The following is a 144,179-nucleotide window of genomic DNA, read 5'->3' on the forward strand; positions in this document are numbered from 1 at the left end:
ATGGTACCTTTATAAAAAATGTAAGAGAAATTTGGTCTCAAACGTTTCTGTTTGAATATAGTATGACCACTTAACACTGAGTAACTGTTCTCCTTGCATATAAACTGTCAACTCCCAGCCAGTAAAGTCAAGACAAGTCCCCTGAATAGCCTGCACTTAAGTTTCCACTCAAATAGCAATGCTGTTTGGACAGCACCATTGAGCAGCTTTCTTTGTTTCAGTTGTGTGAACCTGATGCTGTCTAGCTCTACCACACTCACCACAAACTACTAATCTGTTATCAAAATGGGATTTGGCTTCTTTTCAAACTCCAGTATCAATATGAAAATAAGTGAAAACAACTTGAATTAGTACAGGTAAAATAAATGATACACTGCAGTGTACTTTATTGTATATCTGTTCAGTTGTACCATAAATAGATACTGCTTTAGTGTATGTGTACACAGCTTCTCACACATCGATTCCAATTAAATGCATAAAACTAAAGAAACTGAAGATTAAAAGAAAAAAACAACAACAGTGATTTCTGCTCAATTATTCAATTGCAAAATCAGTTACATACCCAACAAAGATGTTGAGGCAAACAAATTATGAAAAACAAGACTCTTGCTGCAGTGATGCAAAAGGTAAATGTTCCAACAGTCTACGGTGATTGGGTACCTAATTGCATTCAACTGAACAAACAAACAAACAAACAAACAATGAAAGTAGGAGAAAGTAAATCTGTGTGCTTGCTTTCTCATCCCTTTTCAAACAAAAGAGAGCAAACCAATGATTCATCTTGCAGAGAGAGAAGCAAGGAAAGGAGATATCTACAAGGAAAGAAAACACCAGTTAAAAACACCATTTCAATCATTCTTCAAACCTGTTTTTACCAGTCCAACATTTTATTTTTTGTCCCACATTCACCAGAACTGAAACAGCTTCATTTGGTGAAGGCAGCCACCACAGCCCAGAGCAACTCATTGGTGTTGGTCTTCATGCTTTCGCTCTCAGGTTCCAGGTCCAGAAGTTGCCGTACTCTCTTCATGGCCAGATCGTACTGGTCGTCTAGCAGCGGGGCGAACGCATTCTCTAGAACGTCAGAGGAATTGGCGAGGAAAATAAGGGCTAGAACACGCTTGTCCATTCGGTGAGGGTCGTTCACCCACTTGTCCAGTACGGCCTCCTGTACCTTCTTAATAAGGCGCTGCTTAATGTTATTGTTGGTAAGTGGGTGCGTGGTCATGTCGAAGAGAAGAAAGTTCTGTTTCTCGGTGGTGAGGACGCCCTTCTCTACAAGATTCTTGGCCAGGCGCTCTCGAACATTACGTAGTTGATAATGCAGCTTTAATGGGTTCCACGTCTCGCCTGCAAAAAACAAAGCAAAAGACTTTGAACATCACATGTCTGCTTACATTCACCATTTTTTTTTCTTTTTTTTTTTTTTAAAAAGGTAGAGAACTATTCTATCACAGTCATTATGACTGCTGTAAAACTTTGCCTGCAATCTTTTAAAGAAATATTTCATGTCCAATACAAATTAAGCTCAATCGACAGCATTTGTGGCATAGTACTGATTAACACAAAAATATTTTCAATATTATTGGGGGGGGGGGGGGTAACACTGGTAAGGTTAGCAAGCGATTTTAATCACAATAAAATCATGTTAGCATATATAATGTTATAATGTTTACATCTTGTGGCTATACTTTTGAAACAATGTGTATTTTTACGTTTATGGACTGGCCTTAAAAAATAATTGACTCGTCCATCCTTTTCTTAAAAACAAGCAAATATCTAAGTTACAGTGAAGCACTTACAATGGAAGTGAATGGGGCCAATTCTGGAGGGTTTAAAGGCAGAAATGTGAAGCACATACATTCATTCTTCTGTTAAAATGCATGTACTATATGAGCTGTAAAGTTGTTTAAATAATTTTTACAGTCATTTTAGGGTTTTAGTTTGTTGACATTACATCGTCATGGCAGCAAAGTTGTAAAATTGGAAATAATTTTAACTTTACACAAAAACCAGTGAGTATTCACGTCTCTCAAGTGTCTCACTGTAAACTAGATTTTTGCTTTTTTTTTTTTTTTTTTTTTTAAAGAAAAGGAGGGACGAATCAAAATAAATCTTTGTGGTAATCAATATTATGCCACAAATGCTGTCAATTAAGCTTAACTTGTATTGAACCCGGAATATTCCTTTAAAGTCCCTACAGGAATAATTATGACAAATTTGTGACCATATTATCGTCACTGGAATTATAATCAAGGTTTTCCTTCCCAAAGAATATAAATAATCTTTGATATGAATTATCATAGTGACAAGAAATCATTATGGACAAAACCTGAAACACTATCAAGTATAAAAAAATAAAACACCAAATCACCATAATAGCCATGAAAATGTTGGATATAAGAGATACAGTTCCCATAAGGGCTGTAAATTTGGGAAATTGCACTCTCAAGAACAGAGTTAGCTAGGATCAAATCAGGATTTCTTTTGCTTGAACCTTATGTTGTTGTTGCCAAAATTTAAATGAGTATTTAAAAAAAAAATTTTTTTTTAAATCCTTATGATTTTGATCTTGATCTAGTCTACTGAGCACCATCAACTCAAATCACTCAGTTCACCCTTTTCAACTGTGTTCAAGTAGAGAATCACAGACAACTCAGGATCAAAGCAGGCTGTGGTAGAGCATTTGCTAGTCATCAGCCTGCAGTAATTCATGACTCTGATTTAATTCTGAGCAGATTTTTATACACTGGCTTAACGAGAACGGCATCTCCTTCTCTCAAGATGCTTTGATCTCAATCTTTCACCGTTTGGCTCTCCATACGGAGTCACTTCCAACTGAGCTCATAGCCACAGTAGGTACCAGAAATCTCTCTATAACTCAGCACTCCGGACAAATGCAAGTCTGGATCTGGCTTGAGATTTAGCCTGCTCTCACAGTGACTTTTCTTGAGCTAAACTTGGTCTGTGCTTACCAAATTCAAAGCACTGCCTCCAATGGCTGAAGCAGGAAGTATTTTTGAACACAAGGGCATGCGTTTCAGGGTAAACTGCCACAGAGGAGTGCAAAAAGCAAATTATTAACTCCTACCCCCAAACCCAAAAGTAAATGAAAAATGGAACCTCTGAATCACAGCTGTAACTGATTATTCAAACAAGATCACTTCCTGGTATCAACATGGGACGCAATCCCGGGTTTCCTACGCTGCTGACGGCACGCACTTCCAGTCAAACCAAAAGGGAAGCTAAACACACTTGAACCGATGCAAAAATGTCTTATGGGAGATGCCACTTGTCAGTAACTTTGCTTGATGGGGCCAATGCCAGGTTACTGGAACATTCGGAAGCAAACTGCCAACTTCCTGTGTGATTGTGTTGTGAGATTCTTTTTAAGCCCCATGTGCACAAGGTTCAGGTATCTGGTAACAACTGTTGATGAAAAAAAAAGTGGACTCTAGATGTAATCTAGACTAATTCTAATCTAATCGAAGAAAGTCAAAACTCAGTGGGTTTGTGCTGCCATGCAAAAGCAAACTGCATTAACTACACATTTAGTTAAAATCTGAGTTGTTACCGAAATAGGGTCTCTTAAACTATGATCTCCTGTGACGGGTTTGGTTCAGCTATACTCGGATTAAAAGAAAATCGAGTGAGATTTTATAATTCACATTTGGCTGGATGATCAAAAACTTCCAAACCGGAGGCCTGGGTAGCTCAGCAAGTAAAGACGCTGACTACTACACCTGGAATCGTAAGTTCGAATCCAGGACGTGCTGAGTGACTCCAGTCAGGCTTCCTAAGCAACCAATTGGCCCGGTTGCTAGGGTGGGTAGAGTCACGTTGGGTTAACCTCCTCGTAGGCGCTATAATGTGGTTCTCGCTCTCGGTGGGGCGCGTGGTGAGTTGTGCGTGGATGCCGCGGAGAATAGTGTGAGCCTCCACACGCGCTAGGTCTCCGCGGTAATGCGCTCAACAAGCCACGTGATAAGATGCGCGGATTGACGGTCTCACCTGGATTGAGGCGAGTCACTACGCCACCTCGAGGACCTAGAGCGCATTGGGAATTGGGCATGCCAAATTGGGAAGAAAAGGGGAGAAAAAAATAAATAAAAATGTTCCAAGCACTTTTTTCCCCCCAGTTTCAGTGTTGGTGTAGTTACTGTGTTTTGGCTTTTTAGGGCAGTATGGTCGATCAACACTTTATGGGGGGGAAAAAACACCATAAACAAAGACTTGGAGTACTGGGCTCATGCTGTTCTTTAAAGTCAAGGTAATACTGATGTAATCAGAATAAAGTACAAGATTTGGGAACTCAAATGATCTATGCAGAACTCTGACCACTGAGCAACTCTATCCAGCTCTGCACAGTCTCGGGCGGTTGAGTGTCTTTTATGTGTTTCAAAGCCTCGTCCAACAGCACATCCCCCGTCGGAGCATCAGACTTACATATAACCTGAGAAAAAAAAAAAAGTGTCACTTAACACATTAAACATTAACACAACCTAATGCACAAAAGCACCACATGGACTTATACATCAAGGCAGTGAACTCATGAGGGTAAAAACCATGTGAAGAAGATGGACTAATTCTACTGAACATCAAAGAGCTTTACCTCATATTTTAAAGAATTTCCGGAGTTACATCTGAACCCTCTTTAAAAAAACTTCACTTGCACCAGCCAACACTAACCGCAAAAAGAGGTCTCTTGACACACAATTAATATCAAAGAGCTCCCTCTTGTGGTAGAAATGGTCCAGCACACTTGTAAAGTGTACTGACACCAGAGTGCTGGATTCAACAAGCACATAAAGAATATGCTGTGAATTTGTTCAATCCAGTGAGTGCCTTGATTCACATGGTGCCAAAAGGTCACACCTTTCTGAACAGTAAAACAAGTTGTTTCATTGTAAAAGGAAAAACTCTCCACAACTGTTAACCTTTGGCATGGTCTCTGACAGTACAAATATCCAACTCTTTAAGTGCTGATGAAATCTTTTGTTTAAGCAGCAGAGTATCATCCTAATCCTAATCTCTGTTTGCAGGAAAATGTGCAAGTGACACTGAATCATCAGTATAACTAAATGGTGACCTTAACCTTTGTAGTGTTACTGCGTTCAAAATGCTGTTCAGAAGTATTGAGCTTGACGTTTCTACTTATCTGGGCAAATGTTCAAGAGATCATTAAAAAAAAAAAAAATAATAATAATAATAAATTCCATTCGTGTTGCTCATGTTGCTTCCTAGCACCTTATCGTATGCTTTCATAACAATCATGAGTCTCATGGAATCATTTATTAGACTTCTGAATTATACTCGTGTGTCCTTTTGAAACTTGACGAGGTGGTCACCATAAACTGCCATAAACTTTCACAATTTCTCCCTTTGTGTTAAGAAAAAGAAAGAATGTCATATGGGATTATAACAACTATCCCTTTCAAGGAATGTTCCGGGTTCAATACAAATTAAGCTCAATCTGTAATGGCTCCGGTGAGTTTGTTTTGTCATTTTCTCTCCCTCATGTCTCGCAGGCGCAGCCGTCATGCATGATCGGTGTTTCCATGGGAACACTGATTGTTCCCGGGGGAACGCTGATCGTGCCACTGATTTCCACTTTATGGATTTCGAATTGGTTTCAAAGTGGCGACTTCCTATGGTCCAGTTGGAAAGACCCAAAGTGGCACGCCGCTGTCCGTCATCACTCAATCCACAAAGCCAGTCACCTTCGTCTCTGGGAATCATATTGGCAGTTGTCGTTTAAACAGAAATGTGAAGCTTATAATTTTATAAAAGCACTTGCAGTAATTCCTTTGTTCAAACTTGTGAATTATTTGAGCTGTACATTTGTTTAATTTGTCATTTTTACAGTCCTTTTAGGGTTTGTTGACATTACATCGTCATGGTAACAAAGTTGTAAAATTGGCTATAACTTTACACAGACAAGGTTAGTAAGTGATTTTATCGCACTAAAATACTTTTTACGCGAATATCCTTTATGTCTTGTGGCTATACTTTTGAAACAGTGAGTATTTTAACGTTAAAAAATTGGCCCCATTCACTTCCATTATAAGTGCCTCACTGTAACACAGATTTTTGCTTGTTTTAAAGAAAAGGAGGGACGAGTCAACTGTGGTAAGTAGGGCTGCAACTAACAATTTTTTGATAATCGACTAATCTAACAATTATTAGAATGACTATTCGACTATTCTGTCGATTATTGCAACGATTAATCATTAGCTCTTAACCGAATATTCAGCTTGTGCCTAGACTTAAAAGGTTGTATTAAACGTGCTTACTAATAATAAAGAGGAAAAATCATCTTTTAAAAATACCTCTAAATGACATTCACTAAATTAAAGGAGAAAAAAAATCTTTTTTTATTAAGTTTAATTCAGTAAAAAATTCACTGCAAAAAAATCCTATTGTAATTGAGTTTTTGTCTTGTTTTCCATTTAAAATATCTAAAAATCCTTAAAACATGATACATTTACTTGAGAAGCAACATTAGATATTTAGACTTGCTTTCATAGAATATATCTTGAATATAAGTGTCTTTTGTATATAAGTGTATTTTTTCACTTGTTCATCCTTCTGCCAGTGCAGTAAAGAAATAAATATACTCATATACAAGATATATTCTCTAAAAGCAAGTCTAAATATCTTATATGTTGCTTCTGAGGTAAATGTATCTTGTTTTAAGTAGGCTATTTTTAGATATTTTAAAATATTGAATATTAAATATTGTATTCAACATTCTCCAATATTTTTTTTTTCTTCTGCAGTATAGCTCCTAAAGTAAATGTACGCTGTTTTAAAGGAGTTTTAGATATTATTTTTGGAAAACAAATCAAAACAGACTAATCAAAAACGTATTTTGTTGCAGTGTATAATGGGCTAAGACTACACTCTCTCACCTTTATGTTCACTTCGATCCATCTTTGACTCGCAAAAACAAACTCTCTCTTCTTAATAGAGCTGCGTATCGCTGATTTTCTTCACAACAAGATAAATACAGTATATTATGATTCAATATGTCGCAAGCCATCATGTTATAATCTAGCTCCAGAAAACACGCATGAGGGATGAGCGTCCCCACGACAGAGTGTGCCTCTGCCGGGTGCAGTTTCAATCTCTCCCCTTCAAGTGACTCATAGAAGCGGCGCTGACCATACAGAGAAATGGCATGTTCGGAGTTTGTTTACGACCCAGTTCCTTATTATTTGAACTTTAATAAAGCATGCATTAAAGATATAATGCCAGGTTGTTTGCTTTTTAGACGCTCTGACATGCAAGTATGTGGAATGCCAGATCCGGCTCTGCTTTATTTCACGATGACAGTGCTTCTGTATTTACTTATTCTGCATTTTTGCATTACAATTCCCTCATACTTTGCAATCTACATCACCTGAAGCTGTTTGGAAAGTTTAGAGTGCACCTGGACTGTGAGCTGTGTTTTCTTCCTCTCCTCAGTCAGGCACGAGCTGCGGTGCTCCTCTCACATGCCATCATTAGAGTTTCATATGATCACGTTACATGAAAAGACATCAAACAACTATTTGACAACTAAAATTTTTGTCAACAATTTTTTATTGTTGACGTTGTTGATAACGTCGACTAATCGTTTCAGCCCTAGTGGTAATCAATATTATGCCACAAATGCTGTCGATTGAGCTTGTATTGAACCCAGAACATTCCTTTTATAAGCCAATGACGTGTGTGGTAATTTAAATGCTTTAAACTGTTTGCCTTTATCAGGCTAAGTATTAAAGGGATAGTTCACCCAAAAATTTCATAATTTTTGGGTGAAGTATCCCTTAAAGCAAAACCAGATCAGCAAATGTAGATTTTTGCCAATTACCCCAATTTCACTTTACCAACGTTCTTAACAGTTTATTCAATGTGTGCATGCATGTGTCCGCTTTGACGTCAAAACCAGAAAATAACCAGATGATTTCATGTCTCATGTAGATACGTTTTTTTTTGTTGTTGCCATTTTTGGTTGTTATCGGTGTATTGTTGTCCATCTAAACGCACTCATTGAGGACGGGATCCAATAAAGGAAGTGTCTCCCTGCCTTAGTTATGATCAATTGCTGAGTGCAGAAAAGTTTTTCACACCTTCCTGGCAAGCAGGCTTTTCCTCCTCAAGCCACATGCCTCCAGCTGCAGTCTCCCTCGTAAGGCCAGCTCAATGAGCATGCAGCCCCTCAGGCCTGACGAAATGCAGTCATTCCAGAAAGAGGTGTAGCCCTTGTAAAAAAAAAAAAAATGATGGAATAAAGTCAGTATACATTCCCCTTCAGAGGTTAGAGCCTCAGTGTAGCTAAAACCTCTATCCATGTAGAAAACAGTATAAAATACAGAGAGTCACTAATACATTACAGTTATAATCCAAATCCAATGTAACACAACTTTAGAGCCTGAGGATGACTGCATTCTCCATCTTACAGAAAAAATAAAGCAAGCTATTTGTAAAGCATGCATGGATAGTTATGATGTGTGCAGTGTCATGCTTAGCAGTGGAAGTGAGCGATGATCTCTCTGTCACTAACAAGGCCTGCTTTGTAAAGGTCCAGCCTTCCATCTCAGAGTCCACTGCTGTGAAACAACAGGCCTCTTTTAAGGTGCTGACAACATAGGAAACCCTTTTCCCATTAAGTGGAGCAACATACTGACAGCGCTGAAAGTACAATGCTATATCATTATGTGTTCTTAATTACATTAAATTGCAGTTTGTCTTACTTTTTTCATCCAACAACTGAGGTTGACTACTAAACTTTAGATTAGGGATGTGCCAGGGCAATTGACAAATCGACTAGTCGTCCAACAGCCGAGTAGTCGATTAGTGGGGTCGACTATTTTTAGTGGTGGTGGTTTTAATGTGAGACGCAATTCTCAAATTAAGTGAGAGATGTAAATTCTTAAAAAAAGCGTTTTTACATAATGATTGCTGTGCTTAACAGTGAATAATAGTCAGCACAGTAAAACCCTCTGCAAGAAGTTTCGTCTCTTTAATGCTTTTGGTTTACATTTACATTTATTCATTTGGCAGATGCTTTAATCCAAAGCGACTTACATAAGAGGAATAATGCATCATAAGCGATTCATCTTAAGGAGACAGCAGTACGAAAATTGCCGCATTACAAAATTTCACTTGCATCAGTGTAGCAGTATCCAAGACAAATTAGAGTGCAACAAGAATATAGATATCTGCATATTTGCAAATGGTAGGGGTGCACTGATCGATGCCTAGATTTAGGGCCGATCTTTTTTGCAGCACGCAGGGAATCACACATAAACTGCTCCTCTAATGAGCGCTTGCTCAGCCCTTGAAGCATAACAAAGTGGCCTTTGGAGGGTGAGATGTTAGCATTTCTAAGCATTCACAAATGTAAACTTTCAGACATGATGTAATTCACATGAATGCGCTGTTTTGTTTTTAAAAATGTGTAAGAATTACGTGTGTATGAATATTAAGAGGATAAAGAGGCTGCTAACGGGTATAAAAACAAATTAAACAACAAATAAACATGCAAATACATGTGATGTAACTGAGTCCTGACAATCAGACGTTGTGTGGAGCAATAGAGACCGTTTGAGCGATCATGAGCGCTTTTAGCTTTACTTTCTTTCACACGAGCGTTCTCGGTGTCAATCAAACATGCGGCTCTCCAGGTGCTCTAAATATCTCATCAGTCACTCATCTCAGTGCTATTCTGTGAGGATCCCAATTTAAATCAGATTAATGTTGGTCACAAAACCACTAATAAAAGATGTAACTGTTTAACCTTCAATAACGGCCATGCGTCTTCACATATTTGTTTAATAATTTGTGATTTGTGTTACAGCAAAACGCCAAAGACAGTAAACAAATCAGATATTAATGATTTCTCACTGGAGCAGTTTTAGAGCTTGTAATGGAAATATTTTTCTTAGTTTTTAACCTATCTCTGCTGTGTGTGATGCTCTCGTGGTTTTTACTGGTTGCCAGTATGTCACAATGACCTTTTGATATTGACAACAGAACTATTAATAACTGTTTTCAATAAATGTTAGCATTTCACAATTAATGTAATTTTATTAATACTTTATAAAAAGGTTTCATTTCTTTAACATTAATGCATTAGTTATCATGAACAAACAATGAACAATATATTTTTTTACAGCATTTATTAATCATAATGTTAGTTAATAAAAATACAATTGTTCATTGTTAGTTCATGTTCGTACATAGTGCATTAATGTGCATTAACTAATACAGCTTTTGATTTTAAAAATGCATTAGTATATGTTGTAACTAACATTAAGTTCATTAGTTTATGTTAACTGCAGTAATGTTGTTAAATAATGTTAACTAATGGAACTTTTTTGTAAAGTGTTACTGTAATTTTACTGTGTGGGGCATAAACATTTAACTGCAGCATTTAACTTGCAAAAGTGTGGCAAAGGGCACTTTAAAATAAAATCGGAGATCGGTATATAATACAAGTTTTACTGATATTTGCCTTTTATCATTAGAAAAAAGTGACAGGGAACTGTTGAGGAGAGACTGTTAGAATACATGCTTCAGATGAAGATTTATGAGTGTTCCACAGGACGCTGGATCTGCTGAAGTTGTGTGAGGTTGGTTTATTACATCTGTTTTAATGAGATATATGCATATTTGCAGACAGTATATGATATCAGTTTGATTGATATTTGCCTTTTTATCATTAGACAGTTAAAAGTTACAGGGAACTGTTGAGGAGAGAGAGGAAGAATGAAACAGACGAGCACTTTAACATTATGAGCTCAAACACGTCTCCTGTGGCTCTGCTATGCGGACCGTTTAAATGACACTGTGTTGCACACCGGCCTATTATTGTAGTAACACAATGGCACGTAACAACAAAATGAACCATGACTGGTCGTTTACATGTCTTCAAATGCAAGCAGGTGATTTTTGGCACCCTCAAGAAAAAAAAAATCAGCTAAACGACAAAATTTATCAGCCGATGCCGATAATTTAAAAAGTCTGAATATCGGCCGATTTATCAGCCTCGGTGATATATCGGTCGACCACTTTTTATAGGTTGATTTATCAGAAAAGTGTAGCTAAACACTGTCTCACTGTGGCTTTATATTAAAAGTAACTAAGATATTATGGTTTAAAATAAAAAAATATTGTTACTTTACTCGTTACTCAAAAAGTAATCTGATTATGCAACACGCGTTACTTTTATCACTTTACCCCCAACACTGTGTATGACCTTCTTTCTTCTGTTGAACACAAACGAAGGTTTTTAGGGTGTGTTCACACTTGTAGTTCAGTTCTCTTGGTCCGGACCAAAAAATAAATTGATACATTTAGTCCTGGTTCGCTTAGCTTTCACACTGGCATTTTTAACACCGAACCTAAAGATACAAAATAAAAGGCATAAGGATAAGGTCACAACCTGATTGGACAGCTTTTATGAAGTATATTTTGTGACAGAACTTGCCGAGCATCCAAAACAATGCTGGCTGCTGGGCTAAATGCACTCGTTGGATTTATGGTGGTATTTTTACCAGCTGAGAACAAACAAAGAGCTAATAAAATGTGTAAAGGAGTCAAAACAGCGCCAGTAATTCCTCTGTTGCACACACAAACGAAGATATGCTGCAAGGACGGCTGACGGCGGTTCCGACACCTGTACCAAACTGTAATGGGTAACATCGCTCCTATCATGAGAAGAACCAGGTATGCTTGAGGTCAGTATTAAAGGCAAATTACTTCCTGTTATTGGTCCGTTTAGACGTCTTTGGTCCATACTGTGTTCATATATCAGTCGAACAGCACCAGAGTTCGTTTGGAAACAGACCGAGACCCTTTATTCAGGCGGTCTCGGTCCGCTTGTTTGGTGCGCATCAAGGTTTGGATGGCAGCGTTCACACTTGTTCAAATGAATCGCACCAGAGTTCGTTTAATTGAACCAAACCTGCCAAGTGTGAACACGCCCTTAGAATAATATTTCAGCTCTGTAAGTCCACACAATAAAAGTAAATGGTAGCCAGAAATCAGAAGTTCCAAAAAGCCCATGAAAGCAGCATAAAAGTAATCCATACAACTCCAGTGGTTAAATCCATGTCTTCTAAAGCGATATAATAGGTGTAATAGTAAAAAAAGATTTATATATTGATTTTTTTTCTCAACCACACCTATCATATCAGTTATGAAGATATGGATTTAACCACTGGAATCGAGTTGAATACTTTTATGCTGCCTTTATATGGTTTTTGGACCTTCAGAATTCTGGCCACCATTCACTTGCATTGTATGGACCAACAGAGCTGAAATATTTTTACAAAAATCTTCGCTTGTGTTCTGCAGAAGAAAGAAAGTCCTACACATCTGGGATGGCATGAGGGTGGGTAAATGAGGAGAGAATTTTCATTTTTGAGTGAACTATCCCTTTAAAAGTCAATCAAAACTGTTACAACAGACATTGCACAGCCAAACTTGCAAATATTGGGCACTAATTATTTAACCAGGAGTGCTTCTCTTTGCCCATTTAGCCTACGTTTATTATGAGTAGTCATATTAGGCTAACCCTAAACCAGAGGAGGACTAACGTGGTACAACAGCAGAGGGGCAGAGATTGTACATCACACAAAACTTGATATTTCTTCTCAAATCGGGGTGTTCCAGTCATTATAACCCGCATTTTGAAATGTCTACATACTTCTGGGGGAATAATTACTCTTAAAAGGTCCATGAAATTACAATGTCATGGCATCATAATATCACACTGGTGACCATATGCTATATTAGATAGATAAAGGCAGCCCACAGCTTTTAAAACTACGACACTTTGAGTTGGTTTTATGACAGTGTTAGTGTTATGATAATTGGATGTTAGTTAAATTATAACTGCAGTTAATGCTTAAAGCTAACTCATATCAAAGCAACAGAATGTGGTAATTTGTTTTAACTCAAAACGAATAAAAAAGTGGTTAAAAGCAGCTTGTTCCCTGGTTTATCTTAAAAAAACAAAAAACAAAAAAAAAAAAAAACCACAGAGCTTATTTACAACGATCAAGCGGCCATGGTACAGTGTAACTAGCTAAATATCGACTACATGCAACCACTCAAAAATAAAGCAAAGCAACAACCTCTCGATCCTTTAGCCCCAGCAGCAGCACTTCCTCCATCAGGGTCAGTCTGGTTTCCTTGGAGTCGCCGCTGTTTTCCTCGTCCTGCTCGTCTACGCGGCGGGGCTCGTAGTCCTCGTCACCGGATCCGCGGTCTCTGTCTGCGGCTGCAGCGCTGCGCGACGCCTCGGTGCGTCTCTGCACCAGGCCGGAGCTCCGCTGGGTCAGAGTACTCATCTCTCATCAAACACTCTAAAACAGAAACGTCCCTCCCAGACAACTCCTGTCTGAGAACACAGTGACCTTTTCAGTCCGATGCATAAATGATTCCCGGGTGTAAATCGATGTTTGTTTTGAAGAGAGGCCCTTCGCGATCACTTCGCGACGTGTAGACGCAGGTTCCGTTCAGTTTTAATATGGCGACCAGTCGTGACGACTGCAGCCAGTGGATGTGGCATCTCAAAACTCAAGGTTGTACCAGCTCCCTTCAAAGAATATAGTTATGTTATTAAGGCTATTCCTTTGGGTGTAAAGCATCTGATGAAAACAAGTTTAAGTTATGAAGGGGGAAAAAAACAGCTTCCCCCCCCCCCCCAACTCTCTTTAGGAGTTTCTTTACTGAGTAAAACCTGTAATAATAAATTCATTGGTCAGGTATTACACTCTTGAGTTTCTATTTTCCCAAGAGGAAAATTCTATTGGAACTCTTTCATTAACAACATACATCGGAAAAAAGCATGGTTGTTACCTTATAAATTTTTTATGTCTAATAAGGTAAAATAAGTGCATTTGATTTTTATTTATTTATTATTATTATTATTTTATCCCCTTTTCTCCCCAATTTTGGAATGCCCAATTCCCACTACTTACTAGGTCCTTGTGGTGGCACAGTTACTCACCTCAATCCAGGTGGCCCAGGACAAGTTGCCTCTGCTTCTGAGACCATCAATCCATGCATCTTATCACGTGGCTTGCTGTGCATGACACCACGGAGACTCACAGCATGTGGAGGCTCATGCTACTCTCCACGATCCACGCACAACTTACCACGTGCCCCATTGAGAGTGAGAGCCACTAATCATGACCACGAGAAGGTTACCCCATGTGACTCTACCCTCCCTAGCAACAGGGCCAATTGGTTGCTTAGGAGACCCCATGTGACCCTACCCTCCCTAGCAACAGAGCCAATTGGTTGCTTAGGAGACCTGGCTGGAGTCACTCAGCACACCCTGGATTCAAACTCGCGACTCCAGGGGTGTAGTCAGCATCAGTACTCGCTGAGCTACCCAGACCCCCCAAAGAAGTCTTGCACAAGATTTATCCTTGTAACCTACTTTTGTCAAAATACTCTGACGTGAATAACTCGTGTACCTTTTGTGAAAACAAAAGTGAAAGTCTCACTCATATGTTTTTCTTTTGTGGTATTATATCTGCTTATTTAGCATGATTTAAATTTCCTTTATTTCTCCAAATTAAAGTTTAATTATGCTTTTTGTATCAAAGACATTATTTGTTATTTTGAAAACAAAAATAGATCTCTGGAAAACACTGTGAATTTTCTTATTCTTGTTGCAAAATTGTATATACACAAACAGAAATTCCTTAAAAAATGACCTAGATTTGCAGAGTTCATATTAGAATTCAAGTGCTTAATACATACTATGAGATTCATTTTCAATAAAAAATGTATAGCTTTTCTTGCTTGTTATGATGAGATCTCCCTTGCTTCCTGAAGATTGTGAATATATTTTTTTGTTACATTTTTATTTCCTTTTTTTTTGTTTACCTCTTATCTTATTTAGTCATTGTTAATTTATTCATTTATTTATTTTACTCTTTGTATACAAGTGATGTATACATCTATTAAGCTTTTTTTGTGTGTCTATAAAAAAGAAATAAATAAAAAAACTCAAGGTTGTTTTCTCTGTTTTCAAGTAATAACCATGCTGTTGAACACATTGTTGTCATTCTTTTACATTGTAAATACTTAAGAACAAGTTTCTTGGTTCTTCACCCAGATTTGAGGTCTTTCTGGTTGAGGTGCCCCACGTATTGTTCAGTTTCTTTAACTTATAAATAATGGCAAGAATAGCCGTTTTTTTTAAAGTGTTATGATCGTTTGTTTTCTTTATATTTTCTTTATTTTCATTTTAATACTTTTGTTGTAATTGTTTATATTACATTTATTGTTAGTATTACAAATTATAGGCTATCATCATATATGATACACAAATGCAAAATTGCTGCGTCAAAACCTGCGTCCTGGCCAAATTCCCCAAACTGGCCCTTATCTATCATGGCTTCCTAATAATACCCATCCCTGAACTGGCTACATCACTCTACTCTCCTCTCCATCAACAGCTGGTGTGTGGTGAGCATACTGGCGAACTAAGGCTAGCGTCGCATCATCCATTTGGATGCTGCACACTGGTGGTGGGTGAGGAAATTCCCCCTTTACTATGTAAAGAGCTTTAAGTGCCTAGAAAAGCGCTATATAAATGTAAGGAATTATTATTATTAAAACCCAACTTCAGGATTTCTTGTATTGATTTAAATAATTTTAGGACTCCGTATGCTTTACATCTAACAAGAAAGCGATAAAGAATAATGGACTCTTTAGAAAGATCACTGCTTGAGTGTGTTATCAGCAGGTGTTTTTTTCACTCATTTTTGAGTATATACAAATTGAATGTCTCATTTTAATTTGTACATTTAAGTGCCTTATTCTTAATAATTAATTTACTGTATGAGGCTTCGTGCTGTACATGCTGTACTGTTTCTGTTCAAATAATAATAAAAAATGTATATACATATGATACATACTTACATATATATATTTTTTTTCTCCCTCTTTTTTCCAAGTGCTAATTGTTAGTTATTTGTTATATATATATATATATATAAACCTCTGCACTTTTACTATAGGAGAGAGAGTAATGGTCAAGTAGCATGTTATGACAGTAAATCACCATTTGTGGATACCATACAAATGAATGGGGAGAGCTTTAAACTGACACCTGTCGCAAAATTGTCCCAGCTTCTCTTATAAAACAGCAATTTATTCATAGTAAACTCCACATACATTTCATTACAAAAGGATTGTTTAGTGTAAAACATGTTGAAAATAAGCAGACAGGTGGTCAATTTATTAAGTGAAGAGCTGTTTATTAAGCATATTGAAACATCTCCTCCATAGACATCTATAAAAAATAATTATCATCTAATGTGGATTTTCTTGATAGAAAAATAATCGTGCCTGATTAGAGGTGCATGTAAAAGGCCTAAAAATAGCATTTTAGCTTAGCATAAAGCTAAATCTTCACATGACAACTTATACAAGGTTAACTATTTCTGCTGCTCTAAAAATCATCTTCTGATCGTAAAATGCCATATCCACCTTTTCACTCATAACAGTGCGAAGGCGCCCTCTGTCTGTTCGTATGAAATTAAAACATAAGAAAGTGTCTCATGGCTGTTCAAACACTCATCAGATTGCATATTTTATATGGATGTATTCCAACAAAGCAGACACAGACCTTAATTTAATGAAACAAATGACAATAAAATGCAAAGTAATATCTTCAGTAATCAAAATACTTTTTGAATGTAACTGTATTCTAATTACCAATGATTTAAACTGTAACTGTTGTGGAATACAGTTACTAATATTTTGCATTTTAAATACGTAATCCAGTTACATGTATTGCAATACTCCCCGACCCTGCTAGCATACAGATGACCTTAAAGCTAATAGATATGTTTTGATTTCATGGGGTCTTTAAGACCCGGCCATGAAGCTCACTAGATTTTGAAACACAGCCTCAAGTTGGTGCCATCAATTAAATATTTATTAAAATCACATTAATTTAACAGTCTAAATATTGTTTGAGTGGGTGTCCATATTCTGCATTTCATATTTTTTACTATTACAGTTTTCTGTATTTGGGTTATTCCTCAACTTTTTCACACATTAACACACTTAAAAGTTAGATTCATAAAACAGTAAAATATAAAATGAATAAATGTGCATTTTAATACTAGAAAAGTAGGAAAAATGTGCTCAACCAACTGAAGAGGAGGTGCAGCAAAAAATATATAAATAAATACTCTATGTGGGGGAAAAATAGAGTTTAAACTCTATTCATTAACACCTCATGTGGTTTCAGTCGCCTACAGTCATCAGACAGGAAGCCTTTAATTTTACTAAAGTTGTTTATGATTGCAAAGCATTTTCTCTTATTTGAATTATACTTTGTGAAAAAGAGCAATTTACATATTTAACAAATGCAGATATAAAAGTATTTAATATTAATCTTGCATGGATATTTTAATTTTGAAGTCAATGATCCCAAATAAGGCAAAACCTGTTGACATATTCCACATATTGAAAGTTATAGAAAGTAAGTTATAGAAATATACACATCAATTATACAGTAATATATTACAGCAGGGCTGAATTGAACAGAATCAGAGTCACAGCTGACTGTTCAAGTAACAGTAACAGTGATTGACTGGCAGAGGGCAGAGAGCAGTAGTGCAAACAAGGGTGGCGGGGGCGTACACAAAAACTGAATGGGAAGAAAACTGTTTTCTACACACTTCTGACAGCAAATAACTTAGTTTAGTACTTTAAGGAGCTTACATCAGCCTCATTACATTAAATTACAGATACTGAGACAGAAAAGCATAAACAGAAAAACAGTGAAAAAAAAAAAAAAAAAATGAATTAAAGGGATGGTTCACCCAAAAATGATAATTCTGTCATCATTTGCTCACCCTCATATTGTTCCAAACCTGTATGACACAACACAAGAAATGTTGAAGAATGCTGAAGCTGCACTTTTTACAATAAAATAAAAGTGAATGGGGGACTGAGGCTGTCAGTCCTTAACATTCTGCCCAACATCTCCTCCTGTGTTCCAAGGAAGAGAGAAAGTCATACGAGTTTAAAAAAACATGATTGTAAATAATGACAGAGTTTTCCCTTTTTTAACTGAAGTGCTTGTTGATTTGTGGCAGTAGATCTGCAAGTGATTCAAAGAAAAATAAAAAATAAAAATGTACAAATGTAGATACAGCTTGACACTAGCTTATGCATCAATAGTATATAAGGCTTGCAATCTACTAGAATGTTTTTTTCCTATATACTGTCTACATACCTTTAATTATAAATTATTCTTTAGAAGTTGATGAGCTGAAACCATCTGTAAGTACTGACTGAATCTTTCTCTCACGCATGCATGAGTGATATTTATTTAGCACAAACGGTTGATAAATTCCTCAGCTAGGAATTTGGGGCAGCTCTGGCTCAGCGGTTAAGACTCTGGGTTACTGATCAGAAGGTTGGGGGTTCAAGCCCCAGCACTGCCAAGATGCCACTGCTGGGCCCTTGAGCAAGGCCCTTGACCCTATTTGCTCCAGGTGTGGTGTAACATGGCTGACCCTGCACTCTGACCTCAGCTTAGCTGGGATATGTGGAAAAAAAGAAAGAATTTCACTGTATATGTGTGATAAATTAATTAAGATAAGGACTAAAACAATTATTTTCTTCAATAACATTCTTTTCTTATACTTATGAATGAATTGTGATTATATTCATATATTCAGCTTTGATTTCTTTTGTTTCTCTGTATTTTTATGTATTATACGTTCAGCCTCAAATCTAGTTTAATGTAAAAGGTCCAATAAAGGAATAGGAAGCCTATCCTTGGCCAAATAAGAACCACACAGTGCACATAATTCAATAGAGGTCTGTATCTCTGAGACACTGCTGATCTCATGTATTGTTCTAGCTTCCTGCTTTCTTAAGTTTTGGGACACCCAAATAATCATTGGACAGCATTAGAAACCACAAAAAAGAAAGATGTGAAATGAAGTGTTCAGCACTGCAGCAGTATGTATGGGGAAAAAAAGTGCACATATTGATGAATGGATGTAGCTGTCTGGTACTTTAATATGCAAGGGATCAGAGAAGAGTGGATAAGGTAGACTTTTTTTAATTTACACTTTCAGTGCAACCTAAAGCAGTGTCGACGGTATAGGTCTTCTATAAAATGACAGAGATGGGATTAAATCATCCATATATCTTTAAAATAAAACAAGCACAGGCCTCTATTACAAATTCCAAAAAATGTATTAGAATAAATGCTACTTTGTAATAGGAAAAATATAATGCAACACTGTGCTATGCAGATAAGCGTTGCTTGGTCTTGAAGAGGTCTGACTTTTTGTTTTGTTCAAATTCAGAGGAAATGCTGGAAGTTGAGGGCTATATCCTCTTCCTTTTTTTGATGAGCAAAAGGAGAATGCCAAGTATTTTTCCTTTAAGATATAAATGAACATTTTAAAAAAAAAAAAACAGTGCTAGACGAAAGCTTACATCCTGTCTTCAGTCTCATTTGAACTTTTCAATACAGTAGGGCACATTTGGTTTGTCAAAGGCCTATATTACTTTCCAAAATGATCTGCTTAGTACCAAAGGCACTTTAAGTGCTATCAGCATTTTTTATATCTGGATCTGAAGTTAAGGCCACTATAATCCTGTTTTAAGCTACTAATAAATGAATGAATGAATGAATGAATATTTAATGTAGATGAATAGGGATTCCCTGTTAAACCAAACTCACATCCTGAACTACCTCATCCTCTTGGTTGGCTAGGTTGTCAGTTAACATAAGGCTTTGCAGCAAACCTGTAGGAATAATGGGCCTGAAAGATCGGTTGCGACTGTAGGTGAAAGGGAATGAGGATGACATGCGCCCTGAGGAGCCAAACGAGATCGGCCTGTGCTGAAGCTGTGGACGGTGATCAAGTTTAGCAGCATGTGAGGTGTCTCTCTGCTCCAGCACACGTTTTAAGTCCTGCACCTGACCTAGCAGTTCCATAAGTTTGGTCATGACAGCCACGGAGCCACCACCCAGGATGTGCACCTCAGGTATCCAGCGTAGGTAGCGTTGCATCCAGAGGCGGAGAGCTGGTCCATCCAGACAGGGGAGCAGGAGGCCGTGATAGTCCAGAGGACGCTGCTGCCAGGACTCGTAGAATTCTTGGGAGGCTGCCGTGGGGGAGTCAGGGGACCCCATCCAGCGACTAATACGCTTAACTCGCAACATCTTTTTAAGGCTTTCGGTCTCGTCCTTGAAGAAACCTTTCTTGGGTGGCGTTTTGAAGGCAGAGCTGGGTAAAGATAACTGTCTTTGGTGCTATAATATTGAATAAGATTACATTTTAATCTTCAAAAATAATGAGAAACAGACTGAACTCAACTTTAGATACTATTCAATACTGCAGTCATTCAGACAGAGATAAAGCAACTTATTAATTCCATTAATTATTTACAAACTGTAATCGATACAATTAATTACATTATTCATTAATAATTTTTTATAGATTTAGCAATAGTAAAAACCCTTTCACATGACTTGCATTAGGACTTCAACGCACCACTCAACACAAGCGTCATGCAGTGCTTTGACCTCCATTTAAAAAGTTTTGCAAATGGCATCACAGAATGATGTTTTATGTAAGATGCCCTTCCTCACACAACACCCAGTGGCTGGGGAACTCTCACTCATACCTACAGGGCAATTTAGAGTCTCCAATTCACCTGCATGTATTTCACTTAACCTGCATGTATTTGGACTTGTGGGGGACACTGGAGCACCCGGAGGAAACCCACATGAACACAGGACATGCAAACTCCACACAGAAAGGCCCAGTTGAGCCGGGACTCGAACCCGGGACCTTCTTGCTGTGAGACGACAGTGCTAACCACACACACACACAAAAAAAAACTCGAACATGGACTCAAGAAACTTTACTGTCTTGCTGCTCTTACTCCTCTTGGTGAATTTAAATTAGTTCAAGAACTGGAATTCAAGATTTCTTCATAAAGTTTGACTTTGTACTCTAAAAGACACCATTAGTGAGGCAAAATCATGTGTAAAAAAATTAGGTGCAACGTTGGACGTGTCATTGCAAAGACAGACATTGCATGTCATGCAAACTGTCCCTTAATCAGTGTATTGGGTAAAGTGGTCACAAGTCATATAAAAGAGTCTTTAGAGTTGGTATGAAGGCATTTCATCCTCTTACCTTGGGCTTGTGAGGTTTGCATACAGTTCTCTCGAGTTTCACCTTCTCAGTGTACAGAGGGTTAAGGAAGAAATTCTGGGCCTTGCTGTCATACTGCACAGACCAGTCCCACACTGTAGGGCAGCTCAATGAGCCACTTTGTGCAGTTGGTGACTCAGCCTGCCAACACAATCAAGTAGAGGCAGTAAGTGGGAGGTGTGCCCGACAATGTCAGGGAGGCAACGACCACCATCTTTGGAGCACATGTGGACTAATGACTGCATTACAGAGGGCTGACTGTTTTCCTTTCAGCTACAGTTTTCTATAGACACACTTCCTGGCCTCTAATACTGTTGAACTGCAAACATGGTAAATGCAGGATGCAAAATGCAAAGGTGTCCTCAGAACAGTACTACAATCTTTACTTTACACAAAGCATATAGGTGATCAAGTACAGCTCAGTGCTACAATCTTTAATTTATATGAAGCTAATGTATAATGCTTGGCAACCTAAATCTGAGCTGCGATCACAGCATCAGAATGAATTGAATGATTAAAGGAACAGTTCACCCAAAAATGAAAATAAGGTTTTATGTTACTGTCATTTACAGAAGTTATATAAGGGATAATTCACCCAAAAATTAAAATTCTCTCATCATTTACTCACCCTCATGCCATTCCCGATGTGTATGATTTTTTATCTTTTGCTGAACACAAACAAAGATTTTTAGAAGAATATCTCTACTCTGTAGGTCCATACAATGCTAGTGAATGATGACCAGAACTCCAAAAAGGAGATAAAGTCAGCATAAAATTAATCCATGAGACTTCAGTGGTTTAATCAATGTCTTCTGAAGCAATCCAGTTGGTTTTGGCAGATGTCACAGTACATACTGTCATAGCAGTCTCTAGGAACAATCATGATTTCAAGCTCGGGTACACTTCCTAGTGCTTGATGCATGTTCAGAGTGCTAGATGGTGCTATAGGAAGTGTAATCGAGCTTGAAATCATGATCACCAAGGAGACGGCTGTCAAGATGCAGAGTGAAAAAAAAAAAAAAAAAGTTATATTTTGGTCTGCTCTACCCCCAAAACCAACTGGATCGCTTCAGAAGATATGGATTAAACAACTGGAGTTGTATGGATTGTGTTTATGCTGACTTTATCTGCTTTTTGGAGCTTCAAAGGCCTGATCACCATTCACTTGCATTGTATGGACCTACAGAGCTGAGATATTCTTCTAAAAATCTTTGTGTTCAGCAGAAGAAAGAAATTCATACACATCTGGGATGGCATGAGAGTGAGTAAATGATGAGAGAATTTTAATTTTTGGGTGAACTAATCCTTTAATTCTGTTCATTATACAGGGTGATCGTATGCCTTCAGAAGACTTGGAACATGAGGCACGAGTTGCATGAACTACTTTTAAGCTTTAAAGTGAGTCACTATCTTCTGCTAGAGTATGGAAATCAGCATCACAACATTCTATAAATTTAAAATATGGGTTTGAAACGTATGAGGTTGATTAAATAATGAAAGAATTTCCATTTTTGTGTGAACTATTCCTTTAACATAACCCATAATAAAAGAGCAGTTTCACCTTCATAAAACTTTCCATGTGATAGGCAGAGTTGAACAGAAAGGTGCTGAAAATTGGCACATGAACACTATCGGACAGCACAGTCAGGTAAGTCTCGGAGAACTGGAAGGCCGGGCTGTGCTGCTGAATAAGCTGCCACACGCACTCCAGGAACAGCAGGAACACTGGAGACTGAAACTGCACATTTAGAAGAAAAAAAAAAAAAAAAAAGAGTCAAAATAAAGTCACCATGAAATCAAAATGGACCCTATTTTCTTAATACACATTCCTGGTCGCACAATTCATCATTGCGTGTTATTCCAAATACAATAAAAAAATGCTTTTCTTTGTTTGCAATCATCAAAATGCAATTCCATTTTCCTCTCCTTCAACCAACTAGTTCCATTCTGGTATTCTTTTCACAATCCAATTAATTCCTGGTGGATAAAATCCATCCTACAAGTCTTTGAACAGAATATCCTGAAATATGTCACATTAACTAAGTAAAATGGATTGTGAGATTCATGCTGACTTTAAAAACATAAGTAGAATGGGAATGGGTACACATTAACTCACAAAAGAGTCTGATTTCAGACCATGAACATCTACTAAGCCTCAGGTTTGACAAGTACAGATAAGATATCTCACTATCTGAAGTAAGATTAAAGATATGCAGCTTGCTTAATTTTGCCTACAATTTCTAGAGTACATATGAAACATTAACAGTTCCACTTAGCTTCTGAAGAAACAGTAGGCAAGAATAAGCATGCAATAATAACCTCTTTATCTTTCTGATGGAGGTGATTACATCGATCCATGAAGGCATGGCAACCAGCCACCCACTCCTTCTGCACCAGACTCTGGAAACCCATCAGTGTTCTGTAATAAGGGTCCAGCATTATCTGAGCCAGGCTGGAGATCACACAGCAAAGATCTGTTCCCTCTCCCTCTGAAATGAATCAATAACAAGATAAAAGATCAGGGATCCCATCAAGTTGCAATACTATCTCAGTGGAGGTTTTAAAGTATTTAACATTTAAAGGTGAAGAGTGTAATTTCTCAGCCACTTGTAGCACCAAACAGAATTGCAAAAATAATGATTGTTTCCAAAAGGGTCCGCGAACACTTCCACTGCCCCTTCTACCCACGTTTTCCATTGTTTTGAAAACAGGTTGTCCTGCTCAAAACTCGTGCAATTTTTGAACCAGCCCAGAAGTCAACATGTCAGACAGCTCTCACAAATAACACAATGTTTGTAAGCGCTACAGGGTTTATACTTCAGAAAGTCAACCTACGAATAATTAATAGTTGTCGCTGCACATTAAATTGGTATAGGAGAAAAAATATTAACATCAACACAACTACACACTTCATCTTTGTGGTTGAGACATTCTTACTTGACCTACCTGTTAAAAGGACATTTGTGTTGTCTTTTTCAAGACATTCAACCACCTCTACAGCTTTCTGAAGACATTGTCTGTTGGGTACATTAAATACAGCTTGTTAATAGATATAAAAAAGTTGATTGAGATGTCTAACTTATGATTATGAACAGAAATGGCGATACTAGGAAATGAAATGACCTGATAAAGTCTAGCCATCCTGAGCTCTCAAGGGAAGAGAACCATTTCACATCCAGCAACCAAAAATCAGTTGAATTATCTAAGAGACAAATAAAACAATAGTCATTATACAGTTACACAGTGATGGCAAAAAAAAATAAAAAATAAATAAAAAAATAAATATAAAAAAAATTGAAATAAAGACCCAATTAATGCAAATTCTGCAACTCACCAATAAGAAAGAACTGTTTGAACTTGTTGTATGCCTGCTGGATGTCTTGGATAGTAGGAAGTGATTCTGAGAGGTCCTCTGTTTTTACAGAGTAAAGGTAATTATGTGCGACAGCATTTATCATTCTGAAACAGAATAAAAGAGGAAGTCTGTAAATGTTAAGGTACTGTGTACAGTCAAGATAAGACAACTCAATATTTTTGCTGTGAACACCGCAAATCATGACTATTTTGTCCTTCAATTGAATGGAGGGGGGGGATACACAGAGATACAAGATGGGTTTATGGTAATGGTATCTAAAGTGTTACGAGGTAACACACTGGCATGTTTTTCTTGGATAAAGAACAGTCCCCTTGAGTGTCAGAATGAATTACAAAAGAGAGTTTGTTACTGCAGGCCCTACAGTACAAACACAGACATTCCTGAAGCACAAATATGCTGAAACATGAGGATATACTGTATATCAGCAATTGAGATCAAAAGTTAAATGTGAGTTAAAAGTGTATTCCTTTACATCTCCAAGTGCTTTTGAAAATCCCCATCTTCTTGTGTCACAGGCAGGAAAGATGCTTTAAACAGAGCACAACCACTGTGATGAGACCAACACCAGATCTAAAAAAAAAAAAAAAGAGGAAAATAGGCACCATTTAACTTCAGTTTCATTCAAATGTATTAATGATGCCATCCAATCTGTGAATGGATCTAAATACATAGCTTTCTTTCATTACACTTTCATAACATTTGAAAAATTATCTAAATGATTAGGTCTTGTTAAGACTTAGATAAAAATAATTTAGGCAAATAATTTCATGAAGACTTATAAACAGCATCTTAAGTTCATATTCCAATAATAATGGATGTAATAATAATGTAGAATATTCTTGACTCACTGGTAATCCCTTTCCTTGGTAGCTGAATAAATCCTCTAGTGCTGTTGGGATGACAAAGTACTTTGGTAACCTGAAGAGAATGTCAAAGCATGGTTTTCATTGGATACATTTTATGTCTGCACTTTAATAAACAAGAACTTTTTGAAAGATGTCTTGAGAGCAATTCACTCTTTAAGGCATAGTTCACCCAAAAATGAATATTCTCTCATCATTTACTCACCCTCATACAATCCAAAATGTGTATGACTTTCTATCTTCTGCTGAACACAAACGAAGATTTTTAGAAGAATATCTCAGCTCTGTAGGTCCATACAATGCAAGTGAATGGTGGCCAGAACTTTGAAGGTCCAAAATTCACATAAAGGCAACATAAAAGTAATCCATAAGACTCAAGAGGATTAATCTATATCTTCAGAAGTGATATGATGGGTGTGGATGAGAAACAGATCAATATTAAAGTCCTTTTTTTTTTTTCTTTTTACCATAAATCTCCACTTTCACTTTTACATTTATGGATTACTTTTATGCTGCATTTATGTGAATTTTGGACCTTCAAAGTTCTGGCCACCATTTACTTGCATTGTATGGACCTACAGAGCAGGGATATTCTTCTAAAAATCTTTGTTTGTGTTCAGCAGATTCATACACATCTGGGATGGAATGAGTGTGAGTAATTGATTAGAGAATTTTCATTCCCCTTCACCTTATGCAATATAAAAAAAAATTATGTTGAAAAACCCCCTAATTGTTCATATTTTTCAACAGCACGAATAGAGTAAAAAGTGTATTCTTGACACAAATTTAAAAGCATCAAGGTAAGTAGCACATAAAGACACAGATTAGAGATTACCTGTTAAAGAACATGTACCTTGACTGCAATAGCATCTAAAATGCATGTAATTCAAACAGTAACCAGACATAACATATAACATAACAGACACACATAATTTACCTCTGAGAGAGTTCAAAGTTCTCATTTTCAGTGACTAATCTACATTTTGCTTTGGTCCGTTTCATTTCCTGGGTCCAGTCCCCTGGTGAGTCAAACAAAATTGTCTCCCATTTCCTCTGCATGTCTGAAAAAAACATCAGATAGTACAAATTAATCTGTTGTAGTTACAAAGTTGATTAATGAGCCATATGTGTTTAAGTTGTATCATTTAAAACTACATGACACAAAATATTATTCTAAACCAATTTATTTTTTCTTGGAAACTTAATTAGATGCATGTCATATCCCATAAAAATGACATTACATTAAGATAACATAATATATTAAGGTGATATAACACAGTTGAAAAGGGAAAGATTATTGCTGACTGAAGCTGAACTAACTGAAAAAAAAAAAAAAGAGAGCATCCAAAAAGATTCAGAACAAAAAAATTTCCAGAAAGATAATCTGGAATATATAATCACTATAAAGAGAGACAGACTGTTGTTCTTCCAGCCATCTGTTGGATTCCAGTTGTAGAAACTATGATAGCAATTCAGCAGTTGCTGCTGGATATAGGCTTGTAGTTTAGACATGCTCAGTGTTCATGATCTCCATAAGTGTCACTTTAGAATGTTGTCATGATGATGTTTTCCCTCATAAAGCATCAGATAATACATCTTTTTTGCTGGTTATTGTTTTGTTGCTGCTGTTTGTAAGCAAGCTGTTTCATAAGCAGATATGTATACATCTAAAATATCACTGATTCAAGTCACCAAAATGCAGTACTCACATGACAGCGATAAAAAAACTGAAACTATGGAAAGCAAGAATTGTAAAACAATGAAAACTCAAAACATGTAGAGGGTCTAGGAACCCTAGGAAATTTGTACCTGGGCTTGTTGACCCCACATAGGAAAAAGCAAAGACACACTTCAGAGATTTCTCCTCCAAACAATGGTGTGCAATACCTTGAAAGATCTGACAAAAACAAACACAAAGAGATATTTAAAGGAATATTCCGGGTTCAATACAAGTTAAGCTCAATTGACAGCATTTGTGGCATTATGTTGATTACCACAAAAATAATTTTGACTTGTTCCTTCTTTTCTTTAAAAATAAAAGAGCAAAAAATCAAGGTTACAGTGAGGCACTTACAATGGAAGTGAATGGGGCCAATCTGTAAACGTTAAATACTCAAGGTTTCAAAAGTATAGCCACAAGTATGCATTTTAACATTAATATAATTTAATAAAATTGCTAACTAACCTTTTCTGTAAAGTTATAGCCAAATTTACATCTTTGTTGCCAAGTTAACAATATAAATAATGTATGTGCTTTTATAAAATTATTAGCTTCACATTTCTGCCTTTAAACCTTCCAAAATTGGCCCCATTCACTTCCATTGTAAGTGCCTCACTGTAACTTCAATTTCTGGAAAAGGACAAGATGGGACAAGTCAAAATAAATTTTGTGATAATCAACATTATGGCACAAATGCTGTTGATTGAGCTTAACTTGTATCGAATCCGGAATATTCCTTTAACCCTCTTAAAATTTACATTAACATTACGTTATTTTCTCAAGTTAAACAAATTACCCTCTTTGCATCTTCTTCCTTGGTGAACGTTAGACAGAACTGCAAAACACGCAGATCTTTACAATGAATGATAATTTTGGACGGACATTTGTTCTTCAAGAGGCCTCCAGTTATCAGCTTCCTCTTTTCATCATACACTTGAAAAGAAATTATATGAAATGATTATGGCGATATTTAACCTATTATAAATATCACTGTTGCTTTCCAAGCTTGCATATATAAAATACTATTAATAATAGTAGTAATAACATTAATAATAAATAAAAACAATTATTACCACCATAGATATGGTCCACACACATTAATGGAATGTCATTTTCTCCATAGAGTTTGTTCTTAAAGTTCTTGGCCTGGAACAAAAAAAAAATAAAAAATACGTGGGTGACGCGACGGTCTTGAGTTATGATGTACAAGATAGTAGAAGCCTCTTATTGTACTTTCAGTTCATGTGAAGTTAAACACCACTTACTGTATTTGTCGAGGTTGACATGTTGAAAGAAAGTAAACAATGCTTGTGAAAAACTAACAAATGGCAACTCTGTGTGAAAGGTGCATTTTAAACACAGGACAGAAATGTGCAGCTGCCTTTTTCAGTGTGCTGTATCAAAGTTTCAGACAATATTTTGTTTGTGAAAGCAAGTGTGAAGCACACTTCACTTCACTTCCTGTTAAGCCACCCTCAAATAAATGTCAGAAAGAAGCCTACTGAAACTCTTGATTCCAACCAATTAATATATGACCAAATGTAGCCCTCATTTTTGGATGAGCTTTAAGATTACTGATAAAAGAACAGTAATGTTTACATAGATCATTGTCAGCATGCATCATAAAATCAAAAACTTATCCAAAAATAGGGCTCTGGCACTTTATGAATACCTGTAACCTGATTATATGAGAATTTCATTATCAGTGAGTCAGACACGCAAGTTCTTGAAATGGCAGCTAAATTGAGAACACTCAGGCAGCACAGTTCCTCATGCAAGGCCATTGAGCGTGCATTTGACAACTAGTTTTACAGTTTGTTCATTTTTGATTAGACACGCCAAGGTTTGAAGGCAAACACTGACACTTTAGAAGACAGATGGACCCAAACAAGGTTGTTTGGCTTTAACGATTATGTGAGCAACATCTCACAAATCACATTTACCCAAATATGCTGATATCCAACCCACTAATTCATCTGAAAACTTCTCAAATGTTTATCCCACAGATCCTTACAAGGTTGCCTGCACATTTCTGTGTCTCTATGATCTACCACTTTGGTTCACTTGCTTGCATGTATGTGTGTGCATGCGTGTGTGTGTGTGTGAAAGAGAGACAGAGAGAAAGAGAGAGAGAGAGAGAGAGAGAGAGAGAGAACTATTCTGTTGCATTTGATCCAGGTTCAATACAAGTAAAGCTCAAATCGATAGCATTTGTGGCATAATGTTGATTACCACAAAATTTAATTTCAGCTCGTCAATCCTTTTCTTTAAAAAAAGCAAACAGGTTTAAAGGCAGAAATGTGAGGCTTATAATTTTATAAAAGCACTTTAATTCTTCTGTTAAAACTTCTGTATTATTTTAGCAGTAAAGTTGTTGAAACCGTGATTTTTGCGGTCGTTTTAGGGGTTACGGCATTACATTGTCATGGAACAAAGTTATCAAACTTTACACAGAAAAGGTTAGTAAGCGATTTTATGACACTAAAATCATGTTAACATGCATATTGTTTATGTCTTATTCTTTTGATACAGTGAGTATTTTAATGTTTACGGACTCACTTCCATTGTAGGTGCCTCACTGTAACCTAGATTTGTACTTTTTTTTAAAGAAAAGGAGGGACATAAATGTTGTGTTTTTTTGTTTTGTTTGTTGTGGTGATCAACATTATGCCACAAATGCTGTCAATTGAGTTTAACTTGCACAGAACATGGGACATTGCTTTAAACAATGTTGTTACGCACAATCATATCTTTTTAATGTTTACATTCCAGTACAGCCATACATTTTTTTTTTTCATTATTTTGGATTATTAGTAATCTTATCACTATGCCTGATGACCGTTATACAAACGGGTAGACTGCAAACCTTGTTATCTTCTCTTCAAATAACACTACAAGTACAGTAGTGTTTGGTTTCAATGTACATAGAGGAAGTGCATGCTGCAAAAAAACAAAAAACAAACAAACAAAAAAAAACACTGTGGTTCTTTGGTTGATTAAACTGAATGATTAAATTAAAGGTTGCAGACAGCATTCTACAGTTAACTCATAGTGGACATGAATTACCATAATATTCCATTTTTGCTACAGTAAATATGGTGTTGCATGTAAACAGAAGGGTCAAAATGGCTTCATATTTTCACCAACACAAGCATACAGTTGAAGTCAGAAGTTTACAAACACCTTAGCCAAATACATTTAAACTCAGTTTTTCATAATTCCTGACATTTAATCATAAAAAACAGTCTTAGGTCAGTTAGGATCACTACTTAAAATTAAGTAATGTCAGAATAATAGTAGAGAGAATGATTTATTTCAGCTTTTATTTCTTTCATCACATTCCCAGTGGGTCAGAAGTTTACATACACTTTGTTGTATTTGGTAGCATTGCCTTTAAATTGTTTAACTTGGGTCAAACGTTTTGGGTAGCCTTCCACAAGCTTCTCAAAATAAGTTGCTGGAATTTTGGCCCATTCCTCCAGACAGAACTGCTGTAACGGAGTCAGGTTTGTAGGCCTCCTTGCTCGCACACACTTTTTCAGTTCTGCCCAAAAATTTTCTATTGGATTGAGGTCAGGGCTTTGTGATGGCCACTCCAATACCTTGACTTTGTTGTCCTTAAGCCATTTTTCCACAACTCTGGAGGTATGCTTGGGGTCATTGTCCATTTGAAGCACCCATTTGAGACTGAGCTTTAACTTCCTGGCTGATGTTTTGAGATGTTGCTTCAATAAATCCACATATTTTTCCTTCCTCATGATGCCATCTATTTTGTGAAGTGCACCAGTCCCTCCTGCAGCAAAGCACCCCCACAACAGGATGCCACCCCCATGCTTCACGGTTGGGATGGTGTTCTTCGGCTTGCAAGCCTCACCCTTTTTCCTCCAAACATAATGATGGTAATTATGGCCAAACAATTAAATTTTGTTTCATTAGACCAGAGGACATTTCTCCAAAAAGTAAGATCTTTGTCCCCATGTGCACTTGCAAACTGTAGTCTGGCTTTTTATGGTGGTTTTGGAGCAGTGGCTTCTTCCTTGCTGAGCAGCCTTTCAGGTTATGTCGATATAGGACTTGGTTAACTGTGGATATAGATACTTGTCTACCTGTTTCCTCCAGCATCTTCACAAGGTACTTTGCTGTTGTTCTGGGATTGATTTGCACTTTTCACACCAAACTACATTCATCTCTAGGAGACAGAATGCGTCTCCTTCCTGAGCTGTGGTCCCATGGTGTTTATACTTGCGTACTGTTGTTTGTTCAAATGAATGTGGTACTTTCAGATATTTGGAAATTGCTCCCAATGATGAACCAGACTTGGTCCACAATTTTTGGACAATTCTTTTGATTTTCCCATGATGTCAAGCAAAGAGGCACTGAGTTTGAAAGTAGGCCTTAAAATACATCCACACATACACCTCCAATCAGAAGCTAATTGGCTAATAGCCTAAAGGCTTGAAATAATTTTCTGGAATTTTCCAAGCTGCTTAAAAGGCACAGTTAACTTCTGACCCACTGGAATTGTGATATAGTCAATTAAAAGTGAAACAATCTGTCTGTAAATAATTGTTGGAAAAATTACTCGTGTCACGCACAAAGTTGATGTCCTAAACGACTTGCCAAAACTATAGTTTGCTAATATTAAATCTGTGGAGTGGTTGAAAAATGAGTTTTAATGACTTCAAACTAAGTGTATATAAACTTCTGACTTCAACTGTATGATTCTTGTTCCTAGTATTATAATGTGTCCTTACGGTCTCCTCCTGCGACGCCTCATCAATAATGAACGTAATACGAAAATTGGTGCAGAACAATGTGCCAAAGACACCACGCTGGGACAGGTCATCTTGAGTATATTTGAGAATGGGGTTGGCACTGCAGAAAACCACTTCTCCTAAGAAGCAACAGAAGAGTCATTGTCAGTTTAAATAAACAAAAAGTCAATTGTGGGTAAAATACTAAGTATTAATGCAATCTCTGGAAGTTAAGAGTCTGAATTAGAGAACATTTATTAAAGTCTGAATTGAAAATGACACCCATGGGGCTTTAAATACAAAAACAGTACTTAGATTTACTGATAATAATATAACTTGAATAGAAACAATGTATTCAGCAGTTCATTTTTGGATGGTAATCTAAACTTATTGATTACATAGAAGTTTTCAGGAAAATTAACAGAATGGCTGGAAGAACAGAAAATTATACAAAGATTTTTTTATTTACCTGGTAACAAATTAGGATGTATTTCTTTCTTTGGTGGTTCTTTTTCCAATTTTATTTCCTTGAGAAAACATAAGCAATAAAACAATAGTCTGTAACCTTTATTTAAAATACCAAACCAAATTACAATTTAATGGACAACCCAGATACTACAATCTAATGTCAAACAAATAATGTAATATTTCATACAAGCTTTATAAAATGAATGGCAGTTGCTGAGCTAGTACATAATTGAGGTCTAGGGGCCTCCATGGGACATCTGCTCTTTAAGGAATACTTCAGCTGTTGCTGTAGACTAGTGTATACGTATGGGAAACCAGCTCTTTTGTGTATTACATTAACACAGTGATGTTGAATCTCTGAGAAGAAGCGAGTCAAATGGAACAACATACATGATGTTCGTAAGGTATTATTTGCAACTTATTCCTGCTTTTAGTAGTTCAAAATAGATTATGTCCTAAAAGTGGCTGCAGAAAACATCAACAACAGTACAGTATACTGATGGCAATGTGGTGTAATAACACAAATTACAGACATTCAGTCGAAACAAACAGGAAAAATAAAAGAAAGGAAGCCACTGACCATTCTGGCTAATATGAGGTCAGCGGCAAAAGCAAAGACCAAAAAATTTAGAAATGGTTCCCAAGTATTTGGGACACTCATTTCCTTAACGACTTCCTGGGAGGGAAGATATTCTCTTAAAACTTGCTTTTGAAACCTGCGGAATTTAAATCACATGGCGCTGATGTAAATGTTGTTGCATTCAAGTCCAACAAAATGGATCACAGTGGGTCTTTATTAATATTCAGCCAACAAAAATGAAGAATGCTGACAAAGAGCCAGTTACTGATCTTCAGAACGGGAATCAGCTGAACTCTTCACATGTTCACATACAGTAAGACCACATTTGATAAAAACTTCTTTATGATTACTTGACATACAAGGGTCACTGACAAATAAGGTTGTCTGAGGTGATAAAAATGAGAAATCTTTTAAACATCTAGTTTAAAACAAACATAAGTTTGTAGAAATGTAATCTTTGTGTCCAATTTGGTTTCATATATTTTTTTTAAACATTTATAGCATTTTCTAAAAAAAAGAAAAAAAAGAAAAAAATATTTAATGACTTTAAAAATGTCATGTGGTGTAACCATCAAATAAAAGGTATAAAAGCATTTTCCTAGCACTTTGAATACATGAGACTGTATGCAACCAGAGACAGTTTAGAAGAGATGGACCACTTCTATTAAAATTAATGAGAGAAATTGGAAAGGCCAAGTTTTTTTTGCCAATGTGTGAACGGCTTGTAATGCAACTTAAAAAATGTGCCCTTCCCGGACTTCTTAGGTTGCCTATTAAAGTCTGTAGACTGATTTTCATGAGACGGGAGCGGGTCGCTTTTGCCGGGAAAATCCAAAGGATGTGACGTTTATGCGCACTCCCGAGAGCCTTGCCTCAGTGCTTCTCTTCCGCTATTCAACAGCGACAACAAACTGCAACACTAGGTAACGTTATCTTAGAGATGGAATCCAGCAAATGGCCGGCTCCCAGCACAACACTGACTTACACAAACTCAGAGTAAGCCAAAAAACCATTTATCTAATGAATCCCGTCTGGCTAGGCGGTAACGTGATCGTGGATGAGCGAAAACTAGAGTGAACATCAGCAGGGCATTTGATTCCTGGAGGGAACTTCGTTCGGTTTTGGGGATAAAAAAAAAACCCGACCCTGAATTGGTGTTCTTATTATTGGACAGGTTAGCTTACATAACAGCTAAGCATGTGAAATATAGTGCCATAAGGATTGATCTGTCAAAGTAAAAACATCAATACTGAATTGTATCAACATATTTATAAAGTACAGTCTATTTTATAAACAGCTACTGTCGTCATCCACCAAATTTAGCTAACAGCTATTGATAAAGCTGGCTAGCTAGCTAATGCCGGCAGGCTATTGTATAATTGCAGTCAATGTATCACGCAAAGAAAAGTAATTACTTCAAACTACAGTTTCGCATAGTCAGCCTATATCCACACTTTGTTTTAGCCCTGTTCCAGCACTGGAGTGTCAAATATAATATAGTCTCAAAGTTTGTAGTAAAACAATCATAACGGTGTAATTTTAATTATGCTACCTCATCTGTCAGCATGATGTCGATGAATCACGTTGTCTCTTTGTACGTTACGTCATTGTTTTGGTCGATGCTTGCATCCCTATGGAGTGCGTGCACGAGCGCGAGCAACAGGTAGCTGGCTGCAGTTCACTTAACGGCCACAGGTGTCATTAATAACAAGGGTTTCTGAATCTTACATACTGCACCTTTAAACAACTTATGTAAACGGCCGAAGACTCCGTCTCTTTCTCTCTCACACACACACAAACACACAAGTACATGTACCTCACTGTAGACATAACCAAGAATGAATTTCATACAAATCACCTAGCAGGTGAAGACACACGTGTCCACCATATAAATATGATAATGTGCTTGCAAAGCAAATGAATCAATAAGGATAAACATACTGGAGTGCAGAGTTGAGGACTTTATCGGTGCCAAAACTAAAACTGTTTTTCCCCCCTTTCTAAAAACAAAAAATAATAAAAAATCCTCAAAACTGGATTTTTGTCGTTGGCCCGACAGCTTTCTACAACTGAGGTATTACAGAACGACAAATCACTCCCGCTCTGTTAATTCATTTCCCCACATGAACACAGAACATACAAAACTGAGATTTCCAACAATGTCAACTTCATCATGGGACATAATAACCCCGTCTACTGTTTCAACTCTTGTCTCAAATCGGTGTCTCGCGATTGTTTTGTAAACATCGCAACTGTCATAATCCATCAAAGCGTTCGCTTACCTCCGGTGTAACATAAGACACAAATGACGGTTTGGAAGATTTGGCTCCTGCGCTCCCTAAACTCAACATTTCCCCAGCCAGTCTCCCGCTTCCCGAGCAATCAGGTGGAAATCCGGGAGAGCTCAAACACACACTCCCTCCTCCGCTCCTTTCACAAGCCAAATTTGCTTTGGTTGGAAGACAAACCTGCTCTGAGAGCAAACCGCACCCTTTCTAGGTCATTGGTTCTTGTTGGACGACAGTCCACTTTTAGAGGTAGGGTCAGCGCAAACCGCTTATTGGTGATTGGATGACTCGGCTGCCAATCTCATGCACTTCCTCCTTCTGAGCCAATAAGAAGTCGCATTTATAATAGACTACGCCCTGAAGTTAGAAGGGACTTGTTTGTGTTGTGAATGTGAAGTACGTTAGGCAAGAGATCGAGTTGTGTTAACTTACTCAGCCTTTTTGAAGGGTTTATGATCAAAACACTGACCTACAAGCTTTCTGACCTGATTCTCTGTTTTATGGTTATTATACCTTACACATTTAATGATTTTCCTCATGTGTGCATACTAAAGTAGGTACTCATTAGCACAAGCAACTGGAAAGACGAAGTTCCTGACTTGTGAGGTAGTGAAACACAAACTTTTAATAAAATCCTTGTATCTTTGATGACTGAATCATGCATAATGAAAAAACTGTTCATTTTTTATATATAAAGTAAAATTCCATAAAAGATACTCTGAGAAAACAATACAATGAAATAGCTGAAAACAATTGTACATTTATTATTAAATACAACTGTGTTAAAAAGAAACCAAAAATAAAAAGTCAGTTTGGAAATGTCTTTATTATATGCATTGTATTGCAGTAGTACCTTGACAGTGAATGACAAGCATCAAAGGGTAAGTCTACATAAATCTGCAGTTACAACACATACATTTCACTGTTGTCCCTCCCATCTTCAATAGATATTCAACAAACTTGCATCATAAACCAAAATTAAGGGCAAGCAACTATTCATCTATAAACCAATAAAATAAAATCCATAAAACAAGAACATAAAACAACAACAACAACAACATTCCTGTGCTTTAAAACCATACAGGCATTTGTTTTTGAAGATCTATTGCAAGATTAGATACAGGCTTATTAGTGATCATATATTAGAGATCAAACAGTTATATGATCCTGTGTACATTAAGAGATACATTTAGAAATTACAACACAAACAGGCAGACCTGGGTCAATTACAAATTCTAAATGAAAAAAAAAAAAAAAAAAAAACCTTCTTTGACCTCACAGTACTCTAATGTTCACGGTTTGTACAAATGCGAGCAACAGATGTGAAGCTGGTAACTTAGTGAATCAAAAGATTCCTTATTAAAATAACAAACCTCTAACTTAGTGTGACATCTCCATGCTGAAGTCACAAAACAAAGGGCAGATCACTTGGATTTGGTATTTGGCCCAGGTCTGATTTCAAGGATCAGTGTCTTTTCAGAAATGTATTACAGCTACACCACAGAGGCCTGTGAATATCAGAGCACACTTACAGCCTAACTTTGGAACCAGTTCAGCTTTACATCACTTGCATTAAGCATATAGGAGAAACAAGGTTCTAGACATGTTTAAAGGTTATTAATTAGGCGATGTTGTGATTTACAAATGGTTAACAGCCAACCCAGCCTTTTAGTGAAATACATGCTTGTATAAATCCGCACCCAGTCAAATGTCATCACATTCATCACAATTTGATTAATGGATGAATCTCTCATTTCATCTTTGATTTTGTGGTTTTAAAAAGGAATGTCTATAAACAAAATATTATGAAAACACCTAACCAATTTATTGCAAAGCTAAGAAAGCCATTGTCAAAGTTACTTTACATTTGTGATTGGAAGGATAAGATTAAAGAAAGAATCTGTTCCACAATGACATTAGTAATTTTAAGCTTAAATTCCACAAGAGTTTTGAAAATGGTGAAATATTACATTCAAGTTTCTTAATGAAGCATGGACTTCTGGCTTAACTGCTCAGGTTTGTAAGCAATCTCAAATCTTTCAGGGCAAATAATGCCTAGAGACCAGACTAGATTGTTTTTAAACAACTGAGATAGACTATTGTCTATGTGTTATGGAAATTAAGCCTAACATTTGCCCAAGCGGCCATCATCAGGGTCATTAACATATCTTAAAATATTTCTAGTGAGTAGTAATTGGCATGCACAGAGGTCAACAGAAATAACATTTTGTATTACGGAATGAACAAGGTTTGAAATGGGTGCAGAATGAGCAGGGCTAGTTGTACAGTAGTGCACTTTAGAACCCATCATAATCCTTCTTGTCCTTCTTCCCTTCGGCTTCAAAACCATCAGCCCCATCACTATTGTCGCGACGCCTCTTGCGGTTATTACGTACATTGAAGTGGGAGTTAATCTGGGGCAAGGGGTCCATACCCAGAACCTTGTGAATCTGACGGAACGCCAGCAGTCTCAAGGCAAACTGCAGAGAAAGTAGGGAGTCATTGACCACTTCTGGGTAAATACACAAAGTAATGTGCATTCAAAAGTGCATGCCTTTTTTTAAAAAATTTATTTCTGTTACTTCACAGTCTTTGGTGGCACTGAGGAACCACAGAGGAACTAACAGTATGCTCTGGTTATACGGTGTATTTTACCTGAGCACTTGATGTAATATCCTCTCTCTGCTGCTCTTCCATGGCAGCCAGTGTGTTTGTTGGATTCTTCTCACAGGGGTCGATCAATCCTGGAGCACCTGCATTACAAGCAAAAGTCCACAAGCCAGAGTTTACCTAAAAGCGCAAACTTGAATTTGTACTTAAAATTATTTGAAGTCAATTTATTAAATTAAAAATGTACTAAAGCAACACAATTCTAGAACATGCGTCACAACTTGATAGCATTGCATTCTATTCATTTAAAAAATAAATAAAATGGAAGTTTACTTAATCCATTTGAGTTGGGACTACATGAATACTTTTTGTGGTGTTAATGAAGCATTGATGAAACTGGGCAGGGGATTTCCATTTCTCAGCATGCTTTGCATGGGACACGATAGGGAGAGTAAATGTTAAAATGAAGTGTTATTTTATGTGTTTGTGCACAAGATGAATATAAAGGGGGATACTTGTTAATGTTTAATGTTTTGTTGTGATGAGATTTAGAAGAGTTTGTTACGTTGGAGTTTTGGGGGTTACCATTATGGTGAAGAGTGGAGTTTGTGCTAACAATGAGGACAGGTAGACTTCGCACATGAAACTGATTACTCACTTTGTTGAACTAATGCTGTGTTAACTATAGCATAGTTACTAAACTACACTCTGCAGTAATTCCAACCAGCATGTACAGTGCATTCAGAAATATTCAGACCCCTTAACTTTTTTTCCACATTAAATTATTTTTTTTCTTCATATCAATCTACACTCCATACCCCATTATGACAAAGCAAAAACCAGATTTTTTTATTACTTTATTATGCAAATTTATTAAAAAGAAAAAAAACTGAAATATCACATTGACACAAGTATTCAGACCCTTTACTGTGACACTTGAAATTTAGCTCATGTGTATCCCAATTCTCTGGATCATCTTTGAGATGTTTCTACACTTTGATTGGAGTCCACCTGAGGCAAATTCAATTGATTGGACATGATTTGTAAAAGGCACACACTGGTCTATATCAGGTCTCACAGCTGAAAATGCATATTAGAGCAAAAACCAAGCCACGAGGTCAAAAAGGAACTGCCTGTAGAGCTCAGAGACAAGATTATGTTGAGGCACAGATCTGGGGAAAGCTACAAACAAAATTTGGCAGCACTGTTGGTTCTCAAGAGCACAGTGGCCGCCATAATTCTTAAAATGGAAGAATCCTAAAGCTGGCTTCCCGGCCAAACAGAGCAATCAGGAGAGAAGGCTTAGGGACAACTCTGTGAATGTCCTTGAGTGGCCCAGCCAGAGCCCGGACTTGAACCCAATCGAACATCTCTGGAGAGACCTGAAAATTGCCGTACACTGACGGTCCCCATCGAACCTGACAAAGCTCGAGAGGACCTGTACAGAAGAATGGCAGAAAATCTCCAAATAAAGGTGTGCAAAGCTTGTTGCATCATACCCAAAAAGACTTGAGGCTGTAATCGCTGCCAAAGGTGCTTCAACTAAGTACTGAGTTAAGGGTCTGAATACTTATGTCAATGTGATATTTTAGTGTATTCTTTTTAATTAATTAGCAAAGTTATCAAAAATCTGGTTTTTACTTTGTCATAATGGGGTATGGAGTGTAGATTGATGTGGGGAAAAAAAAAAAAGCATTTTAGCAGAAGGCCATAACATAAAATGTGGAAAAAATGAAGGGGTCTGAATCCTTTCTGAATGCACTTTATGTAGCATACTAACATTCACTTTCACTAGTTAGAACAAAGAATTTCAGCCAAAAAGCTATTATCACCTTATGATTATACATCTATAAATATGATACATTGACAGAGTTCCCTATCTTACCAGATAGCAGAATGCCTGAGGAAATACATTCAAAGACTCTTCGCAGAGCATCTCCAGGGCTCATTGGTCCGGAGGCACTGCTGATGGCCTTCTCCACCAGCAACTCCATAGCCTTGGAAAAGCAAAAACAGGGACTTAATTTATATAACCAGATAACACCATCTGCTCTCAAATGAGTTAAATCCCAAGAACTTGAGACATTCTCATTAAATGGAAAATTGTTTAAGCAGTGAAAAGGGTTTGAGTTTTAAAACCTCTATAGCTACAGTGTTGGGGAAGCTACTTTAAATTACTAGTGGCTTGATAAGCAACATTTGAAAGTAGTTAAGCTACAGCAAGGACAGTAGGAAACATTCCATTATTTGTTAAATCAATTGAAATTCAAGCTATAGAGAATAGTACCACCTTACATTTAGAAGAGACAAATACGCTATTAATATCACTTGGTCTTTTTGCTCTAGAACATGCATGTGCCTGACCAACCTCAAACACTTGATTTGAACTGACCAAAACAAGTTTTAAATCACAAACATCACTTAAAACCAGTGCCAGATCAAAGCATGAAGAGTCACAACTTAAATACATCTGTTACCAGTTTCCTATTTATTTTGCAATGTTTCAATCCATTGGACTAAGATCCAATGGATCTTAAAAATAATTGCAAAAAATAGTTGATTAAGAGATTGTACTTGTTTGTTGTTTCCCCAAGTCAACAGCAGCTTTGGCCACTATGTTAAGTAATCTGATATGACAACAGCAATTAAGTGTTTTGTCATGTTATATCACTTTGATGGAAGGCTCATTATACTAGAAAAGCTACACTAATTCGAAAAAGCTGAGATCCTGTTACACGTCACTATTTGTAGTTGGCTCCTCCAACACTGTAGAGCCATTATCAACATAAGAAAAAAAAAATAATAAAAATGACATGATTAAGATACCACATTTTCAGCTTCCTTTCTTTACTCACCCAGCTAGGAAAGGCAGACCAGGTAGGTACTCGCTGACAAAGGTCACGCAGTATTCGAATGACAATCACACATGACTGGAGTCCATTAGCCCTAGCCTTCAGTGCAGTGAAGTCAACATTAGTTAATATAGAAGAGCAAACATTGACAGGCAGTCAATACAAGATGGGGCTCAGAGAGAGGTCCAACACTACTGTTTACAATGGAAGCTTTTAATTGGTGTATAAAACTGAGCCAATTGCCTTTCTTAAGCTGCCATTTCCAGCAGTATTCTACCTCAACATTAGTACAAGAGGTCAAAATTTGCAAGATTCACTTGGAATGGCTCCCTGGTAATCTTGTAATCCCTGACCTCAGTTGTCAGATTCTTCACAAACATATACTTTCATTTATCAAAAGATCAGTAGTTGCATAGGAACTGATGCAGTCAAGGAAATCTGCTTTACTTTGCCTGCGTGTTTGCGGAAAGAGCAACAACACAGTAAACTAATCAGATATTCCTTTACTCTCAATCCCTATTTCAAAGGATCATTAAAAATAAAATCACAAAAAACAAAACGCTCAACATGAAAGCTCTTACTGATGACACTTTATGCAAAGGTATTCTGCAGCCTTATGGAATCATTTTACATGCTAAAATTTAATCTAATAATTATGAATAAATGGCATGTATGCAAGGATGCTTTTTTTTTTTTTTTTAGGACAAGAGCTCATATGCACTTTAAAATGGAAAAATGTATATTCAGTCACCAAATTTTATACTGCATCCTTGTATCACTTTTTTTCCTCACAAAATCAACTTTTGAGGTTTGTAATTTTCAAAATAAAAGTCTAAACAACTTAAAGGAACAAATGAAAAGATATACATCTCATAAGGCTACAAGAAGAAAGTAAAATGATGTTCCGAACCTGGAACCACTTAGCGTGGCGTAGGGCAGCCAGAGCGTCAAGGCATTTTTGCCTGTCCAAGACGTCCGCTGGGTCTTTCACCATACTCGAGGTTACATCTAAAAATGGATCGAATTGTCAAATGGTGGTGAGGAATGGGTGTTTGACCAGGTCAGAGAGACTGCCATGAACACATTGCCACACATACCAGATTGTCCCCTGATCACTGTTCTTTTCCAAATGTACAAACTTCTATAACAATGCTTTCATTTCACCCCATATGCAGAATCTTAGGGATCTTTTCAACACTTTGCTACACTTTGGTGATTACACTTGCCATTTGGTGCACTTCTGTCTAGACTGTGGTGTGGTGTTGAGAGCTGAGAAATAGGACAGCGATGGATGAATCTTTTCAGGGATACAAGACAATAAAACACAGAATGTGCCTGACATTGGATGTAGGATTTCTTAAATTGGAGTCGGAAATGCACTCATGACTTCTTGGTACTCTGCATCTAGTGGTCTTGACACTTAAAATAACTAGCTAAATCATTCTCTTGCTAAAGTGACTACAGGTAGGATAATGCTCTGCAATTTGCAGAAATTGCTCATAATTCATGAGTTTCAAATGCTAAAGCCAGTGGACTACGTTTAGCAGATTAAGTCCTACATTCACAATCCATAATTATTATAACTGGCAGATACACACAAAAGTACAAAAGCTATCTTTTGTAATTCCATGCCTCAATGAGCACGTTTACATGCACAATACGCTGATAACTTCAAAACATCAGCTTATTAAACAAAAAATAAACAAGACAACACAAGAAAACGGTGTTTACGTGAGATTTAAAATTATCTGCTTATTCTCTGGTTTTGACTTAATGTAAACGGGCATGGGCACATTGGATAAGCTGGTAAGAACACAGGTAAAAGTTGTTTACATACAAAGCAAAATTGGGCTAATGGACATGTGCTGATTGGTTTTTGGTTAAACTGTTTGACATTTCCCTGATAAAAGAACAAAGTTAAGGAATTAACATGACTACACACTTTTTGGCTTAAGCATAATTGGTGACCGTGCATGCAAGCGTGCTAACTGATCAAAATCTACTGCTTTAGAAAACTCTTGTGGCACCATTTAGTCAATTACTGACTGGATTGTTAATTCCTGCCTTACAGTAGAGAGAAATTTTTTTTATTTTTTTTTTTTTATACATTAACTTGTAACTAGACATTTGGGAATGAAGAGCTCATATATTTTTCTACTAGTGTCAGGTATTCTAGAAATGTTCATTAATTTCCCTGTGAAATTTCAGAACGCAATGCCCAAATCTAATTTAAAAAAATAAAAATAAAAATATTTTTTAAGTTAATTATTCTTGCAATTCCCACTTAACCAGCTGCCATAGCATTTGAGGAGAGAGCTCCTGTGCGCTAGGCAAAAACAAATTGTGGATTCCAGTGTCCACACAGCTGAAGATAAAGTTATTAAAAGACATGAAAAATTATATATGAACTCTTAAGAACAAAAAGTCACTACTTAATTAGATCCAGAAACATTGGGAAAACAATGATGGGTTGCAATGGTATTGCATGTGTAATCATGAAAAATGTAAAACAGGGATAAAGGGAGATGTGTAATGTTTACAGCTGATAAGTATTTGTAGTGACCCACTGCAGTAGCAAGGCAATGGTAGGTGTGGCAAAGTGTTTGAAGGTATTTGAGGGGGACCTTGGTCAAAAATCCTTCCGGAGCTGGTAGACGTAGCCTCAGATGGGAGATGATTTGCTGAGAATGCCAGGAGGCTTTGGGCTGGACTTAAAAAGCTTTGTTTACATGAAGGCAGCAATGCGTGCTGGCAAGAAAAATACGAAGCTCCCAGCAAGAGGATTAGGACATCACTGCATGCATACCTGTCATGATTAGGTTTGGAGAACCCCCCATATCTTAATGTATAGTGAAGGCTGTAAAACCCAGGTCCAACCAAAGATTCCAACAAAGCCTTCCTCCCAAAAGCTTAATGATACTCCACTAAGGAGCCATACTGGAATGGTGACACTGTAGGGCTGGGCGATAGGACGATGTAATGAGATATTGATGATATCTGACATATATCCCGATAGCGACAGAAGATGATCGACAACATCAGGAAAATACAAAACCCAGCTCCATGGTAGCCCAGGGTGAGAAATAGCCCATCATGCTCATGGCGGGTAATTTCGCTCATTTACCCGCCACTGTGGAGGGCTAATTGTAAGACGTTTTAAATGACACATAACAAATGCTTATATGATAAAGTGCCTTTCTGCAAGTTCGTCTTTGTGTATATATTGAAGAACAGACGAAAGCCACAGCTATGCATCTCTGATGCGTAGTTTGTTCAGAGGTGTGCAGCGGGAGCGTGTCTCGTGGAACACACGCATGTTAAGAGTGATCACTAATTCTTTTCGTTTTAGTCATCTGAAAAAACTGTTTGCAAGAATAGTGTCATCTATGAGAATGCTGCAAATTACCTCAGACCATCTCAGGAGGTGCTCAATTTAGTTTGCCATCCATGCATTTTAATCTTAATATGCATTTTTAAACGCAACTTTGCAGGTTCACTTTATAGCCTATACATGTGTATACAACCTAAACAAGTTCACCTTGAACCTAAAATTTATATTTCACTTATAATAATAATAATTATTATTATTATTGTGTACATTTATAATTGTCTTAACATCTTCATTTATTAGTAATTTTCCACCTGTTGTAGATGGATACTTGCATGACAGCAAATGAAAGGGTGGTTACATACGATTTTTGACCACTTCGTTATTTTAATTGCCTTTTCATTTCACTTGAAGTTCAATTTGAATTTAGAAATATCTTGGATTTAATTTGTTTAAATAAATGAATTTAAAGCAAAATCAATAAAACCAGAATATTCACCGATCCCTCTGCCAGGGGTTGACAATGTAACCGGATATGTTTACAATATTTTTAATAAAAATATTACGATATCTTGCATAATCGCCCAGCCCTATGACACTGCATTTAAGATTTCACCATCAGCAGCTTCATATCAACTAAAACTCTTAAAGGAATGGTTCACCCAAAAATGAAAATTCTCATGATTGACTCACCTTTAAGCCATCCCACATGTGTATGACTTTCCTTCTTCAGCAGAACCGAAGTGAAGATTTTTATAAAAGCACATTTCAGCACTTTTTGTCCATAAAGTGCAAAATAATGGGTGCCATTAGACTGCTGGCTATTTGACAGTCCAAAAGGCAAATTTAGGCAGCATAAATGTAATCCAAATGACTCCAGTCGATCAATTAATGTCTTCTGAAGCAAACCGAGGTTGGTGTAAGAAACAAAATCAATAATTTAAACATTTTTAACTTTAAATCGTTGCTTCCACCCAGCACTTTATTGCTGTTTGAAATGACCCAACTCTCGGATGACGTTTGTTCCTCTGTTGTATACAAAGCACATGCTTCCAACTTCTCGCGTGAATGCGCCATTGCACTTATGTCACTGAAGCGTAGACTGCTGGCAGGAAGTGATTTTTTTAAAGTCATGTTTTAATTATCTATTTTATTTATTTTTTTTTTTTACACGAACCTATCGATTTGCTTCAGAAGACATTCTTTGATTGACTGGAGTCGTGTGGATCACTTTTATGCTGCCTAAATATGACTTTTGGACAGTCAAATAGCCAGCAGTCTAATCATGGCACCCATTATCTTGCATTGTATGGACAAAATGAGCTGAAATGTGCTTATAAAAATCTTCATTTTGGTTCTGCTGAAGGAAAGTCATACACATCTGTGATGGATTAAAGTCAGCCAATCATAAGAGAATTTTCATTTTTGGTTGAACGGTAAAAACACAAAGGGTTATTAATACAATTTTTCTATTACCTGGGGAAACTTGGGTTTTTGTCTAGATTGTTTAATTTGTTTCTCCAGATGTAAAAAAAATAAATAAAAATGCATTAAAAAGCAACATATTGCTCTAATGCAAAAAAATTTTTTTTTATATTTACAGACATCCTTCACTCAGGGGAGCACTTTCATTTTGGAACAGGGGACCTCAAAATGGTGAAACTTCTCACCACCAGACAAAAAAAAAAAAAAAAAAAAAAAAAAAAAAAGATTTGTTTCCTGTGGGGACATGGCAGGCATTCCAACTACTAACTCAAACCCATCTCTACCATTTCTCCTGAAACTTGTAATTCAGGAATTTCTGCTTTGTTTACTTAAATGCATCAGACCAAACTTTCAATGAAACCCTATGACCCCCTTGGAAAGAATGCAATATCTTCTGGTTGTGTAGTGGTCGACCGATAGGGTTTTTTTTTTTTTTTTTTTTTTAAATGGCCGATGGCGATATCCAGAGAGCAGGGTGGCCGATACAATGCTGATATCACACAATTTAATATAGTATATAACAAACATAAAATTGCTAAAAAAAAAAAAATATATAATATTTACTTATTTAGCAATACTCAATTTCACTCAAAACTAACTTAAAATATTGTATTTTAAAATGGTAAATAGCAGTTTCTTCAAATTTCTGTTTAGTCATCAAATTTAAAGTAATTTATTTGCACAAGTAGAAATTTTATATATATATATATATATATATATATATATATATATATATATATATATATATATATATATATATATATATATAAAAAAGGAAATAGCAGAGACGGGCCACTTCTATTAAAATGAATGGGACAAATTAGAACGCTCAACTGCAGCCAACGGATGTAGATAGGAAGTCCCACTTTACAGGTAAAAGAGCCAACCTCCTTTTAGATACAGACATCACCTGTCAATCAACTCGAGAACGCGCATGCGCATTAGCAATAAAAGCTGGGAAAACTGCGTTTTGTTTTTAGCAAAATTTGAGGTAACGAAGCACAATTTAAGAAACCACTGTTGTCAGAATTTACTGCTGATTTGAAATATGTTCTTTGATCGTAATCTTGACCAACTGTTTTGGAGATTTTTGTCTTTCTTCATTCAAGCAGATAGGAGCTGCACTTTCATGACTGGAAATAGTCTCGCGAGAGCGTTCCAAACATGGCCAACAGTGGACTGACTTGCCAAAAAGACTTTAGTTGCACTCACACGCTTGTGCAGATCCAGCGTGAGCCTCAATCTCCTGACAGTAGATCGCCTGCTTGGATTGATGTCATGATTTGTGAATCAGAGGAACTTTTGATCCTGACGTTTTGATTCTGGCTGATAGAATATGCACTTCAGGAGGAAGATATCAGATGAGCGCTTGACAGGAAGAAAATACTGGATTTTCGTGAATCACATCTGTTTAAGCGAGATATCTGCATATTTGCAGATGGAATATAATACAAGTTATATTTAAATTTGCCTTTTATCATTAGAAAAGTGACAGGGAACTGCTGAGGAGAGACTGTTAGAATGTGCTTTAGAGGAAGATAAATGAGCTCTCCACAGGATGCTGAAGTTGTGTGAGGTTGGTTTATTACATCTGTTTAAACGAGATATGCGCATATTTGCAGACGGTATATGATCTTAGTTTTTATTGATATTTGTCTTTTTATCATTAGACAGTTAAAAGTTACAGGGAACTGTTGAGGAAAGAGGGGAAGAATGAAACAGGTGAGCACTTTAACATTATGAGCTCAAACGCGTCTCCTGTGGCTCTGATATGTGGACCGTTTAAATGACACGGTGTTGCACACCGGTCTATCATTGTAGTAACGGCAAAAACTGTGACTGGTCGTTTACATGTCTCAGTCGCTTCACAGGCAAGCAGCCAATTCTCGGCACCCTCAAGAAACAAAATCGGCCAAACGGGAAAATTTATGGGCCGATGCAGATAATTAAGAGTCAGAATATTGTCCGATTTATCGGCCTCGGAGATATATCGGTGGACCACTAGTTGTGTACAACAAAATCCCCTTGAACACAGGAAACAAAAAAAGAATCTTACCCGGGACTAACTAGACTAGACACAATGCAAACACTTATCATGCTTGTTTTGGGGAGAGCTTCAAGAGCACTGGAGAAGTGTTACAAAGAGAAGGACCTGAGCAACACTGCTGGCATCTGAGACGGTTGGGTCGCAATAAAACCTGGTAGTGTTGAACTCGGCTTTATCACAAGGCAGAGTACACAGAGGGACTACACCAACTTGAAACCACTTGAACTGATTTCAATCCTGTTCAGGCAGACATGTACAAATAAAGGACTTAGTCTCATGGAATCACTTCAAAATATATGTGTGGAATACATAAAGAGAGGCAATTTACTGTAATAAAGTGTAGAAGTTTACTCCCTCCTTTTCTTATAGATAAGCTAGCTCAAGCACATACCAGGTTTAATTTGTACCACTTTTCATTCTATTTTTTAAAACGAACCACACCAAATTCCAAAATGTACAAATTATCATTATTAATACTATTATCTAGTACCATCTCCACAGTGCCAACAGATGGGCTCTTTAGGGTCTCAAAATCAGCATGTAACATTAATCTGAAAAAGTAGTCGGTTAATAGGAGCAATGTCTTTTCCAACCTCCATCCCGGGTGCTCTCCTCTCGGATGACAGGCGAGGTGAGGGTGATGGTCACCTGCATCTTAGGCTCAGCACAGGAGGAAAGGATAATGGCACCCTCTTGGACGGAGCCTTTTACCTCATATTTCTCTGGTGTTACCACCTAATAAACACATGCGTCAACAGAAAACAAAGTCATAACCTGATCTGAGTGACGGCAAACCTTACCATTTAGAAGATCTAAAAGGAATTGACTCAACAGCCCACAATAGTACAGATGGCGCAGTTACTCTAACCTTCATTGGAACCTTTCCTTCAAAAGCAGAACAGGATCTTAAGGAAAATCTGTGGGAGTATCTAATATTTTTTCAGTTGATTGGAAAAGCACTGAACAGCATTGACATAGCTGGTACCGTGAGCTGTTTGGGGAGATGCTCCACAATGAGGGTGAGCAAATTCTTGGTTGGCTTCTCAGAACAAAGGAGGACCAGGTTGACGTTTTTGTCTCCTCGCAGAAGCAGCCCCTTGGCAAGAACACCTACCCGCATCACTCCTTTCAGCACCCTGTAACAAAGTCAAGGTCATTTGCTTGCTCTTTTTCCATTCTCGCTGCTTTGAGATGGAGTGATATCTTTTCACCCACCTGTCTTTGGGAGGCTCTTTCTTCTCTTTGTCCTCTTCTTTGCCCTTTGTGCTTTCTTGATCAGTGATTATATCAGAGACAAGCTTAAGTGCTCGCTCAGTAATTGACACGATCTTCTGAATGGCCTGCAGTTCATCCTCTGAGGGGTAAATAGCTGTATGTTTGGTCATCACATAGCGATCGTCTGAGGAATCAGGGCGACGTGGAGGCTGCAACCAAAAACTAGGCGTTACAACAAACCAGAGTTGTAATAATACCGATATTTCAGTATTCTACACAAATACCAGTGAAATGTGACAATTTTTAATACCAAATCCAAAACCACAGAAAACCAGATGGACAATAAAACAATCCTTTGTTTAGTCTCATTGAGCAAGACCTTTGACCATTAGCATGAAGCCTAGTCCACAATGAAAGTTATTTTGGCCCAAAAAACAAAAAAAACAAAACAAAAACATTTTAGACACAGGGGCAGTTTGACGGACATGCAAATTGACAAATCTGTATTTTTTTATTTTTATTGGATGCTTAAATCAATAACAGCCCTCTGTGCCACAAAAAGGTAGCTCATTGAAATAACGGCACAGTCTCTGAGAAAGGTTGTATAGACAAAACAGTTCTTGCCAAATTGGTATCGTTGATATACTGTAAATATACGCTCACTGAGACTACTATACTAATACTGGTTAGGGCCTCCCCTTGCTTTTAAAATGGCCTCAATTCGTCGTGGCATGGATTCTACAAGATGTTGGAAACATTCCTTTGAGAATCTGGTTAATGTTGACATGATTGCATCACGCAATTTCTGCAGATTTGTCAGCTGCATATTCATACTGCAAAACTCCCATTCTACCACATCACAAAGATGTTCTATTGGATTCAGAACCAGTGACTGGGAAGAACATTGAAGGACAGTGAAGTCATTGCCATGTTCATGAAACCAGTTTGAGATGACTTTTGCTTTGTGACATGGTGCATTATCATGCTGGAAGTAGTCATTAGAAAATAGTTAAATTGTGGCCATGAAGGGAAGCACATGGTCAGCAACAATACTCATAGGCTGTGGCATTTAAGCAATGATTGATTGGTATTAAAAGGGCCCAAAGTGCGCCAAAAACACATTCCCCACACCAGCATTACACCACTGCCACCAGCCTGGACTGTTGCCACAAGGCAGTTTGGGTCCATGGATTCATGCTTTTGTCACCAAATTCTGACCCTACCATCTGTGTGCCTCAGCAGAAATAGAAATCCATCAGACCAGGCTACATTTTTCCTGTCTTCAACGGTCCAATTTTGGTGAGCCTGTGCCCACTGCAGCCACAGCTTTCTGTTCTTGGCTGACAGAAGTGGAACCCGATATGGTCTTCTGCTGTTGTGGCCCATCCGCCTCAAGGTTTCGACATCTGTGCATTCCGAGATGCCATTCTGCTCACTACAATTGCACTGAGTGGCAAGCTGAGTAACTGTAGCCTTTTTGTCAGCTCGAACCAGTCTAGCCATTCTCCGTTTACCTCTCTCATTAACAAGTGTTTTCATCCAGAATTCACTGGATGTTTTTTTTGTTTGTTTTTAGCACCATTCTGAGTAAACTCGAGACCGTTGTGCATGAAAATCCCACGATATCAGCAGTTACAGAAATACTCAATCCTTTAAGCATTGTGAAATGGTCTCAGCACTCACCACTGGTCCTTGTGGCTGTGGAATGGGCATCCCAGGCCTCACTCCAAGCAGACCAGGAGGTCCAGGTGGACCCTGTGGATAACCTCCATCGGGCATTCTACGCCTATCATCCCAGTGGTGCTGCTCTTCCTCCATACGTCGCCAGTACATGTCTTCCTCATAGCGCCTGACGAAATAAAAAAAAATAAAAAATTATTAAAGCCTTTTACTCAAAGGCAAAATATTGAAATGGGTGTACTGGAGAGAAAAAAAAATAAAATAAAAAAAATAATTCACACCTCATCTCCATTCTCCAGCGCTCCTCTTCTTCACGTCTTCTCCAGTACTCTTCCTTCTGCATTTGCTTTCTCATCTTTTCCTCTTGGATCTTCCTGGCTCTGATGCTAGGTTTAACTTCAACCTGAAGATCTGGGTTCACCTTTTTCTATGAAGGTGGAAACTACAATCAGCTATACTGAAGTAATATTACAACAAAAGGATTCTCTGCAGCAAGAAGACTTTTCAGTTTAGCAGCATTTTATCATGAAAGGACTCAGAAGGCTTTCAAAAAAAAAAAAAAAAGCCACTGAAGACTACATAGGTTATATTGGTACTGCGTACCAAACACATTAGTGAACATCACCTACTAACCTTATACTGCAGTCGATGTCTCCTTCCTTTCAAATGCATTTCCTTGGCATTCGGGTCATTGAAACTGCATTCACACAGTTTGCAGTGGAACCTGATAACCTTTCCTTCATCATTCCTCACCTGAAAAAAATAAAAGATTTAAGCTGTATAGCCCAGTGCAATCAATTAAATAACTTTTATTTCCCTGTAGGAATGTTGTATTTCTACGAGTTTGACTGCCTTCTGATACCTCTTCAACATAGTCATGTCCGACAGGCTGAACATCACTCTGCAGGGCTGCGAGTGCTGACTGAGGTGACAGAGATTCAGGGGTGTCATTCTTTAAGTCTGGTGGTGGTGCAGGCACAGCAGACTGGGCCGGTTTAGCTGCCTCAACTTTCGATTCTTCATTTTTAGCAGCAGTCATCTGTAACTTGTTTCCACCTGTTTTGGTCATGCATCAATTAAGTATTGATTGCAAAAATCCTCAGAGCTGATAGAACATGCAAGTCAAATGAGCAGGGAATTGAGTGCATGTATGAGCAAAAATGATTAATGACAAGTGAGACAACTCTCAAAACATATATAGGCATTAAATCATGCATGTAATAGTACAACTCAAGAATACCTCTGCTCAAATCTGAATTACAAATCTGAGAAAAATGTAACCATTCAGTTGTTAGTTTGGCCAGCTTCCATGAGTATTTTTATAGTGAAACAGGTTAAAACAATCATTTATACTTTTAAAACCTATATAAAGATTTTTAAAATTATTTTGATAAAACTGATTCTGGTCTAACTTAGTTAAAAATCTTTTAGTTAAAAAACATTTCCCCACAGAATTAATTTAACCATTCATTTAAACATCTTTTTTGGGTTTACTACAAAAAGGCATAGTAATTCTTCATAATGTTCAACATGAAACAGGCTCCAAAGCAAAGCAAGGCCTACCAACAAAGTTGATTTTGGGGGTGTTGATCTTCTTGACAGTGCTGCTGTTGACTGTGACACTGTTGGGCACAGCGCTCTTGCCCTGTGCGGCTGAAGCTGCCATGCTGTTGCCCATGCTGGCAGACTTCAGGTAAGAGGTATTGGAAAGAGAGGAAGCAGACAAGCTGGACCCGGTGCTGCTTGTGGAGCTGTTGATGGTGGAGCTGGCAGTCTTACTGGAAGATGCCAAGCTGGAGACGGAGGCCTGGGTGACGACACTGGGCTCGGTGGATGGGATCGGCTTTCCTAGTTTGGTATGCAATTTCACAACCTATAGAAATCAAATGTAAACAGATATTGGGAAATATTAATAAAGACAAAGAGCCAGCTCACTTTGAGAATTCAGTGCTATGGACATTGCATTTTAACTTTGCTTTGAATTACATCTAGCATGCCTGTGATGCACCTTCAAACAACTTTCCTTTGAACAAATAGAGTCCCTAAGAGGCACTCTCTAAAACAAAGGGCTCACATTTACCCTCCAAAATAATACAAGTTAAAAAAATTGGGCTGCAAATAACAGGCTGAAAGCAGATTATGTGGCAAGATCCCAGAGCGAGTCATGTACCTTCTGGTGTTTGGCTCCTCTGATGTGTGCGGCGTAGGCATCAGCCCCAGTGCAGGAGACGTCACAGAGCTCACAGCGCAGCTGATTCTGAGTGCCGCGGGTGGAGCTTCCGCCTCCACTGCTGCTGCTGCTGCTGCTCTGGGACACCTTCAAAGCGGCCTCCTTCTTTTTGTGCTTCTGACCCTCCAGGTGCTCCTTATATGTCTGGAAAACAGGTGAAAATAGATAAGACATGTATATGGCATGTAAATTCACCTGGACATTTAATGTTTGAATGTTACAGAGGGTATCAATGAAATGTGTCTCTTGTGTATTTTGGTCAATTAAATGATAAGATGGTTTTTGGGATGACAAGCGAGGTTCACTAGCTTTTGGGAGGGGATTTTTAGTTGCGGTACATTAAAGGTGCACTCAGTAACATTTCAGCTGGCTCTTACTTGTCGCATTAGTCCCAGTAGTTTTAAGACTATACTGACACCTGTCATCCAGGATACTGGAAGTTTAACCAAGTGCTGCCACTTTACACCAAATGCGTTTATCTTCTGTTTTGTTCCTTTTAGTCTGTGTTTTTATCTGTCTTATGATACACAAATCCTTATTATAGACATTCTTGGGTTTAATCCAAACGAATTGTCGGGCATTGTTGGGTGCTGGACTATGACCAGGAAGCTGTGACTCGCGAGCTCTCTACCCAGCTGAACACCGCCATGTGCTCACGCTCGGCGTTTGATTTTGCGCATTTATCTGTGATCCACGGCGTGAGAGCCGCAGGTAGTAGTGGTTTGTTTCATCACTCCAGCAGGGACATTTCATCTTTCTACTTGCACTCAATCTGTTCTGACTGTCTGGTGGATCACACTCCTGTTCATCAATACCAAACCATCACTCTGGACTATACTGTCGACTTGGACTCCGTTGTTGTTTGTAGGAAGTGTGTGTTGTTTGGTTTGCTTGTTTTGTTTACATGAACTTTTAAGGTTGAGCATTGGCTGAAAGCGCTATTATGATCATTATTAGTGGTAGTAACCTTAGACACAGTGTCATGTGCCATCAACATGGCAGCACCCATGAGGGGGAGACCTGCTCCATGTAAAACTAAACAGTTTTTATTGGGTTTCTGATATGACTGAAGTCTTAATCTCATGCGAGTGTACAAAATGTTAACCATTTCTAAGAAATGCTATTCATGTCCTTGTGTAAAACTTAAATTAGGGTTAGTGTGTTAAATAAAAATTTAGGGTGCCGCGATTAAACGGTTTCACTATTAACCATGATTAAATGCATCACTGTTAATTTAACTAAGAATTTAGAATCTATTGTTTTTTCTGTACTATATAATATATACTACAAATATAAATTTAAGTATATACAGTACAAGTATGCTAACAGACGGTGTCCACGTGGTGCTTGGCCAGGTATCGGACTGAACAAACTTTGTCCTCGTAAAACTGGGGCTACGCTCGAACTCCAAAATACAGAGCAATTCAATTTACCAGAGTCATAAGCAACTTAAATCGTCTGTTCGGGAACATCTGAATGACTGAGGGTTACCAAATACAACGGATGTAAAACATGAAGACAAATAAAAGGTAGGCATCCTACAAATGGGACAGGATGTTACACTAGTCATCCAACAACAAACTATAGAGTTTAATATTTTTAGCTGTGGTGCTTCTAAAGGGATTAATTGTGACGCAACTTCACAAAGTTTAAACATGCTAACAGCGTGCTTTGTAGACTTGCCATGATAATCAATTCACACCAGTGTGGTGTTCACATTCAAACCGACTAACACCAGTATTACCGATGGTTGGACGCCAAGTGGCTCTATGGGTTAATTTTCATTAAGCAATAGCCTACACAGTAATGCAAGGCAGCTTGATTTCAAAACTTTGAACTTAATTTATTATTATTTATTTTAAATAATTGAAATGAAACAAAAAAAAAAAAAGAAATGCAATTAAAATGTGTTCAACTTTTTGAAAGATGGCTTTTCAACAGTTATGAAGGGCAACATCTCTTTGGCAATGAATCTACTTCATCCGTGCATTCTTTCATGGGCTACCGGTCGGGTATTTCGTTGTCCGGGCAAATACATCACTTATTGTGGGTTGTTGCAGGTTCAATGTTGCCGTTTTATTACCTTTCATCCCAGGACCCAGTTTAGCTGCTTCGGAAGGGTAATGACTTTGAATGTGTGTGAATAAATTTTTGTTCCCTCCTAGGGCTGGGCGATTATGCTAGAAATGTTCATATAAAAAAAATAATCACAATATTCAATTACATCATCAAACCCCCGGCTGAGGGATCGGTGAATATTCTTGCAAATTGTTTTCAGAAGACTGAAACAAAGAAAAAGTGAGAACCCTTACGTGTGTTCCAAGAGACTGCACGCCTCCGAACAAACAATGCGTCAGACATGCACATAGACTGCTTTTCTGTCATCTGTTCTTAAATATAATAAAGTGGGTTTCTTCAAGCGCGTCTGTGCGTCTAACAGCATTTGTGTCATTCTGAATCAGAGACTTCATACAGTTACTCACCATGCACATTATATTCGCTACATGCAATTAAACATCTTCTGTAAGTGCGCATACTTTGCTGCCTGTGTAATTTGATATATTGGTAAAGAACATCTGGCTTTCAATGCGTTATTTAGGTTAATTTATCATGGGTCGCAAACTCTTCATTAGGCAACTATTCTTTATTTAAGGCTATTCTATTCGTTATATTAGAAGGTCCATTCATAATGTTTCCCCCTTTTACCCGGTATAACATTTCACTTATAATATATATTGTCCCTTGTACAGAGTAAAAATCGGTAACACCATACACCGTAGCAACCCTAGTGCTTTGCTTTTGCGTGTACAGTGCATCCGGAAAGTATTCACAGCGCTTCACTTTTTCCACATTTTGTTATGTTACAGCCTTATTCCAAAATGGATTAAATTCATTATTTTCCTCAAAATTCTACAAACTATACCCCATAATGACAACGTGAAAGAAGTTTGTTTGAAATCTTTGCAAATTTATTAAAAAGCTCAAAAAACACATGTATATAAGTATTCACAGCCTTTGCCATGACACTCAAAATTGAGCTCAGGTGCATCCTGTTTCCACTGATCATCCTTGAGATGTTTCTACAACTTGACTGGAGTCCACCTGTGGTAAATTCAGTTGATTGGACATGATTTGGTAAGGCACACACCTGTCTATATAAGGTCCCACAGTTCAAAGTGCATGTCAGAGCACAAACCAAGCCATGAAGTCCAAGGAATTGTCTGTAGACCTCTGAGACAGGATTGTATTGAGGCACAGATCTGGGGAAGGGTACAGAAAAATTTCTGCAGCACTGAAGGTCCCAATGAGCACAGTGACCTCCATCATCCGTAAATGGAAGAAATTTGGAACCACCAGGACTCTTCCTAGAGCTGGCCGCCCGGCCAAACGGAGCGATCGGGGTAGAAGGGCCTTAGTCAGGGAGGTGACCAAGAACCCGATGGTCACTCTGACAGAGCTCCAATGTTTCTCTGTGGAGAGAGGAGAACCTTCCAGAAGAACAACCATCTCTGCAGCACTCCACCAATCAGGCCTGTATGGTAGAGTGGCCAGATGGAAGCCACTCCTCAGTAAAAGGCACATGACAGCCCGCCTGGAGTTTGCCAAAAGGCACCTGAAGGACTCTCAAACCACGAGAAACAAAGATTGAACTCTTTGGCCTGAATGGCAAGCGTCATGTCTGGAGGAAACCAGGCACCATTCATCATCCCTACAGTGAAGCATAGTGGTGGCAGCATCATGCTGTGGGGATGTTTTTCAGCGGCAGGAACTGAGAGACTAGTCAAGATCAAGGGAAAGATGAATGCAGCAATGTACAGAGGCATCCTTGATGAAAACCTGCTCCAGAGTGCTCTGGACCTCAGACTGGGGCGACGGTTCATCTTCCAACAGGACAATGACCCTAAGCACACAGCCAAGATAACAAAGGAGTGGCTCCGGGACAACTCTGTGAATGTCCTTGAGTGGCCCAGCCAGAGCCCAGACTTGAACCCAATTGAACATCTCTGGAGAGATCTGAAAATGGCTGTGCACCGACGCTCCCCATCCAACCTGATGGAGCTTGAGAGGTCCTGCAAAGAAGGGGAGAAACTGCCCAAAAATAGGTGTGCCAAGCTTGTAGCATCATACTCAAAAAGACTTGAGGCTGTAATTGTGCCAAAGGTGCTTCAACAAAGTATTGAGCAAAGGCTGTGAATACTTATGTACATGTGATTTTTTTTATTTTATTTTTTTATTATTTTTAATAAATGTGCAAAGATTTCAAACAAACTTCTTTCACATTGTCATTATGGGGTATTGTTTGTAGAATTGAGGAAAATAATGAATTTAATCAATTTTGGAATAAGGCTATAACATAACACAATGTGGAAAAAGTGAAGCGCTGTGAATACTTTCCGGATGCACTGTAGTTACTATTAGCATGGTAAACTTCGAGAAGTTGATTTTCAATTCATTCTTTTTACTTACCGCATTGCTGGTGTACAAAATCTTCAGCATTCAACAATAAATTTCAATTTTAGCCATTATCGGACTTTAAAAATCACCTGCTGTAAGCAATGTTCCTGGTTCCACAGGTTTATTTTTGAGGTGTTGTAGACAGATTGAAGGACAGTATGTTTCTGATTCTTTATGGTGGGGTGTCTGACAGACAACAGATTGCTTAAACCTTGAACCTGACACAAGTCTAATTATACAGGGCTTTCTGTAGAGGCAACCCACTGACTAGTCAGTTTTGAAAATACAGTATGTGGTTTTGCACATTGCTAGTCTGAACACCCAATTTTGCATGACACACAAGCTTAACTCTTCAAAGTCCCCCCTCTAACCCCAAAAGAAATGGCCGATCATTATTTCAGTGACAGAGACAAAGGTAGCTGACAGCAAAGAACACTAGCAAAGATACCTGGGGTCCAGCACAACTGATCTTGCAGACATCACAATAGTGTATCTGCGGTGGTTTAGGGGGCTGTTTGGGTTTAAATGTTTTGTTCTGGAAGGGAGCTTTCTTCGTAAAAGTGCTGCCAGTCCATGCAGCAGTGGCTGCTGCAGCAACGGCTGCCTGTTTCTGCTGCTGTTGCTGCTGCTGCTGCTGATAGTAGGAGGAGGCAGCCGAATACACAGCAGCTTCATATCCAGAGTATGATGTTCCTGAAAATAAAAAGCAGAGCCATTATTGACTACAAGGCAGATGGAGGTTGATGAGATTGAAGGGATAGCACTGCAGTTTTGAACTGCAAATCTGTAAACCTAGTTAGTTTACTTGGCACAACTGGTAGAGCACAGTGCTAGAACCACAAATGTCATTGTTTTAATTCACAGGGAACAAACATACTGATAAAATGTATATCCTGACTGCTCCAAAAACTGAATAAATGTAAATGTTATGTAAACAAAGATTTCAAGAGTCTTGTCTCTAGAAGAAACTTTATTTCCTAATGAATGATTCTTGAAATTGCATTGTGTTGATATTTAGTTATATGTTGTCCATTTTAGCTTCTGTATGAAGTACTTTGTGATGTGTCCTGCTGTCACAAAGTCTCTACACGACTGCACAGGGTAAAGTAGCTTGATCATGATACTACAACTCAAATCATTGGTGCTAGAACCAGAGTGAAAAATCTTAAGAGTTTACTTTGTACGAGTCAGAATAGGTCTGCTCTTAAATTTTAGCTCACGAGAGCATAATTTTTCCCTCAACTTGCATTTCACTAGAGAAACTTGAGTCTATTCCACAAAAAAAAAAAAAAAAAAAAAAGAATAAAAAAGCATGCGCGCATGAACGCACACATGGGTTTGTGAATTCAAAACAGAACCGTGATATTCTTACCAGAGTAAGTGACAGCATTGGTGCAGTAGGTGGGACTCTGAGAGTAAGATGGTACTACAGAGGCAGCTGCAGCTGCACCCGGCTGCACAGCAGAGGACACTGGGTAAATGGAGAAGGTTGAAGTGGCAGGGCTGGGGGTGGCTGGCTTTATAGCTGTAACCTGACGTGTTTGCTGGGTCTGTGTATACGCAGTGGCACCTTGGGTGTATCCAGTTTTAGGAGCTAGAGAGGAGACAAAGTGCAAGTTTACCGCATTAAAGGACATTTTAGATTAAAGATCGAGAGCTTATCTATTAACATCTGAAGAGGATTATTTCATGTTGTGCCCTCAGACAAAATAAAAACAAGGTCACTATCATGCTTTAGTGTGAAAGGCCCAATATTTCCATATGGCAACATACAGTAATAGTCATTTGATGAAAAACGGGAGCACAAATGTAAAAACTGAACCATTAAAATCACTGGGTCTTATTTATGAAATATGAGCAGAATGTGTTTCTGTACAAATCATCTGTAAAACCCTTTTAACATTATATTGATTTGAATGCGACAATTGACACAAAAATAGATTCATGAACGATTTATACAGAAAAATCCATTGATAGGATAACTTGGTCATTCAGTACATTCATGTAGTCTGCTGACTTCATTTTATTGCCGCATAATGATGCTGAACCTAGATCTGACAAATTAAAGCAACCTCAGATCATAACACTGCCTCCAGAGGCTTGTACAGGGCGCACTATGCATGACGGGTGCATTGCTTCATGCACTTCCCTTCTTACCCTGATGCGCCCATCTCTTTGGAATAGGGTTAATCTGGACTCAGACCACATGAATTTTCCATTGCTCCACAGTACAATCTTTATGCTCCTTAGTCATTTTTTCCGATTAGCCTTACTAACAAGTGACTTTCTTGTGGCCACACAGCTGTTTAGTCCCAATCCTGTAAGTTCTCGTCGCACTGTGCGCGTGGAAATGCTCTTAATTTCACTATTAAACATAGCCGTGAGTTCTACTGTTGATTTTTTACAATGTGCCTTCAAGCGTTTTAGCGATCTCCAATCACAGTCATTCAAGATTTTTTTCAGACCACATTTCTTCTGCGAAGCTGACGGGTCACCACTATCCTTCCAGATTTTAATAATGCGTTGGACAGTTCTTAACCCAATTCCATTGATTTCAGCAATCTCCTTAGTTGTGGATACATCTTCCAACATAGTTGCCTAAGAAATGAGAAACTACACACTGCATCAGTTAGGGTTAAAAAAAAAATAAAAAATTTGTTGCCAGCTGAAACGTGTTAATCACTGCAATATAGATCCAATCATAGGCTCAAGTATCTGCTTATTTAAATCCAAATGGCAATTTTTTTTTTTTTGGCCAGGCAGTGCAATTAGAAAAGGAAATCATCAATAAAACTTCTATCATATATCATCTGCAAATGTGGATATCTCTGCAATCAGCACGCAAATCTTTTAAACAGCGACAGCTGCAGCACTGCACTAGTTTGCAGTGAGACTGCTTTGGCGGCTTTTCCCTCATGTAAAGACTGACTATAGCGCGAGCCAATTGCATCGTAGTGAGGGCTATGGAGCAGCATAACATTGGTTTGACCTACTGAACGAATATGCCGTTACCCTATTCGATTAGTGAACGAGCAAGGATCAGCGTCTGTTGACCGACTGAAGGAAAGGAGGTATGTCGTTCATTTAAGAAGAGAAAGGGGCTGGATGAATTAGGAGTAAAAGTGACTAATGACAATGACATCAGGACCTAATTAAAACATTATTTTTAGGCTAATATTTTTTTTTTTTTTGTAGATTTTATGGTATAGCTTATATATTTTTCATATCTTTTTCTAGATTAGCCTCTTGAGATTTTTTTCTTTTGAACAAATTCAAAAGACTAGTGTCACGAGTTAATGACATACAGAGAAACATCATCTGGAGTAAATTCCCTTCACTAAATAATGACCAAGATATTTATTATTACAACAGGTTTTTGTTGTGTTTCATTTAACTAATTTACAGAAATTGCAAATTTTTTTTATTCATGTTCTTCAATTTTCGTTAATAAATGTAGAATTAAACAATGTATGAATGGTTCTTGAAGCAGTTTTTAAGTGTGTTCATTATAGAAAATGACAATATTCTCAATGAATATGAGCTGGCTATCTTGAATGATGTGATGCAAGTTTAGAAAAAAAAAAAAAAAAAAAAAAAAACACCATCTATCTATGCATTCCTGTTTTGGTGAGATATTGGAAACTGTCGAGTTGGTCCAACCAATTACACTATCAAATATTGAGATATATATAACCCTGAAAACAGTAATGTATACAGATGTGCAAGAGGATTTTTCAAACTTTTATGTCACGAGCCATGACATTTGCATTTTTTGCAAAACTCTTTAATTAAGACACATTACCACAAACTTTGGTAAATCTAGCACTATTTTTTCCTCAAAAGCACTATTAGCTTATTTACAGTCTGCTATATTTTTTAACGAATATAAAAGAACCCTATGAATCAATGTTATAAAACTGACAATTGTACACGATGTGCTTTAAACTATGGAAAGCTGAAAGGGGCCATACAGTGTTTTTTTCCTTTTTTTTTTAAATCACATTTTTAAAGTACAAATGCACATCATTTTAGATATTTGAGTTTATCTGAAGCAGAGACAAAAGTTAGTGGGACCTTTTAGTTTGTTATATATAATATATATTTAAAGATTTACTACATAGCTGACATCTCGCAGATGTAACACTTAAACTTTTATTATAAATTGTATTATATTCTGATATTTCATCAAAGCATGGCCCCTTTAGATCAATAGAAGTCTGGGCTAAGCCCCAGATATTCACCTATCCTAGAACCACCCCAGTGTACAATTAGTTTGACTCTGTCTTTTGTGAGAAAAGGCAATTGCTCATGTGCACATACAGTCCAACTACTGTGTGCACAGTTGCTAGTTCCTTCTTCCTAATGTATTGAAAATTGCTTTGTGTAAACAATTACTTCAATGGGATGACTAAACAGAAACTGCTATCTACCATCTACAACACAAAATCTTTTATTTATTTTAAAGTTAAAGTTGTGTAAAAGTTTTAGTAAATATAATGCTAATTTTTTTTTTGCCAATTTATGTATGTCAATTACTATTATATTAAATTGTTTGATATCAGCATTATATTGGCCACCCTGCTTTGTGGATATGGACAATTAAAAACCCCATATCGGTCGACCTCTACAGCTGATATTTAATGAAGCCTAATGACTTGAAATACTACATTTCAGATGGGAAGAAAAAGTCTGCATGCAAAGCATACCTGTCTGATAGTAAGATTCAGCCACAGTGGGTTGTGGCTGGGCTGCTGCAGCAGCCACGGCTGGTGAAGCTGCAGGCTGCTGGTAGTATTGTTTACTGTCATATGCTACAGCTGGAGCTGTGGACCGCACATATGAATACGTGTCCTGCAACAGTAAACAGAATAATCTTTTCTTAAATTGGACAAGGGTTAGGTCTTTTTTTAAAAAAGGCATTTCAAAAGCACAGCAAGATATAAGAACTAGCCAAGGCAAAGTAAACATGCATTACTATTGGCAAAATTAAACTGAAGGTCCGAACAGGTCTACAATGGACATTGACTCTTTTACCTGGTAGTTTTGCGAGGTAACAGGAGGTGGAGGTGGGGGAACCTCCGGCTGTCTCTGTGCATATCCATAATCCGTAGCAGCATGGGCTGGCTGGTAACCCCCGTAAGCGGCGGCAGTGGCCGCAGCTGCCACGGCAACTGGTGCTGGCCTGGCAACGGCAACCGTGGCGGCTGTTGGGGCGTAGGCTGCTGCCACTGTGTGCGCTGCCACAGGGGCTTGATGCACAGTATAGCTGGCCACAGTAGTGGGATGGGTGTAGGCTACCCCAGCGCCCGGCTGCTGACTGCAGAGAAGAGAATGAGGGGTTTAAGATACAAACACTGAAAGATCTCTTTGCTTTTAGTCTGTCAGGTTAGCAATCTATGAAAAAAAAAAAAAAACACACACCTCACCTGATATTGGACATATTTGCAATTCTATACGGTCACATTTTAGAAAAAAAAAAAAAAAAAGGTTTCTTGCTGGAGTAATTTGACTAAATTGAAAGAGATGGGAATTGTAAAGATGATACACTGCATATTGGTGGGCTTCAATGCAATTGAGACATCTTACTCATGCTGGGACAGATTATCTTGGAAATAAATTCATAAGAGCCTTTACTCATAGCTTGTCTTAATGCACCAAATCCATTAGTGTGTGTGTGTGTGTGTGTGTGTGTGTGTGTGTAACAGTGAGAAACAGGGAAGATGCATGTGGGGGAAGGAAAATCAAATCAGAGGATTAAACTGTTTTGCTCTGCATTCTCTGGATAAGAGGCAGACAAAACAGCATCCAAATAGAAAAAAAAAAAAAACTTCTTAAATTCTCTCTTGGTCTAAAAGCACTGCAAGTATTTTGAGTTTTAACTTAAAACATGATAAAGAATGGATAATATTAACTATATAATAGATCCAATAAAAAGGTGCACATTAAAGGGATAGTTCACCCATAAATGAAAATTCTCATCATTTACTCACCCTCATGCCATCCCAGATGTATGACTTTTCTTCTGCTGAACACAAATGAAGATTTTCAAAAGAATCTCTCAGCTCTGCAGGTCCATACAGTGCAAGTGAATGGTGATCAGGCCTTTGAAGCTCCAAAAAGCAGATAAAGTCAGCATAAACATAATCCACATGCCTCCAGTGGTTTAATCAATGTCTTCAAGCGATCCAGTTGATTTTGGGTAAAATCAGACCAAAATATAGCTCCTTTTTCACGGTACACCTTTGCATTGCAGTCTCTAGGCACCATCATGATTTCAAGCTCAATTACACTTCCTAGTGCTTGATGCATGTGCAGAGCACTAGATGTCGCTATAGGAAGTGTAATCGCCAAGGAGACTGCTGTTAAGATCTGCAGTGAAAAAGAAGTTTATTTTGGTCTGTTTGCACTCAAAACCAACTAAATCGCTTCAGAAGACATTGATTAAACCACTGGAGTCATGAATTATGCTTATGCTAACTTTATCTGCTTTTTGGAGCTTCAAAAGGCCTGATCACCATTCACTTGCATTGTATGGACCTACAGAGTGGAGATATTATTCTAAAAATCTTCATTTGTGTTCTGCAGAAGAAAGTCACACATCTTAGATGACATGAAGGTGAGTAAATGACATACATTTTTGGGTGAACTAACCCTTTAAGAAACAACTAATATCCATTAATTTCTTATACTCTGCAGGATTTTTGGGCTGCTGCCTAAAATTTTTCACACTAACATATAAAAGCTCCATGTTCACACATCCATTGGACTAATTTCATAAAAATATAGTCTCATTTTACAGATAACACCCTATATTTTAAGAAATTATTGCAATAATTAATAAATAACATTATAGGTTAACAATTTTATGATGAACAATTTTTTTGTTGAAAAATTCTTTTTTTTTGTCTAAAGTTTAAAAGCATGCCATTTCAGTCCTGTGTCCTCTATCTTCAAGCAAAAAGTCTCATTTTATTCCACTGGATGATAGCAAGTACTAGAAAAAAAAAAAAAAATCCTCTATTACATTATACTGAACTGAAATGTAGGTGGTGTTCTAACACATTTTAGCCCTCACCCATAGACAACAAGTCTTTTTTTTAAGTGCTGAAAGCTTCCACAATGTTTTGTTCAATATCTTGACTTCTGAGGAGTCTAGAAGCCCAATATATGCGTCATTGGAAATCAAAGAATCCCAGCTTTACAATGATGTGTAACATTTCATCTTCTATAGATGGAAACCTATTTTGCTGATGATTAGTTTCTCATACTTTTTCTACCAGACTTCATATTGTTCTAAAAAAATAAAAATAAAGAGAAAAAAATAAAAAATTATAAATTACAACACTGGATTATTCACCTTGACAACATGCCCCACTATTGGAGCAAGCTTACAAACAAGTAAACAAGTAATTTCTTTAACTCATTTTAAAGCTAACAACCCACGGTAAGATTTTATATAAAGTTTGAGGCTATTTGAGGCTTATAGCTCAGTGGTCAGCACAGAAAAGGGACTTTTGCATTTTATGCCTTCCCAAAATAAAATTTCACTTTGTGATATTTTTGAAAATAATTCAAACTGTGGTATTATGACAACAAAATAACCTGTGCAGTCACCTTCTTGAGAATGAGAGCTTTCATTTGATAAATGACTTGGCTATTTAAGTGCTATGTGAAGGACTTTTATATTCATTTTAAATTTCTGCAACATAACCTCTAGGTGGGGCCAATTTGCGACAGATGTTTTCAGGCCTTATTTTTGTTATTTTATGTAATTAAATGCAAAAGTCATGGGGTTCTCTGAAAAGGTCAGATTCTAAGCTCTCAAATGATACCAACAGCTCCTTTCCACCTCTGTATAAAAGTAAAAATCTTTTCCTCTTTGGCTACTGTATATGAAAGCAATCAATCATGCCTTGAACCTGTCAGGAATAGCAAACACTTAGCTGATGAGAAATTTCTCCGAAACTGTTGGGAGATCTGAAGGAGAAACAATCCCCGTTTTCTTTGACAATGGCCAAAGTCCTTTGGCACACAATGGCAAAACAACTCATTTAAACATTAGGATTATTTACTTAATAAAAACAATCTAGGCTAAATAAAACATTTAAAACGCGGATCAGTGGTGACATTCAAGGAGTCCTTGGGGCGTCCGTGAAGACATCGCCCTTCCCAACACGCACACCGTGTCAAATTACCTGCCATTGTTTTAAGTTAGTAATTTTTAAGATGAAAGGAAAAAAAAAAAAAAAAAAATCTAAATCGACTTATATAATGCGTTAATGGCAGAAAAATGTGCCTTTACTGCTGTATATAAAAATAAAATGAGCGTTGAGCTGGACAGTCATGCGCAGAGCTGCAGTGGTGCAGAACTGTAGGAGAGATGACAGCTGCAGTCTGCAAGCGCCGCTCACTTGAGCTATTCTGGACAAATACACATCAACCAAACACACGAATACTCATTTGAGTTCACGACCGTGTTAATACTTAAAAAAAGGTCTTGTGTCGCTGAGAAGGGATAATAAACCAAACAAAAATTAAGAGTCGTGTCTGTTCATGAGGCAAAACCATGTGGTGTTGACGTAAACAAGAGTCTCAACAACCTAGGCCATACGGTTTAAACAAAAAGGTCAAATGTATGACCAATGTAAAGAAATTAATTAAAACCCGTTTATTTTAAGCAGTGAGTATTGGTTTAAAATACGCACCTGCTTTTGGTAACGACAACGGATTTAGGTTTTCAAATACATCGCTTATTGCAAAAAAAAAAAAAAAAAATATATATATATATATATATATATATATATATATATATATATATATATATATATATATATATATATTTTTTTTATTTTTTTTTTTAAATACAAATAGGCTAATTTCTGTTTTGTTTTTTTCCTTCCAAATTATTTATTTATATATATATATATATATATATACACACACACACACACACAATAAATCACATATGTAAAATAACATGTAATAATGCGTTATTTCTTTTCCAGACGTTCGTCATAGGGTTTAAAGCACGGCCAATCGCTTCTCTCCCCTACCCCCACCCGGACCCTAAAACAAAGGCCAAAACGCACCATTACTGTAACACCACCATCACCGCAATTCCCGATATACATCAGGGCCCTTACCTGTACTGCGCCGCAGCACCATGGGTAAATCCAAAATAGTTGCCGGTGGCCATTTTGGCATCTTCACCTAGCCGGCTGGGCACTGGAAAAGGACAGAGTCACAGAGGGTTAGCGGCTGTGTGCAATGGCAACCATGATGAAGAGCCCGTATCATGCAGAGAAAGAAAATACGCAGTGGACAACAGCGAAATAAGCCGTAATGATCCCCCGCACATCCCAATTAAATCTTTTCTGGTTTAAACAGCTTAGGATGCTTCAATATTCTTTTAAAATCGCTATTTTACTCACCGTAGGTGAAGGAGACTACTGGACATATGGGAATCATTGGTTTCCTGTTCTCTTACGAACTCTGAATCGTAATCCTGCCTTTTTATATGAGAAGGTCGGACCAGGATGTACCTCTGATGGCACATGCGCACTGGGGCTTCCGAGAGATGGAAAGTGTAGTTTTTCATCAATCCATTCTCAAGGTCGTTGAGTTGTTGAACCTTAAAGGAATATTCCTGGTTCAGTAGAAGTTAAGCTCAAACGACAGCATTTGTCGCAATGCTGATTAACACAGAATCTTAGGTTACACTGAGGCACTTACAATGGAAGTGAATGGAGGAAATTAAAGTAAATGTTTTTGGAGGGTTTAAACAAAGAAGTGTGAAGCTTATAATTTTATAAAAGCACTCACATTAATTCTGTTAAAACTCATGTATTATTCGAGCTGTTTAAATTGTCACATTGTCGTTTGAGCGTTTTAGGGTTTGTTGACATTACATTGTCGTGGTAAAGAAGTGTAAAATTGTCTATAACTTTACACAGAAAAGGTTATTAAGTGATTTTATGACACTAAAATTAAGTTTACACGCATGATCTTCATGTCTTGTGGCTATACTTTTGATACAGTGAGTATTTTAACGTTCAAAAATTAGCCCCCATTCACTTCCATTGTAAGTGTCTCACTGTAACACAGATTTATACATTTTATTTATTTATTTATTTTTAAAGAAAAGAAGGAACAGGTCGAAATAAATTTTTGTGATAATATTATGCCACAAATGCTGTCGACTGAGCTTAACTTGTATTGAATCCGGAGCATTCCTTTAAAACAAACAACAACAAACAACAACAAAGGTTTGGCGTGTGATTTCGAATCAGAAGTGACAGAGGACTGACAATGTGACCGTTCAACGCTTCACTTGAAAGTTCATGCCGACACTGAAACAAACTTTAATTTAATATGCTGAATAGATCCAAATTTGATTACCATGATTAAATTATTATGATGTTTACTTATTATATTAGAATTACTTATATGTGATTTATATCCGACATTGCGGTTGTTGCTATAGTGGTTCACGACAGATTCATCCCGTGCAGTCACTTAATCGTGCTTAGAAGAGTAAACTACATTTCCCACAATGCCCTCTGAGAAATGATTAGCCATATGGTTGGTTCTCAATTCTAGACTTCCCGCCGCTGAGCGTGACTGTGGTTGAGAAAACGTATAACCTACTACATCACTTTTAACGTAAGTCCTATTCAATTCATCTTCAAGCGAGTTCCAAACTGTCCGTTTCGCATTTTTTAAATCCACGCAAATCTAAAGGTTTCATATTAACGTCAATATTAATAAATGCGTTTAATAGTGATATCTCATTTTGGGCCTTGCTTTCCATGTTAGTTTTGGGGTGCAGAGGCCCCCGCCTATACTCACCGGTGTTGATTTAAAGGAGTTAGCGTTGGCTGAACAAACCAGTTAAGGCATTTTAATGCCTTCCATTCCGAGATTAAAAGGCAAATCGCTGAAGCGAAGATATTATTGATCGGGAAGCCTAAATTCTGTCTCTTGCTTGATCAATATATTTTCGACCAAACTGACAAGCCTTTTGTGTTCTGCGATGATGTGCGATCAGAGGAAGAAAATGTGCTGTTTCTGTCGGCCCTCTACAATCAATGCTAAATTAATGTAGATTTAAAAGTATGATATGTGTTCCTGAGTATGCACGGTGCTTGTTGGAGCAGATTTGCATGTTTAAAAGGTTCATCAGATCTCATTTCGTTTTTTCTTTTTTTTTCTGAGAACTAATTGGTCTTGTAAAGATATTTTTAATTTGCGTACAATTCAGTTATTAAACTGAACCCACTGCACATTTGATTCCCATAAAACCTATCAAGAAAATGTCCTGGTCATACTTAAATTTCAAATCAGTAATTTGACTCTCATTAAAATTTGTTTACTCAAAGAAATGAATAATAATTTTGAAACTTGTATAAAATTATGACCACTCACATGAGATGAACACTCCAGTCATTTCGATAACCTTATAAAAGCTGTTTTATTCTACAAAGAGAGGGTCCCCTCATGGGAGCTGCCATGTTAGAATCACATGACCAGCCAAATAATACTTGCTTATGGTTCAGGTCATGTCGAAATGAATAATCGGAGCTATTCACATCCTCAGACCTTGTAAGTTATTCGTTTCAATGCCAAAACGGCTTTTTTGTTGATAACAGCAAAATGTTTATCACTGCATGAATTCATCCATTCACCTCTATAGAGCTGTTCAGCCGTGACGTCAATTTTTAGGCGAATGTGGAAGTCTAAACTCGCCATGGGTTCCCTCTGGATTTTCCTGTGGGTTTTTTTAATGGGGGTTTTTCAACTTATGAGTAAAATAATGTCTGTGGTAAAATTTCTTGACGATACGTGGACGTTTTGTTCTACAATATAAATTACACACTTTCATAACTCAAACGTGAATTTTGCAGCTGCCGTGTGTTTAAAAAAAAAAAATGATGTAATTCAATACTGCTCCAATAATCACGTTTGAAGTATGGAAGTGTATAATTTATGATGTCGAACAAAATGTCCATGTATAGTCAAGTAATGTTTGCCACAGACCTTATTTTACTCATAAGTTGAAAAACCCCCATTATAAAAAAACCCACAGGAAAATCCAGAGGGAACCCCTGGTGAATTCTCTTCTGAGTTTTTGGACTACAACCTGAACAGCTCTATGTATTCTTGAAAAATGTTATTTTTTAAATGCTCCAGGCATCAGTGACACAATAAAATGGCATATCAAAAAGAAATATGGATTCACTACCTTCAACTGTTGAGTCCACTGCCAAATTGGTTCTTTTTACATGGTGTCACGACTGTCACATCGGAGCTTTTATAGAATAATGAGTTTACATCTTGTAATTCCGAGTTCTACAAAGATGTGAGCACTTTACAAGTCGGAAATTTGTAATTACGGAAATTCTGACATGATATGAACACCATTAAACGAATTATCCACCCTGTTATTGTACACTTTCACTCATGGATCAAATTAATCATGGCTGACTGTGATTAGTGAATTTCTACAATGGCATCAGTAACTGAAAACTATTGTGTTTGAATGATGCTGCATCCATGGCCCTAGGTGTCAGTGTAAGTCTAAGAATACATAAACACAAAAATTACTGAGTGCACCTTTAAAAGATTTTGTAAAAATCACCCCAATATGTTCATTAGCAAAGTAGTGTTGTGAGGACTACAGGTGCATATGGTGTTGGGATGATATTAGGGCTATTATAGCATTGTCTATGTCAGTTTGAAAAAAAAAATAAACAATTTTTAATTAATCAATAGTAATCAGGTCATCCATAAAAAAATAAATTGATGGTACTAGCCCTTTAAAAAAATGTCTTACTATAAAATCATAAAGTTCTTTCCTTTTCTATGGAATGTTATATAATATTATAAATGTTTGTGTATGTCTCATCTGTTTCTAGGTAATTAAGGTTTATTATTTAAAATGATCTATAATTAAGTTCCATAAGTTGCCATGTGGGGGCAGTGTTGAATCATATTTTAGATTAAATGATTCGTGCTTGTCTTCATCAGCATGCCTAAAACTAAAGAGGTGCTGTCTTCCACTTCTGGTAGTGATTCTGACAGTGAAGCAGAAACAAAGGTATGAACACGCATTGATTTCAGACTGCATACATAGAATACAACATAATTAATATAGCCTTTGCCATGGGAAAATAATAGGTTTATGCTTCCTGTCTTGCAGTTTTGTTATAGGAATAATTCACCCAAAAATGAAAATTCTCTCATCATTGTCTCACACTTATGCCATCCTGGATGTGCATGATTTTCTTTCTTCAGCAGAACACAAATGATGATTTTTACAAGAATTTCTCAGCTGTTTTGGTCCATACAATGCAAGTGAATAGGTGCCAAAATTTTGAATCTCCAAAAATCACATAAAGTGCTTTCAGAAAGTATTCTGACCCCTTCATTTTTTTCACATTTTGTTATGCAGCCTTATGCTAAAATGTTTTAAATTATTTATTTAACATCAATCTACACTCCATACCCCATAATGATAAGGCAGAAAGATTTTTGATAACTTTGCAAATGTATTATAAAGAATACACTGAAATATCACATTGACATAAGTATTTTGACCCTTAACTCAGTACTTAGTCGAAGCACCTTTGGCAGCGATTACAGCCTCAGGTCTTTTTGGGTGTGATGCGACTAGCTTTGCACACCTGGATTTGGGGATTTTCAGCCATTCTTCTCTGCAGATCTTCTCAAGCTCTTTCAGGTTGGATGGGGACTGTCGGTGGACACACATTTTCTGGTCTCTCCAGAGATGTTTGATTGGGTTCAAATCCGGGCTCTGGCTGGGCCATTCACACAGAGTTGTCCCTAAGCCACACTTGCATTGCCTTAACTGTGTTCTTAGGGTCATTGTCCTGTTGGAAGGTGAACCTTTGGCCCAGTCTGAGGTCCTGAGTGATCTGGACCAGGTTTTCATTAAGGATATCTCTGTATTTTGCTATGTTCAGCTTTCCTTCAATCCTGACAAGTCCCCCAGTCCCTGCTGCTGAAAAAACACCCACCCTCCACCGGAATTGAGGCCAAACAGTTCAATCTTCGTTTCATCAGACCAGAGAATCTTGTTTCTCACAGTCTGAGAGTCCTTTAGGTGCTTTTTTATGTGTCTTGCACTGAGGAGAGGCTTCCGTCTGGCCACTCTGCCATAAAGCCCAGATCGGTGGAGTGTTGCAGTGATGTTATCCTTCTGCAAGTTTCTCCCATCTCCATATGATCTCTGGAGCTCAACCAGAGTGATCATCGGATTCTTGGTCACCTCTCTTACCAAGGCCCTTCTCCCTCAATTGCTCAGTTTGGCTGGGTGGACAGCTCTAGGAAGAGTCCTTGTGGTTCCAAACTTCTTCCATTAAAGAATTATGGAGGCCACTGGGCTCTTGGGAACCTTCAATGTAGCTGAAATTTTTTTTATAGCCTTCCCCAGATCTGTGCCTCGACACAGTCCTCTCTCTGAGCACTGCAGGCAGTTCCTTCAACCTCGTGGCTTGGTTTTTGCTCTGATATGCATTTTCAGCTGTGAGACCTTATATAGACAGGTGTGTGCCTTTCCAAATCATGTCCAATCAATTGAATTTGCCACAGGTGGACTCCAATCAAAGTGTAGAAACATCTCAAAGATGATCCAGAGAAATGGGATGCACCTGAGCTAAATTTCAAGTGCCATAGCAAAGGGTCTGAATACTTGTGTCAATGTGATATTTCAGTTTTTCTTTTAATACATTTACAAAGTTATCACAAATCTGTTTTTTGCTTTGTCATTATAGGGTATGGAGGGTAGATTGATGTGAAAAAAAATAATTTAAAGCATTTTAGCATAAGGCTGCAACAAAAAATGTGAAAATAAAGGGGTCTGAATACTTTCTAAATGCTCTTTAGGTCAGCATAAAAGTAATCCATATGACTCCAGTGGTTAAATCAATGTTTTCAGGAGCGATTTGGTAGGTGTGGGTGAGAAACAGATCAACATTTAAGTCAGTTTTTATTACAAATTCTCCTTCCTGCCCAGTCAATCTTCTTGTGTTTTTGGTGATTCACATTCTACATGCATACTTCCCCTACTGGTTAGGAAGAAGAATTTCTTGCAAAAAAGGACTTAAATATTGATCTGTTTCTCACCCACACCTAGCATATCACTTCTGAAGTTATGGATTTAACCACTGGAGTTTTATGGATTATGTTTATGCTGACTTTATGTGCTTTTTGGAGTGTAAAAATGTTGGCACCCATTCACTTGCATTGTATGGACCTACACAGCTGAATTATTCTTATAAAAATATTCATTTCTGTTCTGCAGAAGAGAGAAAGTCATACACATCTGGGATGGCATGATGGTGAGTTAATAATGAGAGAATTTTAATTTTTGGGTTAACTATTTCTTTAAGTAGTTGATTAGTCCTAAAATTTGATACTGGGCCTGACATGTAACCATTTAAACCAAGGCAACATACTCGTACATGCATTTGATTGTGTTCTCTAATTTTTACTAAAGGCCAAAAGAAAGAAGGCAAGTGCCCGTGAGAAGCCTTCAAAAAAACAGAAAAGTGGAGAGACCTCCAAACCAAGCGGCTCTGCTAAAAGTGATAAAAACAGTGATGATAACCTGTTCCAGGTTGTTATTTTTAATATTTTTATTTTTTATTTCTTTTATACAGTTTATTCAATTATAACAAACTGGAAAATATTGTTATTTGGAATGTGCATCTTGCTAACTGAAAAGGATTATATTATGTTATTATAAAAGGATAAGGATTATTACCAAACCTCTACAGAATACATTCATATGTTTTTATGGGTCAAGTTATTCCATAAAGGTTCTGACATGGTTACTGTAATTTTTAGCATGTTTTAAAGACTTATCCTTGAGAGTTCTGACTTTAAAAGTGAAAGATTAGCATGATTGATCATAAGGAGTGAAGAGCCGTTATTTACTATTCCACAAATTAATTGGCTTGCTTATTTTGTAGAATCCTTAGTAGCAAGCTCATTCATGTTCTGCTATGTGACAGATTGGGAAGCTGAGATATGTCAGTGTCAGGGATTTCAAAGGCAAGGTTTTGATTGACATTCGAGAGTACTGGATGGACCAAGCGGGTGAAATGAAGCCTGGAAAAAAAGGTAATTATGGAGCTGTTTATTTTTATCTCTTATTTTGTGTTTCATTCTACTTGGTCTTTTGTCAAACAAATATACACTCACTGAACACTTTATTATGAACACCTGTACACCTATAATCATGTGATTATCTAATCAGCCAATTGTGTAGCAGCAGTGCAATAGATAAAATCATACAGATACGGGTCAGGAGCTTCAGTTAATGTTCACATCAACCATCAGAATGGGGTAAAAATGTGGTCTCAGTGATTTCGACCGTGGCATGATTGTTGGTGCCAGACGGACTGGTTTGAGTATTTCTGTAACTGCTGATCTCCTGGGATTTTCATGCACAACAGTCTTTAGAGTTTACTCAGAATGGTGCCAGAAACAAAAAACATCCAGTGAGCGGCAGTTCTGCGGACTGAAATGCCTTGTTGATGAGAGAGGTCAACGGAGAATGGACAGACTGGTTTGAGCTGACAGAAAGGCAACGGTAACTCAGATAACCACTCTGTACAATTGTAGTGAGCAGAATAGTATCTCAGAATGCACAACACATCAAACCTTGAGGCGGATGGGCTACAACAGCAGAAGACCACGTCAGGCACTTTATTAGAACCATAGTGTTCCTAATAAAGTGCTCAGTGAGTGTATTTTAAGTGCAGGTAAAAATGTCACATGATTGTGTCATGGTGGTTTTTGTTCCATCAATTGTATTGAATTTTCCTCAGGCATTTCATTGAATCCTGAGCAGTGGAACCAGCTGAAGGAACAAATGACGGACATTGATGATGCAATTAAAAGATTGTAAAATCTCTTTGTACATTAATATCTGGCAAATTCTTTTTAGAATTCCTTACTCTGGTACACAGGGACTTTGTTAAAGAACTGTTCCCCCTATGATCCAACTTGTACTATATGTTTGCTGTTAAATTGAAGAGAGATTTTTTTTTTGTTGTTTTGTTCAAATGTTGTCAAATTCCAACTGTCTGCTGTTAATGCTGATGTCTGTGCATAATTTGTTTTGACTTTTTAATAGTTTGAATTAGCTGCATTGTTTCTTATTTTCCTACACAATAAAGTCATTTTTGGTTTGGAGAGTTCAGTGTGTGTCACTGAGTACATTGTACCTATAGTTGTAAAAGAATATTAACCATGTAACTGCTGAGTTTTCAAAGTAGTAGTATAATCCTGATAATAAACAGAACTGAAATGGACGACAGACAATAAATGAATTTGGCACTTCATGATGCTTGCTGTGTCCAGTCCTAAGTGCTTGTGTATAATTTGCTCGCCTTCGCGTGGGAGCTGGAATTATAATGGTCCGTACACCCACTCAAACATAGACCAGACTCTGGAATAAAAACAGCCCTTTTAGTTGACTGTCCAGAAGAGCCATCTTGCATCAATTGCATTTGCTGTCTAAATTAAATTATGGTCTTAAATCATGGTAGCCACTGTATTGCCAGCACGTCTAAGAGACAATATGGTTTATGTTGTTGCGTGCAAAGCAAACATGCAGACAGTTTCTGTAAGAGTCAACCACAGTGCAAACACATTTTTATGGCCAGTGCTTAAAACTGTGAATACAGAATTATAAAATTCAGGTACTTTTACATCCATCAACTATTTATCAAAATTGAATTTGGTTGACCAGGCATAATTCCTGCTTTAGATATTTTACAATAATAGTACATGAATCCAGAATATTTTTTAATATTTATATTGCACATGATGCCAATGATGAATGATATTATAACATTGTCTTAGAGTTGCATAAGTATTAATTGCATCTTAAGGTTCATTCATCAAGCTGTGCCTTAAGAGGTTATTACAGTCCTCTATTTCACTGGTAGCACTTCAGGTAGTGGTTACTATGGAGATCTTTTGTCACTATGCCACGTGGTTCATTTTAATTTTCGAGGTAATAATTTAATGTTCATATGATTTTGGTAGAAAACCAACCTTAAACCTGTGACCACCTGCTGACTTGTGAACTGTGTCAAGCAATACAACCTTCCTTGGGAATTTAAATATAACCTCCTTGTACACACTAATCATTAGTAAAAATACCAATGTAAAAAAAAACTGTTGAGGGTCCTACTAAGCAGTAGGCAAGTATCACTAGGTGGCACCAGTGCTCTTTTGGAGTCTGTGTATTTCTCCAGTTACACATACTGTTAGCAGATTGCTTTTTTGTATACGGAACAGTAATTTTGTTCAACATGTTGGTCTCTAAAAGACTGACCATTGTATTACTATACACATTTCCAATTTCTACATTTAAGGACTTTAGTTAATCCACTTCAAAACCAATGACAATTCTGACAGCACTTATGTGACATATTGATGTGAATGTCTTTCCATGACATGTTAGCTGTTGATAGGAGAGGAATTTGTTTCACAACTCTTGGCAGTGCATCAAACACAGTTAATGCATGAGAATTTCCTTTTCCAAGAGCGTGAGATAGACATGAACACATTGAACTGAATGATGTGGATGTTTACCCTCAGAAGTCACATCTAGAAACATTCAGCTGATCAATTAGAACACCAGAAGTTTGGTCTGCAATCATTTTACCCAGAAGATGTTCTCAAAAACATGCAGAGCAAGATCTCAACCATCTGTCCACCAAATAGGAATCACTGGAGTGTCCCTGATTGCTGGAAGCAGTTTGGAGGACCCATGCAACCTGAATCTGGAATGGAGATTCAGAGTCATGTACATTACTTTGATGGCTTCATGATGGATTGAGAGGTATGAAGAATATCCTGGAAGAAAAGAGAAGCTGAGAGGGTGTGTTGCACTAGTGGACCAGTGGAGCACTTTAGGTCACTGATGCTTCAAAAGTCCAACATCTGCTTCCATTTGAAAGGTCTGCTGTAAGTCTGGTGATTGAACATCTGTGTCTGTAGTTCTTGGACCAGTTCGCATGTCATTGGAACCTTGAGTATTGCGTTGCATATTTCAGCACTTCAGTTTTAGGTTGTGTGAACATCTGGACATGGCAATATGCTGGGGCGTGGAGCTCATCTTTGGGCTAATATCAAACCGGCATGGGTTTTACAGGAGAAAACCCCTTTCAGACCAGTTTTGATGGATGTCTCTGCCTCTGTTGTTTTACTCCATGGTGGCTAATATAACGGATCCTGTTTCATGGAAGGAATTTGTTCTTCCATTGAGATGTGAAATGTATATTGATTACAGGGTGCCTTGAATTTCCTGTCCGTGACAGGGATGGTATTGGCTGGAGCCCGCTTTGGCTGTGAACCACGGCAGATCTTGCCAATTTGTCTACACCTGAATTATCTTTACAATGGACAAATTATATTAAGAAGTTTACAGGCCAGAATCCCCCCTCTTGACCTTCTGGCAAGGATGAAATCATATATCTCCAACACATCAGAGAAAAAAAAAAATCCACTGAGACTATGACTCACATGATCCAAATCCACTTTACCCTGGGTGAAATGTTCTTGGTGTGGTGCATTTCTGCTAAAATATGCTGTCATTCTGTGCATAGGACTAAGCATACAATTAAAAAAAAAAAAAAAAGGAAAAGCAGAGAGTGTTTTGGAGTTGTTGGTATCCTGTCTGGTCCTATAGCATATCCAGTGAGTGCCAGTTTAATAATGGCTGCAATCGTCTTTGGCCTGGATACATACTGCTTACATGTGAGGTCAGTCCAGTAAAGTTGCCACAGAAATGAAGATAGATCAAAACAGGCCCTCATGCATGATTAGTGAGCCTTATCCCTAAGGTCCAGAGAATTCAGAAGTCTAGAAGCAGCATATGGAAGTTTCTGTTTGATCACACTTTATACCTGTCTTCGGTTTTTTTCCTTGGGTGATTCTTATGAAATCTGAAAGGCTTCTCTCCAAAATGAAATGACTATATATTTTGCATATATAAAATTAAGATAAAACCAGGAAAATCCACACACTGTTTTATGCTTCCCTTTTATTTATAAAAAAAAAAAAAAAAAGGAAACAACAGCAATGTTTTGATCAGAGAGATCTTCATCAGGCACACATCAATAGGCAGCACTTCATTAAATATCCTTGTTTCAAACACCGATCTCATTGTGTACACCTGTTAACAATCAGAAGCAATGATCTCATAATCATTCAATAACACTCAGTGTGAACAATTAATTAGGACAAATTCTAAAAACAACAGTACATACATCATTATCATAGAGATTCAAACAATGTTGACAACTCTCAGAAACATTCAGTGAATCACATTTTAAAGACAATGCAGTAATTTGAATAGAAACATTTAGAGTAATAGAAAAAATTGGGACATAGGTCAGAATTAAACACACACAGGTATACAAGAAACAAATCTCATCCAAAAGACTCAGTAAATCAAAGAAATGGGTAGATATCAAAATCCAAATTCATGCCCTTAGAATACAGATTAAGTATATAAATATAATAGGCCTCTCTTTTTAATAAAATTTTATTGATATCACCACCTCTTCTGGGTGATTTGACATGTATACCGATACCGATGTACCCTGAGTGTTGGAAGATTGTTTTTTCAAATTAAAATGAACTGCTACTATGTTTCTTTGATCATTTATACATTACTCCAATGTTCCGCAATCCTTGTTTTTAAAGCGCGTTGTGTTTTTCCAGTGTAGGCTAACCCACAAGGACATTTAATCATGTAAATGACATTTTTAGTGGTACATGTGATGACACTGTAACAATTTTCACAGTTAGGGGAAAGGAGGAAGCGGGAGACGGCAAATCCAACTCAAACAGTATGTTTATTTTAAACTCAAAATTCACAATTTTCAGCGGACACATTGAAAAACATGCTTTGCAGCAGACACAGATCAGTACAGTCTCTTCAGCTTGTGTCTCGTAAATCTCTCTTCACTCACTGACGTCTGGCTCGCTCTTAAAGCCCGTCTCTCTCACTACAATGACAAACAGCTATTAGAGACAATCATTGCCAGGTGATGTTCCTTACCGTTCTTATCTCCTGATCTTCCTCTCCATTCATAAGCCGGTGCTCAACCACAGCCCCACCACCACATACCCCCATTGCCCAACTCAGGCCAGGGTGCCATCTGGCCTGCCCAGTACTCTGCACCCATTTCTGGTGAAAAGGCCGCAACAGTCATCTGCGCCCCAGTCTGTGGACCACCTCGAACTTAAAAGGCTGAAGAGCCGGATACCAATGGGTGATCTGCGCATTGGTATCCTTTATTCGTTGGAGCCACTGGAGCGGGGCATGGTCCAAACAGAGGGTGAAAGCCCGTTCCAGGAGGTAGTACCGAAGGGTGAGGACCACCCACTTGATGGCCAGACATTCCTCAACGGTGCTGTACCTCGCTTCTCTCGCCGAAAGCTTCCGGCTGATGTACAGCACCAGGTGCTCCTCCCCCTCCACCACCTGGGACAACACGGCTCCCAACCCCCTTTCCGACGCATCGATCCGTTCAACAAAAGGGAGAGAAAAATGAGGAGCATGTAACAATGGCCCACCACAAAGCGCAGCTTTCACCTGCATAAAAGCCTGTTGGCACAGCTCTGCCCACTGGACCGGGTCTGGATCTCCCTTTTTAGTGAGATCGGTCAGCGGGCTGGTGACGTTCGAATAATTAGGCACAAACCTCCAATAATAGCCAGCCAGCCCCAGGAACTGTCTCACCTCCTTTTTGGTCTTGGGTCTCGGGCAGGCCGCAACCACTGTGGTCTTATCAATTTGGGGGCGCACCTGCCCGTGACCCAAGTGGAAACCCATATACCATGGGTGCTCGGCCATCCGCATGTCCCCGCCGTCTGCTCAAAGAGCTCCAGGAAGGTCCATCTTGAATAGGGGAACCTGGGGCGGGGTGGTCACGGGGTCCGGGGTCACGGCGGCAGCACCCTCCTGGTGCAGCAAGCTCCAGAACGTCTGCTGGTCCTCTGCTAGTGCCTGGAGGAGCACAATGAATGGTGGCATTCTTCCCCCCTTAATCCTTGGTTTCGGCACCAGCGTTCACAGTTAGGGTAAAGGAGGATATATATATATATATATATATATGTTGTCACTTAGTTGTCTTTTCACTTCTAGGTCATAATCAGAGAAGTTCATTACTACAATAGAACCACCCTTGTCTGCTGGTTTAACTATGACAGTTTTATAATTTTTCGATGGCAATAAAGCTTTTCTTTGATCTGTAGTTAGATTGTTGAATACTTTATACTCACGTTTATTGGAGAATCAAAATAAAAATCCGAGCATTGATTGTATCAAAAGATTAACCAAATTGGTGTTAACATTATTATTTTTTTTTTTTTTTCAGATTTAAAGATGATTTTTTTTTCTCCAAACCAAGGGTACTGCCATGGGCCATTGGACATGGGTCCAAATTATACCAATTTGTATGTGGGTTTCTTTGAATAAAAATACATTTTCAATTGTTGCAACACACTCTCATGGTGAAATCATCAGGATTCGAACGACTTTTCTAAATTTGGCTAATTTGTATGATATCATACAACTGCACTCGTTTTAATTTCCACGATTTTCATTACAGCCAATGACGTCACTGGACATCGTTTACATCAAATACGTGACAATTACTTGCTTCTTTCATACACAACAGCTTCCTATCATAATAGCATAATATTAATAAGCATGTCCTTAACGCCTCATGCACGAAACTCGCACTTACATCCGCATTAGACATCCGGGAATTTGCACATGATGAAATCATATAAGTTTATGTGAACAAAATCATGGACATCACACGAAATAGCCACCTCGTAAATTATGTATGACTTTTCATGAGATCGGGTTGATTGTTCTCAGAATTAGTTTTTTCCACACATTAAACTTTGGCGTAGATGTATTGACGACATCTTTATGTTGTGGTCTGGTACTGAAAATGAACTATTACAGTTTCATCATTTCCTTAACGCAAGTGATGAACATCTTCGATTTGCGGTCAATTTCAATTCGTCACAAATTAGCTTTCTCGACATATTGCACTTTATGGATGGCAATAAATCATTACAGATCTATATAGAAAATCTTCTGATCATAACACACTCCTACATGGACAAAGTTATAATCCCACCCCAATGAAGCGTAGTTTGCCTATCAGCCAATTTAATCGGATACATCGTATTTGTAGCTCTAATGAATCATATACACAACAAAGCATTGATCTGGCGAATAGATTTAGAGAGAGAGGTCATAATGAAACCTAGATAGAGTCCGCTGTTAAGAGATTTGAAAATGAAAATCAGGAGATGTCCTTGACTACAAAGAGGGATAAATCTGAAAATAATAAAAAAGTTGTGTGCTCCTTTCAATATTCTCCCATTTGTTTGGATCTAAAGAAGATTTGAAACCAACATTGGTACATTTTAAAATCTGATCCTGCTCTAAGTTATGTTTTCAGAGAGTCACCTAGATTTGTATATAAATGTCCCCCTAATGTATGTAATTTTGTTGTGAGAGTTGATGTACCTGTATACCGACCTACTCGTTTCTTATGATCTATCCCATTCGGTAAATACAATTGTGGCCACTGTGCCCAATGTAATTTTATTATTAAAACCAATGTCTTTTCTCATCCGCATTTAGGCAAATAATTTAAAATAAAAAGTGTCTGTGGTGGTGGGGGCATAGTTGAGCGCTGGCTTGTGAATGGAGAGCGAGATTAGGAGATGAGAATGGTAAGGATCATCACCTGGCAACGACTGTCTCTAACAGCTGTTTGTCATTGCAGTGAGAGTGGAGATGGGCTTTAAGAGTGAGCTGGACGCCAGTGACGCCTTGTAAAAATGTCATTTACATGATTAAATGTCCTTGTGGGTTAGCCTACATTGGAAAAACACAACGCGCTTTAAAAACAAGGATTGCGGAACATTGGAGTAATGTACAAATGATCAAAGAAACATAGTAGCAGTTCATTTTAATTTGAAAAAACAATCTTCCAACACTCAGGGTACATCGGTATCGGTATACATGTCAAATCACCCAGAAGAGGTGGCGATGTCAATACAATTTTATTAAAAAGAGAGGCCTATTATATTTATACACGTAACACTCTCCTAAGGGCATGAATTTGGATTTTGATATCTACACATTTCTTTGAATTACTGAGTCTTTTGGATGAGATTTGTTTCTTGTACCTGTATGTGTTTAATGCTGACCTTTGTCCCAATTTTTTCTGTTACTTTAAATGTTTCTATTCAAATTACTGCATTGTCTTTAAAATGTGATTCACTGAATGTTTCTGAGAGTTGTCAACATTGTTTGAATCTCTATGATAATGATGTATGTACTGTTGTTTTTAGAATTTGTCCTAATTAATTGTTCACATTGAGTGTGATTGAATGATTGTGAGATCATTGCTTCTGATTGTTAACAGGTGTACACAATGAGGTGTGTGTTTGAATCAAGGATATTTAATGAAGTGCTGCCTATTGATGTGTGCCTGACGAAGATAACTCTGATTGAAACCTTGCTGTTGTTTTTTTTTTTGTTTGTTTTTTTATAAATAAAAGGGAAGTATAAAACAGTGTGTGGATTTTCCTCGTTTTATTTTCAAACCTTTTGCTTTTATCTGGCACCTGTTGGAGAAATTTTGGATATGTGTACTTTCTCTTTTTTTTCTGTTATATAAAATGAAGCCCATATTATTGCAGTTGATATTTTTTTGCATTGTGACATTATTTACACAATAGTTATGCCACCCACCCCCGCTGCCCTTCACTTTCACTTATTTTTATTTTACAAAATCATTGTACAACAGCATCCTTTTACTTTAATACAGTCAAAAAAATGTGCTTTAGTGTCCTGAAAATAATGTCACAATGCAAAAAATAAAATGAACATAATGGTCCTAAATGTAGGCTTAATTTTCTTTATACAAAATATAATTTAAGATTTTTTCCTATAGAGTGCAACAGTGCCCTCCCACCTTTTCAGCCATCTTGGTTCCGGAAGTATTTTTCCCATAAACTTTTCATAAAATCCTTCATAAAAGAGTTGTAAGCCATGAACCAAACCAACCAGCTCCGAGGTGAATCACAACATTACAAACTTTGATTTGAGGCAAAAAATAAATAAATAACTGTCTACTTACCGTCTTTCATGAGGGAGTGGACTTCCTGTGAAACACTGCAAATGATGTCATTGAATAAAAAAGGAAGGAAATATTGATTTTAGTTTGTTGATTATAAGTATAGAAACATTATATTTTATGTTTATTGCAAAATATTCCGATATGTACAAATATATAAGTAGTTTAAGGGTGAAGAGACACCGACTCAATTACATCATTTACAGTGCATCATGGGAGTGGGCGATAGCTCCAAGGCATGTTTCGCGGGCTTGGTTAGCCACCGTTCTCTGATTGGTGAAGCTTTCTCTGCTGGACCATGGGTATGTAGTTGTTTACCATGAATTCGACTATCAAACACAATTTTTAAACAATGAAGTTGAAATAACACAGACAGATGACTTCAACGGAAGCATATACCATCAATGAACAACCTCGGAGCTCAAGGTAGGTCTGTCTTTAAAGATTATTGTTGAAAATCAATTCGTCTATGGAAAAAAATAATTGGATATTTACTTCCGGAATCAGACTGTTGCACTCTATTGCCTTTACGGTTAAATATAACCAGTCAGGACATTTTATTAGAATCACCCTGTTGGTTTGACAATTAATTAAAAACTATTGGTTGCAGAATAAAGACCCCATCTAACATCAGATTCCCTTAACTATTCTTGTCAATCTTAGTTCATCAAATGAGGATGTTTCTCATGCAGAACCAAATTAATTTCTAGGGGAATAGTTTTGTAGATTTCTCATCTGAAAGTACTTATTGTTGTCACTCAATTTTGAATGGCAAATCCATCAGAGCAACATAAAAAGTCTGTAAGATTTTTGTGCAGTATTGTTAACTGTAAAATTTGACCTGACTCATGTGTCAGTGAGTTTTAACTATGTCCTATCCATGATCAAAGCTGTGCTTTTCAAAAAAGTGCTGTTGGCAGTACTTGCTTAGGCTCTGACCGGAGATGAACACATGCTGCAGGGCTAAATCACCCTGCTTGGTCTTTCATATTGGGTGTTTCTCTGTTAGTTTCTTTTGTTAGTGCAGAGATCTGATGCAGACATCACTGCCCACAGCTGCTCATGTTGGCTGGAGAACACTGAGGAATGTAGTGGGCTTGTTGATGACTGCTCCCCTCTCAGCTGGGGATTAGACAGCCCCTCGCGCTGGCTGCAGGACCCTGCTGAGTAAAGTGTCCCGAAGGTTAGCTGGAGGTGCCCTCGACCTGTCTGACTGTCCATACTGCCTCGTAAATCTGCCTGCCCTGCACCAACATTGATTGTTATTTCATGCCCAAACAAGGTTACATCAGATGAGTTGTTTGGGTAGTCAGGAGTGTTTAAAGGGATAGTTCACCCCCAAAATATGAAGATTCTGTCATCATTTACTCACCAATTCAAACATGTATGATTTTTTTTTCAGAAAGGAGAAAATTAGGCAGAATGTTTGCCTTGGTCACCATTCACTTTGATGACATATTTTTTTCCATACGATGAAAGTGAATGGTGACTAAAGCTTACATTCTGCCTTATTTTCTCCTTTTTGAAAGAAATCCATAAAGATTTGGATTGGAACAACATGAGGGTGAGTAAATGATGACTGGACTTTCCTTTTTGGGTGAACTGTCCCTTTAAGTGTGCCTAAGGGTACTGAAATTTATCAGCTAATGAGCCAGATTTCCCTCACCTTAAGCCTAGCGTGCTTCACAGCACATCCCAGCAATCTGGGACGATTCTGCCTGGGCGCCGTTGATCTGCAACAAATGGCTGTGTGGCAAAGCATTATGCAATAAGCTCCATTATGCTTTCCAAATAACTTGAACTATACTTTAATTCCTTTGATTCCCCATGGACACAATTAAGATAGTAATGGTTGTAATTTTGACACAGTGGTCCAAATGTGAAAAGTCATTCCTGCGATCTTGCTCACAGGCGGAGAAATGTCTTGCCAAAGGGGGAAAAAAATAAGTCAGGAGTCATGTCTCATTTATCTAGTGTATACAACATGGTCTCTGTAGCAAATCATTTTGTTATTTGCCTGGGTGTATCCACAGGAGAATTCCTTATCGAGGGTAAATCCTTTGGAATAAATCTTCAGATTGCATTATCAATAAACAAACTGCAGACATTGGATAATGATATCACATTAACTAATCCCTCACTTAGTTAACATTAATAGTGGAAAATACAATCAAGCAAAAGACCCCAGGTAGCACTGAGGAAAAAATTTACAGTGATTAATGGAAAAAAGTTTTGGAATAGTGCAGTCATTAAATATTCATGGTCATGCTTTGTTTGTGCTGTTCGAGGTTATGTTGAATCACTTCGGGGATGAGGGTTTTCCACTTGACCTGTTCAGATCCTGTTTTTACCCCTTTTTCCAGCTGAACACAAAGACTCTAAGGACACTAAAAATTCCTTATTACATTAGGTGCTCCCAGCTGTATTGCTTCATTATGTAAAGGATTATGTAAAACATATATCTGTGCGATGCATTGTCTGATTTACTTCTGGATAAAATGACTGCCTCTTATTTACAGCATTTAACCTGATTACTTAGATCATTTATGCAGCAGTTAGTTCCGGCCCTTTAATCTGATGGGCCAAGCGATGTTCCATTCTCTGTTCTATTTCCGCTGGCAGAGGACAAAATATACAAACTAACGGAAGTTACTCGATTTTAACTTCTTTATATAACTGTTGTATAAAAGCAATGTAACATATGACAAAAGCAATATCACACTTGCCTGCGACCATGCAGATATTCAGTACAACAGCATTCTTGCCACATTTGTTATGGGTTAGTTACTGACATCAGATTGAATGCTCAGTATAGAACTGACATTTCCTTTTTGTTTCAATTCCCCGAATAAGGACAGGGCTTTTTTTTTTTTTTTATCAGACCTCACCACTCTGTTTGCCCACTGTCTTTCTGCTATTTCTCACAAGGACAGAATGTAGACAGGACCAGACAATGGAAAGCTGTAATACACCATTCAAATAAACAAGCACTTCCAGAAGAGGAAAAAAAAAAAATCTAGAGAATCTCTGACGTAAAAACGTCTACCGCACACACAGTGTCAACATGTAGTGTTTCTTTTCGGCCGTGGGACATCAGAGCATGCCATTTGGAGGATGTTTAAACAGGGATCTGTTCGTCTTTTTACTCTAGCCTATCTGCTGCTCAGACCACATGCATTCCAGGACAAGTCTTGCTTGGACCGATCTCCTCATTATATTGGATCTTAACTTTGAACCCTTTCTTTTGGATGGATGTATTCTCAAAAGTATCATTAGAAATATGGGACAAGTTTAAGGGCTTATTTCCTCTCTGATGGCTAATACACATATGTATTATTGCGTTACTATCCTGAAATCAAAATTGAATTTGCAGTTTTCATGGAAAGAGAGAAATCTAGCAAAACAATACTGTGCTGCAAAGCCAGAATGCAGTAACTACACATTTTCCCCAAATTCAGTTATGAGTGAACTGGCTCTCTTAGACTATGATCTTTCCTGTTACCAGAGTCAGAAATGAAAATGCCCCTGAAATTCAAAATACAGAGGCAAAACATGCCCCCATAATGAATTCTTCTATAGGCCTAATTATTCAAATTATTGCTTTAAGCATATGTTGATGTTGAATGAATTTTATGGGTATGAGGTCATACATTTAAGTATTTGACATAAAAGCATGACACCTATGTTTTTTATTTGGTTCTAAAAAAAAAAAGCCCTATAAAGTAAAAAAAAAAGAAATAGCTATGCTCAGATTCCAAAAAGAAACAAACAAACAAAAAAAAAACATAGAAAGACTATGTTATAATCCACATTTGGCAAGACAATCAAAAACTCTGAAGCCTTTTTTCTCAGTTTCTTGGTTTTGGATTTGTAGGGCAGAATATGTACAAGAGTCTTAGTGTTGGAGTCGATTCACATCAAATGTGAAACAAAAAAGGAGAAATATTCACAAACATCTATTCACACAATGACCGAAAGGTCAGAAACAAATATTTGTCTTTATAAATTAAACAAATTCGCTTCATAGCAACACCAGTGAGGTGGACTGTACAACAGCAGTGGCTCAATCAGGCAGTTTTCTTTGTCATCCAGATAAAACAAATATGACTGCTCTTAAAAAAACAACAAAAAAGAAACTGGTTCATCGAATCTATTTATACCCTGTGTAAATAGATTCATAGGAATCCTTTCTTTCTTTTCAAAATCTTGTTTGTAACGAATATGCAAAACTAAAATGCTAAATAGATCACAGAGGAAAGGTCTTTAAAAACAAGACCGAAACAAATATTTGTCTGGCTAAATGAAAACCGAATTCCCTCCCATACTCCCATATCTTTAGTGCCACAGATACAGTGGATTGTGCAACAGTTGTGGCTGTGGAAATATGACATGAAGCTCATCTCTCATTGGTCGGTTAGTTTTCTTCGTAGGCCAAATAAAAAAACTAAATAATAAAAAACTAAACTGCTCTCTATATATTGGGTCTCTTTGTGGACGAGTGTTTGTGCCTGGTGTGAATGGAGAATCCATTTTCTCTATTCAAAATCTTTTTCACAACGAACATTTGAAATGCATCAATGTGAATAATTTACATTTAGTTATTTAGCAGACGTTTTTATCCAAAGAGACTTACAAAGGAGGAAAATAGCAAGAATAAGCCTTTACTGTCTATCCTGTGAGATGACCTAATCCACTAATTCTAATTGCTGACTAAAGTCCTTCGTTCAGGGGTAAAAGTAAGTTCTAAAATGCAGAGCACCTGTACTATTTGCAAACATTCAGACATCCGCCACACCGCTGTGGGAGGTATTTATAGGAGCATTAAAAACATGAGGACGCTACACGTAAAACCTTAAAAATGTGTTATCAATGACTTCATGCCTTATTCTATGAGTAGAATTCACATGAGGTCAGTAAAAGATGCTGTTTTAACCACTCGATGATGATTAAAAGTTATATAAATGCAGTAGAAAAAGTTTAATTTGTTTTGTTTAAATTCATGACGCTAATGCACCAACACGTGGCCGTTTACACTCTGTTATTGTTACAGGTCCCAGACATAGGACCTGAGTGACAGATTCATTTTTGCCTGAGAAATCAGGAGAAAATAAGACAATACACAAATTAGTGGCTTTCCTCGGGCGTGGCTTGTCAGCGTCTTTATTAAACATTTAATTTCTTTTAATGTGAAAAATGTCAAAGCATATTCAACAGATATAACATTACTCTGATTTAGTATCACTTTTTTACAACTTCACCATATGTGAATAATCATCACATTCGTAATCACACATAGACACATATAAATCTATATATAATAAATATAATAATAAAAAAAAATGTTGATTATAGATTCTACCTCTGGTAACGTATCACTATATAATTCACTCAAATGCTTTAATATTAAACATGACCCACAAAGTTAGCCATTTTTAGGGTTTCTTCTGTGAACAATGCGGAAATATTACTGTGCAGGGTGTATGTAAAACTCATTAACATTTGACTTCATTGTACAACATTTACACCACTAGTATTGCAATCTGACATTAAACATAAAATTTGTACAGAAATAACCACTGAAAACTTAAATCAAACATGATTTAAATAAACAACATATCACAAGACGTATGTGGAGCCGTTTCACTACTTAAACACAAAAACTGAGCCAAAAATAATCTAAAAATTCAATGGATAAGGGGCGGGCACCATTTTGGCCCATTCACTTGCATTGAACGACCGACCGTTACAATTGCTCATTACAACGGGTGAAATTCAAACTTTAGAAAACTTGACATATCTTTTAAACTAACGAATTCTTTGACATGAAATGTCATGGTTACTTGTGTAACCTCCGTTCCCTGATGGAGGGAGCGAGACGTTGTGTCGATGTAGTGACACTAGGGGTCACTCTTGGGAGCCCGAGACACCTCTGGTTTTTGATAAAAGGCCAATGAAAATTGGCGAGTGGTATTTGCATGCCACTCCCCCGGACATACGGGTATAAAAGGAGCTGGTATGCAACCACTCATTCAGGTTTTATACTGAGGAGCCGATATAAGGTCTGGCCATTTCAGCGGGTAGTTCAGCGTTGTGACAGGAGGGACACAACATCTCGTTCCCTCCATCAGGGAACGGAGGTTACACAAGTAACCATGACGTTCCCTATCTGTAACTCGCTCGACGTTGTGTCGATGTAGTGACATTAGGGGTCACTATACGAAACGCCACAATTGGCTGAACTGTGTTACGTGAACTGGCAGTGTGTGGTGGGCAGACTACTGTGTGCCACATAGCCAGCACACCAGGTCGACACGTAACCTCCCCCAACATAGTTATGAGTGTCGAATGGCCCTTTAGGGACAAGTTGACTACTCAAGAGATAGAGACAGGCTTAACCCAGTCGTGGCCTCTTTTCCCCTTCTCTTTTTCCACTCCCTAAAAAAGAAGGGGGATTATCAGACTGGGCCGCCAGGTCTAGTCGGGGGTGTCCCTCCCAAGGGGAAGACACCGCGGAGACCACACCTCGCCAAAAGAGAGGGAGGGATATTTAAGTGGAAGAATACGTCGCATGGTCTTTCCGACCATGTGGAGAGTCTTCAAGGTAGATCCTACCCAATGGGGGAGGAGTTACTACAAACATGGAGACTGGGGCAGAGGGGCTCTGCCCAAGGAAGACACAGTTTGCCAACAGGGAAACAAATTAGCAGAAGATATATATCGCATGGGGTTAGCCTTACAGGGAACCGCCACATGCGGAGCACCTACCCCAGAACAGGGCTCTTAGTTTGCATGTGTACTAGGCCGGCAGCAAATCTCTCCGAAAACTCGACTGCCACAGGGCTCGGAGGAAGTCAACCAGGGAACAAACTTGTGAACACTACTGGGAATTAATGGCACATGTCTTCAGCTCAAAAGGAGGTGGAAGGCGCTATGTGCAAGCAATATATATGGCCGGCTATCCCGGGCTTATCCGCTTGTGTTGCGTGCCACTACCTGGGACGAAACCAGTTCCACCCGGAGGTTGTAGAACCTTGCAAAGGTGTTGGGTGTTGCCCAGCCCGCTGCTTTGCAAATGTCTGTTAGAGAGGCACCTCTGGCCAGGTCCCAGGAAGCCGCTACACCCCTGGTAGAATGGGCTCGTAGCCCTACCGGGGGTGGCATGTCCTGGGCGAGATATGCCATAGTTATGGCGTCAATGAGCCAGTGTGTGATCCTCTGCTTGGAGACAGCGCTTCCTTTCCGCTGTGACAAAGAGCTGCTCAGAGATTCTAAAGCTCTGCGTGCGATCCAAATAGATGCGTAAAGCATGCACCGGACACAGAAATGACAGGGCTGGGTCTGCCTCCTCCTGGGGCAGCGCTTGCAGGTTCACCATCTGGTCCCTAAAAGGAGTGGTGGGAACCTTGGGCACATAGCCCGGTCGGGTTCTCGGGATCACGTGAGAGTAACCTGGACCGAACTCCAGGCACGTTTCGCTGACAGAGAACGCTTGCAGGTCACCTACCCTCTTGATGGAAGTGAGCGCAGTCAGGAGGGCAGTCTTTAAGGAGAGTGCCTTAAGCTCAGCTGACTGCAAAGGCTCAAAGGGGGCTCTCTGTAGACCCTGAAGAACTACAGAGAGGTCCCATGAGGGAACGAGGCGTGGTCTGGAGGGATTCAGCCTCCTGGTGCCTCTTAGGAACCTGATGATCAGGTCGTGCTTCTCTAAGGACTTACCGTTGACTGCGTCGTGGTGTGCTACTATGGCAGCAACGTACACCTTCAAGGTGGAAGGGGACAGCCTACCTTACAACCTCTCCTGCAGGAAGGAAAGCACTGATCTGACTGCACATCTCCGGGGGTCTTCGCGTCGGGAAGAACACCACTTAGTGAACAGACACCACTTAAAGGCATACAGGCGCCTCGTAGAGGGGGCCCTAGCCTGAGTGATCGTGTCTACCACCGCAGGTCCTGTCCAGGGGCCAGACATGGAGATTCCAGAGGTCTGGTCGCGGGTGCCAGATGGTGCCCCGTCTCTGAGAAAGAAGGTCCTTCCTCAGGGGAATTCGCTGGGGGGGGGCTGTCGCGAGGAGCGTGAGGTCCGAGAACCACGTCTGGGTGGGCCAGTAGGGTGCTACCAAGACAACCTGCTCCTTGTCCTCCCTGATCTTGCACAGGGTCTGTGCAAGTAGGCTCACTGGGGGAAACGCATATTTGCGCATGCCAGGGGGTCAGCTGTGTGCCAGCGCGTTTATGCCGAGGGGGGCCTCGGTCAGGGCGTACCAGAGCGGGCAGTGGGGAGGATTCTTGGGAGGCAAACAGGTGCACCTGTGCCTGTCCGAATCAACTCCAAATCAGCTGGACCACCTGAGGGTGGAGTCTCCACTCTCCCCTGAGGGTAACCTGTCATGACAGTGTGTCCGCTGTAGTGTTGAGGTTGCCTGGGATGTGAGTGGCTCACAGCGACTTGAAGTGCTGCTGACTCCAGAGGAGGAGACGGCGGGCGAGTTGTGACAAACAACGAGAGCGCAGACCACCTTGGCGGTTGACATATGCTACCATTACTGTGTTGTCTGTCTAAACTAACACGTGCTTGCCCTGGATCAATGACCGAAACCTCTGCAGGGCGAGCAGAATTGTCAACAACTCGAGGCAGTTGATGTGCCAATGCCGTCGCGGGCCTGTCCACAAGCCGGCGGCTGCATAACCGTTGCAAACAGCGCCCCAGCCCGTTTTGGAGGCATCCGTCATGACCACGGCGCACCTGGAGACCAGTTTTAGGGGAACACCTGCCCGTAGAAATGAGAGGTCGGTCCAAGGGCTGAAAAGATGGTGACAGACTGGTGTGATGACCACGTGATGTGTCCCGCGGTGCCATGCCCATCTCGGGACTCGAGTCTGAAGCCAGTGCTGAAGCGGTCTCATATGCATCAACCCGAGCGGGGTGGCACCGCAGAGGATGCCATATGCCCCAGGAGCCTCTGAAAAAGTTTCAATGGAACCGCTGTTTTCTGTTTGAACGCCTTCAAACAGACCAACACCGACTGGGCGCGCTCATTCGTGAGGCGTGCTGTCAAAGAGACTGAGTCCAACTCCAAACCGAGAAAAGAGATGCTCTGAACCGGAGGAGCTTTCTCTTTTCCCTGTTGATCCGAAGCCCTAGTTGGCTGAGGTGTGAGAGCACCAAGTCCCTGTGTGCGCACAACATGTCCCGAGAGTGAGCTAAGATTAGCCAGTCGTCGATATAGTTGAGAATTCGAATGCCAACCTCCCTTAGCGGGGCAAGGGCTGCCTCTGCGACCTTCGTGAAGATGCGAGGAGACAGGGACAGGCCGAAAGGGAGGAAGAATCGAGACGTGGAAATACGCGTCCTTCAGGTCTACCGCCGCAAACCAATCTTGATGCCGGACGCTCGCCAGAATGCATTTTTGCATCTGCATCTTGAACGGGAGTCTGTGTAAAGCCCAGTTCAGTACTCGCAGGTCCAAGATTGGCCGCAATCCACCGGCTTTTTTTGGTATGATGAAGTAGGGGCTGTAAAACCCCTTCTTCATCTCGGCTGGAGGGACAGGTTCTATCACGCCCTTCCGTAGGAGGGTAGCGATCTCCGCGCAGGGTAGCAGTGTTTTCGTCCTTCACCAAGGTGAAGTTGACGCCGCTGAACCTGGGCGGATGCCTGGCGAACTGAATTGCGTAGCCGAGTCGGACCAGCCAATGCAATGGATTGGAAAGCGCAAGCCACACGTCCAAGTTCCGCGCACGGGGGACGAAAGGGACAACGTCGTCGGACGTACCAGCAGGTGGGGCCTCGTGGCGGGGCGGAGCTCGAGGTGCCACACCATGTCGTGGCCGTGCTGAGTCTAGGGACATCGAAGCACTTACCTGGCTCCTTGTGACCACCCCCAGAACAGCCTGGGACGGGGGAGGAAGAGGCCTGTCCTCGTGACCCGTGGAGACTATCACATCGGGGCCGGATTTGTGCCACAGCTGGGCGCTCAGGGGCGGTAGACCGCCGCTGCAGCGCCAAACCTGCCAAATAGAGTGGTGGACGGTGGTCGTGATGACGGCCGTGCACACCGGATACGTGACCCGGGGAACAAGGAAACTGCTCTTGCTGAACTCCTGAGTACTGCAGCCACTTGGGCATGCAGCACAATTAAATTAATGCAAAAAGATGGAGAAGTCTGCTTACCAGCTCCAGAGCAGCGGGTTTCGTCATCCCTGGGTCGCCCGTCTCAAGGGCGCTTTGAAGCCTTTCACAACAGTCGTGGGAATTCAGCTCAATGAGCATGACCGTTCGGCTCCGAAGAGAAAATCTGAATGAGTGGTTGCATACCAGCTCCTTTTATACCCGTATGTCTGGGGGAGTGGCATGCAAATACCACTCACCAATTTTCATTGGCCTTTTATCAAAGACCAGAGGTGTCTCGGGCTCCCAAGAGTGACCCCTAGTGTCACTACATCGACACAACGTCGAGTGAGTGACAGATAGGGAAACCAAAGTAGATGAAACTTAATATGTTTTGACATGAGAAATGTTGTGTTTTACAACTTTTACATTGAACATATGAGAGAAATCAGGAGAAAAGAAGACAAGACACACATTAGTGGCTTTCCTCAGGCATGGCTTGTCAGCGTCTGAGGGCTGAAAGTTCGCGTGCCACTAACATCGGTAAGCAGCGTCCCCTTGTCTCTGCAGCAGTACTGACTCAATGAAAACACAGCATTTACATTGACAAAATAAAAAAAGGCTCAGGCAAATAAATAATTTTTAATACAAAATAAACACTCCTTTATGACCGTACATTTGTGTTTCACATGCTCCCCAACAAATTAAAAATGGCTCCTGACATAACATTACATTCATTAAGGAAATTCAACCTCAATCTCTCTCTCTCTCTCTCTCTCTCTCTCTCTCTCTCTTTTTTTTTTCTCCCCAATTTGGAATACCCAATTCCAAATTCGCTCTAAGTCCTCGTGGTGGTGTAGTGATTAACATCAATCCAGGTGGCGGAGGACGAATCTCAGTTGCCTCCACATCTGAGACAGTCAATCCGTGCATCTTATCACGTGGCTTGTTGAGTGCATTACCGGAGACATAGCGCGTGTGGAGGCTTTACGCTATTCTCCGTGGCATCCACGCAAAACTCACCATGCACCCCACCGAGAGCAAGAACCACACATTATAGCGACCATGAGGAGGTTACCCCATGTGACCTCATGCACCCTCTCTAGCAACCGGGACAATTTGGTTGCTTAGTAGACCTGCCTGGAGTCACTCAGCATGCCCTGGATTCAAACTTGTGACTCCAGGGGTGGTAGTCAGCGTCTTTACTCGCTGAGCTACCCATGCCTTCCCTCTCATTTTTTTTAAATACCCAAATAGTTATTGGTAGTGTGTGTGGAACTGTTTGAAATGGCGGTGGAATGTGGTAAGGTGCAATGAGGTTAGGTGGAAAGTGGTATGGTAAAATTCCCCAAAATGGTATCTGACCCATCCCATAAGCTCCTAAACTGTTTACTGTAGGATATGGCTGTACTGTAGGCTGACCTAATGTATGGTAAGTGAACATCTGGGCTGGCCGTCTATCACGTGTGGATTTTCTAACTTGGCCTGTGTGACTGTCAGTATTGGGGGTCAGGTTAGGTCTCCTTGAACTCCCTTCTCGTTCAGAGCTGGCTGGTCCAGGAGCCTGATTGCTCTCAACTTCTGACAGTTCATGCTCTGTTGCAGGATATTCCAGTTCTTTTTTTCAGATTAACAATTTTATTGATTTTCATAAATGAACACAGAAAAACAAAACATATAAACACAGAATCAATCTTAACCCCCACTATTACCCCTCCCCCTCTCCATCCCCAACCCCACACTGGCCCCAACAACATCCCAGTGGTCGCACATTATATAGACACACAGACACACAAAAAAAATTAATAAAATTAAATAAAAAAATAAAAAAAATCACCCATCCATAAATTATATATACCCTCCCCATTTCTCCACGAACCGTTGTATTTCCCCATTTTTCTAAATGACCCCTCCTCAAAGGCCACCACCCTTCCGAGCACCACACCTGAAATGAGGGTGCTCCAGCCGACCTCCAGCCCCTTAGAATGATCTGTCTGGCGATTATAACACTGGTTAAGACCCAACAGTTTATGTGTCTATTTTCAATGTCAATGACCACCCCATCACCCAAAATGCAGAGAGGTAAGATGATACCCAAGTGCCTAATATATCGCACACCAGACTCTGAACCTTCAAAATCAAATCAATTAAATCAAATCACTTTATTGTCACACAGCCATATACACAAGTGCAATGGTGTGTGAAATTCTTGGGTGCAGTTCCGATCAACATAGCAGTCGTGACAGTGATGAGACATATACCAATTTACAATAACATCAAATTAACACAACACAATTTAAACATCTGTTATACACATAGTTACACTCAACAGTATACAAATAATAACATACACTGTACAGTATACAATACGCACTATATAGATACAAATTATTCAATAAAAAATATATATAAAAAAGTATATATATATAGAATGTACAGTATTGTACTGTATTGACATTCAGGCTGTTGGTTGATAGTCAGTTGTTAAGAGAGAACATAATATAATAATAATAATATAATTTATGACAGTCCAGTGTGAGATATAAGAGTAAGGGTAATAAAGTGCAGTGCTGATGTATTTTGATCGTGGGAGATCAAGAGTTCAAAAGTCTGATTGCTTGGGGGAAGAAGCTATCATGGAGTCGGCTGGTGCGGGTCCTGATGCTGCGATACCGCCTACCTGATGGTAGCAGTGAGAACAGCCCATGGCTCGGGTGGCTGGAGTCTCTGATGATCCTCCGAGCTTTTTTCACACACCGCCTTGTATATATTTCCTGGAGGGAGGGAAGCTCACCTCCGATGATGTGTCTGGCAGTTCGCACCACCCTTTGCAGTGCTTTGCGGTTGTGGGCAGTGCTATTGCCGTACCAGGCGGAGATGCAGCCAGTCAGGATGCTCTCTACAGTGCAGGTGTAGAACCGTGTGAGGATGTGGCGGTTCATTCCAAACTTCCTCAGCCGTCTCAGGAAGAAGAGGCGCTGATGAGCCTTCTTCACAACGACTTCAGTGTGGATGGACCATGTGAGTTCCTCAGTGATGTGGACACCCAGGAACTTGAAGCTGCTGACTCTCTCCACTGGTGCTCCATTGATGGTGATGGGACTGTGTTCTCTGTCTTTTCTTCTGAAGTCCACCACAAGCTCCTTTGTCTTACTGACATTGAGGGAGAGGTTGTGCTCCTGACACCAGTGTGTCAGAGTGTGTACCTCCTCTCTGTAGGCTGTTTCATCATTGTCAGTGATCAGACCTACCACCGTCGTGTCATCAGCAAACTTAATGATGGCATTGGAGCTATGTGTTGCCACACAGTCATGTGTGTACAGGGAATACAAGAGTGGGCTGAGAACACAGCCCTGCGGGGCTCCAGTGTTGAGGGTCAGTGATGAGGAGATGTTGCTGCCTATTCTAACCACCTGGCGTCTGCTTGACAGGAAGTCCAGGATCCAGCTGCACAGCGAGCTGTTTAAGCCCAGAGCCCGGAGTTTTTCATCTAGCTTGGAGGGCACTATGGTGTTGAATGCTGAGCTGTAGTCTACAAACAGCATTCTCACATAAGTGTTCCTTTTTTCCAGGTGGGAAAAACTGAGTTTTCAGCCAAAACTCCTCTCAACACCCCCCCAAAAGACATGGGTTATGTCTCCATTCTCTGATTGGCATCACCACCAGGTGGGTGTGTCTTTAAGACCAAGCCTATACAATCTAGAGGGGGTCCAATAGAACTGATGTAAGATCTTGAATTGCATAAGGCACACCGTTGTGTTCTAGTCCACTCCCCCTCCTCCAATTCCAAGTTTAAATCTTTCTCCCACAATTTCTTGAGGGTGGTCGAGGTTCCATCCCCAGACTCTGAATTAACAGGGAGTAATACACTGATGCCTCATGGCCTTTTCCAAAAGCAGTAATCATGACTCTCATAGTGTCTGCCACTTTAGGGGGTGAATGCAGAATACAGAGCAAGCGAAGCAGCTGTAGATATCGAAAAAAACTGAGATCTGGGGATCCCAAAAAGATGAACCAAATTTTCAAAGGATCTCAACACACTACTCTCATATAGGTCACCGAGTGTAGTAACCCCCCTCACAATCCACTCTGACCAGCAGAAAGGGGACTTATTGATACATAGTTTAGGGTTCAGCCATAAGCTCGAGGCAACATTTAGATACTTATCCGAATTCAACACTCTGGACACTTTCTGGACACTCCATACTGAGTGTAAATGTGAGATAACGGGGTGTAGTTTAACTTCGCCTGTTAGATTGATAGAAAGGCTTTGCCATGGCAAAATAGGGGCAAGAACTTCCTGTTCAATACAAAGTGAGGGAGGGGCTCTTTCAGGTGGAAGCGACCAATGAGCCAAATGTCTGAGACCAAACATATAATAATAAAACAAAATCTTGAGTAGGCCTAGCCCACCTTTGTCAATCAGCCTATGCAGTTTATTGAAATGTAATTTGGAACACTTACCGTTCCAAATTAAAGACTTCACTATGCTCTCAAATTGCTTGAAATAAGAGATGGGAACATCTACAGGGAGTGACTGTAGCAGGTAGTTGAATTTTGGAATACATTTCATTTTAATAACATTAACCTTCCCAATCATCGATAAATGTAATGGAGCCCACCTGCCCACCTCACTTGAAAACCTTTTTATTAAAGGGACAAAATTAACTAAATCAGACAAATTTGCTGGGAATAAAATCTCCAAATACTTAATGCCCTGTTTGGGCCACTGGAAGGTGCCCGGCTGGAAAGCCGTTACTGGGCAGTACGCTGTCAGAGCCAAAGCTTTGGATTTAGACCAATTGACTTTGTATCCTGAGAACTTGGAAAAGGAATGAATAATTCTGTGGAGGCAAGGCAAAGATCTAGTGGGGTCAGAGACAAATAATAAAATATGCATAAAGCAGAAGCTTATGTGCCATACCTCCCGCCATCACCCCTGGAAAATCATCCTCCTTTTTTATCGCGGCTGCTAATGGTTCCAGGGCAAGACAATAATGGGGAAAGAGGGCAACCCTGCCGGGTGCCCCTATTCAGAGTAAAATAATCTGAAATTAATCCGTTTGTTTGTACCACTGCTACACGTTGTCTATAAAGTAACTTAATCCATCCAATAAAAGTATTCCCGAACCAGTATATTTCCAAAATTGTAAAAAGATAATCCCATTCTACCATATCAAATGCCTTTTCGGCATCAAGTGAGATGGCAGTGACCGGAGTCTGATCATTCACCACTGACTACATGATATTGATGAAATGCCTAATGTTATCAGAAGAGCTGAGACCCCGAATAAACCCCACCTGATCTATATGTATAAGAGGTGTCATAACTTAATCGGTTAGCCAGAATTTTTGAAACAATTTTAACGTCTAGCTGGATCAAGGAAATTGGATGGTAACTCTTACACACGCTTGGATCTTTGTCCTTTTTAAGAATCAGACTGATCCGGGCTTGTGTCATTGTTGGCGGAAGCTTTCCATTCTTTAATGATTCCATATAAACTTCTAGCAAAAGTGGAGCCATTTCTGTTGCATAAGATCTAAAAAATTCAGCGGCAAAGCCATCTGGCCCCTGAGCATTGCCTATAGGCAGGGCCTTAATTACCTCGTCAAACTCCTCCAAATTTATCTCAGAATCAAGAGAATTTTTTTGCTCAGTCGTCAATTTAGGGAGATCTAATGGTTCCACAAAGTTTCTAATATCTTCATCAGCAGACGAAGACATGGAACTATAAAGATCAAGATAGAACTCTTTAAAAGCATTATTAATATCAATGGCTGAGGTAAATATTTCACCACCAGCAGATTTAGAATAGTAGAACAAAAATATGTCTTGCCCTGAATATCCAAAACTCCACTTTCTGCGACAAAATAGTATTATATCTGTATTTCAATCGGGTCAATTCTCTGAGTCCATCAAACAACATTTGGCGCTTCAGCTCTGCTTCGGCACTTTTAATATTCCCTTCCATCTCCACGAGTTCTCGTGCTTTGGATTTTTGAATGAATGAGGCATACTGTATGATCCGGTCCCTAAGATCCGCCTTAAGTGCCTCCCAAGCCACACCCACAGAGGATACTGAGGACCAGTTGGTCTTCATATAAACATTGATTTCAGCCTTTAACATTTGTTGGAATTCAGGATTTTGCAAAAGGGATACATTAAAAAGCCAACTATATGATTTATTTTTCTCCATATGTGGCAACACCTCTAAACTGACCAGGGCGTTATCTGAGACTAAGATGTTTCCAATTGAGCAGTCCACAACAGATGAAATGAAGGACTTAGAATCTATTCTAGAATAAATCTTATGGACTGATGAAAAGAATGTATAGTCCCTACCAGATGGGTTCAAAAGTCACCAAATATCTGCAAAACCAAGATTTTTATACATCCTGTGAAGCATCAGTGTTGCTCTAGGGGGCTTACACACTTTTGCTTCACTATGATCAAGGACTGAGTCCATAAATAGATTAAAGTCTCCTCCCAATATTATATCATGAGGGGTGCCAGTGGCTTGCAACATCCCTTCAAGATCTATAAAAAAGCCCTGATCATCAGCGTTAGGTGCGTAAATATTAGCCAAAATCAACCTTTGCCCCTGAATTTCTGCTAAAACAATAATGACTCTTCCTAATTTATCTTTAATCTGTTTGAATTATTTGAATTGTAGAAGTTTACTTATCAATATAATGACTCACCTGCTCTTACTTGAGCCAGCACTAAAGAAAACATGTCCACCCCATATCTTCCCAAATTTTTCAGCTTCCTGCGAGGAAAGATGAGTTTCTTGAAGAAACACTATATCATATTTCTTACGCTTAAGAAAAGAAAGAACCTTCTTTCTTTTTATGGGGTGCTCCAACCCATTCACATTCCACATGGAGAAAGATAACCCACTCATATTAACATTTGACATTTTGATATAATAGAATAAAATTGATTGTGTGTCAAAAACAAGATTATAAAGACCACATTCCAACATTAGTGCAACAGTCAAACCCAAAACCCCCCCAAACAAAACAAACAGAAAAAAGAAAAACGTGCGCCTTAACCCCGTGCACGACAGCACCAACCGGCGTCCATCCAAAAAAGTCCATGAACGCCTTCGAGAGTCCCCGTGACAACTTTGCCGTTGGATTGCTCAAGTCTGGTGCTTCTGTACAAATTTTGTGAGGCAAAATTACATAACAGAAAATACTTTGTAAAACAAACCCCAGCCAATAAGCAGAATAAACACAAAGAATGTGTAGATTCATTCTCAAAACTGTCTCGAAGGTGTGTTCCTCCACAAAATTGGCTCCAGCCTCTAGCAGAACCAGCACAACACACACAAAAAAAAAAAAAGAAAAAAAAAATATATATATATATATATATATATATATATATATATATATATATATATATATATATATAAAGCCGTTCAGTTTCCTCAGACAGTCAAACGAGTGTTCAGTGAGCCAGCTGTTTCATAAATGCAGCAGATGCCCTAATCCTTCCAATGTCCTGCAAAAATACTCCACAAAGCAAACTCCAGCCAATAGGAGACATAAACACAAAGAACGAGCAGATTCATCCACAACTGTCCTGAAGGAGTATTATTCCACAAAACAAACTCCAGCTGCAAGGCGGAACCAGCACAAAAAGAAACAAAACAGGCATCCTGGTTCCTCGGACGGTCAAGAGTGTATTGAGCTAGTCAAATTCACCTCGCTCAATTTTTAGCTTATTGGCCTGTTATGTCAAGCAGACTCGGGAAGAGCTAGTCTAGGAATTTCACCATATCTCGGCCTTCTTCATGCTCAGGAATTCCAAAAATGTGGATGTTATTTTGCCAGCTATGGTTCTCAAGGTCTTCCAGTTTTTCAAAAACACGTTCCAAATCTCCCTTGGTCTCTAGCGGATTATCAGATAATTCCCTCTCCGATGACTCCAGATAATCGATCCATTTCTCGACATCCAACAATCTTGTAACCAACTCAGAGTATTTCATTTCATCGCCGTAATCGATCGACATATTACAGCGAGATCTTCTCAGTCAGCAAAAACTTTCGTCAGCATCACAGACATGCTCGCCAGTTGACGCTGGATTTCTCCTGCTGCACCGTCCAAACCGTGCCCCTGATCTGTGGGCCTGTCTGAGGTTTCAGCTTGAGCACGTAAGTGTCTTTTAATATCTTCAGAGCCCAAGGATTTTGAATTCTTTGCCATGTTGACTTCAAAGAACAAATATGTAGCAGGGTGTATTGAATCTCACCGGATTATAACACAAAAATAATTAAAAACTAGCAAAGTGCGCAGAGCTCATCGTTTACACATCTGCTCCTCACATGGCATCACGTGACTCGATATTCCAATTTTTGTCTGTCTTCAGATTCATCAAATTCACATTGTTGTTCTGCAGGTGCCTCTGTACAGGTAGGTTGCTTTTCCTTTACTGATTTTACAGAGGGTGGTTTGTTGTGAAGGATCGCAGGAAGGTACATTACAGGTAGGATGATTGCAGGTAAATTCAGGGTCATTCATTTGTTTATTTGGCATTCGTGGCCAGTAGTAATGCCAGTCACTCTCATCTCCATCAGTATCTGTGTCACAGTCTTCTGCTTATTTGTCTTGTTGTTTTGTCTGTCTATGCTTTCTCATCTTTTTAGGTGCTGTTGTTGGAACATCAACAGGCAAGTCATTGACGATGCAAAACATTTCTGTGTAGGACTCTCGATTTTGAACTGTCTGTCTCAGCTACCACTCTGTACACCATACTGTCATTCATTTGTTCTTTCATAGTGTAGATAGTCTTCTCCTAGTATGACCTACATTTTCCTTGTCCTCCCCTCTCACTTAGATTTCTCACGAGTACTCGGTTGCCAGAATGAAGGACAACTCCTTTCAAGTTTTGGTCATAGTACTTCTTCCCATGTGCGCTTGAGTTTGGACATTCGCTCAGCCCATTTCTCTGCATATACTCTTGGAGTCTTATTTCCCTCTCCAGACATTAGTCTGAACAACAGGTCAACTGGCAAACATGGATACCGTCCGTACAGTAAGTAAAAGGATGAGTATCATGTTGTTTTGTGTTGTGTGCAATTGTAGGCATGATCCTCTGCTGCAGTTTTTCCTGACTTATTTTTGGTTGCATAGGCTTAAGCAAACCTTTTAAAGTGATCTACAACAACAAGAATGTGCTCATAGCCATCTCCACTACGTTCCAGATACAAGTAATCAATAGCCACAAGCTCAAAGGGTGAACTGGTGGATATGCTACCCACTGAAGCCTTTGTGTGTACGGCTGGCTTCTTCTGCTTTATACATGGGCACTGTCTAGTGATGTACACCTCTATGTCCCTTCTCATGAATGGCCAATAGAACCTTTCACTTGCAAGGCTATGGACCATTTCTATGCTAATATGGCCCATGTTGTCATGTAGGTGTTTGTTTATACTTTGCAGGCAAAATGAACTGACGTCTTTGTGTGGTTTTACGATACAAGAGTCTTCCTTAGTGCAATTTTCTCCATTCGTGCAGCAGCTTTTTGAAAGCACCTCTGGCTGCTTGTCTCATATTACTTGTAAACATTCCATTGGATTCATTTAACTTGATTTCAGCAATAGCTGGGTCTGTTCTTTGTGCTTTTCTCAACTCATCATGGTCAATCTTTTCCAGGCATTCTGTATTCAGGTGAGTGGTTCTGTGACAGGTTGAGGACTGCGACCCAGGCAACATCTTGTCGCTCAGCAGCTCTACTCCCTTCCCAGGTTGCCTTGACTGCTTCGCTGGATAGTGCATTCCATGATGTATTGATTTATATCAAGTGGAAATCGGGAGAGTGTCGGCGTCCACGTTCAGTTTTTTTGAAGTTCACAATTACACTTGCTTGGTCATCTTCTATTTCCATCGCTCCACTAAGCAGTGCAGTGATAGTAGGCAGGATCTTTGTTCCACTTGTCTGACCCTTAATCAGCTGTTCAATGATGTTTAAACCAAGCAGGGTCATTCTAAGGCCATGCTACCCATCAGAAAGGGGACTTGGATCGCCAGGTTAGGGTCGCTGTTCCTGGAAGGTATACAGTCACTTTGACCCAACCATCGAAGGGCAAAATGTCTCTGTTGACAGCCAGTACATTGAGGGTGCTGGTTCCTATCAGCTCACTCAAGGGTCGTAGTCTGTGATCAGGTAAGTAGGTTTTCTTCCAATTGTGGTCAAGGATACTGACTTGAGCACCAGTGTCAAGCAAAACAGTCACAGCATAACCATTTATGTTACATTTTGATAAGCATTTGCTTCCAACTAGTTCTGCTACTTTATCTTGTGTCGGATCCGGCTCTTTAGATGTGTGAGAGCAGACTGTGTTGTTGGCACTGGCATCTTGAGCTCTGTTTTCTGACATGTTTGCTTTAACTTGGAACTGCTTGCTTTCTGGCTGCCCCTTTATGAATGATTGGTAGGTACTTCCCATCAGTTTGGTCTTTTTACAACTGCTCTATGTCCTTCCTCACCGCAAATGAAACAGTGATTGCAAGTGCCATTTCCCTGTTCTACACATCTGGGGCATCCATATGGTCTTCCTCTTCTCTAAAGGGTTGGTCTGCTTGAAGCATGGGGAGGTGGTCCAGGACTTTAAAGACAGTAGAATGAGTGTTCAGTTTGTTTTGCTTGTTTCAGGGAGTCAATGACATTGGTCAGAGCTTCAACTTGAGCACTCAGTTCTTGTATGTTTTTTGTTTTGCTCTTTTTCTGAGGTTTTGAGCTTTGTTCACCTCCATCTGACTCAAGTCAAGTCATTTTTATTTGAATAGTGCTTTTCACAACACACATCGTTTCAAAGCAGCTTTACAGGGAATCACGCTTTAACAGAAAATGAAACTGTAATATCTATAATGTCTTAGAGTCATAATTTTGTAGTTTGTTTAAATATGATTGTAAATTGTGTATAAAAATAAAGAATTAAATAATAATTGTATTTAGAACCCCAGTGAGCAAGCCAAAGGTGACTGAGGCAAGGAACATAAAACTCCATGATATGTTGATTAATGGAGAAAAATAACCTTGGGATAAACCAGGCTCACTGTGGGGGCCAGTTCCCCTCTGGCTAAACAGCATGAATATAATGCCAATATTAGTTATTTGTGTGCAGTGCAAGTCATGGTTTAAAATTAGTAAACTAAGTAAGTGTTAAGGCTCAGTGTTTAAACAAAGATTTTGTATGAACTGTAAGATTAATGACTAATGTGTTTGAAGCCCATCCTGGATTAACTGCAGAAGTTCACATAGATGCATTGTCCTTTGTTAGTTGGCTGATGAAGGCTTTTGTTGCCAATTAACTGATAGTCTATGCATTCCATTTAAAGAATGTAGTCCATCAACAGACAAAGGTGATGCAGGCAGAGATCAATGAGGTGCATTGCAGTTCAACCGGCAGGTCCCATAGAGTAATGAAAGCTGTTAAGTGTCGTGATCCATCTGATATGAAGCCTTGGTGATAGGCTTTGCCTTGGTCCAAGAACCGGTGAGGTTCGGTGGGGTCCATCCTAATTCCAAGGTTCAGGCAGTGGCATATGAAGTATCCAATGTCTTACAGTTGGAGTTCGCATCAGTTCATCCTCTGAAGTCCATCGTAAAAGACTGAAGAGGAGTCCGAAACCAAACAGGAACAGAGCTGGATCTGGCTGGCTCTGGTAACCTTGGGATATGAATCCCGAGTTTGAGACAGGGAAACAAATAGAATAATATTAGCATAGATGCCATTCATTTTATTGCAGTTATAGATTATGAGAATGTTTCTGGTTCTGGCAGACCTAACTAAAGCAGCCTAACTGTGAGTTGATGGATAAATTAGGTGTATGCCTGGCTAAATAGATGAGTCTTTAGTCTAGACTTAAACTAGTATAGAGTGAGTGTGTCTGCGTCCTGAACAGTGTTAGGGAGACTATTCCATAGTTTTGGAGCCAAATAGGAAAAGGATCTACCTACTTTTGTGGATTTTGATATTCTAGGACCTATTAACAGGCCAGAATTTTGTGATCATAATGAATGTGATGGAATATATAGCATGGTAGAATGTCACTAAGTACTGTGGAGCTAGACCATTCAAAGCTTTTTATGTAGTTATCAGAATTTTAAAATTAATATGAAATTTAACAAGTAGCCAATGTAACGATGATAAAATGGTTCTAATATGATTATATTTCTTGGTTCTAGTCAGCACTCTGCCAGCTGCATTTTGAACCAATTGAAGTTTATTTATTGAACTTGCAGTACATCCTCCCAGTAATGCATGACAATAATCTAGTCTTGAGGTCATGAAAGCATGAATTCATTTTTCAGAATCAGCAACAGAGAGCATGTGTCGTAACTTAGCAATATTTCTGAGGTGGAAGAATGCTGTTTTACAAACATTGGAAATCTGATTTTCAAAGGACAGATTGGTATCAAATATAACATCTAAGTTCTTCTTAACAGTACATCCATCGAGTGTCAAATTATATTTTAGAGGTTTTTGGTCCAATCACTGTGTAACAAATTTGGGTAGTAAGTGTTATTTCCTAATTGCTTATGCCTCAAAAGTATAGAAAATGGCTATTATTCCCCACAAACTTTGATTTTGTGACCAGGACAGTGATATTTTGAAATTTACCTATTTCCAATGAGAAAACGGGCGTATTTGTGTCTTTTCGTTCACATAAAGTCAGAAAAAACCAACATATGAATCCAAATTAACATGTATTTATACTAAAGTAATATTCAAAGCCGTGCTGGTCCATAATGGTAACAAGTACCCGTCTCTTCCCCTGGCTCACTCGGTGCACCTCAAAGAAGATTACAACAGCATCAAGACCTTGCTGGATGCCTTGAAGTATGATGAGTATGGCTGGGAGGTCATAGGAGACTTCAAAATGGTGGCATTCCTGATGGCTCTCAAAGGCAGTTTTACCAAGTTTCCCTGCTATCTTTGCCTTTGGGAAGTGTAAGTATGACAATTGTGTAAGTATGACAAGTCTCTCATTTACATCCTGCCATCAGTCTTGGTGTGTGGTAAGTACTCGGTGTGAGGTAAGTGCTTTGCATTTTGTGTTTTGTGCTGCTTTGTGAAGGGTGAATTTTCTGTATTGACAACTGTTGGTAATAATTTTGTACTCTGCCAGCTTTCTACCTAATTCTTCCTAGCTAGAGAGTAGCTTTTGATACTCCAGAAACTGTGTGTCTGCTCTATGCCTGCAGATGTGGATGATGAAAATGTCTGCATGTGTGTGGTTGCTGACAGTGTCTGTGTATGTGCAGCTGGTGAGGGTGTTTGTTTGTGCATATCATTTTCAATCAAATTACACATAGGCTGGTCATTCACAACAACAGTTACATGATTTTGGATGAGCTCATCAATAATGTCTTTCAACAATAGTAACTGTGCATACCCTTCATCTTCCAATTCAGTTAAAGTGTTGCTTTGCATGTAGGAAGAAATTAAATTTAAACAACTTTCCTCATCCCTGGAGACGGTGGAGGAATCCAAACCTGAAGCTGGTGTGATGCTTTCAGCAATTTGGAAGAGTTCATCAGCAGTCAGTGTGTGAAGGATATTCTTGATTTCCCAGATCAGTCCTTTTCTTTTGTCGGCCATCTTGCTCAATTTCAGACACCTTGGATTTGAAGTTATGTACAACTTCTCAGCCAGGACAGTCCTTTCTCTCATCAGCAACCTCGCTCAGTCCCATACACCTTTGGACATGCAGTGATGTACTCCCTCTCAGCAAGGTCCCCTTTATCTCTCTGGTCACCTGCAGCTTCTATGGATTCACAAATGCAACCCCGCTGTGTCGGTCATGGGCCTTGTTGTCATGGGAGTATAGACTTCAAGATCAGTCTTGCAGTCTGGACATGAATCTTGGTGGAACCTCCAAAAATCTGTTACAGGTCCCAGGCATAGGACCTGAGTGTTAGATTAATTTTTGCCTGAGAAATCAGGAGAAAAGACAAGACACAAATTAGTGGCTTGTCAGCATCTTTATGAAACATTTATGGTCTGCTCGAGCCCTTTACAATGAGCCTGACCACGCTCTCTAGCCCACCGAGAACTGGAGATACGCACCGCGAAGTGGCCGCGCACCTTCCCCAGGCACCCCTCACTCCCTCCGGCCTGGCCTCCAGACTCTGACGCCCCCCAGCCTCTGGGGGACCACCCTCACCGATGTACCCTTCCACCCCGGGCACCCCTCACTCCCTCCAGCCTCGCCTCCAGACTCTGACACCCTCCACCTCTGGGGGACTTCCACCCTCACTACCATACCCTTCCACCCCAGGTACCCCTCACTCTCTCCGGCCTCGCCTCCAGACTCTGATGCCACCCCACCTCCGGGGGACCTCCATACCCGGCGCACCATATGAACCTTGTGCACCCACACTTAAGCACCCCCCACCAGGCTCCACCCCAAGCCTCCGGCCCCTCCCGAGGACCAAAAATCTGGTCCCCCAAACCAAACTCCCTTTCCTGAAAGATGGCGCCAGTGTGTCTGTCGGCTAGCCGTCGCCTGGTGTCTATGCTATATGTTTATCCTGTTGTTTTCCTTCTTTGTTTTTGTCTGTTTATACCAAGAGCTACTCCACACCGGATTTATGACTGTGAATGTCTCTTGAACATTCGAAACTCTGCTCCAGACGTATGCTGTTGGAATCTTAAAGGACAAAAGCCTTTTAAAAATGTAATACCTAAAACTAGACCCCAGCCATGGTTAAATGATGGTACTCGTGGGCTCTGGCAAATGTGGAGGAAAGCAGAGAGGAAATGGAAGAAGGACAGACTCCAAGTGTCTTATGACATGTTAAAAGACAGCATGATTAAATATCAACAGTCTGTTAAAGTAGCCAAGGCAAAATATTTCAAGGATATTATTAAAAAGAATTCTAGTAAGCCTCAAGCCTTATTTAGCACATTAAATACTTTGCTAAATCCTGTTATTAGTACTTTTCCGGATATTACTTCTGAAGCTTGTGAACGTTTCTCAGAATTTTTTATTGATAAAATTGCTGCTCTTAGAGCTAGCATCTCATTTTCCAACCATAACCAAGACCCCTCGAATCCCCCTCCCTCTGCTGTCCTTTCTAGTGAGTTTGAAACAGTCTCAATATCCCATTTAGTCGATTTAGTTTCATATATGAAGCCTTCGCAATGTTCTTTAGATGTTGTTCCTCCTCACCTCCTCAGCCAGGTTCTAGACATAGTTGGCTTGAGTTTATTGTCAATAGTGAATTGCAGTCTGGCAGAGGGTACTGTCCCATCATGCTTTAAGCATGCAGTGGTGCATCCTCTACTAAAAAAGCCCAACCTTGACCCAACAGCATTAATAAACTATCGACCTATCTCAAAACGGCCTTTTCTATCAAACAGTTTAGAGAAGGTTGTTTACCATCAACTCTCTCGTTTTTTAAATGAAAAATATTTTTTTTGAGAAATTTCAGGATTTAGAGCACAACAAAGTACAGAGTCTGCACTCTTAAAAGTATTTAATGACCTGTTGCTGGCTGTTGATTCAGGTAGTCATGCAATTTTAGTTCTCCTTGATCTCAGTGCCGCGTTTGACACCATAGATCACAACATCCTTTTGAGGCGCTTAAGACAGTGGGCAGGGATTCAGGGGACTGCTCTTAAATGGTTCTCCTCTTATCTTAAAGATAGGGCATTTTCTTTTGAACTAGAGGACTTTTCATCCTCCCCAGCTCCCATTACCTGTGGGGTTCCCCAGGGCTCAATCTTGGGCCCAGTCTTATTTTCTCTATACATGCTTCCTTTAGTCCAAATCTGTCAAAAGCATAATATTTCCTATCACTGTTATGCTGACGATACCCAGCTTTATCCTCCTTTAAATACTGGGGACAACTCTGCATTAGATTCCCTTATCTGCTGTATACATGATATAAAAAAGTGGATGGCAATGAATTTTCTTCACCTAAATGAATCAAAAACTGAAGTGATGGTGTTTGTTCCACCTGGCTCTACCAAACACATGATTAAAGATTTAGGCTCCTTTGCTTTTAAATTACATGACAAAGTTATGAAGAGTAATTTTTGACCCTGATTTAAAGCTTGGTAAACACATCAATTCTGTGGTCAGAGGTGGTTTCTTTCAATTAAGGAACATTGTGAAATTGAAACCCTGTTTATCTTTTAAGGACATGGAAGTTGTTATACATGCTTTTATTTCTTCAAGATTAGATTACTGCAATTGATTGCTCTGTGGCATTTCTCATACTTCACCGTCATGTCTGCAGTTAGTCCAGAATGCTGCTGCCAGATTGCTGACTGGGACAAAAAAACACAACAACATATCTCCGGTGTTAGCATCTCTTCATTGGCTTCCAGTCAAATTTAGGATTCAGTTTAAGATTTTATTCTTACTTTTAATGGATTACATGGCATGGCTCCTCCCTATATTATGGATCTCCTTCAGCATCACATACCTTTTAGACTACTAAGTTATTTGCAGAGTTTACATTTAACGATCCCCAAGTCCTGTCTTAAGTCAAAGGGAGATCGGACCTTTTCAGTGGCGGCTCCACAGCTTTGGAATAGCCTTCCACTACATATCAGGTCCTGTACATCAGTCAATGTTTTTAAATCTTATTTGAAGGCTCACCTTTTTTCACTTGCTTTTAACTGTGCTTAATGTGGGTTGCTTATTTTATTATGTGTTATTGTATTTTCTACAATCTGTATGTATATGATCTGTTTATGCTATAATGTGAAGCACTTTGGTCAACATGTGTTGTTTTTAATTGTGCTATAGAAATAACATTTATTGATTGATCGATGGAAACTCGCAACAACTGGTCACCCAAACCAAACTCACAGCACCTGGTCACCCAGAAAAGACTTAGCTGCTGGAACGACCGGCGGTAAAGACTGGGGTGACCAGTAGCTAAACCACCATTCTCTCCTGCAGCTAAGTGTTTCCTGGGTGACCAGGTGTTCAGCCATCAGTCACTCGGTAATGGCGTGGTCGTGGGTATGCCTGGAGCACTCGCCAGGTCCATGCACTTAGTGCATCGGGCATGAGTCGGCAGGCTCCGGCCTGCTGATTCACCGGCCAGTTCTCTGGGAGGGTCAAAACTTGGCATGCTGCCGGCTGCCCAGCTTGAATCGAGGGTTAACTTTCAATGGATCGCTGTGAGTGAGCTGCTCTGCCACGCACGACACCCCGACCTAGAATCAGTTCGTCTATGTGTCATTTAGCACCAGGTTTTCCACAAAAATGCAGTGCGTGATGGGAGAGGGGCGACACTCATCCGGCCGCATCTCGAACAGCTCTCCTCACCGGGCCCTCGTGGGTCACGCGGTACTGCGGTATCATTACGTTTAGGGAGGATTCTGACGTAGAGGTGTTCAGTCATAATTCCACAGATGGTAGCTTCGCACCAGTGGCTCCTCAGCCAAGCACGCACCAAATATCTGAACCTGCGGTTCCTCTCGTACTGAGCAGGAGTACTATTGCAACAACATATCATCAGTAGGGTAAAAATAACCTGTCTCACGATGGTCTAAACCCAGCTCTCATTCCCTAAAACAACTCGTTCAATGATCCATTTTAAAGGTTTCATTCTAAACTCATTCTAGCCTACTCTGCTCTGATTGGTCAGATGTCCCAGTCTGATGTGATTGGTCTACCACTTACAGCACGTGTCAGAAAGGAAACGCCCACTACCATATCTGAGTTTCAGCTCCGTCTGAAAAAATGTCTGTTTTACCTTAACAATTTGAGCCCGAGTCCGATAGTGATACATCTGAAGATCAACCCGAACCACCATCGCAAGCACGACGAGAACAGGACGTTTCTATGTTGTAAGTTTATATGTAGTTTGACAATAACGTGAGTTAGCTGGTTAGCAGAGGCTAACAGCTAACAGGCTAACAACCTGCACTGGCTGTACATGTAAACAGACCAGAGGCGGGTTTTTTTGTTACCAAATTAAGTAGGTTAGTACAGTACTTCTAGAATTACTAACAACTCGTTTCAGGTGTTCAGAATCGGTTCTTTCTTTTGGGTGTCAATAACTCCATATTTCGTGCACTTTGATTTTTTAAACTCTGCAGACTTTTTTATATTCATAAACAGCTATATAACACACTACATAAAAGGTAATATTTGAAAACCATAATAGGTGCTCTTTAAACACAAAACTGAGCCGCAAATAATCCAAAAATACAGTGGATAAGGGGCGGGCACCATTTTGGCCCATTCACTGGCATTGAACGACCGACCGTTACAATTGCACTGTTACACTCATTACAACGGGGGAAACTCAAACTTTAGAAAACTCGACATATCTTTTAAACTAATGAATTCTTTGACATGAAACCCAAAGTAGATGAAACTTAATATGTTTTGAATCTGTGATGATTTTGCGAGACGAACCTCTGATGGAAGTATTCGCACAGAGTCTGTGAAAAATATTGAAATGAAAAACCTGTACCCCTGTACAGTAGGCGGCGCTGTAGTTCTACCAGTCTCCTCCTCGCACCTTCAGCTGTTAGAGATTAATATAATGAATGCTGTTAAAGTATTTATTTATCTAATTCGGCATAACAGTTTCCTTATGTTCTTTCAATTGTGTTGATGCATTCTGAGGAGTAAATATGTGTTTTTTAATGTGAGTGAGATGAGTAAAGAGCACTGTTGCGTATATGTTCTGTCTATATTTGCACAATCATCAAACAGACTCCAGAACCCAACTTCTCTCTTTATAATGCCTGGTAATACAACACATGGTACAGTGATATAAATACATGTGGAATAATGTACATTAAGATGAACAGTTTAGTATAAAATAGGAAGCATATATTAAAAATAATGTAAAAGAAAATACTGGCTCACTGCCTTTATTTAACTTATTGCAATACTTTGTTATATTATCCTTGCAATAAAAATAGCAGTGTGGTTCTACAATTCATTTTTCTAAAACATTGCATGTAACTCAGGGGTCGGCAACCTATGCGGCACATGGAGAGGTAATCACTGGCACAACAGCAATGGCGAGAGAGGAGTAGACTATTTTATTTATATAAATTCCGCACCTGCATTCCAATCTACATCTTGATGTAATCCTTCCTCATGATCACGCAGCGTGTTTTCATGAGCTGAATGGGAGGCTTAACAAAAGTTCAAATGTGACGAGACAGCAGTATACCCAACAGACTCGTGCAGCGCGTGCAAGCCATTCGTGCATCATGAGCCGGCAGCGCTTCACTTTCAGTTAATCGCGTGAGTAAATGCGCCTGATTTGCTTCGGTCAGGCTGCACGGATGACAGCCTACATTCTGTGTTTCATTTGTTTCTTTTTGCTTTCAGAACAACATGTGATGTAATAAGGAAAACACCACTATTAATCCTTGAGATTTCCAACCCAGCATACAGGTACACCCTCCTTAACCATCGTCACACTCAAAATTACATGAAAAGATTAAAAGAGAAAACATAGGGGGTCACGTGACGCCATGCAAGGGGCAGACATGTGAGCAACGAGCTCTGCGCACTTTGTTAAATTTTTTATTATTTTCATGTTATAATCTGTTGAATTTTGATACACCCAGTTACACATTTGCTCTTTGATGCAAAACATGGCAAAGAAGTCAAAATCCTCAGGCTCTGGAGACATTAAAAGACACTTCTGTGTTCAGGATGAAAGCCCCGACAGGCCTACAGACCAGGGACTCGATTTGGATGGCGCGGCGGGAGAGGAGATCCAGCGTCAGTTGTCCAACATGTCGGTGATGTTGATGAAGATTCTTGCTGACTTGGAGGATCTCGCTGTAATACGTCGATCGATTACTGCGATGGAAACAAAATTCTCTGAGCTAGTTACAAGAGTGACAGATGTTGAAAAACGAATCGATTATTTGGAGGCATCAGAGAGGGATTTAGCTGCTAATCCGCCTGCGACCAAAGTTGATTTGGAACATCTCCTTGAAAAGCTTGAAGATCTTGAGAATAGAAGCCGCAGGAATAATGTTCGAATTGTTGGAATTCCTGAGCATGAGGAGGGCAGAGATATGGTGAAATTCCTAGACGAGTTTTTCCCGAGTCTGCTCAACATAACAGGCCACAAGCTGGAAATCGAGCGAGCTCACAGAGTCCCAGTTCACAGATTTGCTGAGGGAGACAGGCCCCGATCGATTCTGGCCAGATTTCTGAGATCATCTGATAAAGATCTTGTGTTGTGCCAGGCAAGGAGCAAAGGGAAGCTTTCTTGGAAGAACCATAATATTTTCTTGTTACCGGACTTTGTGAACTCGACAAGAGAGAAACGCGATCGGTTCAAGGAATGTAAGAAACTCTTACATCGGTGAAAGATCACTTTTGCTCTGATGTTTCCGGCCAAACTGAGAATAGAAACGAAGGACGGTCGCAAAGTATTTACATGTCCCAATCAGGCAATGTCTTTTATTGAATCAATGGGTGAGTAAACCATTGGGTGTTTCTTATGTGAGTGGGTCGACCCGCTGTACTTACTCTTGAGGAAGCTGGGCGACATTTTGGTTACTTTTTTCTTTTGTGTTGGCTCCGCCATGCGGCTGGAGCTTTTTTTGTGAATAACACTTTTCCTGAAAGAAGCTTTTGCATTGACGAAAGATTACTTTTGCATTGAAGTTCCGGCCAGTTTGAGAGTGGACACTACAGATGACCGCAAAATATCTACATGCTCAACAAACTATGTCTTTTATAAAGTTGACGGATTGTGTAAGTCATGGTATATACTTTTATGCGGCCTCCGAGTGAACTGACTCGACCATCCGGGGAACCGGGATGCTGGTTTTATTTCTTTTTGTATTGGTTCCACCTAGCAACTGGAGCTTGTTCTATTGAATAACACTCCTTTGGAACAGCTGTGGATTAATCTGTTCGTTCTTCATGTTTATTCCTTCTGCTGGCTGTAGTTTGTTTTGTTGAGTTTTTTTACGGGACATTGGAATGATTACGTCATCCATTGAACTCATAACAGCCAGCTCACTGAACATATCTGAACGTTTTATATCAGCTGGAATTTGTTTTGTGGAAGATCACACCTTTGAGACAGTTCTGTGAATGAATCTACACATTCCTTGTGTTCATTCTTCCTATTGGCTGGGTTTATTTTACAAAGTATTTTCTGTTATGTAATTTTGCCTCACAAATTTGTGAGGCAAAATTGTGCAATCCGATGGCAAAGCTGTCATGGGGGCTCGTGGGCGTTCATGGACCTTTTGAGTTTAGAGGGATTGTCGCCAGTTGGTGCTTTCGTGCATGGGGTTAATGCGCACGTTTTTTTTTCTGTTTGTTTTGTTCGGGGGGGAAGTTCGGGGTTTGATTGTTTCACTAATGGGGAATGTGGTCTGTATAATTTTGTTTTTGACACACAATTTATTTTTTCTACTATATCAAAATGTCAAATGTTAATATGAGTGTACTATCTTTCTCCACATGGAATGTAAATGGGTTGGGGCACCCCATAAAAAGAAGGAAGGTTATTTATTTTCTTAAATGTAAGAAATATGATATAGTGTTCCTTCAAGAAACACATCTCTCCCCGCAGGAAGCTGAAAAAATTGGCAAGATATGGGGTGGACATATTTTTTTTAGTGCTGGCTCAAGTAAGAGCAAGGGAGTCATTATAGTGATTAATAAACATCTACAATTCAAATGTCTCAAACAGACTAAAGATAAATTAGGGAGCGTCATTATTGTTTTAGCTGAAATTCAAGGTCAAAGGTTGATTTTGGCTAATATTTACGCACCTAACACTGATGATCAGGGTTTTTTTATAGATCTTGAAGGGATGTTGCAAACCACTGGTACCCCTCATGATATAATATTGGGAGGAGACTTTAATCTTTTGATGGACTCAGTCCTTGATCACAATGAAGCAAAAGTGTGTAAACCCCCTAGAGTAACACTGACACTTCACAGGATGTGTAAAAATCTTGGTCTTACGGATATTTGGAGACTTTTGAACCCATCTGGTAGGGACTATACATTTTTTTCATCAGTCCATAAGATTTATTCTAGAATAGATTTTTTTATATCCAAATCCCTCATTTCATCTGTTGTGGATTGCTCAATTGGAAATATCTTAGTCTCAGATCATGCCCTGGTGAGTTTAGAGGTGATGCCACATATAGAGAAAAATAAATCATATAGTTGGTGCCTTAATGTATCCCTTTTGCAAAATCCTGATTTCCAACAAATGTTAAAGACTGAAATCAATGTTTATATGGAGACCACTTAAGGTGGTTCTTAGGGGCCGGATCATACAGTATGCCTCATTCATCAAAAAATCCAAAGCACGAGAACTCGTGAGTTGGAAGGAAATATTAAAAGTGCAGAGGCAGAGCTGAAGCACTGTATGTCAGCTGATGGCCTCAGAAAATTGACCCGATTGAAATATAGATATAATACTATTTTGTCACGGAAAGTGGAGTTTTGGTTATTCAGGGCAAGACAGTCATACTTTGAGTCGGGTGACAAAGCAGGGAAGCTTTTGGCTAGATATATAAAGCAGAGAGAGTCTCTTTCTATCATTCCCTCAATGAAATCTGCTGGTGGTGAAATTTTTACCTCAGCCATTGATATTAATAATGCCTTTAAAAATTCTATATTAATCTTTATAGTTCCACGTATTCGTCTACTGATGAAGATATTAGAAACTTTGTGGAACCATTAGATCTTCCTAAATTGACGACTGAGCAAAAAACTCTCTTGATTCTGAGATAACCTTGGAGGAGCTTGACGAGGTAATTAAGTCCCTACCTACTGGCAAGGCTCCGGGGACAGATGGTTTTGCAGCAGAATTTTTAGCTCTTATGCTACAGAACTGGCTCTGTAAGCTTCTGCTTTATGCAGATTATATTGTATTATTTGTCTCTGAACCTACTAGATCTATGCCTTGCCTCCACAGAATTATTAATTCCTTTTCCAAGTTCTCAGGATACAAAGTCAATTGGTCTAAATCTGAAGCTTTGGCTCTGAAAGCGTACTGTCCAGTAATGGCTTTCCAGCCGGGCACCTTCCAGTGGCCCAAACAGGGCATTAAGTATTTGGAGATTTTATTCCCAGCAAATTTGTCTGATTTAGTTAGTGTTAATTTTGACCCTTTAATAAAAAGGTTTGAGCGATGTGGATAGGTGGGCTTCATTACATTTATTTATGAATGGGAAGGTTAATGTTATTAAAATGAATTGTATTCCAAAATTTAACTACCTGCTACAATCTCTTCCTGTAGATGTCCCCCTCTCTTATTTCAAGCAATTTGATAGCATAGCGAAGTCCTTCATTTGGAATGGTAAACGTCCCAGATTGCATTTGAATAAGTTACATAGGCCGACAGACAAAGGTGGGCTAGGTCTACCCAAGATTTTGTTTTATTACTATGCGTTCAGTCTCAGACATTTGGCTCATTGGTCACTTCTACCTGAGAGAGCCCCTCCCTGGTTTGTTATTGAACAGGCAGTTCTTGCCCCTATTTCGCCATTACAAAGCATCTCTATCAAACTAATTGGAAAAGTAAAGTTACACCCCGTTATTTCGCATTTATGCTCGGTATGGACTAATATGTCCAGATTGTTTAAATTGGACACTTATTTAAATGTTGCCTCGAGCATATGGCAGAACCCAAGATTGTGTATTGGCAAGTCCCCTTTCTGCTGGCCAGAGTGGATTGTGAGGGTGGTTGCTACACTCAGTGACCTATATGAAAGTGGAGTGTTGAGATCGTTTGAAAACTTGGTCCAACATTTTGGGATCCCCAGACCTCAGTTTTATAGGTATTTACAACTGCGCCACCTGCTTTGTACTATTTTTGGGAGTAGCACCCCCCCCCCCCCGGGCGGCAGATGCTTTGGGAGAGGTGATTGCGGCTTTTGGAAAAGGTCATGAGGCATCAGTGTACTACTCCCTGTTAATTCAGAGAGCCTTAACGGAGCCTTAACTTCTCTCAAGAGAGTATGGGAGAAAGATTTCAACTTGGCATTGGAGGAAGGAGTGTGGGCTAAGATTCAAAAAAACCATTAAGTCTGCATCTAGAGATGCAAGGGTGCGTCTTATACAATTCAACATTTTGCATAGATTTTATTGGACCCCCTCTAGACTGTATAGGCTTGGTCTTAAAGACACACCCACCTGCTGGAGATGCCAATCGGAGGATGGAGACATGGCCCATGTTTTTTGGTGGTGTGTCAAGATCCAGAAATTCTGGTCGAAGGTTCAGAATTTTGTGTGCGACGTGGTGGGCACTCGGGTTTCGTTTTGCCCCAGACTTTGTGTTCTGGACGATGGGGCGGTCATCGATGTGGGGGATGGCCATATAGAGAACTGGGTTCTGACCTGTGTGATGGTCGCTAGGCAGGTTATTTTGAGGGGTTGGAGGTCAGCTGGTGCGCCCCCATATCCGGAGTGGTGCACGGAGGTGGGGAGGGTGGCAGCTTATGAGGAGGTGTCATCGGGAAGACGGGGTGGCTTGGATACGTTTATACGGAAATGGGGCAGGTATTTGGAGTTTTTGGAGGGCTCTCGGGTGGGGTGTTATGTGTGTGTATGTATGTATGTATGTGTATATATATATGTGTATGTATTTATGTTTGTATATGTATGTATATACAGGTGCATCTCAATAAATTAGAATGTCGTGGAAAAGTTCATTTATTTCAGTAATTCAACTCAAATTGTGAAACTCGTGTATTAAATAAATTCAATGCACACAGACTGAAGTAGTTTAAGTCTTTGGTTCTTTTAATTGTGATGATTTTGGCTCACATTTAACAAAAACCCACCAATTCACTATCTCAAAAAATTAGAATACATCATAAGACCAATAAAAAAAACATTTTTAGTGAATTGTTGGCCTTCTGGAAAGTATGTTCATTTACTGTATATGTACTCAATACTTGGTAGGGGCTCCTTTTGCTTTAATTACTGCCTCAATTCGGCGTGGCATGGAGGTGATCAGTTTGTGGCACTGCTGAGGTGGTATGGAAGCCCAGGTTTCTTTGACAGTGGCCTTCAGCTCATCTGCATTTTTTGGTCTCTTGTTTCTCATTTTCCTCTTGACAATACCCCATAGATTCTCTATGGGGTTCAGGTCTGGTGAGTTTGCTGGCCAGTCAAGCACACCAACACCATGGTCATTTAACCAACTTTTGGTGCTTTTGGCAGTGTGGGCAGGCGCCAAATCCTGCTGGAAAATGAAATCAGCATCTTTAAAAAGCTGGTCAGCAGAAGGAAGCCTGAAGTGCTCCAAAATTTCTTGGTAAACGGGTGCAGTGACTTTGGTTTTCAAAAAACACAATGGACCAACACCAGCAGATGACATTGCACCCCAAATCATCACAGACTGTGGAAACTTAACACTGGACTTCAAGCAACTTGGGCTATGAGCTTCTCCACCCTTCCTCCAGACTCTAGGACCTTAGTTTCCAAATGAAATACAAAACTTGCTCTCATCTGAAAAGAGGACTTTGGAACACTGGGCAACAGTCCAGTTCTTCTTCTCCTTAGCCCAGGTAAGACGCCTCTGACGTTGTCTGTGGTTCAGGAGTGGCTTGACAAGAGGAATACGACAACTGTAGCCAAATTCCTTGACATGTCTGTGTGTGGTGGCTCTTGATGCCTTGACCCCAGCCTCAGTCCATTCCTTGTGAATTTCACCCAAATTCTTGAATCGATTTTGCTTGACAATCATAAGGCTGCGGTTCTCTCGGTTGGTTGTGCATCTTTTTCTTCCACACTTTTTCCTTCCACTCAACTTTCTGTTAACATGCTTGGATACAGCACTCTGTGAACAGCCAGCTTCTTTGGCAATGAATGTTTGTGGCTTACCCTCCTTGTGAAGGGTGTCAATGATTGTTTTCTGGACAACTGTCAGATCAGCAGTCTTCCCCATGATTGTGTAGCCTAGTGAACCAAACTGAGAGACCATTTTGAAGGCTCAGGAAACCTTTGCAGGTGTTTTGAGTTGATTAGCTGATTGGCATGTCACCATATTCTAATTTTTTGAGATAGTGAATTGGTGGGTTTTTGTTAAATGTGAGCCAAAATCATCACAATTAAAAGAACCAAAGACTTAAACTACTTCAGTCTGTGTGCATTGAATTTATTTAATACACGAGTTTCACAATATGAGTTGAATTAGTGAAATAAATGAACTTTTCCACGACATTCTAATTTATTGAGATGCACCTGTATATATATATATATTTTTTTTTTTTATATATGTATATACATGCGTCTGTTTGATTTTTATTTGTATAGATTTACTTATGTTTAACCACAGGGTTGTTTTTTGGGGGCGGGGTGGGGGAGGGGGGGTTGTGGGTTTAAATGTTGATTTTATATATATATGTGTTTACATTTCATTGTTATCGTATGATTTAATAAAAAATATTAATAAAAAAAAAAAGAGAAAACATAAACCCCATCGTGGGATTCAAAAAACTTGGCAAAATATAAATTGACCAGGACAATAAAAAATGGCACTCCATGTCAAAAAGGTTAACGACCCCTGATGTAACAGATCTTTTTATGGGATATTTTACTACAAGCTTAGTGCAAACGAATTGATGAGCCTTGTTGCTATGTTTAATGCCATGAGAATATAACAGGCATATTATATAATGCACATTAAGGCAAAACACCACAAGCAGACTTTCAAAAACAGACCAGGTTTATGTTTGCAGTACAAAGGGTTCATGTTTTTTTTAAAATATAATTTTCATCTGTACGTCCAATGCTGGTGTTAGCACTGACCATCTCATTGGTCAGTCAGTTTTCATCTCAGTCCAAAGAAAAAAAATCAGAACACTCTCTGTAAAAACCTTCAGATTGTCGGCGGACGATTTTTCGGACTCGGTATGAATAGCGGCATTGAAATCCATTGTTATTATACAAATGCTCGTATGGAATGAACATTCATACCGAAAAAACAGGTTTGGTGTGAACAGGCCTTTACTATGGGCAGATGTGTTAATGGCTTTCACTGCAGATGGCACATGAGTGAATGGGCACTTAAGAGTATTTGAGTAGATTTTACTCATTTGGTAGACTGACAAACAAAGTTGCATAGGATGATCATACGTCCTCTTTTTCCCGGACATGTCCTCTTTTTCGGTCCTTAAAAATGTGTCCGGCCGGGATTTCTAAATTTGCGAATTCGGCTTTAGTTGCATTATGATGTGCATCTGATCTAATACTTAATTGTGTGTGCACGCATATTTGCATTGCTTTAACCCCTCTTTGTAAGTCCCGCCTTCTCGTTCACCAATTGGTCGATTATAAGAGGCTTGCAGCAACTGTTGGCCAATTCCTGCCTTTCAATCTCTCCCAAACACAGCGCTGTTGTGTTCGGCATCAAACAGTTGCTTGACAGTAGCAGCAAATGACAGCTGAGTGGAAACAATGCCCAAATGAAAGTGCAAAGTTACAGAAGATTTGCACAAAAAATTCCCATGCTTTCGTCCAGGCCGAGATCCGTGGGAAGCAGAATGTATGACATGTAAAGCTGGCACTTATGTGTCAGTTGCTAATAAAGGTGCAAGTGATTTAGAAGCACACATTAGTGCTGTGAAGCATAAAGGGTCAGCAAAAGGTGAAAGTTCATCAGGTAAATTAACGGACTACTTTTTGAGACAAGTTAAAATTGTTATCACATTGCTTCATTTTCCATGGCCATTCATCATAATAGAAATAGTAAATGAAGGTACACTCATGGCATCAAATATTTTATTTTAGTACATGGACATTTAAAAGAATGTTGGAAATTTTTATTTATTTATATATATTTATGTTTTGCTAATAGAGTGTCTTTTTCACTGTATTAAAGTTTAAATTCATAGTAACACTGTTTTGAACCCTATTACCCCCCCCCTCCCCCCCACCGGCAAAAAAAAAAAGGTATCCTCTTTTTAGAAAACCAGAATATGGTCACCCTAAAATTGCATGGCATGGTCTTGGAAAAAATATTCTCTATGAACGATTGTACAGATGTTAGTACATTTGCACCAGCTCGCTAATAACTATGCACGCTGGTGTATTCATGTTAAATTCTGACTGAAGAACCTAAACAGAGAAGTAGGTGGAGCTTAATTTCACACCTACCGATGTATTGGACCAATGGCAGTAAGAAGGTGTTTAGCCTATACTTGGAGAGTTCGCCCAGGTGAGCTGTTATGAACCACTGAAATGAATGCAAAAATACCTTTTTTGGGCCACATTTTGTTGTAAATTACATCACATCCGTTCTTTCTTCGATTTCGTATGAAGTATAGCAGGGCCTTAATTCAGTTAGAAGTGAGAAGAAAAGTAGGCATTCACACTCTCATGCTGGGCCCATTAAACATATATTGCCCAGTGGCAAGTATCACTACACTAATTAAGTCACAAGCCCCATATATAACTTTATTCTACAGTTCACATTTCCATCTCTTTTAAAAGGTTTAATAAGTGGAATATTTTGGATTTAAACAAAACCTGAACAACTTGGAGGGAATTTTAATGTGTCCTCCAGGGAAAAGAGGCAGCGTCTGCTCTTCAGAGGTGAAAGGAAGTTCAGTGGAATGTCTGCATTACAATTTGAAGTAATGGTCTTGGGTTGTGTTATTATTTTATTCCGAAAATCATTACTTTTACGATGTTACATTCTTCATTTTATTTGAACTATAGTGGACTTCTAGCACAGTTCTGAAACATTTCTCTTTTGTTTTGGTCCTATTACTGATCTGCACATAGATGACAGTTACAAATCCTTTGCTTTTTATAAAAATCAACAAGTGTTTTACAAATTTATTATGATTGAATTTTATAGAGTCTTGTTCAGCTACAAAACATGGGTTATCTTCAAAATTGATCTTTTACAAAACATTTATTAAAAGGGGTAGTTTATCCACAAAAGAAAATCTTAACAATCTGCCTTATACCTCCTTTGTAATCCATTTATGGTTTGGAACCACATAAGGGTGTGAATTAGGGTAGAGTTTTCATTTTTGGGTGAACTATTCCTTGAAGAATCAATATCTTTGCTTTTTTTTTCTAGCATCAAATGTCTGCTGGTATAGACAATTTATATATACTGTAATGTTATAGTAAAGACTGGTCTGTGGACTGTGTGTGTTACCTTGACTCCCAGACTTGAGGGCACAGTGCTTCTTCTAATCCCTACGAGGACTGTGGGTCCTATTAACCTGTCCCCAGGAGTTTGTTTTTATATGCATATGTATTCACTGCCATGGCCTCTTTTTAAAGGGAACAGGACTGCTGCCAAATGTGTTACCCCATACTGTAGATTACTCCAAGAGGAAGAGGAGCGACACAACAGGGGGTGTCTGCTGTACAACAAGGCCAAACATCCAGCGCTCTCAGGGGGCACATTCAAGAATGCACTCTGTATGTGTTAAATATTTTCAAAACATGAAACTCAGCTCTTTAAAACATTGCTCACACTGTCTTTCCGGTACCTGTCTTTGGATATTTGCATTCCAGTCACATCAGGGAAGGATGGTGAAATGTTGCCTTGTACGTGTTTGCATATTTTGATGACACAGATATTTACCTCTGGAGTGTTCACTAATTTACATTTGTGGGGCTTTTCACTGACACCTGTTGGGAGAAATAAAATGTAACTTTGGAATGTGTTTACAAATGGACAAATTTGTAATTCTGATGCCAAACAACTATAACAGCTCTCAATAATGTACTTTCATTATTGATTGAATCTATACATATTAATACTCAGTAGTAATAGCATACAGTTATATCTGCTTTGATTTAAAGACTTTTTTCATTGTTAAGATGAAATCAACTCTCTGGTCTGGAAGAAACGATCAGGGCAGCATTTCCCACCACTGGCCCCAATGGTCTCTACGATCAGCTTAAGATTGCGATGCTTTTGGGAAACACTGCCCAGGTAAGGTCCCTATTGGTTAGGCGTGGCTCAAGTATTGGGCAGCTTGTGAGATCTAAATCTGGGGCCCTTGAGAAAGACACTTTAGATATCTGAAACATCTCAGATAACTCCTGGTAGAAGAAAAAACAAGCAAAGCTTTAGTTCAGGCAGGTCACATTAGTAAAGCTTGCAATCAGCTGAGCATTACATCTACCAATGCAATTTAGTCTTCAATCAAAGCTGTATATTTTAAATCCCCACTTTATTTATTCTCTCTGCTGACTTTCCATTGCATGGATGCAAGCTACACTTAACACCCTCCTCCATCCCCAGCTTCACATCTTGTATGACAACTTTGCATTTAGATATCTCAACATCTGTCCTTTTATTCTGTGCTCTTTGTAATTCCAGACTGACAATCAATTGTAGGTCTATCTTCAGTGCATTTGTGGCTTGTTCTTGATTTACTAACTTGTTATATATGGAGTTCTATCTCGTGTCTATCTAATCTATATTATGAAAATAATCTATTGTACCATATTGCACTGTCAGAAATGTGAAAATTATACAATGTTGTAATATAAATCTGCCGGATCTGTTCTGTTACCCTTGGGGGGTTTTATTCACTGCTCTACATGCTTCATCCATGCATGGCTGCATGGATGAGCAGGGAGTTTGCACAGAACAGAACCATACTGTCAACACCAAAAGATGCTTCAATTGTCTACAAGTCAATAAAGTATTCATTTAAGTATTCAATTTAGTATTCACTTGACAGAAGTGGTCCTGACTGAAACATGTATTTTGTGCACTATATAGTATACCCCTTAAAGGTGTTGTAAGCGATTTTAGCCATTCTACTTACACGAGACTGAGCCGTTGGATTAGCTACGCCCCCTCTTTCCAAAACCCCACACTCCAAAGATACCAAATGAGCTCCTGGCCTCTGAATACTTACAACTGAAGTCAGAAGTTTACATACACTTAGGTTGAAGTCACTAAAACTCATTTTTTAACCACTCCACAGATTTAATATTAGCAAATTATAGTTTTGGCAAGTCATTTAGTACATCTACTTTGTGCATGACGTGAGTAATTTTTCCAACAATTGTTTACAGACAGATTGTTTCACTTTTAATTGACTATATCACAATTCCAGTGGGTCAGAGGTTTACATACACCAAGTTAACTGTGCCTTTAAGCAGCTTGGAAAATTCCAGAAAATGATGTCAAGCCTTTAGACAGTTAGCCAATTAGCTCCTGATAGGAGGTGTACTGAATTGGAGGTGTACCTGTGGATGTATTTTAAGGCCTACCTTCAAACTCATGGGAAAATCAAAAGAAATCAGCCAAGACCTCAGAAAAAAAATGTGTGGACCTCCACAAGTCTGGTTCATCCTTGGGAGCAATTTACAAATGCCTGAAGTTACCACGTTCATCTGTACAAACAATAGTATGCAAGTACTGTCTCCTAGATATGAACATAGTTTGGTGTGAAAAGTGCAAATCAATCCCAGAACAACAGCAAATGACCTTGTGAAGATGCTGGAGGAAACAGGTAGACAAGTATCTATATCCACAATAAAATGAGTCCTACATCGATATAACCTGAAAGGCTCCTCAGCAAGGAAGAAGCCACTGCTCCAAAACCACCATAAAAAAGGCATACTACAGTTTGCAAGTGCACATGGGGACAAAGATCTTACTTTTTGGATAAATTTCTTCTGGTCTGATGAAACAAAAATGGAACCTTTTGGTCATTATGTCCATCGTTATGTTTGGAGGAAAAAGGGTGAGGCTTGCAAGCCGAAGAACACCATCTCATCCGTGAAGCATGGGAGTGGCAGCATCATGTTGTGGGGGTGCTTTGCTGCAGGAGGCACTGGTGCACTTCACAAAATAGATGGCATGATGAGGAAGGAAAATTATGTGGATATATTGAAGCAACATCTCAAGACATTAGCCAGAAAGTTAAAGCTCGGTTGCAAATGGGTCTTCAAAATGGACAGTGACCCCAAGCATACCTCCAAAGTTGTGGAAAAATGGCTTAAGGACAACAAAGTCAAGGTATTGGAGTGGCCATCACAAAGCCCTGACCTCAATCTGATAGAAAATTTGTGGGCAGAACTGAAAAAGTGTGTGCGAGCAAGGAGGCCTACAAACCTGACTCAGTTACACCAGTTCTATCTGGAGGAATGGGACAAAATTCCAGCAACTTATTGTGAGAAGCTTGTGGAAGGCTACCCAAAATGTTTGACCCAAGTTAAATAATATAAAGGCAATGCTACCAAATACAACAAAGTGTATGTAAACTTCTGACCCACTGGGAATGTGATGAAAGAAATATAAGCTGAAATAAATAATTCTCTCTACTATGATATTTCACAATTAAAATAAAGTAGTGATCCTAATGGACCTAAGACAGGGAATGTTTTCTACGATTAAATGTCAGAAATGGTGAAAAACTGAGTTTAAATATAGTTGGCTAAGGTGTATGTAAAATTCTGACTTCAACTGTAAGTGTTGCACTGGAGGGGAGTGTTGGCATTTTGTTAGCCAACACTGGGAAATCAGTATTATAGCAAGCTGTGGCCCAAACTAAGTAGATCTTCTATCAAGCCTTCCAACCATTTTCATTCATTTATTATTAAACATGAGTACGTATTTGGAAAGGCAGACTGTCTGGCTTATGAATTAAGGATTTCACATAGGTATACAGTAGTAAGGCTGGGGCCAAAGATGAACTTATTTTGCTTTGTAGCCAAAACTACAGTATATCTTAATTTCTACCATCTTTAATCTTTAAAACTGCCATTGTGACAACTCACTAATCACACTTTTACAAAAAGTAATGCCGACACTTTCAGATGTCTCTGCTACAATAGGACAACAAAATGTCTGAGAGTCAGGAATCATATCCATATTTGTGGATCTTTTAGCTGTGTGGTGCTTTGTGTACTGTAAAGTTTTCTGTGACAAAGGTTTGAATTTATCCCACCTAATGTGGTATATAAGACATTTGGTTGAACTTCGCTAACAGTGGTTTAAAGGAGCAGCGAATCCAATCAGACCAGGTGCCTCTCTCTCTGTTCATCAGAGCCTCTAAAAATTAGACCGTTTTTTTTTCCTGCATGTCACAACGAGATGGCAAACTTTTGACTTCTGTCACATTAATTTTGTCTGTACACATTTGAAGCAGGTTATAATGATGAGTAACTGGATAAATATTGTTATTACCTTTATCTTACTTTTACCACATACAGTATTAAACTCATTTTTAATTCCTTCTCTCTCTCTCTTTTATTTATTTATTTATTTATTTGGAGTATCAAGTACATAAAGTTAACCTTTAGTCCAGACTGAGTCAAAGTCAATAGGGGCTGTTTTTTGTGCTTTATGCCACTCCTAAAAGCATGGCTGGGACAGCAGTAAGAAGTCCTCTATGATACAGATCATAGCAATAAGTAGGACATTTTGTTTGCTGAGCAATTAAGCTTTTTAAGGGAAAAATGTGTGTTTTGTCTGCAAAACAATGCAAAAATTTGCACTAAATAATGGAAGATCTCGCATGGACACGCAAGCTCAACAGTGCCCATAGGTGTGCTATAGATGTCAAGATTTTACTAAAAATTACTTACATTTTGGGTCGTTTCACACCAAAACCAGTTGAATACGATCTGAAGACAGTAGAATATGAAGCATGAGTTGCATGAACTACTTTTATGATACATTTGGGTCCTTTTTTAAGCTTTAAAGTGAATAACTATCAACTGCCATTGTATTGAAAATTCAATATTCATTAAAAAAATCTCCTTTTGTGTTCTGCAGAATAAAGAAAGTCATACAGGTTACAAATAATGTCTATACAAATTTGTCAATACAAATACAAACAATGACAGAATTTTCATTTTTGGGTGAACTATTCTTATAAGCTGTCACAAACAAATGTTATTTCAATTATTTATGCTTTTCCTTGTGTGTCCATAAAATCTGAATTAGTGTGGGACTGAAGCAATCTCAGTTCTAACTTCACAGTTCAAAATCACATACCAATACAGTATTTGTCAACTAACAAGTGCCTACAATAGTGACTGACTTGCACTGATAAGAATAGTTTAATCGATGGAATAGAGAAGCTGTACACATATTTTAAAATGGAAGTAAATCTCTTTCTATGGAGTGTAAACAGCACTAGAACAATAAGGGCGACACATGTGTCATCTTAGATTTGTGACGCTTCATCAGGAGAGCAAATTAACCAGAGAAAGCAATTCCAGTCAACTTAGTCCAGCTCAAATAAAGTCTAATGATGAGGGCAGTCTGGATGTGAAAAGAGATACTTGTCCAAACAGATAAAAACAAACTTATAAAGATTTTTTACAGTGACCAAGAGCACTTTGGCATTTAACAGTGATTGTTAATTGTTGTGCCAAAGAGCAGCTAGTTAAACATACATTGTAAAACACATACATAACATTGGTGAGATAAATCATAAGCATCAATTTAGCTACACAGTGTTTTGAAAGTTTATAATGGGGGAAAATGAAATATCTTTCAAATTATATAAAAATGTTTGAAAAGGAATTTATGAATTGACATCTATTGTTTTCCAATTTCCTCAGCAAATGTTTCATCGTGCTCATTCATGACACAATGACTGGGTGTGAAAATGGATGATGCATCCAAATGATGTCAAATGTCAACAGAGCTCTTGGCTTCAAGCAAAGATGTCGAGATATCATGGCAACCCTTTGTTTGTTTGACCCTTATGTGAAAATGATCCTACCAGCTTTGGCTGAAACATTTTTAAGTTGATCCTCATTGCAGTTAACCAAGCAAATACAAATCAAATTCTTGTTTCACATGCAATGTCATTTGATCTTATGTTGCCAATGTATTTGAGCTATTAAATGTGAGAGAGTGGTGCTTTTTGCTGTCATGACCTTCTGAGTTCCCATAGCTCTGTTCAAGTACTACACATCTGCACATTCAGACCTCCAATGATACCATCTTGTAACACTCTTCAAAATGAATATAACCTGCCCTAATGTGCAACAAAATCTTCACAAATATCACCACTGGCCCTTGCCCAGGTCAGGATTTTTACTTTTGATATGGTATTTATGGCTTTCAGAAATGTGGTTGCCTTTGTTGTGCAAAGGTTCGCAGATTATAAACGAACGGCACTGAATATGTGACACTGGCGCCTTCAATGAAATGCTTGGACACGTCTCTGTAGTGGTGGCCTTTCCAGTAACTATTTAGAAGTCTAGTGTTTGTTGACATTTCCCAGACTTTTACATTGTGGTGAGTGTCTGTGTATATGCTCACCAATGTGTGTCCAACAAAGTTTCTGAAAACAAGAAAAAAATAAATTAGGTCTTCAGAGCATACGGCTCTTAACCTCGAGTACCTCTCCTTTCTTTGCAGTGTTATTGCTCTTGATTGATTTACTCTCAAATGGCAGAAAAATTCTGTAAAAAATATTTTATTACAGAAAAGCCAGGCCAGAATACAATTTAATGTATGTTGGAATGTATGTTAAAAAAAATTAAATAATAATAATACATGGCCAAGCATTTCAGATTTCCAGGTCTGTTTTTTCTAGTAAGTTAAGATCAAAGATTTTGCAGATTGCTTTTTTTTTTTCCTCCAAATTTGGAATGCCCTATTCCCAATGTGCTCTAAGTCCTCATGGTGGCATAGTGACTCATCTCAATCCAGGTGGCAGAAGACAAATCTCAGCTGCCTCCGCGTCTGAGACCATCAACCTGCGCATCTTATCACGTGGCTTGTTGAGCACATTACCACAGAGATACAGTGCGTGTGGAGGCTTCACGCCATCCACTGCAGCATCCACGCACAACTCACCACGCGCCCCACCAAGAGCGAACCACATTATAGCGATCATGAGGAGGTTACCCCATGTGACTCTATCCTCCCTAGCAACTGGGCCAATTTGGTTGCTTAGGAGACCCAGCTAGAGTCACTCAGGGATTTGAACTAGTGAACTCCAGGGGTGGTAGCTAGCGTCTTTACCACTGAGCTACCCAGGCCCCCGCAGATTGCTTTCTTTGAGATTCCCCAGATACTGATAGTGCAGTCCTGTATAAATCAAGACATAAATTATTTTCACTTGAAGGAAAACATCACAATCTTGTTAACATATAAAATATGTCAATAAAGTGAAAAAATACAAAATGAAATAAGTGAAAAAGATTGAATGACATTGTATCTTTTGTAATGCTTAAAATTAAGGGAAATTATTTGCGAATGAATTAATTATTGAGCAACCCTGAACATTACATATTCACATATGTATCTGTAATAGGTTTGGATTTTGAGGGTTTTTGATGTGTTATCACCTAGGGCCTAGGCAATAAACATTGTTGGGTAGTAACGGATTACATGTAATCTGGATTACGTAATCAGATTATGAAAAATCAACTACTTGTAATTGGATTAAATACAATTTTAAAATACTCGTAATCATACTACAGTTACTAATAATTAGGCTAATGTAGTAAATTGTTCATAATTTTGTTCATAATTTTTCTCTTTTTTAACTCTTACATTTGTTTCGTAACTCTTCGATTGTTTTCAGAAGAGAGGGAGAGTGTTATGAAATTGCACACAGACCTGATATTCATCATTAGCTAGGTGAAGACTGATCGGTCTACATTAGCATTTGGCAACTATATGTACAGAGATAATTTAACTTTTATGGCAACACGGGGCAAAAACATCACTGTGCAATATAAACTCTGCCTTCCAAATATCCTATGAACTGTAAAGGATTGAACATCAAATTTAAAGAAGCATTTGAAGGTATGTTTGCATGTTTTCAAACAAATTTGTATTATTATTTGAATTATCACTCTGTTTGTAATATAACCATGTGCTGCTATGTGTTTGGAAGGGTTTTGTCCATTAAATGCATCAAAATGCCCAAATACACACCATTTCATTTTCACAATGTAATCTAATTACATTAGCGTCATTAAAATTTGTTTTAGTTTCATGAATTTCTTTTGAACTTGGCTTCAAAAAATATTTTTGCTTTAGTGATAACCTTGAGTCCATTTTTGTGACTGATTAACTGGTCTGATCTCTTACCACACATGGATGGCGTTGGTTAGCAATAAACAATGGAAGATATTTCCATTCCTCTTAGTATTTTTATGTTAAAATGGTATAATATTATACTCAAATCAAGTGACATCAAATAAAAGAGTTAGGTTGGAAGTAATGCAAAAGTAATTGTATTAGATTACCCCAAAATTTTAATCTGTTAGATTACATTACTGATTGCAATTTTTGTCATGTAATTTGTAATAAGTACCCGATTACAATTCAGAAGTAATCTACTCAGCAGTGGTAATGTAACTGCAGCTCAGAAATGAACTGTTAGGCACAAACTGATGATGAACGGAATGATGGATTAATGTAAGACATAATGGTGAACACCGTGTTAATATTGTGTGATTCATTGAGGGCAAATCAGAAAGCACATTTTTCTGCATTGATGGTATAATTGTGATTGTGATGGATGATGATGATTAATATTATTTTTTCTTTTTTTTCTTTTAAAGAAGACAATATCTGCAGATCCATGACAACTACACAAATAAGATGATTCTGTTCTGGAGAGGTCAGATTCAAACTAATTTGACAAACAAACACAAACTGCTATTACAGGCTTTTGTGATTTGCTATATTCCCAAACATTCTCAAAGAAAACAAACACACTGATGGACAATGTCTGCTGCAGTCGGAGGCTGGGAATGTGTCTGATAAGCTCTCTCTCTCTCTCTCTCTCTCTCTCACACACACACACACTCACACCCTTAGCCTTGTGGAGTACCAGAATCCCCCACACAGAAGAGTCTGAACATGTTGATTGATTGAAAGCATGTATCTCTATTTAAACAGGCCAGAGAGTAGAGCACTTTAGCTTTTTAACGCTGAATATTAGAAAAGATAGAAAGAGAAGACTGAGCCAGAGACAAGGGCTAATTCTAATTCTAATTCTAATTTTCATGCCTGTGCAAAGCGCTTGTGGGCGTGGGTGGGAGTGTTTGTGCCATGTGTGCAAACTGTGGGTGTATTGTATGGTAATGAAGTGGCGCAAAGTGTAATTTGCTATTTTCAATTATTATTATTATTGTAGAGCCGAGGAGGGCGGGGCCGGGCTGGAATGAGACACACCCGGTCCCCAATCAGCCTGATGGGGCGCGCGAGGGATAAAGGCGGCCGGGGACGACAGTTCGAGAGAGAGAGAATTGCAGACAGCTGTGCTGTGTTTTTAGTTGTGTGTTTTTGGTTGGGTTTTTGGTTAATGGTTAATAAATTATTATTTAAGTTGTCAAGCCGGTTCTTGCCTCCTTTCCTCTAAACCCCCTTACAATTATGTTTATATTTACAGTTGTATTTATGATCTAATTTGTATTGGTATTTTTTCACCTGTTGTAGCAAAAAGGGGCCAGTGGAAGAAGTTGGAGAGATTTGGTATGATTTTTTTGACCACTTCGTTATTTTGATTACATTTTCATTTATTTTCAAGTGTAATTTGAATTTAGAAATATTTTTGGTTTACGTTTTTCATGTTTCAATAGACTGGTAGAAGTGAAGTGGGTTCTGATAAAATCACTGTTACTATTAGGTGTCAGTAGATGAAAATGATTAATAATACTTACATTCTCTATAATTTAACATAGCATAAATCCAAATCCTGAACCACATTTTCCATGTGTATAAAAGGAGTGCGTCCCATTTAACAAGGATGCAGTTAATACACAAAGTAATTCAATTGTGTTCATTTAATCATATTTCTGTTCTTCAAATTCATCACATTCAGTCCATTTACACTATTAATTTCTTATTAATGTGCTGTCTTTTTTATATTGCTGGTGCTTGATGGAATGGACTATATAATAGGCTACGATGCAGACGGTCCAATAACCAGTGAAGAACCTTAGAATTAAATTGCACTTGACCCAGCCCAGAGATGGGGTCTCGAGTTAGAGACTCAGACTCGAGTCGCACTCGAGTTGCATTTTACTAGACTTCAGAATCGACTCCAGATTCGACCTGAAATGACTTCAGACTTGATTTGACTCCACAAAAAATACTTGTGAATGTTTCAAAAACTAAACGAGTCCTTAACTATTGATATCTTAAAGGAAGAATTTGTTTTATTTGTATGGTTTTATTACATCTGCAATGAGCTTGACATTAACATCCACCCACTGGCCAAATGCAAATGACTCCGTCACCCTTACTTGTCGCAGCCGAAATAAATGTAATTGTATTCATCCCACGTTCAGCACTTTATAAGCACTAAATATGCCTCTCATAACTTGCAAGCGCATCTGTGCGGGCGAAAGAAGCATGCTTTCAATTGTGCAAACCACCGCAGTGCACATCTGCGTGATCCAGAGATAAGACCGCCAGAGCTCTGGGACAGTCACAGCGCAGAGCAAAACTTGCATGATTCAGTCGGGCTTCAATCTATATCGCAGCGGCCAGCGGAGACCACAAAACGAATGTAACCCATTTGAATCCTTCTTAGGATTCTTCTATTTGAGGAAGTCAAACCTCATAAATTGATGAGGTAAAGAGACAACAGTGTTTACAATGTTTTTAAAATACACCTCATCATCCATACTAAAATGTTTTAACTGCAGAAACACTAACTGGTAACTGGTAGAGATGCATATTAAATCGATTAGGGCGAATCTATAAGACGTAATTTTTATTAGCAATAATTATTCTGTCATCATTCACTCACCTTTATCTTGATCCAAACCTATAGAACTTTCTTTCCTCCATGATTGTTAAAAAGATTCATGAGTTTTTCTATTTATGGAGAAAGGTGCAATGAAAGTGAATGGTGACTGAGTTTAATCTACTTAACATCTCCTTTGTACTCCATGGAATTATTAACAGTGAAAGTTGTAGATAAATGTTTCTAAACCTGTTTAGGCTATTAATTTATCATAAAGCCATCAAGTCTGTGAAATCATAAAATAAAATATAATAAAATAAAATATAATTTAAGAAGTTCAGGTAGAATCCTATTTGTATCCCAGATTTTCCAAAGATCATACATTTTGGATATATAATATAATTTTGAAAATATTATTTTTAAGTAGAGCATTTTTTTTAAGTGAAAGATGTAACCTTTAGTGACTTGAGACTCGACACAGAGACAAAAGACTCGAGACTTGACTCGGACTTCCGATGAAAGACTTGTGAACATCTTTGACCCAGCCCATGGCGCCTTGCTCGTGCGCTTTCGCCAAACCCACTTGTGCCTAGACTTAGCGCATGCTTGTACGAAAATATCAAAACTTCATGGCCATGCCCACTGACTTTGTGCTTATGACATACACTACTGGTCAAAAGTTTTGAAACACTTACTCGTTCTTTATTATAATAATTTTTTTTTTTTTTTTTTCACATTTTAGAATAATAGTAAAGTCATCAAAACTATGGAATAACATAAATTAACTATGGGAATTATGTTGTAACTAAACAAAATCCAAAATAAATAAAAAATGTGTTATATTTTAGCATCTTCATAGTAGTCACCCTTTGCCTAGAATTTGCAGACATGTACTCTTGACATTTTCTCAACCAACTTCTTGAGGTATCACCCTGGGATACTTTTTAAGCAGTATAGAAGGAGTTCCCATCTATGTTGGGCACTTATTGGCTGCTTTTCGTTATTATTTAGTCCAAGTCATCAATTTCAATTGCACATTATAGGCCTATTGTCATCATAACAATTTGAGTGATACATTTCTCAGAATGTGGTATGTCCCTTCCTGCTTTAACGACAACATGCACTCATGCTGGTATGGACTCCACAACTTTGTGCAAAACCTGATGATTCTTGTTATTCCAATATACATTTGAGACACAAGAGGAAAAGGAAGCAAAGATCTCACCTTTTGTACAATGAAGCTAACACGGTCAGTGTAACAGATTTGCTTACATTTGATTAATGACCTAGAAATAGATCAGAATCATAACTCTTCTTTATTTTCAATTTTGCTCAATTAGATAATAAAAATAAGTTTGTGGATTATTTCCATGGTTACAAAAAAATTATAATAAGTAAATACATTTTTGGTCTGCATTTTTGGACCCCACTGTATTTTAAGTGGATTTGAAAATAAAAGCTAAGGCAACAGTTTAACTTAATTTCGTATGAATGTGCTTTTAGTCCTAGAAGTAGTATTTCAATTTAATAGACCTCTTTCTGAAGAGGATGTTGTATATAATAAAGTTTCCCTTGTGATCATTTATGCACAGTTGGTCTCTTAGCTCAGGCCAAGAATTCACCAAGAGGATACAACAGCTTCATTGCCTGTATTAAATGGTTCCCTGTTAAGTTTAACAAAGCCACAGAACAATATTGAGTAGGGCCCTAAACTTTTATGTTTTTAAAGAATGTAAATTTGGATTCAAAGAAGAAAAGTAAAAAGGAAGAAAAGGTATAATTGGCCCCTTAAAGAAACTGTGGGAAAGTCTCCTGAGAAATGAAGACAACAAAGCCTTTATCAATGTGATTCATGTAGAATTTCAAAGCACAGTTATCAGTGTATTAGTGCGCTGCTTTGTTTCAATGGAGAGTATCAGTTTAATTGCAAGGAAGTGCTGTGAATTGCCTAACTCTCCAGAGTCTAGCAGAGAGTAGGTTTTCTCACTTAGCTTTTAGTGTGAGTGACGCAATGTATTGCAGCGAACATCTTGCCCTGATTATGATTATTGTTATTATTTCCTCTTAAAGTGCTTTTAACAAAAGTCAGATGTGCCCCTGAAAACAGGTATTGCCATCATTTGCACCCCCCCCTCCCCAAACTGCTGGCACTCAATAGATGCACTCTGACCAGCCAAACCATTCAACACCTGCATGTTACTCGATCTCATTCAAATGCCATGAAGTGCCAAATGATTATGGCAGTGGTTCCCAACCCTGTTCCTGGAGGCCCCCAATACATTGAAAATGTTGTATATCTCCCTTTTCTGACACACCCAATTCAGGTCTTGGAGTCTCCTCTAACGAGCTGATGAGTTGAATCAGGTGTGTTTGATTAGGGAGATATCCAAAATGTTTAGTGTTGGGGAGCCTCCAGGAACAGGGTTGGGATCCACTGGATTATGGAGTGTGACTGACTACTTAACCCTCTTTACCTGGGGTCGGAGACCTTTTTTCACTAAGGAGCCATTTTATTTTTTATTTTTTTGGTTGATGCATTTTTTTTTTTTTGAAAGAGCCATATCACAAACTAATAATTTACCATTTTCAAAACACAAAGTTTTCCAACAAAATAAATTGTTTATTATGCCCACTACTATTATGTAGACTACTAAAAAACACAAAAACAAACAAATATGCAACAATTAATAGGTAACATGTTGCAATATGGAATTGAGTACACGTGTTTTTGCAGGTCTCCATAAAATTACTTCATTTTACAATTGATTATGAAAAAGTTAACTTCCCTATTGGGCTGGGCGATATGTAAAAATATTTTAACAATAATCACCTTAAAATTCACAATATCCGATTATATCGTCAACCCCCCTGACGAAGGTCGTTGAATATTTTTGCTTAATTGATTTTGCTTTAAAAATTAAATTAATTTATTGAAACACAAAAAACTTAAAAAGATATTTCTAATTTCAAACTGCACTTTAAATGAAATGAAAAAACCAATTAAAATAACGAAGTGATCAAAAAATCATATTTAACCACCTCCCCAAATCCAAGTTCATGTCAAGTTCATGTTTTTGTTTACGTTTGTAGTTAAGGTTTTTGGATTTCACTTTTGTTAATAAATTTGCACTTGGGTTCTTTACTTCATCGTCATTGTCTTCGTCATTGCCAGTGCCAGCAGCAACGTTACAACCGAACAATGAAACCAGCAATTCAGCTCCTGCGCCTACGTCAGGGGAACTGTCCCCTGGAGGATTACGTAGAGGACTTTTGTGCTCTGGCCTGCCAGGTGGACTTTAATAAGGTTGCCCTCAAAGACTGTTTCCGATTTGGACTGAATGAGCCCATCTTTTTTCTGATGCCAGGCGGTCAGAGTTCCTACAGCCTGGTTCAATATATCGACCTCGCTCTGCAGATTATTGGTTACACATTCACTATGGGGGAGGCGGATGCCGAGTCAGAGTTCCACGACATGGTCGCCGAGCCAGAGTTCCACGACATGGCTGCCGAGCCAGCGTATGTAATGTTTAATGTGTGTTCATGTATTTCATGTCTTTTATTTTGAAAAGTTTAGTTCCTGTTTCCTAGTCATGTGATGTCCTCTTTTCCCTCCATGCTCATGTGTCTTGTTTTCATTGGTTCGTTATCTTGTTACCAGTTCCGTCTGTTCATTGGTCATCTTTGTCATGTGTTCTCCCATGTCTAGTATTTAAGCCCTCATGTTTTCCATTGTCCCTTGTCAGGTATTGTTGAATGTATCATTGGTTGTGTTTTCAAGTTTATGTCTAGTTAAAGTCAAGTTCATGTCAAGTTCATGTTTTTTGTTTACGTTTGTAGTTAGGGTTTTTGGATTTCACTTTTGTTAATAAATTTGCACTTGGGTTCTTTACTTCATCGTCACTGTCTTTGCCAGTGCCAGCAGCAACGTTACACCAACATAGATGGGAACTCCTTCAATACAGTTTAAAAAGCATCCCAGGGTGATACCTCAAGAAGATGGTTGAGAAAATGTCAAGAGTACATGTCTGCAAATTCTAGGCAAAGGGTGACTACTATGAAGATGCTAAAATATAACACAGTTTTGATTTATTTTGGATTTTGTTTAGTCACAACATAATTCCCATAGTTCCATTTATGTTATTCCATAGTTTTGATGACTTTACTATTATTCTAAAATGTGAAGAAAAAAAATTATAATAAAGAATGAGTGTGTTTCAAAAATTTTGACTGGCAGTGTATGTATATATATATATATATATATATATATATAGACTGGCATGTCTTAAGGCCAATATTAGGTCAAAAAAGAAAAACAGATTTCTCTAGAAACCCGTCAGCCAATCATTGTTTTGAGGAATGAAAGCTATGCTTGAAATTGCCAAAAAGAAAACTGAATATTTCATACAAATGTGTACACTACTGTCTTCAAAGACAAAGGACAACTGGCTCTAACAAGGACAGAAAGAGATGTGGAAGGCCCAGATACAACTAAACAAGAGGATAAGTACATCAGTCTCTAGTTTGAGAAATAGATGCCTCACATGTCCTCAGCTGACAGCTTCATTGAATTCTACCCGCTCAACACCAGTTTCATGTACAACAGTAAAGAGAAGACTCAGGGGTGCAGGCCTTATGGGAAGAATTGCAAGAAAAAGCCACTTTTGAAACAGAAAAACAAAAAGAATAGGTTGGGTTAGAGTGGGCAAAGAAACACAGACACTGGACAACAGATAATTGGAATTATATGGATCTTAACCCCACTGAGCGTTTGTGGGATCAGCTAGATTGTAAGGTGCATAAGAAGTGCCCGACAAGAGAGCCACATCTATGGTAAGTGCTACAGGAAGCATGGGGTGAAATTTCACCTGAGTATCTGGACAAACTGACAGCTAGAATGCCAAGGATCTGCAAAGCTGTCATTGATGCACGTGGAGGATTTTTTGATGAGAGCTCTTTGAAATAGTTTAAGTTAAATTTTTCACGTTATTAATGTCCTGAATATACATTGTGATCGGTTGAATGTCACTTTGGTGAATAAAAGTACCAATTTCTGTACATTATTCCAAACTTTTGGCCGCCAGTGTATATATTACTAAACCTGCAGAGTTGTGTTCATAATGCGTAAGAGCGAACTGCTCCGTGGAAATAAAGCAAAACTCATAGCACCTCCTGAGATGATCAGAGATCATTTTCAGCATTCTCATAGATGACATTATTCTTGCAAACAGTTTTCAGACGAATGCAACCGATATGAAGGAGTGATAACTGTTTACATGCGCTTGTTCCACGAGACAGGGTCCCTGCTGCACACCTCTGAACAAACAGCAAATCTGACACAAGCAATGATGGCTTTTCTTTTGTCTGTTCTCATATGATAAAATATAATGAAGTTTCTTCAAGTGCGTGTCTTTGTGACTAACAGCATTACTTGTCATGTGTCACTCCAAGACGTCTTACAGGTCACCCACCTGTTGCAGGTAGATGAGCAAAATTACTTGCACATGAAATACCTGCATTTGGATGAGGAGCTCGCAAACTGGATTGAGCTTCGTTGCATTTGGCGGGTGGCGGGTGCTATTTCACACCCTGGGTGCACATAAAAAATAAAGAACGTTTGTAAAATCACTCGTAGAAAATGCTCTTAACCGCAAAGATCAATAGTTATTGGGAAACGATGCCCAGAACTCTATACATGTGCATGTCTTGGAGAAGCGCTTACATTGCACTCGTGAACAGCAGAGCTCACTGCGCACATATATCAAATCAGACCACATCAGCAGCTTTTCTTTCGTCTGTTCTTCAAAATATAATCACACGTTTTGTCAAACGCACGTCTTTGTGTCTAATTTCTTGTCATATATCACTCCGAGAAGTCTTACAGGTTGCCTTCCACAGTGGCTGGTACATCAGCAAAATTACCCACCACTGTGCATGAAAAATCAGCATTTGGTGGATGTTAATTTCAAACCTTGTTCACCAGGAGTAGGCTGTATGACAAATTCTGGAGAAAGGAATTCAAAATGGTGTCACTGACTTCAAACTTTGCAATCACACCCACACTTTCTGCAGGAAAGTTATCTCTAGAAAGTTTTAAACTATCATGTGTTGGTGAATAGTGAGACAGCCGGCGAGCCACTTGATTTTTAACAAAGAGCCACTTGTGGCTCGTGAGCCATATGTTCCCGACCCCTGCTCTGTACAGTATAAAGTTAAAGGGAAAGTTAACTTTCTTTCTTCTGCTGAACACAAACAAAGATTTTTAGAAGAATATCTAAAATACACATCCATATTTAAGTCCTTTTTTTACTCTAAATCTCCACTTTCACTTTTACATCTGAAAGCCACATGTGGTGCATGTTTTTATTTATTTATTTTTTTTATTAACATTTTTTATTAAATCATACAATAACAAGGAAATGCAAAACATATATATATATAAAATCAACATTTAAACCCCACAAATATATATATATACAGTATATATATATTTCAACCAGAATTTCTGGATCTCAACACACCACCAAAAAACACGGGCCATGTCTCCATCCTCCGATTGGCATCGCCAGCAGGTGGGTGTGTCTTTAAGACCAAGCGTATACAATCTAGAGGGGGTCCAATAAAATCTATGCAAAATTTTGAATTGCATAAAACATCTAGATGCAGACTTAATGTTTTTAAGAATCCTAGCCCACACTCCCTCCTCCAGTACCAAGTTGAAGTCTTTCTCCCATACTCTCTTGAGAGAAGTTAAAGCTCCGTCCCCCAGACACTGAATTAACAAGGAGTAATACACTGATGCCTCATGACCTTTTCCAAAAGCAGTAATCACCTCTCCTAGAGTATCTGCTGCTTTAGGGGGGGGTGTGTGCTACTCCCAAAGACAGTACAAAGCAGGTGGCACAGTTGTAAATACCTATAAAACTGAGATCTAGGGATCCCAGAATGTTGAACCAGATTTTCAAACTATCTCAACACTTCACTCTCATATAGATCACCGAGTGTAGTAACCCCCCTCCCAATCCACTCCGACCAGCAGAAAGGGGACTTACCGATACACAATCTTGGGTTCTGCCATATGCTCGAGGCAACATTTAAATAAATGTCCGATTTAAACATTCTGGACACTTTTGTCCATATCGAGTGCAAATGCAAGATTACGGGGTGCAACTTAACTTCTCCTGTTAGTTTGATAGAAAGGCTTTGCAATGGCGAAATAGGGACAAGGACTTCCTGTTCAATACCAAACCAGGGAGGGGCTCTTTCAGGTGGAAGAGACCAATGAGCCAAATGTCTGAGACCGAACGCATAGTAATAAAACAAAATCTTGGGTAGGCCTAGCCCACCTTTGTCAATCGGCCTATGTAACTTATTGAAATGCAATCTGGGATGCTTACCATTCCAAAGGAAGGACTTTGCTATGCTATGAAATTGCTTGAAATAAGAGAGGGGGACATCTACAGGGAGAGATTGTAGCAGGTAGTTAAATTTTGGAATACAATTCATTTTAATAACATTAACCTTCCCAATCATCAATAAATGTAATGAAGCCCACCTGCCCACATCGCTTGAAAACCTTTTTCATTAAAGGGTCAAAATGAACACTAAGTAAATCAGACAAATTTTCTGGTAATAAAATCCCCAAATACTTAATGCCCTGTTTGGGCCACTGGAAGGCGCCCGGCTGGAAAGCCATTACTGGACAGTATGCTGTCAGAGCCAAAGCTTTGGATTTAGATCAATTGACTTTGTACCCTGAGAACTTGGAAAAAGAGTTAATAATTCTGTGGAGGCAAGGCATAGATCTAGTAGGCTCAGAGACAAATAATAAAATATAATCTGCATAAAGCAAAAGCTTATGCGCCACGCCTCCTGCTGTCACCCCTGGAAAATCATCCTCCTTTCTTATCGCGGCTGCTAATGTTTCCAGGGCAAGACAGGACAATAATGGGGAAAGAGGGCAACCCTGCCGGGTGCCCCTATCCAGATTAAAATAATCTGAAATTAATCCATTTGTTTGTACCGCTGCTACAGTGTGTCTATAAAGTAACGGTACTCCCAAACCCATACATTACCAAAATCTTAAAAAGTTAATCCCATTCTACCATATCAAATGCCTTTTCGGCATCAAGTGAGATGGCAGCGACCAGAGACTGATCATTCGCTACTGACCACATGATATTGAAGAAATGCCTAATGTTATCAGAAGAGCTACGGCCCTGAATAAACCCCACCTGATCTATATGTATAAGAGATGTCATAAATTTACTTAATCTGTTAGCCAAAATGTTTAATTTTTTTTTACATCTCGCTGGATCAGGGAAATTGAACGGTAACTTTTACACTCACTTTGATTCTCTTTTTAAGAATCAGATTGATACGGGCATGTGTCACGGTTGGTGGAAGCTTTCCATTCTTTAAAGATTCCGTATAAACTTCTAACAAAAGTGGAGCCAATTCTATAGCATAAGATCTAAAAAAATTCAGCGGCAAAACCGTCTGGCCCTGGATCCTTGTCTGTAGGTAAGGACTTAATTACCTCGTCAAGCTCCTCCAAGGTTATCTCAGAATCAAGAGAATTTTTTTGTTCAGTTGTCAATTTAGGGAGTTCCAGTGGTTCCACAAATGTTCTAATATCTTCATCAGTAGACGAAGACGTGGAACTATAAAGATCAAGATAGAACTCTTTGGGAGTTTCCGGGGATGCCATACGAGAAGCAGACGTGTGAGACACGAGCTCTGCGAACTTTGCTAGTTTTTTAATTATTTTTATGTTATAATCTGGTGAGATTCGATACACCCAGTTACATACTTGCTCTTTGAGGTAAACATGGCAAAGAAGTCAAAATCCTCAGACTCTGGAGACATTAAAAGACACTTACGTGTTCAAGCTGAGGCCTCTGACGGGACTGCGAGACGGGGACTCGATTTGGACGGCACGTCGGTAGATGAAATTCAGCGTCAACTGTCCAACATGTCGGTGATGCTGACGAAGGTTGTTGCTGACTTGGAGGATCTCGCTGTAATACGACGATCGATTACGGCGATGGAAACAAAATTCTCTGAGTTGTTTACAAGAGTGACAGAAGTTGGAGAATGAATCGATTATCTTGAGTCATCGGAAAGGGAATTATCCGCTAATCCGCCCGTGTTCAAAACAGATTTGGAATTAATTTAGGAAAAACTGGACTATTTTGAAAATATGAGCAAAAGGAATAACATACGAATTGTTGGAATTCCTGAGCATGAAGAGGGCAGAGTTATGGTGAAATTCCTAGATGAGCTCTTCCCGAGTCTGCTCGACATAACAGGCCACAAGCTGGAAATCGAGAGAGCTCACAGAGTCCCAGCTCGAAGATCTGGTGAGGGAGATAGGCCTCTATCCATTCTGGCCAAATTTCTGAGATCATCCGATAAAGATCTCGTGTTGCGCCAGGCGAGGAGCAAAGGGAAGCTTTCTTGGAAAAACTATAATATTTTCTTGTTCCCGGACTCGAATTCGACAAGAGAGAAACGCGATTGGTTCAAGGAATGTAAGAAACTCTTACATCAGAAAAAGATCTTGTTTGCTCTGATGTTCCCGGCCAAACTGAGAATAGAAACGAGGAATGGTCGCAAAGTATTTACATGTCCAAAACAGGCACTCTCCTTTATAAATACATTGGAGTAAGCCATTTGATGTTTCTTATACTGGTGGACTGACTCGTGGTTCATAGACTCTATTATCTGAGGAAGCTGGGTGCCATTTTTGTTTCTTTTTGCACTGGCTCCGCCTAGCGGCTGGAGTTTGTTTTGTGGCATGACTCCAAGAAATTTTTGCATTGACAGAAGATCTTTTTTACACTGAAGTTTCCGGCCAGATCGAGAATGGACACTTTGGATGACCGCAAAATATCTACATGCTCACATAAAGGACGTCTTTTATGAAGTTGACGGGCTGAGTAAGTTATGGTGATTTTTTTTTTTTTTTTTTTTTTTTTTTTTGCGGCCTCCGAGTTAGTTTGGCTCTAGGGATGCCAGTTTTGTTTTTCGTGCTGGCTCCGCCTAGTGGCTGGAGCTTGTTCTGTTGAATATCACTCCTTTGGAACAGCTGTGGATAAATCTGTTTGTTCTTTGTGCTTATTCCTCCTGCTGGCTGGAGTATGTTTTGTTGAGTATTTTTACGGGACATTGGAATGATTATGTCATCCGCTGAACTAATAACAGCTGGCTCACTGAACAATTGCTTGTCTGTTCGAGGAAACTGAACGGCTTTATATCAGCTGGAGTTTATTTTGTGGAGGAACACACCTTCGAGATGGTTCTGTGAATGAGTTTACATGTTTTTTCTGTTATTCTGCCTGTTGGCTGGGGTCTATTTTACAAAGTATTTTCTGTTATGTAATTTTGCCTTACAAAATTTTTATAGAAGCACCGGACTTGAGCAATCTGATGGCAAAGTTGTCGCGGGGGCTCTCGTAGGCGTACATGGACTCTTTGAGTTTTAAGGGATTGTCGCCGGTTGGCGCTGTCGTGCGCGGGGTTAATGCACACATTTTTCTTTTTTCTGTTTGTTTGGTTCGGGGGGGAGTTCGGGGTTTGATTGTTGCATTAATGGGGAATGTGGTCTGTATAATCTTATTTTTGACACACAATTTATTTATTTTTATTATATCAATATGTTAAAATGTCAAATGTTAATATGAATAAGTTGTCTCTCTCCACATTTAATGTGAATGGGTTGGGGCACCCCATAAAAAGAAGGAAGGTTATTTCTTTTCTTAAGCATAAGAAATATGATATAGTGTTTCTTCAAGAAACACATCTTTCCCCGCAGGAAGCTGAAAAATTTGGGAAGATATGGGGTGGACATGTTTTCTTTAGTGTTGGCTCAAGTAAGAGCAGGGGAGTCATTATATTGGTAAATAAACATCCACAATTCAAATTTCTCAAACAGATTAAAGATAAATTAGGAAGAGTCATTATTGTTTTAGCTGAAATTCAGGGGCAAAGGTTGATTTTGGCTAATATTTACGCACCTAACGCTGATGATCAGGGCTTTTTATAGATCTTGAAGATCTTTTTGGGGAAAAAAGACGGCTCCCTTCACCCCAGCATCAACTATCGATGTTGCAAGCCGCTGACACCCCTCATGATATAATATTGGGAGGAGACTTTAATCTCTTGATGGACTCAGTCCTTGATCACAGTGAAGCAAAAGTGTGTAAGTCCCCTAGAGCAACACTGACTCTTCACAGGATGTGTAAAAATCTTGGTCTTACAGATATTTGGAGACTTTTGAACCCATCTGGTAGGGACTATACATTTTTTTCATCAGTCCATAAGATTTATTCTAGAATAGATTTATTTTTGGTATCTAAGTCCCTCATTTCATCTGTTGTGGATTGCTCAATTGGAAACATTTTAGTCTCGGATCACGCCGGGGTGAGTTTAGAGGTGTTGCCACATACAGAGAAAAAGAAATCATATAGTTGGTGCTTTAATGTATCCCTTTTGCAAAATCCTAATTTCCAACAAATGTTAAAGACCGAAATCAGTGTTTATATGGAGACCAACTGGTCCTCAGTATCCTCTGTGGGCATGGCTTGGGAGGCACTTAAGGCAGTTCTTAGGGGTCGGATCATACAGTATGCCTCATTCACCAAAAAATCCAAAGCACGAGAACTTGTGGAGTTGGAAGAGAATATTAAAAGTGCAGAGGCAGAGCTGAAGCGCAGAATGTCGTCTGATGGCCTCAGAGAATTGACTAGACTGAAATACAGATATAATGCTATTTTGTCGCAGAAAGTGGAGTTTTGGTTATTTAGGGCAAGACAGTCATACTTTGAGTCAGGGGACAAAGCAGGGAAGCTTTTGGCTAGATATATAAAGCAGAGAGAGTTTTCTACCATTCCCTCAGTGAAATCTGCTGGTGGTGAAATATTTACCTCGGCCACCGATATTAATAATGCTTTTAAAGAATTCTATGTTGATCTTTATAGTTCTACATCTTCGTCTACTGATGAAGATATTAGAAACTTTGTGGAACCATTAAAACTTCCTAAACTGACGACTGAGCAAAGAAATTGTC

At 38.8% G+C, this 144,179-nt stretch overlaps 4 protein-coding genes across 7 annotated transcripts; 1 reads left to right on the forward strand and 3 right to left on the reverse strand.

Annotated features, from left to right (window-relative positions):
- Nucleotides 1-351: 351 nt before the first annotated feature.
- LOC127429802 (Golgi phosphoprotein 3) lies at nt 352-13,595 on the reverse strand. Its single transcript, XM_051679032.1, has 4 exons — nt 13,128-13,595; nt 8,115-8,246; nt 4,339-4,453; nt 352-1,350 (listed from the first exon to the last, which is right to left on the reverse strand). Exons 1-4 carry the CDS (start codon nt 13,341-13,343, stop codon nt 926-928), a joined length of 888 nt encoding a protein of 295 aa, XP_051534992.1. The 5' UTR covers nt 13,344-13,595; the 3' UTR covers nt 352-925.
- A 3,521-nt stretch (nt 13,596-17,116) lies between these two features.
- Nucleotides 17,117-35,424, reverse strand: LOC127429485 (myotubularin-related protein 12-like). Of its 3 annotated transcripts, XM_051678511.1 has the most exons (16): nt 35,262-35,424; nt 32,401-32,458; nt 31,932-32,071; nt 28,251-28,323; nt 27,974-28,110; nt 27,267-27,354; nt 26,395-26,518; nt 25,443-25,512; nt 25,067-25,164; nt 24,553-24,677; nt 24,342-24,420; nt 24,165-24,235; nt 23,538-23,707; nt 22,780-22,956; nt 21,201-21,359; nt 17,117-20,308 (listed from the first exon to the last, which is right to left on the reverse strand). In XM_051678511.1, the coding sequence occupies exons 1-16, from the start codon at nt 35,328-35,330 to the stop codon at nt 19,718-19,720; spliced, it is 2,229 nt and encodes a 742-aa protein (XP_051534471.1). In that variant the 5' UTR covers nt 35,331-35,424; the 3' UTR covers nt 17,117-19,717. The 3 variants fall into 3 exon arrangements, with proteins under 3 accessions (XP_051534471.1, XP_051534481.1, XP_051534490.1); XM_051678521.1 differs by lacking the exons at nt 27,267-27,354; nt 27,974-28,110; XM_051678530.1 differs by lacking the exons at nt 31,932-32,071; nt 32,401-32,458; nt 35,262-35,424 and having other exon boundaries at nt 27,974-28,012.
- Nucleotides 35,425-36,074: 650 nt separating this feature from the next.
- On the reverse strand, nt 36,075-66,719 carry LOC127429428 (zinc finger RNA-binding protein-like). 2 transcript variants are annotated; one of them, XM_051678444.1, is made up of 20 exons: nt 66,601-66,719; nt 66,313-66,394; nt 62,204-62,486; nt 61,876-62,020; nt 58,542-58,763; nt 57,618-57,862; nt 52,655-52,858; nt 52,048-52,357; nt 51,347-51,540; nt 51,118-51,237; nt 50,766-50,911; nt 50,488-50,653; nt 48,805-49,013; nt 48,575-48,725; nt 48,183-48,324; nt 41,640-41,737; nt 40,733-40,828; nt 39,763-39,874; nt 37,923-38,020; nt 36,075-37,747 (listed from the first exon to the last, which is right to left on the reverse strand). In XM_051678444.1, the coding sequence occupies exons 1-20, from the start codon at nt 66,635-66,637 to the stop codon at nt 37,565-37,567; spliced, it is 3,243 nt and encodes a 1,080-aa protein (XP_051534404.1). In that variant the 5' UTR covers nt 66,638-66,719; the 3' UTR covers nt 36,075-37,564. The 2 variants fall into 2 exon arrangements, 1 of the variants encoding a protein (XP_051534404.1); XR_007895293.1 differs by lacking the exons at nt 36,075-37,747; nt 37,923-38,020; nt 41,640-41,737 and having other exon boundaries at nt 39,824-39,874.
- A 1,014-nt stretch (nt 66,720-67,733) lies between these two features.
- On the forward strand, nt 67,734-74,538 carry LOC127429952 (activated RNA polymerase II transcriptional coactivator p15-like). Its single transcript, XM_051679351.1, has 5 exons — nt 67,734-67,831; nt 70,196-70,265; nt 72,687-72,806; nt 73,204-73,312; nt 74,023-74,538. The coding sequence occupies exons 2-5, from the start codon at nt 70,197-70,199 to the stop codon at nt 74,100-74,102; spliced, it is 378 nt and encodes a 125-aa protein (XP_051535311.1). The 5' UTR covers nt 67,734-67,831; nt 70,196; the 3' UTR covers nt 74,103-74,538.
- The last annotated feature ends 69,641 nt before the right edge of the window (nt 74,539-144,179 follow it).

Source organism: Myxocyprinus asiaticus, chromosome 3 (genome assembly GCF_019703515.2).
Source record: "Myxocyprinus asiaticus isolate MX2 ecotype Aquarium Trade chromosome 3, UBuf_Myxa_2, whole genome shotgun sequence".
Lineage (NCBI taxonomy): Eukaryota > Metazoa > Chordata > Actinopteri > Cypriniformes > Catostomidae > Myxocyprinus > Myxocyprinus asiaticus.

Bases quoted from the DNA above. Each gene is read 5' to 3' on its own strand.
- LOC127429802 (XM_051679032.1), bottom strand. From the start codon at position 13,343: ATGAGTACTCTGACCCAGCGGAGCTCCGGCCTGGTGCAGAGACGCACC. The intron at 4,454-8,114 runs GTGTGAAAAACT...TTTTTTTCTCAG, and splicing joins AAAGCCTGCTTGCCAGGAAG to GTTATATGTAAGTCTGATGC. The intron at 1,351-4,338 runs GTCAGAGTTCTG...TGTTTTTTGCAG, and splicing joins CTGGATAGAGTTGCTCAGTG to GCGAGACGTGGAACCCATTA.
- LOC127429485 (XM_051678511.1), bottom strand. From the start codon at position 35,330: ATGTTGAGTTTAGGGAGCGCAGGAGCCAAATCTTCCAAACCGTCATTT. The intron at 32,072-32,400 runs GTAAATAAAAAA...GTTGCTTCTTAG, and splicing joins ACATCCTAATTTGTTACCAG to GAGAAGTGGTTTTCTGCAGT. The intron at 24,421-24,552 runs GTGAGTTGCAGA...TTTGTCTCTTAG, and splicing joins CAAACAGTTCTTTCTTATTG to ATAATTCAACTGATTTTTGG.
- LOC127429428 (XM_051678444.1), bottom strand. From the start codon at position 66,637: ATGATTCCCATATGTCCAGTAGTCTCCTTCACCTACG. The intron at 58,764-61,875 runs GTATGCTTTGCA...TCTCCTCTCTAG, and splicing joins TGAATCTTACTATCAGACAG to CTCCTAAAACTGGATACACC. The intron at 48,325-48,574 runs GTACCAGCTATG...TGTGTTTATTAG, and splicing joins ATCTCCCCAAACAGCTCACG to GTGGTAACACCAGAGAAATA.
- LOC127429952 (XM_051679351.1), top strand. From the start codon at position 70,197: ATGCCTAAAACTAAAGAGGTGCTGTCTTCCACTTCTGGTAGTGATTCT. The intron at 70,266-72,686 runs GTATGAACACGC...TTTTTACTAAAG, and splicing joins ACAGTGAAGCAGAAACAAAG to GCCAAAAGAAAGAAGGCAAG. The intron at 72,807-73,203 runs GTTGTTATTTTT...GCTATGTGACAG, and splicing joins GTGATGATAACCTGTTCCAG to ATTGGGAAGCTGAGATATGT.